The sequence below is a fragment of the Natator depressus genome, chromosome 5 (assembly GCF_965152275.1).
Source record: "Natator depressus isolate rNatDep1 chromosome 5, rNatDep2.hap1, whole genome shotgun sequence".
Classification (NCBI taxonomy): Eukaryota; Metazoa; Chordata; order Testudines; family Cheloniidae; genus Natator; species Natator depressus.
In genome coordinates, this window is record NC_134238.1 from 117,345,233 (window position 1) to 117,484,193 (window position 138,961).

Genomic DNA, 138,961 nt, shown 5'->3' on the forward strand with positions numbered 1-138,961 from the left:
CATTCCAAATATAGTTTTTCTAATCCAGTGATAACCTCTGTCATTGCAGTCTCCCTTCCCATTTGCAAAAGAATTAATGTCCTGACCCAATCTCAAGAAAGCACCAGTGGCATCAATTTCCCATCAGTACAGCCCCCAGTGAAGGGACAATATTGCCACTAGAATACTGCAGTTGATAATGACCACTTAATAGTTCTTCATCCACTAAATTTAAATGAGGGGGTTGACTTGCAAATGCACCAGATACATGCTCCTATGTGATTGCAGCTAATGGAAAGTGAAAGTGCAGGCGACTGAAATAAATGAACGATGTGAACTAATACAAGATTCCAACAATCCATGGAAGCTCATTGGATGTAGCAATGGACAATACTCAGAGTCAGTGGTTTTAAAACTAATCTGTGCCCAGGTGGTCCCAAGAATGCAATCCGTGCAGTAGGGGTATTGAGTTTGGCAGGGGCAGTAGAGGGAGTCTCTCTCTAACACACGGCCACAAACTAGAAAAGCTGCAGAATCCCTACCGTCCATTGTTATCGGCTTCCTCCATACTCCATGGCGTTCTTTTTCACTTCAATTAATTTCACAGATTAAGAAGATATTCTGAACATATGTCTGTCTAGGTATGTTTATGATCCCATAAACCCTAGTATCTGAGCACCCCACAACTATTAATGGAGTATCTATTCCCATAGCATAGATGGGAAACTTGAATCACAGACAGGTTTAAATGACTTGCTCAAGGTCACGGGGTAGCTGTAGCAGAGACACAAACTGGATTTAGGAGGTATAGGTTCAAGTCCAGTGGCCAACCATCCATCTTTCACAACAAAGGATTGGATTAATTTACACATCTCTCAAAATAAAAGCAACAGTCCGCTCCATCCATGGAAGTCATACCATTGTATCCTGTCCCTATTTCTGGACTGGGGATGGGGGAGAAACGACCTCCCTGCACTTTCTGAATGGGTGACAACAGTAGTGCTCATGCCTGTAAAGGGGAGGGAGTTAAGGGTATCTGAAATGTGTTCCCTCCTCTCCCCCAGCTGGGTGTTATTTCTCCACACCATATTTCCAATTAGCGTGGCACTCCTGGTATCCGGATTCATCCCCCAGCGCCTGCCTGCACCGCTTCACACCAGACAGATGGGATCAATCAGGGCTCTCGGTGCTGCTGTGTTTGCTTTGGGAATGCGGACAGGCTGAGCACGCTGGAGGCTCTGGTGCCCTGGAATCCAGTCAGCAAGAACTTGAGCCCAGGGGAGGGGAGAGCCAGGAGAAGAGCCGCTGATCTCACCTGCCCCCTTCTCTTTCACCCCTCAGTAGGCAGCAAGAGGCAGAGAGCGAGCATATACCCACAGTGGTGGTCCCTGACCCAAAGGGCTCAGTCTGAATATATTAGGGGGGTCAGAGAGAGGAAACTGAGGCACAGAGCAGGAAGGTGACTTGCCCAAGGTGACTGGCAGACTGAGGACTCAAACCCAAGTTCTCCTGACTCCTAACCCAGTGCACTGCTCTCCAGATCTAACCGTCCCCTTCCTGCCTCTCCCCAGAGTGGTATTTTCAGCCCGCCCTGGAGCCAGACCCTTCTGAGGCTGGAGAAGGGTGGAGGGGGTGGGCGCTTCTCTCCTAGCACAGGGACAAGGGGTCGGGTCAGCAAATTTGGAAGGGGGCAAATTGAAAAGTGATCCAAGTTTTTACTCTTTTGCACCAGGCCCAGCTGGCCTGTGGGACTTACTGCCACATGATAGAGAGGGCAAGAGCTGAGCAGCGTTCAGAAAACATCTGACATCTACTGCATAAGGAGACTGTGACAGGTTCCCGCTGGGGTGCCACCTAGAACTGAGGTACTACTGAGCCCCCTAACCCACCAGCCTGGTCTCCCTCTCACACTGTGTTGCTGTGACAAGCTGCAAAGCCTTCCAGCCTGCACTTTCACCAGCATTCATACATGTAGGGACACACCCAGCTGCAGCTATATGCAGGCTCTCTAACCACCAGCTTCCCAGCCTGGGACCCTAGAGCAGTACCGTCCTGCCCAGGTCAAAACTGGACAGTACACGGGTTTAATACCTAGTCCGCCTCTCCCTCAATGTGAAGAGAACAATGCACATCTGTGGTAACCAAGCAGAGATTTTCCCCAGGCACTCCAGTCAAAGCTCACTGGTTTAGATTAAAACATAAAATAAGTTTATTAACTACAAAAGGATAGATTTTAAGTGATCATAAGTGATCGAAAACAGATCAAAGCAGATTACCTAGTAAGATTACCTAGGAAATAAACAAACCCACATAGGGCCATATAGGAGTGTTACATACACTTTCAAAAAAAAAAGAACAGGAGTACTTGTGGCACCTTAGAGACTAGCAAATTTATTAGAGCATAAGTTTTCATGGGCTACAGCCCACTTCATCGGATGCATAGGATGGAACATATAGAAAGAAAGAAGATATATATATATATACACACACACACACATACAGATAGTTGGAAGTTGCCATACAAACTGTGAGAGGCTAATTAGTTAAGATGAGCTATTATCAGCAGGAGAAAAAAACTTTTGTAGTGATAATCCAGATGGCCCATCTAGACAGTTGACAAGAAGGTGTGAGGATACTTAACTTAGGGAAATAGATTCAATATGTGTAATGACCCAGCCACTCCCAGTCTCTATTCAAACCCAAGTTAATGGTATCTAGTTTGCATATTAATTCAAGCTCAGCAGTTTCTCACTGGAGTCTGTTTTTGAAGCTTTTCTGTTGCAAAATTGCCACCCTTAAGTCTTTCACTGAGTGGCCAGAGAGGTTGAAGTGTTCTCCTACCAGTTTTGGAATGTTATGATTCCTGATGTCAGATTTGTGTCCATTTATTCTTTTGCGTAGAGACTGTCCGGTTTGGCCAATGTACATGGCAGAGGGGCATTGCTGGCACATGATGGCATATATCACATTGGTAGATGTGCAGGTGAACGAGCCCCTGATGGCGTGGCTAATGTGATTAGGTCCTATGATGGTGTCACTTGAATAAGTATGTGGACAGAGTTGGCATCGGACTTTGTTGCAAGGATAGGTTCCTGGGTTTTTACTTCTTGAATAGGGATTTTGCCTGCTTGTGGTGCCACTGTGGTGCAAAGAAGCAACATGGAAGTCTCAGTGTCTACTAGCATTCGCTGCTGTATACTACCAAATCTCCCTGTCAACATGATAGTAGTAGTTGGCCTCCCCTACTTATTGTTTCCTAATGGGGCTACAAAACCTGGGGGGGAGGGAGCTTGGCCTCCTCAGAACGCATGTTGAGAAGATGGTGACCCTTGATTACATTGAGCACCACTCCCTGGTAGCTATCCACCTTTCTCATGCCTTGAGAGCCATTGGAAGAGCTCATCAGTTGGCAGCCCAACTATTTGAGCTCTTGGCTCATAATTCAAGAGTTTTCTCCAGAGCACCTTGCAAAATGACTAGAGCTCCTCTGGAGTGCCCTGAAACAAACTGCTTGTTTCCTCATACACAGGCTTTGTAGGCCCTCCCTTCTCAAAGAACCTTTTCCCTTTATAATTTGAACTAAAACCACTGTTGTTATTTGCATATCCATTTTTAAAGTCATTTGGTTTAGTTACAGGATTTAAAGCTGCCACTTTCTTTTTGTTACCAGTCCCATATCCTGGATGAGCTTCCCAGTTTAGCTCAAATGCCTCACGGGCTCTAGCCTCTAGCTCTTTGAGGTTTACCGCCCGGATGTTTACCGGTCCCATGGATAACCTGAAAGCCAGTAGTAAACCCTTCATATAAATGTCCCGAAACTCTGGTGTGTCATAACTTACTATACCATTTCCAATGGGAGCAAGTCCAGTGAGCCAGTATATGAGTCACTTCCTGGCGAGGTACCTCTTGGGGCGTTCGGGGTCCTTTTGCCTTTCCGACTATACCTTTCCCATGAGATTATCATACAGGAAATATAATTTTTACACACCCAGGTATATATCCACCAACTCGTTAACATTACCCATAGGTATTTCATGGGGTAGCATGTTAAATTCATCATTGTACAGACATTCTCTCATGATTGCCACCATATCTTCTTTATTAAGGCCAGGGGTACTACATAGGTGGGCCAGCCAGTCAAGCGCACTCTCTTTCGTGAGAGGACCCATCTGCTTACCCATTGCCCTTATCTGCTCGGGAAACAGAGTCTTAAATTCATATTTAGTCTCTGGCGGCCTATCTGGACCGTACTGGACTATAGTGGTGGTTATTGGTGCAAATGGGGGGTACTGCCTCCCCTCCTGGCTCTCCTCATGGCTGTTGGGTGCCAATGGAATAGAGCCAACATACGGAGAATTGCCGGGTGGATTTTACTATTGCATTTTGCATGGCTTAAACCAGACTTATTATTTTTCCTAGCTTCCTTAAGCAGCTCTCTGAGCCTGAAACTCCTCTAATCTCTTATTTCAGAGTAGCAGCCGTGTTAGTCTGTATTCGCAAAAAGAAAAGGAGTACTAGTGGCACCTTAGAGACTAACCAATTTATTTGAGCATAAGCTTTCGTGAGCTACAGCTCACTTCATCGGTATGCATCCAATGAAGTGAGCTGTAGCTCACGGAAGCTTATGCTTAAATAAATTGGTTAGTCTCTAAGGTGCCACTAGTACTCCTTTTCTTTTTTCTAAAGTTAACACAATAGACTCTTTCTGCTTTTTATTAAACTCTGTGGTTACTTCTTGAAGCTGCTGCTCCAGCTGACTAACCTGCATAGATTGAGTTAACAACTGTGCTGACAAAACCTTTTTCCCAGCAGTCAGTTTCTCAGTATCATGTCTCTGTTGCCATATTTGGCAATTACTGTCCCAGATGCTGGCCCCAAGGAGGGCAAAAAGGAAAAAGGGAAAAAGAATGGAGACAGGTCCTTCAAGGGTCGCGTCAAAGCTCTTAATTCCTGGTGGATGGACATTTGGAGATGGCTCCTAAGGTATGAGTCGAAAGAGAAAATAGATCGGCTGCCCACTTCTTAATTGTTAAAGTTGGCTGAGCACGAAGGGAAAATCCTGAGTATGCCACTACCACTGCCACCAGTTGCCTCCTTATAGGGAGGCTGGGGGCCCTCAGCTCCCCCAATAATGGCACATTTAGACACCGATGGGTGGGGGAGGTTCATTGTTTATGTGGAGTTTGAAGGAGGGGCATTTGGACAAAATTTGTTGCCACTTATTCCCTGATTATTACCCAGAATAAGATCCTGTTTGGCCCTCCGTCTGGAGTTAGACATTACAGGGGTTCAATGAGGCAGAGAGTATTGTCCTTTCTGTGGAATGTTTTGTATCAGGAAGGGAAGAGGAGAAATTTGACTTAATGGATCTGGGAGAAGGGATTTTGGGAATTGACGTCTTAAGAGAATTAAGAGTGTTAGGGGATATTGGGGATTTGTCAAGCATTTGGGATTAAGCAGAGATTGTATATAGCAAGACAGTCTCAAAGTTCAGGCCAGATAGAATGGTCTAACTGCACTCTTTCTCTTTGAAAAAAGTAGTGAACTAGCAGGGTAAGGATTGGGACCAGAGACTGCTGTTTATTCTTATGGTCATAAGGGGCTCTGTGGCCTCCCATGGAGTTACTTCATTCAAGGCAATAACTGGAAGAGACATGTACCTTCCAGAACAATGGTGGGTAGATGGGACAGTGCCTGATAACCTGCAACTCCATGTCCTTATACACCAGTGGATGCAACAGCTGTTAAAAGCTGTTGCTAGTACTCGTAGGCAAGTTACTGTGGCCCTAGGAGCCAATGTTTAAAAAATGGATCAAAGAATGAGTCCAATCTTGAATCCCCAGGAGTGCCAGATAGGGAATATGGTTATGTCCCAACTGGTTAAAGAGAGAGCCCATGCTCTAAGACCACTCTAGGTAGGACCTGTGAGAATTTGCAATAAAGCAAGTCCCACTGATTATCAAATCCGTTTGGGGAAGAAAACCACATTAAAATGGTTTCACTCCTCACAGCTGAAATGCTGGAAAGGGAATAGCCCTGACCAACTCCAAACAAATTAAGATAATTGCACATACTGTACCCCAAGAGAGTGCTTGGAGCACAGTGAAAATTTCAAGAGCCCAATCCTGAAAAGTGGGGCGGGGGGGAAAGGAGGTAGGAGGGGAGGGGACACAGGGGACTCAGGCCCGGCTGGGTCTGAGTACAAGTTATAAGTTTAGTTTTAAATGTTCATGTACAACTCCTGCTGTATAAGGAGGGGACATTTTTTTGTTTTGGTTTGTGTTTCAGATTACTAATCACGTGGATGCTGGAAGATTTTGGAGACGATGCAGTCCTGTGTGCTGTTTCTGCTGGCGTTTGGATTGCAGATCTGGTCCTTTGATGGTGTGAATCCAGAACCTGTTGTATTCAAGGTGTGGGGAGCCTTTCTGTGGATGGCAGTGGAATATAAAGTTAACAACACCCTCGACATTACTACTGATCCCAATGTCCTGGGAGAATGAATCACTCTTTTAGGCCCCTTGGACTGATATGATCCCACTTCAGTAAAACTGAAAGACTTGGACAAAGTAAAAATTAGTGTGGGAATGAGCGAGTACTGGCAATGTATCATGGTTTGGATTGCAAAGGATCTACATTGGCAACTACCAGAATCCCTACCACTTTGGTGGCAACATCACAGGGGTTTGGTGGAGGAGCAGATTTGTTAGTGGGAGGAATTGGAAGCTACCCGGGTGGATATGGTTGTCACTGGGTGGGAACTGACAGATTGTTATTTAATTGTAGTAAGCCCAAGTGTGTTCACTTGTGGAATGACATCTCTAAGCGGACAGCTCCAAGGGGAAAAAAGACAATTCTTTTTAGGCTGAAACACTCTTACTGGATGAGAAGATTTGGGGGAAGCAAAATTATAGACAGTGACACTAGGAGAGGAACGGGAAATTCTTTTGCCTTGCACTTGGGAGGCCCCGGGTTCTCAGGAAATTTACAATAGGGACAAAGGATGTTTGGATAATAGGGTAGTTAAATGATGCCTTGGTAAAATAGTTATTAACATGCAAATCAATAAGACAGGGAAATGGCTCCTTCAGGGACTGCATGGAGTAAAAGGCATAGAGGTGTGGATTCTGGAACCACCTGTAATTAATTTGATTGGAGAATATGTGGTTCAAACCAAAGTAAAGAAGCAGTTGGTGACTAATCCAACCCATACCCTGAAACAGGTTATTGTGAACCTCACCTTAGCAAACATTTTGGTAATAGAACCCCATTGTGGAAAGTCTGTCCAACCATTATATAAGGGCTGGAGGAATTGGATGAATCTTCATGATATTCCCACACCCCGCAAGGACTGAAAGAAAAGAGATATTTTGGGAACAATTGGTATCTGGGTAGGAGTTATTAATAGCATAAATGAGGAGGTGGTTGCAAATAAACTGAATGCAATGGGTCAACACCTAAAGGATTTAGCAGCTCCTCTGAAGGTATCCTTAGATCAGCTAAGCTCCATAGATAATGGGGTGGCACAGGTTTTAGAGAAATGGGAGCAATCCCAAGAAGAGGACCACTCCACCTTTTGTAGGCTGTTGGTGTCCTCAAGAGCAGGGATCTCAAACTCAAATCACCACAAGGGCCACATGAGGACTAGTACATTGGCCCGAGGGCCGCATCACTGACACCTTTTCATACAAAGATGAAGGGATGAAAGAATACTTTCTATCCCTGGCCCTGCAGCACTCTCCTCTGATTAGCTTGTTTACTCAGGAAGTTTTCAGGGACTGAGATTTTGGCCACTGGCAGGTCTAGGTAGTGAGCTAGCAGAGGGACTTTGTTATTATTTGATTTCATGAGCAGCTGCAACAGAACTGCACAGAACCTGTCCCAGTGACAATCTGAACAGTAGCTAATGTGAATCACAGACTCCTTGTTTCTAACTGGGCCCGTGAGCAGATTAACTCCTATCCTGATCTCTCTAGCCCAGTGTCATATTTTGACTCCCAAATATTTATTTCCTCCCCAGTATATCCTGCAGAAGAGTTTTACTTTCACACTTTTGGAGATACAGGCCTTTATGAAACCTCTTGGGAGGGAGGCAAAGGCCATTATCAGAAGGTACAGGATATTAAATATAGTTCCCATGAAAACAAACCACAAAGTAGTTAGGGCCTCATCTAAAGACCATCAAAAACTATGGGAGTCTTTCCACTGATTTTAGTGGGCTTTGGATTAGCCCTTACTTGAATTTGCTTCATTAACCCACAGATGGAACTTCACAAAAAATATACATACCTAGGCCTTTCCTACACCATTACATTTGTTTACATCAGTGGTTTGAATCTCAGGGTCACATAGGTGTTTTCTGGGGATGGGCGTACAACATTTTATGTGAAAGAGGGGAAGTGCCTTTAGCCTTTATTACTATTAATTATTATTATGTAGCCCTAAGTGTGTACCATGCCCTTTACAGACAAATGCAAAGACAAGGTACCTGCCCAGAAGAGGCTGAAAATTTAACTTTCCAAGTGTAAATTGCTGACTGAATTAGGTGTATTTAATTTACAGTACAGCATGTTATTTCATGGACTTGCAGATAGACCATATTTTAGAATGGGTAAAAACATATAGGTATACGTGCCAAAAGCTCTGGCACCTCTGGGCTTACCACATCAGATATGAAAGTAAAAAAATTGCTTGAGCCCCAGCACCTAATTGCTTTAACCCCGGCACATCTTTCATTACAAATTAGGCTCTGGTTACAATTCCCCCCTCTGTTCCCCAGGGGGCAGTACAGCTACCCTTATATTCAGGCCAGTGACTAAATGCTGAAATTGGGTCCTGAATGCACCTGGAAACCTAACTGTCTTTCAAGATCTATAAGTTGTCCCTCCAGATCAGAGTGGAGGCTCATGAACAAGACAGCATAATGGGGCTTGCAGTGCTGCTGACGGTATCCATGTTCTGTAGATAAATGAAGGAATGCAACCTCCTAGTCTGTCAATCTATGCCTAAAAGAAGATCGTAAAAAGAGGAGGATGGTGCGAGCTGGAGAGGATGACTGCAGTCAAAGCTGACAGTGAGATATGAAGAGAGACACAGAGGCGATTCAGAATGTGCAGAAGTCTAAATATTTTGGCAGCATGCACTGACAGTTAGCAAGCAGGCATGACAGTTGGCTTCCTAATAGTTTGGTTAATACTATCAGTGTGTGGGTTCAGTGCGTCCACACTTCAGGGGTGTTTGGAATCTGAATGAGGATGATTTCACAGCTATCTCCTACTTCCATACCCAGCCAAGTCAGAGCCCTTGGTCTGAACACCTCTGAACTTTGTGGGTGGTTGGTAATCTGGATCTGGATTCTGCAGCATGGGACTGCACCCTCCAACTCAAAGCAATGATTTGGTTGCCTTGAATTGAACCCTATGCACTGAGTTTCCAAAAGGTTTTCAACCAGTCAACTATAGATTTTTTTCATCCTTCCCATCCCCCCTGATACGTTATCTCTGTGACAAATAAGGCAATCTCCTGGATAAACCTTACTGAATTAAGTTTAATACCCGTGGTGTCCATTGTATTAAAGATGTAATTGTTTATGTGTTACTGTATGTAACTTCTCTAGGATACATGGCTAATGTAAACCTTGGTAAATGATAAGATCTATAAAGGACTTTTTGAAACAAGGTGAACTTTTAAAATTAAGTGGGTTTCCTAGGAAATCTCTAAGACAGTGGTCCCCAAACTGTGGGGTGCACCCCTGTAGGGGGTGTGGAGGAACAGTTAGGAGGGCCTGGCAGGGCCCGGGCCAGCCCCCACGCAGGGCAGAGAGGGAGCGCCACCCAACTCCACTCCAGCCCTGCCCCAGCTCCTGGCCCCAACCATGGCTTCACTCCTAGCCTTGGCCCCAAGTTCCCAGACCCAGCTGCAGTCCCACCCCCAACCACGGCTCCCATCTCCCAGCCCGGCCATGGCCCCTGGCCCCAGCTGCATGACTGATAACTACTCTCTGGAACAGTTTTCTAACCAATTGTGCACCCACCTTATAGTAACTCCATCTAGGTTGCATTTCCCTAGTTTCTTCATGAGGTCATGTGAGACAATATCGAAAGCTTTACTATAGTCAAGATATACCTCGTCTACTGCTTCCCCCCATCCACAAGGCTTGTTACCCTGTCAAAGAAAGCTATCAGGTTGGTATGGCACGATTTGTTCTTGACAAATCCATGCTGACTGTTACTTATCACCTTATCATCTTCTAAATGTTTGCAAATTGATTGCTTAATTATTTGCTTCATTTTCTTTCCAGGTACAGAAATTAAGCTGCCAGGTCTGTAATTCCCCAGGTTGTCCTTATTTCCCTTTTTATAGATTTGCACTATATTTGCCCTTTTTCAGTCTTCTGGAATCTCTCCCGTCTTCCATGACTTTTCAAAGATAATCGTTAATGGCTCAGATATCTCCTGAGTCAGCCCTTTGAGTATTCTAGGATGCATTTAATCAGGTCCTGGTGATTTGAAGGCATCTAACTTATTTCATTTTCAACAGAACCCTGCCTGCTGGTCAGGTTTTGAAACCAGCTTGGTTTTCACTGAAATTTCATCACAATTGACACTTTACCACAGAATATTTGATTTTCACAGATGAACATTTTCTGACAGAAAAATATTCCGTCCAAAAATTTCTGACCAGCTCTAAAAATTTGGTTTCTGTAATTGCTCTCATGAGCAACTTTGAACTTGACCATTCAAGCGAATGCATCTTGAATTTTTGAAGCAAAGGGAATACAAGGGACAGAAACACAGAAACACACTTGACCAAATAGTGGAACATTATTGCAGTATTCTCCCGGCTCCAAGATTTACCTATCGCTGTAAAAAAATATCATATACCAAAACCAGATTGTGGCTATGTAATTGTCCCCCAGACATGACACTGGTGCTCATTTCCTTTAACTAAAAATCAGAATTTTGGGGGTTGGGCTGCTTGAGTTTAATTGTTTGTCTATAAAGTTTGGCAACACTATTTGGTGATACAGAATTGTAGGATTGTTATAAGATTGAATAAGAATTTATCTGGGGGTCAGAGTGGACCATAAGCTGGGAGGGCATAACAAGTGGTGTCCCACAGGGATCAGTTCTGGGTCCAGCTCTGTTCAATATCTTCATCAATGATTTAGATAATAGTATAGAGAGTACACTTATAAAGTTTGTGGATGATACCAAGCTGGGAGAGGTTGCAAATGCTTTGGGGGATAAGATTAAAATTCAAAATGATCTGGACAAACTGGAGAAATGGTCTGAAGTAAATAGGATGACATTCAATAAGAACAAATGCAAAGTACTCCATTTAGGAAGGAACAATCAGTTGCACACATACAAAATGGGAAATGACTGCCTAGGAAGGAGTACTGCAGAAAGGGATCTGAGGGCCACAGTGGACCATAAGCTAAATATGAGTCAACAGTGTAACACTGTTGGAAAACAAGCGAACATCATTTTGGGATGTATTAGCAGGAGTGTTGTAAGTAAGACATGAGAAGTAATTCTTCCGCTCTACTCCGTGCTGATTAGGCCTCAACTGGAATATTGTGTCGATTTCTGGATGCCACATTTCAGATAAGATGTGAACAAATTGGAGAAAGTCCAGAGAAGAGCAACAAAAAATGATTAAAGTTCTAGAAAACATGACCTATGAGGGAAGATTGAAAAAACTGGGTTTGAGAAGACTGAGGGGACAAGATAACAGTTTTCAAGTACATAAAAGGTTGTTACAAGGAGGAGGGAGAAAAATTGTTCTTCTTAGCCTCTGAGAATAGGACAAGAAGCAATGGGCTTAAATTGCAGCAAGGGAAGTTTAGGTTGGACATAAGGAAAAACTTCCTAACTGTCAGGGTGGTTAAGCACTGGAATAAATTGCCTAGGGAGGTTGTGGAATCTCCATCACTGGAGATTTTTAAGAGCAGGTTACACAAACACCTGTTAGGAATGGTCCAGATAATACCTAGTCCTGCCAGGAGTACAGGGGACTGGACTAGATAATCTCTTGAGGTCCCTTCCAGTCTTATGATTCTATGATTTGTTCCATTTCATAACAATTTTTGTTGGAAATTTGAGAATTCTGCTCTGAATGGGAATGCCAGTTTCTGGACAGCTCTTCAGATTTTATATTTGCAACAGCAGTGTTGGTATTTTTATCCAATCAGGAAACAGAATCAATAACATGTGACTTATTCATCCAAGTCCAATGAACTGCCACAGCTCACATGGGGCTTGATCCAAAGCCCATTGAAAACAATGGAAACATTCTCATTGCCATCCAAGGACTTTAGATCACTCACAGCCATAGTAAATACTCAGAGAAAAGTTCCACAGTCTACAAAGTAAAAATAAATAATCAACAAAACTGTGAGACATTATTAATTGTGGGTACTTAGGAGGAAATACTGATCTCTTCAGCAATATTCATGGGCAGGAAAGGGGGCTAAATTTGAATACATAATTTAATAGGAATTATTTTCTCAGCAACCAAAAGAAACATTTCAGTGTGAAATAGTGCCCATTTTCATCATGGTTATTTTAATTCCGGAAAGAATCACCTGACTTTAGCTTTAAAAAGCATAGAGAGGGGTGTTTTCCCTTCATTTTTAAAGTAACATAACCAGAAGGGAGTGAGCTGGATAAAGCAGGTAGATCCCTGTCCCTTTAAGACAAACTCCTGGTATCATGATGGTGAATGATCTCACTCACTTCTCAGCTCTTGGCACATTCTTTAAAGCACTTTTGGGTGGGTGGGTAGGGGTTATTTTATGTGTAAAAATTATTATAAAACTTAATTTTAGTAGTACTGATGTATTTTAATTTCAAGATTTTTGAACATTTGTATTTCCATTGGCATATAACACAGATACAAATTTACAGAAGTGCAGATTGGGCCAAGTCTATCATTATTTATTTGTATTGTAGTAGCACTTCAGAGCCCCAGTTGTTGACCATTGTGCTAGGTGCTGTAAAAACACACACAAAAAATGATCCTCTGTCCCAAAGAACTTACAATGTACATCTCTACAAAGATATGTCAGTCTGTGTGAGCAAAAAGGAAAGGGTGGGACAGTTTAAAAGGGAAATGTTTCATGTTTCAATTTGGTCCCAGGTGGTTTTTATTGTTTAGGGAGATAAAAATTGAAAGTGACAGAATAAAAACAGGTAAAGTATCTGTGACGTTACTGACATGAACTGTGACCGTACAGATCATTGTTGCAACCAGGGTCCTATGGTTGCACCAGGTCTTGTACAGAGGAGGTCAAGTGGGGTGTCTATGGAAAGGTTGTAGTTTGCTGTTTATGATTATGCTGTCTTTATGTGTGTATCATTTTTGTATTTGAAGTTATGAATATTGGCTATGCACTTGTATCTCAATGTGTTTGATACTAAATAGCCTCAGTGAAGCATTTGGTCAGCTTCTTTAGAAAGGACTATTCTCAGTAAGTGCGCAATCAAGAAACACTTAATTGACAATGGACTTTGGGCGACTCCAGTCCACATCTGAGCTTTCCTGGGAATGTTCAAACTAACATGTAAACAATGGCGTCGGTCTATAAAAGCTGAATCATTCATGGACATGTGACTTGCCCAGGTGGCTCCAAACTCCATCTTGTTGCTGTGACTTTGCACAGAAGAACAAAGGGGTTTCCGCCCACAAGAGAGAGAATATAAAAGGCCCTGGAAGCCTCTCCATTTTGTCTTCAACTGGCTCAAGAGATGGCCTCTCCACCCCAAATAGATGCTGGAAAGAAACTGGAACAAAGGACAGTAACTATGGGGGTGTGAGTGATTGCTGGACCCAGACTAGGAAGGAGTCCTGTCTGTGAAAGAAGCTTATTGGAACATCTCTAGGGTGAGATTTCATCTATAATCAGTTTCTTAATGTATTAGGCTTAGACTTGCGTGTTTTGTTTTATTTTGCTTGGTAACTTACTTTGTTCTGTCTGTTATTACTTGGAACCACTTAAATCCTACCTTTTATGCTTAATAAAATCACTTTTGCTTATTAATTAACCCTGAGTAAGTAATTAATACCCGGGGGAGCAAACAGCTGTGCATATCTCTCTATCAGTGTTATAGAGGGCGGAAAATTTATGAGTTTACCCTGTATAAGCTTTATAAAGAGTAAAACAGATATATTTGGGGTTTGGATCCCATTGGAAGCTGAGTGTCTGGGTGCTAGAGACAGGAGCACTTCTTAAGGTGTTTTCAGTTAAGTCTGCAGCTTTGGGACACATGGTTCAGACTATGTCTGGCTTGACAAGACAGGGTTCTGGAGGCCCAAACCAGCAGAGAAAATGGGCTCAGAGGTAGTCTCAGCACATCAGGTGACAGTCTAAAGGGGGTTTCTGTGACCCAACCTGTCACAGTATCATTGTACTGGAGTGACACAGGTTAATGATATTCAGTTAACACCTTATTGGTCTATCTGACAAAAATGCAGAGGAGGAAAGATAAGATGACACTGAGATTCAGAAAGGAAAGAGAGTGAGAGAGGAGAAAGAAGCAGAGTGGGAGGGTGATGAGCCACCAAGGAAGGGTCAATTTTATCTGAGCGATGAGGAGCTACAATAAAATGGAATTATAAAGAGGCCTTTATGGCACGAAAATATCTTGCAGTATTTCCCAGGACTAGGTGGTTGCCTGGCTCAGAGAGGGTGATTTTTTTCCAGGAAGAAGATAGGTTCCCAAGTTCATTCAGAGGGATTCCCTATCTGGCACTATGTGAAATGCAATTAATATTTGCTTTGGGTCACATGTGGATTGGCGAAAGTATTGGACAGATTCCGTGGGACGCCAGCCAGTTACAGGGTGTGAGTTTCACAGGACCTGCAAACTGCTGTAGTTCACATGAATCACTATCACACCTCCTTCGGTCCTGCCAGAAAACAGGCCCTACATGGACAGACCTGTGCACCCATATTTGAGAAACACTAAACTACTCCGTTATCCCATCCTTTACACCCTGCGTCCTTGGCTTTGATGAGGAAGGTCCCATACTACAGAATCATAGAAATGTAGGGCTGGAAGGGACGTCAAGATAGCATCTGGTCCATCTTGCATGGAGGAAAAATGCACCCTCTTACTAAGTAGTGTGGCCTTACAGACGGAGCACTCAACTGGGATTCAGGAGACATGGGTTTTATTCACAGCCTTGCCACTGGCCTACAGGGTGACATTGGGCAAGTCATTTCACTTCTCTGTGCCTCAGTGTTCCCATCTGTAAAATAGGTATAATGACCCTGACCTCCCTTTGTAAAGCACTTTGAGATCTACTGATGAAAAGCACTATGTGTAGTATTATTATCATTGTACAAAACACTAGCACTGAGACATCAGATAGATCCACAACACAGACAGGAAGTCAGACTCATAATCCAACCCCAGACTAGTTTTGTTTTCAAAGCTTTAAACACTGTTCTTATTGACACTCAATAAATCAGAGCTAGACTTCAAAAAGGAAGTTCCTTCACTGTAAAATATTCACTGACATTTCCAGAGCTTTAGAGGAATTAGGGGTGGCACAGTTCAGAAGGTCTTTTCTGGCCTCATACTCTCATGGAAGAGTGTATGATTTTCCTTCATCAACAGACAGTAAGCCTGATAAATGGAATTTGGAGAACTTTTCAGGGCTTCTCATTTTACCATGGCCTGGAGTGTTTGCCTTAATCTCTTTCCCACCTCCACCGCATTCATGCTTTTCAAACTCTCATTTCCTTTTAGGGGCAATATCTTTTCTTCTCTTGAAGTGCCAATTAAATTCATCTGTATACATGAAGAGGAGCCTATCCCCATTCTATCACAACTTTGGGGGTGGGGAAGTGTTAAACTCTCTGATCTTTTAAAAAACAACAACTACAAATTGCATCCAATATAAGGACCTCTGGGAACTTGTACAAGTTTTTAAAAAGCACAGCATAAATCCTACGGCACTAAATGAACAAACAAACAACCGCCCTCTTCCCTGAGTAAAACAAATACCAGTCTCACACAGACCCATCCTCTCTATCAGGCAAAACCCTGAGAGAAGGAATGGGCCTTACGTCTGTTTGTTTGCCTATCCACAGTACTTATATTACCCCCCATCACTGTGGTGTCCAAGTGCCTCAATCTGCAGCATATTTATCCTCACAACTCACCTGTTTCTTAGGTGCTAAGAAATTCCATTATCTTCATTTTACAGATGGGGAAGTGGGGCACAGAGAGAGTAAGGCCCAGATCCACAAAGGAATTTAGTCACTTAATTCCCATTTAAGTATCTGGGCCTAAGTGATTTGCCTAGGGTCACAAAGAAAGTCTGTAGCAGAGCAGAGAATTGAATCTGGGTCTCCCCAGAGGGCCAAGATAGCACCTTAACCTATAGGCCTAACCTTCCACCCATCATGTGCCAACAATCAACAGACTTGGGGAAAGTGAATTTCAGACTTCCACTCTCAAGACTGAGCTGAATTGAAACACTTGAGTTCATCTGTGATGGTGGTGAATGTGGAGAAAGGCAACCTCTCAGACAGCCAGGCATGAGCCACTTATGTTGCCCGAGTTAACTGCTTTGAATTGGCTCTGCTAGAGAAGAGGCAGTTGATGCCATCGACAGAGGACTGGTCTAATACATTCCCAGCAGCTAATGCGCCAAGGGAACAGGCAGGGAACTGCAATCTGGCCCAAGTAAAGCTTGCAAAGGGCCTCCAGGCAGACTGATGAAGAGAACCTTGCAGTGATCCTTTCTAAAACAATTTCTTGAAGATCTGCTCGAGCACAACCAGAAGTTATGGGGCCTGATGCAGAAATCACAAACCTAATGCCCGTGTTATTTAGGCTAGTTCAGGGGTAGTCAATTATTTTTTGTCAAGGTCAAAATTTCTTGGTCAAGGTATAGTCAAGGTCCAGAGTCCAGAGAAACATTTTTCACACCACAATAACAATATGTAAATAAAAAGATTTTGCAGTCCGTTCAAAGTATCTGGTGGTTAGGACTTGGCCTGCGATCCACCTATTGACTACCTCTGGACTAGATGATCAAATTGGCTCCTTCTGGCCTTAAAACCTACGAATGTAAAAGTCACAAAAGCATGGGTAAGTGTGGCATGATGCAGATCCAAGGAAAATGGTCACAACTGTTTTACCAGATGTAGATGAGTAAAGATGCTTTGGGTCAACAAATCCACCAGGAAACCTGGAGCAGATGGGGAATCCTAGAGTGCCCCAAATAGCAACTCTCTGGGGCAAAGTGCAGGCAAACACCTTACCAGAAAGTAAAACACTATCCCCACCCCATGTCCTCAGTTGTGCCAACATCATTTCCTTGGAACTCCATTTCAGTGCAGCCCAGCTAATGTGAACCACTACTCCAGCTGTGTCCAGAATCACCGAGGCCTTGTCTAGATCAGGGATTTGCCCCAATTACAGCAATTGGTATAGTAATAGCTGTGCCACTGCAAATAGCAGCTTTGCCTGCCTATACTAGGGATTGCACCAGCATAACTATCACAATGCCTACAGTCAGGGAAATCCCCAAATGAGACAATGCGTTAGTAAGCCTCTCTATTCAGTATCTTCATCCCCTTAGGGTCAATTGCAGTGGAAAAGCACACACTAATATTTGCAGACCAGTCAAGCCAGCTGAGAGACTCAAGTATGTGCAATATAACCTACTATTCAGTCCATGGGATATCTTTTAGTCGCATCTACAATATGGCTGCTTTATAATGCAAGTATCTGGAAAGTCTAAGATCAAAGCGGCAAGATACTGCTGGAGCATTGCCCCTACTTTACAGCAAGATCTCCGTCTTGAAGTAAAATGACTTTCAGAAGAGAAAAACCCGTTTCATGCTCAGTACTTTTTAAGTCCCCACCAACACCATACATTTTGTTTCTTATCCCTAGGGGGCGGTGGGAAGAGGGAAAATAGAAGTTTTGTTATAAGTGGCCCTCAGATAACACTCCAGCCTCCCAGGGAAGTGATCTGTTATTAAGCAGATCTGATGTAACTGATTATTTCAGTTGCTGTTGCCTTGTAAGGTATCCAGAACACTGTGTACCATGTGAGCAACATCCCCTGGCATCCCCATTTTGGCAATAAGCCACTTCTGCTCTTGATGCCAGCCCTGCCCTCGCTTTGCCAATTTTAGCCCTATTGTGAATTGAGACCAAGAAATTAATTTGATTAGCAGAGCCTATTATCTTTCTCATTTTCACTTGAGAATGATCAGGCTGGCAAGTGATGATTGATGGGGCCAACAGTAATAGTAAGATAATGACAATACTTTGCCCTTCTATAGCGTTGGTCATTTGAGGATTACAAATATTAATTTGTTAAGCCGCACAACAATCCTCTGAGTTAGACGAGGAATATATAAGGATCACTTCATGCACCACTGAAATGTACTCACCTTTGGGGGAATGGAGCAGCTGTTTAATAGTGCACTGCAGAACAAATTTAGTTTACGAACTGAAGAACACCTTAATTAATTCAATCTTTGGGGGAATTTAGGAAGGCAGAAAGTAATTACCTGAGTTCAAATTTGTCCAGCGGACTAAGCAATAACCCTATTCTTGCAGAAAGTACAATGACATCTTTCATCACCATGAATGATTGATTATGAAAATTTTAATCAGTGACAAAAGCACCTCAAGTGTTGGGTTGGTGCTTTTTGTATGGTTATTATACATCAACATGAATAAATGGCCAGGAACTCACTTTTCTGTTTCATTGAAACCATGATGCTGCATATTTCACACTAATGAGCTGGATCTGTGGATGGTGCAAATCAGTATAGCTCCATTGACTTCACTGGGTGAATTCAACCAGCTGAGGATCTGGCCTATGCATGTTTACAATTTGCTTATAACTTCTTAGTGTTCTTTCAAAGGATTGAGTACTAGTCCCTTAGAGGTTTTGAGTAACCTAAGAGTATTTGGGTAATTATCATCTGATGATTACTTGGTGGCCTATGAGTCTTGAGGCCTCAATCCAGTAGCTAATGAGCACAGATCCTCTTAAATACCATCCCCACATGTGGCACTATTTGGCACCTTTGTGACAATCTTATTAGAAGGACGTGGGACTGAAAACTAGTTTACACACAAACTTGAACCAGTTTAAATTAAGGAGGGTTTAATTAAACTAGTGCCACTTTGTGCTTAGACTCTCTTATTAGAGTTTAAGAGTGGTTTATTTTGATTGAACTTAATCTGATTAAAATGTAAATGAAATAAGCCATTCTTAAACCAAAGGAAGAATGTCTACATGCAGACTTACACAAGTTCAACTAAATCAGTTTAAAAACTGATACAAGTTACACCAGTACAACTTATGTGTAGACAAGACCTGCTGACTTGGCACAAAGGCTAAAGTACCAATTCCACCCTAGACCTTCCAGGTCAAGGAATGTTAATGAGACACTGTTGGGAAGCATGTGGTGCTTGTTCATGCTGTGCCTATTCTTATCAACATTTCTTTGGGAGCATGGCAGTTCAGTAGCTTCAGATTTGGCTCTAAATGCACTTGAAGATTTTTAAAAAATAGTTTTGAACACCAGAAAGGTCAATAATAGAAAGCCCAGCAGAGTATGGCAAGATCTGGAGCAGCCAGGTATAAGATGGTCCTTGGTCTGACTTTGCACGAACCTAAGGTGAGTGGCTAAAATCTAAAATAAGCTAAAACTAGTTAGCATTCCAGGCGAAACTAAAACCTTGTTCCCAGAAGAGAGAGAGATTTGCTCAAGCTCAGCACTAGGACAAACAAACGGTGTTCTACCGTCCTTGTGAGCTGCCTCTGGTGTAGCCTTCATCCTATGTCTTTCTACCATCTTGTTCCTCTTCAGCAATGAATGCTGCCTCTTCATACCTGAACTCCGTGTCATCACGGTCTGGACTTTTCTCTATGTACGTTCAAAGAAAGAGATATATCTGTGAGAATTTCTAACCTGCTTTCCACCAGACTCCATTCACATGCTAGCAAGTAACTTGATTGTTTGAGACTAGAGACAAACCAAAACCACACAGGTTCACTTTTCTAGAGTTCAGAAGTGTGCAGATCAGAGTGTGTGTCTGTGTGTGTGTGAAAGGGGGTGAGGGTGGAGTTGGGGGTCCGCCCCTATTGGAGATCGTTATTTAGCAGCAAGACAGAGCCATAATCCTGTGCAGGGAACTTTTGGGCTGGGATATATCAGATGCTTATAGTTTTAGCTTTAAGCTCACTAGGGCAACTTATTCCTGTACTTAAACTTGCTCCTTCTGCACAAGCCAATTTCTGTCATTAAGCATGCTGGCATTTCCCTCACCATAGCTAGTCCTTCATTTTTCTGAGCACAGGAGCAGAACCTGACAACAATACGTTGGTATAAAACTATATGCACAAATTGCCACTGCTACTGAGGAATAATGTTGGTCGGTCACACGACGTGGATTCTAGCAGGGCTATGAAATGATCCCTCATTAGAGGGCTGCTATCTGTTGAATGCTTGAAATTAATAGGAATTTTAGGCTTATGTTAATGACTTCTGCCACATTTTGTTTTTAACACAAATGGATGTCCCATTCATTTTTTCAATCTCAAATGCACATTTAACTGGATCAAAGCTTTTAAATATGCATGATCCAGGAAACGTTTCCCTGGGATGTATGTGTTAACAAAGCTGAGGACACTGTCCTAAATTGTCTCAGTGGCAGTGGGGGGCAGCTGTTACACAACACAGCACAGAAAGCCGATCTTGTTTCCTCTGCCGCCAGCCGGGGACTTGCCTGACCCCAGAACATTCCAGTGAAGAGGACTTTGGATTGCAGCCAAAGGAAATGAGAAGGTGATTGGCATGGAGATACAGATCCTTTTAGGTTTTATAGAGGATGATGGAATGAATATAAACACAGAGATAGCTCTTCTCTATGCAAAAGCCTTGCTTTCATGAATGACTAGGCATTTTCTCCCCAAAGCAAACCTCTGATAGGCAATTTACATTTCCCATGGTTCACGCCACACAGAAAATTATGCGATTTATCTATGGTATGTTTGAAATATTGGGCAAAATTCTGTTCTGGCATAATGTAGCAAAGCGACAATTTCCATTGACACAATGATTGCACCTGCTTAGCCCAGGGCTAAATTTGGCCCACTGTCTCAAGAAATGGCATTACTGGCATTTTTTTCAAGAACACAGCAGTCTTGTGACATATTCCTTTTGCTAGCCTGAAGTAAAGACCAAGAAAAAATCCATCATACAGACAAACAGAAAGTCCTATAGAAATAAAATGGAAAAAATAGAATGTAGAAAATTCAACTTAAGGTTCCACTTAAAAAATAAAACCCAAACATTACAAGATATGGAAATGCTCAATTAAGATCACCCATACAACCTTTACTCTGCCCCCTTTATTACCACAACCTTCATTGTCCAATCAGTGTGCATTTTGTTCTTAGTTTCTAGTACGGAGAGGTGAGTAAATACTACAAGAAGTGATCCATGGATAAATGTAGCAAGTTCACTCTGTTGTTATCCTGGGGATCGTATTATGTTATTTGTCGGGGTGAGGTAGAGGCAGGGCCATAGCACGATCCTGGCCCACACCTCACCCTGGCTCACAGAACTGGCCATTACCGGGAAGCAGGCAGCAAGTGCTCTTCCATGCACCAAAGAGGAGGAGGAGGCAGGAATTTTGCATTCACCAGCACAATCCCTCATGCGGCATCCCTCGGGGTGGAAGAGAAAGGAAGCAGGAACCAACAACCTTTTTGGAGAATAACAGTTATGGGGCACCCTGTCCCAGAATGTCTCAGGCCAAGCCCAAGCCCCATGCTCTGTGCACATCTCCGAGAGCAATTCACTTTCTCTTTTGGCCACAGTCTGCTCTGCTCTCAAGGTGATGGCATCCTCTCATTTCATTAGAGGTAGCCACAAAGTGCTTAATAAACTGAACACAAGTGCCAGGAGCTATGATATAGAACATCCCAATTATCTGTGACTTATCCCTAAGAGATGCTCAGAGAGAGGACAACGCTGCATAATTATGAAGAGTACATTATTGTTGGTTTTTAAAGAGTCTTCTACAAACATATGCCTGTGAGAGGCCTTGAAAAACCCTGAGGCACCCACTGTGCTTTGGTGGCTCAGGGGCTTCCTAGGGAAGGGTGATAGATATCTTAGAGTGCAAGCATACCCTGTACTCAGGTATCAAATCCATCAACATCTCTTAGCACAAAGGAGGAGACAATTTACATTTCTGGATTTAAGCACACACTGGAAGCTATTCAGCATTCCGGAAAGCATCTCTTTCATGTGGCAATAAGACAGCTGATTCTTTTCATAGCAGAGTGGAGTACTGCTGTACTGGCCACATGCAAAGTCCGGGCTGAAGAAATGTGCCTTGAGCTCACCTGCTGGATGCAATCAGCTTGTCAATTTAGCTAAGCAGTGTGAGGTCAATAGGGTGGAGCTGAAGGAAGCCAGGACTGACTAGGCAAAGATTACAAGGTGAGCCACATTGCTGTGCCACAGATTAGTTATTTAAGGGTTGCTCATAGAAAATGTCATTGAGAGGAAGGCCTTGATTTATTAGGAGCCTGGGAGGCTTCAGGGCACAACACAGGGACAGATCCTCAGGTGGTGTAAATCAGAGTCTCTCCATTGAGGTCAGTGGAGCTGTAACAGCTCTGGTTTTGAAAGCACATTTTGTTTCACAAGCTATTATTGAAGCATCTGCTCAGAATTGCACGGTATGCATTGCGGCACAATTGCTTTAAACCTTTGCTGCCTTCTGGCTACTAGCACTCCACTTAAAAAAGAATACTTGTCTGTGCAGCTATCCTATGCTCCATGATGCCTTTAGCTTGAGGAAGTGAGTCACCAGTGTCCCAAAGTCCAGCCATAAAGAAAGTCATAAGTAGCTTTAAGAAACAAAAAAGAGAAAAGACAGCTGTGTCGACAGACAAAAGCAGCATTTGATGTCCATGGAGGCTGCTGCCATCTGAAATAAGACAGGCAGAATTGTTAAGTAAAAGCACCTACTTTGCCAATATACAGCAGGTGGCAAAGATCACAATGTATCCTACTCCGAGGAGCCTCCACAACACAGCACTGTTACCATGGAACAAGGAAACTATTTCAGCTCCCAGTGAAGGGCGACTGCTAGAAAAGCAAAGGCCAGAGAAGGGTAGACGCAGTAATTCCACTGTGGCTTTTGCAGCTCTAGAAAGTGAGTTTAGACCAGCAGATTTTGCATCCTAGCTCATAGGCAACGTTTCAAGAAGGAAAGTGTGGACATGTTCCTCTTTCACAACAAATATAAACTAGCTGGACAGTGACCTTTGAGGATTCTCAGTGGGGCAGCCTTAACTCCAATATATTTTCAGTTAAATGGTGCTTAGCAGCTAGCTGAAAACTATATAGCTGTTTTTTTACTACTGCTATGGATGGATCAGTTTCCACTACAGACCTTCCAATTTATGCTGTTGGTTATTCTCCCTTTCACTTCTTCAGACACTAAATTTCTCTCTCTGCTCTCTGTTCTATTATTTCAAACCTCTCTCAGCTATAGTGCTCTCCCATTATATTTCCAGCTCTTATTTTACCTGTAATATTCAAATATTTATTAGCTCCTCACTGTGCAACCAACTTAATGCAAGGGTTTTCATGAAGGAGGGCAGAATTTGCCCCAAGGTATTTCCTGACTTGTGTTTGCCCACTAGTGCCAGATACTCGAGCTGACTCAATCAATGAGTGGAATCCCACATCCAGTGACTAAACTCCCTGCATGTGCATATCACGCTTTACTGTGGCTAAGTCTCAATCTAGGACTCCTGTGACTATTATCACATAATCCTAAAGGGAAATGTCACACACCCACAGTATTTCCCCAGCTTCATACTTGACATTTCAAAGTTAACGTGTGGGGGAAGCAGGGTCTAATGGTGAGAACACTGGACTCAGATCAAAGAGATCTGGGATCCTCTCCTGGTTTTATTACAGACGTCATGCATAACCTTGGGCAAATCACTTAACCATGCTGCCAGTCAGTTCCCTCAATCTGCAAAACAACGATAATACTTCACACCTGCATGGGGTTGGCGTGAGACTTCATTCTTAAATGTTTGTAAAAGTGCTTTGAGAGCCCCGATTGGCAGATACTATAGAAGGACAATTTGTAGGCCAGATTATGCCACCCTTACTCAAATTGAGGAGCACCTTACCCTGCAAATAGCTCCACTGATTTGAATGATACTCTTCAAGCTGTAAGCTATTACTCAAGGTGAATAAAGGTATCAGAATCTGGCCCTGTAATCCTTTGCTAAAAATCATGTTTTTCATTGTCACCTTCATCAGTTTTCAAAGTCCCTGGAACTGGACTAAACGACTATGTGAGTCAATACCATGGCACCAGGCTTAGAAGGAAGCAAGTGTTTTCCCCTGATACAATTCTAGCACTCTAAAGCAATATCGTTTTGGCACTAAGTAGCTGAAAATTTGAAATGTCTGTTCAAGCTCCTGTGATTTCTCCCACAAATTACTGTAATTAGTCCCCGGTGAAACAAACTACTTAAAAAGCCATTGTTAATTTGTTCCAAAGTAAATGATTATCTGAAATATACACAGTAGAGGTTCTTAATTAGCCTGTCATCAGCTGGGACAGTAAGTGCCCATGGCAGCGAGAGCCTAATTAATTACTCATATCGCCACATTGCAGCTTTTTGTCTCGCCATAGATGCTCTTCAGTCCGCACAGACAGTCTGTAGTTCTCTATGGAACAGCCTTGAGAATAGCACACAATAGGTTTTCCTGATCCTGCACTCAGCAGGGTTGCCTCATCATTGCTACGCATGCCTGGAATGAGATCCCTTCCAGGTTACCGGGCTCACAGCAAGGATGAATTTAGCTCCTGCAGGACAAGATGCCCTGATTGTGCCTATGGAAGGCAACCCTTTGTGCTGCTGTGCTGGAACTTGGCATTTGACAACTGTTCACTGAGCTGGATGGAAAATAAGGAGGCCTGGGAAGTGGGTACTCAAGGTCAGCTTTAAGCACAAGCCAGCATCTGCCTAAAGCTCCACATCTCATGCAGAATTCATAGAGTTTAAGGCTTGAAGGGACCATTAGATCATCTAGTCTGACCTGTATACCACAGGCCCTTAAATTTCAGCCAGCTACCCTTGTAATTAGTCCAATAACTAGTGTCCAACCAAAGCATGGAAAGGAAGCCAGTCTTGATCTAAAGACATCAAGAGATGGAGAATCCACCACTCCCCTAGGTAGTTTTGCCCAATGGTTAATCACCCTCACTGTTAAAAATGGTGCCTTATTTCCAATTTGAATTATCTGGCTTCAGCTTCCAGCCATTGGTTCTTGTTATGCATTTCTCCTCTAGATTAAAGAACCCTTTAGTACTCAGTTTCTTTCCCTGTGAAGGTACTCCTACACATAATCAAATAATTAGGTCCCTACCAAATCCACGGTCCATTCTGGTCAATTTCATAGGATTTTAAAAATCAAATTTCATGATTTCAGATATTTAAATCTGAAATTTCACGGTGTTGTAATTGTAGGGGTCCTGACCAAAAAGGTGTTCGGGGGGGTTGCAAGGTTATTGTAGGGGGGTTGCGGTACTGCTACCCTTACTTCTGTGCCACTGCTGACGGCAGCACGGCTTTCATAGCTAGGTGGCCAGAGAGCAGCAGCTGCTGGCTTGGAGCCCATCTCTGAAGGCTGAGCCGCCACCAGCAGCAGCGCAGAAGTGAGGATGGCCTGGTATGATACTGTCGCCCTGACTTCTGCGCTGCTGCCTTCAGAACTGGGCCCTCAGTGAGCAGCCAGCACTCTCCGGCTCCCCAGCTGTGAAGCCAGTAGCGCAGAAGTCAGGGTGGTATGGCATGGTTTTGCCACCCTTACTTCTGCACTGCTGCTGGCGGGGCTCTGTCTTCAGAGCTGGGCGCCCAGCCAACAGCCACTCTGGCCACCCAGCTCTGAAGGCATCACAGAAATAGGGTGGCAATACCGCGACCCCCCTAAAATAACCTTGCGACCCCTCCCTGCAACTCCTTTTTGGGTCAGGGCACCCAATTTGAGAAATGCTGGTCTCCCCCCACAAAATCTCTAACGTATAAGGTAAAAGCACACAAAAGACCAGATTTCACGGGGAGAGACCAGTTTTCATGGTCCGTGACGCGTTTTTCATGGCTGTGAATTTGGTAGGGCCCTACAGATAATCTCTCAATCTTTATTCTGACAAACTAAACAGATTGAGCGCATTAATGGTCTCTCTATAAGGCATTGTCTAGGCCCTTGAATAATTTTTATGGTTCTTTTAGGCATCCTCTCCAATTTTTCAACATCCTTTTAAAAACATTGACACCAGAGCTGTACTCAATATTCCAGTATCCCTCTCACTAATGCCATGTACACAGGTTAAATCACCTCCCTAATTCTACTCACTACACCCCAGTTTACACATCCAAGGCTCATATTAGTCCCTCTTAGCCAGTGTGATACTGAAAGCTCATGTTCAGTTGCTCATCACTGTGACCCTGTGATGGGGTGTCTACCCCACACTCACCCTACAGGATTTAATGCAGGCCAGATGGACCAATTAACCAATTAGGATGCTAATTAAGGAGGCTCAGCGGGACAGGAATAGGCAGGGCCTATAAAACCCAGGAGCTGACAGCAGAAGGGCTTGCTGGGAAAAGGCAGGCACTCCCAGGAGAAAGGGAGGCGTGAGTAGAGACTGCAGGCTGCAGTCATAGATTCATAGATATTTAGGTTAGAAGGGACCATTATGATCATCTAGTCTGACCTCCTGCACAATGCAGGCCACAGAATTTCACCCACCACTCCTGCAAAAAACCTCACACCTATATCTGTGCTACTGAAGTCCTCAAATCGTAGTTTAAAGACTTCAAGGAGCAGAGAATCCTCCAGCAAGTGACCCGTGCCCCATGCTACAGAGGAAGGCGAAAAACCTCCACGGCCTCTTCCAATCTGCCCTGGAGGAAAATTCCTTCCCGACCCCAAATATGGCGATCAGCTAAACCCTGAGCATATGGGCAAGATTAATCAGCCAGATACTACAGAAAATTCTTTCCTGGGTAACTCAGATCCCACCCCATCTAATAGCCCATCACAGACCATTGGGCCTATTTACCATGAATATTTAATTACCAAAACCATTTTATCCCATCATACCATCTCCTCCATAAACTTATTGAGTTTAATCTTAAAGCCAGATAGATCTTTTGCCCCCACTGCTTCCCTTGGAAGGCTATTCCAAAACTTCACTCCTCTGATGGTTAGAAACCTTCATCTAATTTCTAGTCTAAATTTCCTGGTGGCCAGTTTATATCCATTTGTTCTTGTGTCCACATTGGTACTGAGCTTATAACTAAAATTCTTGTTATTAATCCCTAAATGCATGACCTTACACTTCTCACTATTAAATTTCATCCTCTTACTATTACTCCAGTTTACAAGGTCATCCAGATCCTCCTGTAGGGTATCCCTGTCCTTCTCTAAATTGGCAATACCTCCCAGCTTTGTATCACCCGCAAACTTTATTAGCACACTCCCACTTTTTGTGCCAAGGTCAGTAATAAAAAGATTAAATAAGATTGGTCCCAAAACTGATCCTTGAGGAACTCCACTGGTAACCTCCCTCCAGCCTGACAGTTCACCTTTCACTAGGACCCGTTGTAGTCTCCCCTTTAACCAATTCCTTATCCACCTTTCAATTTTCCTATTGATCCCCATCTTATCCAATTTAACTAATAATTCCCCATGTGGCACAGTATCAAATGCCTTACTAAAATCTAGGTAAATTAGACCCACTGCGTTTCCTTTGTCTAAAAAATCTGTTACTTTCTCAAAGAAGGAGATCAGGTTGGTTTGGCACGATCTACCTTTTGTAAAACCATGTTGTATTTTGTCCCATTTACCATCGACTTCAATGTCCTTAACTACCTTCTGCTTCAAAATTTTTTCCAAGACCTTGCATACTACAGATGTCAAACTAACAGCCCTATAATTACCCAGATCACTTTTTTTCCCTTTCTTAAAAATAGGAACTATGTTAGCAATTCTCCAATCATATGCTACAACCCCTGGGTTTACAGATTCATTGAAAATTCTTGCTAATGGGCTTGCAATTTCAGATGCCAATTCCTTTAATATTCTTGGATGAAGATTATCTGGGCCCCCCGATTTAGTCCAATTAAGCTGTTTGAGTTTCGCTTCTACCTCAAATATGGTAATGTCTACCTCCATATCCTCATTCCCATTTGTCATGCTACCATTATCCCTAAGATCCTCTTTAGTCTTATTAAAGACTGAAGCAAAGTATTTGTTTAGATATTGGGCCATGCCTAGATTATCCTTGACCTCCACTCCATCCTCAGTGTTTAGCGGTCCCACTTCTTCTTTCTTTGTTTTCTTCTTATTTATATGACTATAGAACCTTTTACTATTGGTTTTAATTCCCTTTGCAAGGTCCAACTCTACTTGACTTTTAGCCTGTCTCACTTTATCCCTACATGTTCTGACCTCAATAAGGTAGCTTTCCTTGCTGATCCCTCCCTTCTTCTACTTCCTGTATGCTTTCTGCTTTTTCTTAATCACCTCTCTGAGATGCTTGCTCATCCAGCTTGGTCTACAACTCCTGCCTATGAATTTTTTCCCCTTTCTTGGGATGCAGGCTTCCGATAGCTTCTGCAACTTTGATTTAAAATAATCCCAGGCCTCCTCTACCTTTAGATCCATAAATTCTTCAGTCCAATCCACTTCCCTAACGAATTTCCTTAATTTTTGAAAGTCAGCCCTTTTGAAATCAAAAACCCTAGTTGCAGGTTTATTTTTGTTAATCCTTCCGTTCAGTTTGAACAGAATTAGCTCATGATCACTTGAGCCAAGATTATCCCCTACAACCATTTCTTCTATGAGGCCCTCACTACTCACCAAAACCAAATCTAAAATGGCATCCCCTCTAGTTGGTTCAGCAACTACTTGATGAAGGAATCCATCAGCTATCGCATCTAGGAAAATCTGAGCCCTATTATTATTACTAGCACTCGTTCTCCAGTCTATATCTGGGAAGTTAAAGTCTCCCATGATCACACAGTTTCCATTAGTATTTACTTTATTAAAAACATTAAAAAGGGCTCTATCCATACCCAAATTAGATCCCGGCGGTCTATAGCACACCCCAAGCACTATCCCAGGGGAGGCTCTAATAGTTTTCTTCCCCAATTTAATTTTTGCCCAGATGGACTCAGTCATATCCATTTCATTGCTTCTTATTTCTTTACATTCTATCTCATCATTGATATACAATGCTACTCCACCACCTTTACCTTTATTTCGGTCTTTCCTAAACAGCACATACCCTTCAATACCTGTAGTCCAGTCATGACTACTATTCCACCATGTTTCTGTTATCCCTATAATATCTGGTTTCACTTCCTGCACCAGTAGCTCTAGTTCCTCCATTTTGTTGCCTAGGCTCCTCGCATTAGTGTACAAACATCTTAATTTTTGCTGTTTGGCCTCACTCACATTCTGTACCCTATTAGGCACAGTCATTTTACTGCCAGTGTAACCTATTAAACTTGTATCTACACTGCCCTTCCTCCTACCCACGGCTGTATCCTCTCTTACTTCATTTTCTTTCCTCTCAATGCTAAATTCCTGCGTGGAGATTACCTGGACATCTCCCAACCATCTCCCCCAAATTCCTAGTTTAAAGCTCTCTTAATCAGTTGTGCCAGCCTCCATCATAGAAGTCTATTTCCGTCTCTACTCAGATGAAGACCATCCCGAGAGAACTGTCCTCTATCCATGAATGCCTCCCAGTGGCCATACATCCCAAAGCCCTCCTTATAGCACCACTGCCTAAGCCATCTGTTGATAGTCATAATCTTGTGACACCTTTGTTGCCCTTCTCTAGGAACAGGCAGAATCCCACTAAAGATCACCTGAGCCTCAATTTCCTTAAGTGTCTTCCCCAGCCTAGCATAGTCTCCCTTACTACTTTCCAGCGAGAATCTAGCTGTATCATTTGTTTCCACATGAAGGATAATTAGGGGATTCTTTCCTGCTCCCTTTAGAATCCTTTTCAACCTCAGATCTACATCCCGTATCTTAGCACCTGGAAGGCAGCACACCCTTCTATTCTCTGGATCAGCTCTGGTTACAGGCCTATCTATTCTTCTCAGTAAAGAGTCCCCAATCACATAGACCAGCCTTTTCCTGGTGACGGTGCTATTCTCCAGGCTATCCCCTGTTCCCTCTGGCTGCAAGTTCTTTCCATTCCTATTCTCCCTTGTAATCCTCTTTAACCCATCCTGTATCCTCCTGGAGATCATATTTGGTGTAATCTCCATTAACTCTTCCCCTTTTCCTATAGGACTAGCCGCTCTTCTCTTCTTCCTTGCCCTTCCACCTTCAGTGACTACCTGCTGAGCCCCTTCTTCATTTTCCAAGTCTGCAAACCTATTCTTGAGCTCTATTTCTCCTTCATTAGCCCGTCTTTTCCTCTGCCTGGTTCTTTTAGTCACATGCTTCCACTGACCACTTTCCTCACCCAGTCTCCCCTCAGAATTCCCCAGTCCTGCTTCCATCTGCAAGTCTGAGCTTTCCCTTCAGATACCTCATGTCTTTGCTCCATAATCTGCTCAAACCCCTTCCTAAACTCAACCAGACTTTCCACCTGCATCTCCAAACCTCGGATCTTTTCCTCCATCAGCTCTATCAGACGGCATTTCATACAGACAAAACTCTTACCAGGTGCCCCCTCCAGGATCATGTACATACCACAGCTTCCACAACCAGTCATCTTCATTGTGTCTTCCACTAGATGGGTCACTCCCATTGCTGCCTCTGTATCTGTCATCGCCTTCCCACCTAAATCCTGTTAATCTGGGAAACACAAACCACACCCAAAACACCACCCCCCACAGCAAAAAAAAAAGAAAGGAGAAAAGAGAGGAGGCTTTGGGAACTGGTAGTCTCAGGAAGGAAAGGGGAACCAATAGTAGGAAGCAGCCCAGGGATACAGCAGTGATGCCAGAGAGAGACGGATCAGACTGCTGAGTTGAGGGTCTCTGGGCTGGACCCCGGAGAAGAGGGCAGGCCCAGGTTCCCCTACCAGCCACTGGCACACGGATAGTGATTTGCCCTGTGATATACCTCTAGATCTTTTTTAGTGTCACTGCTTTTCAAGATTCATTCCTCCATTCTGCAAGCTTAGCAACACATGAGCTATGCCTATCTACATTTGGCATTAGGAAGAGAGGAGGCAGCTAATAATTTCTCCCCCAGCTGCTTGCAGTCCCACAAATTGTAAGGACAGTCATGAAGATGACAGCTGCCCTGCTATAATAAAAACTTCTCGATCTGATGTATAGAACAGTACATGGGTAGTACATTGGGTAAAAGGAGTGTTTAAAAGTTTTGTTTAGGGTTTTTCTTCTGAGGAAAAAGAAAAGATTAATGATAAAATCAACTGTTATACATCATTGTGTAACCCAGAGAGGGTTGGCGTATATGGTAATGAATTATATTTTGATGAAGGTACTTTAGTATATTCATGCAGTTTTTTGGCTAAAATTCTCAAATTTTATAACTGACTGGTCTCTATATAGCAACATGGAAAATGCTACATATACCAACAACCTTCCCTATGGCCTGAACAACCTTAGATCTCAGGTGTAACCACAAGATGGGGTTTCTTATACCTGGATGGCAGTGCAAACTTTGATTTAGGCCTATAGCCTTTTGGGGAATTTAATCTATTAATTTGGGAGCCAGTTTTTTATTTCACTAAGGGAAAGTGTTTAGTGAAGGCTGCTGAGGAGCAGCTACGTTGTCTTTTTGGAATGCATGTGAATTAAATAGTTTTTCCTTTTTAGTGGAGTAGAAGATTTAAAATCTTCTGGTTAAGGGATTATAGGGAATCTCCTGATATAGAGGTCTGATTTGAACAGCCAGAGGCTGCATCTTCTAGCAGAGTTCATGCAGTGCTAAAGGTGATATAAAGACACCCAGAAGACTCGCTTTGGCTGTGAGATCTAGGCCAAGAGTAAGAATGCTTGATTATGCTGTAATTTAAACTCCTTCGAGCTCACTGCAGTTGTTCATTTTTGTATTTCAACCATTTCCCCCACTTTTTACATTTTAACATAACTAGAAGCTAATATGACAGGTTTCAGAGTAACAGCCGTGTTAGTCTGTATTCGCAAAAAGAAAAGGAGGACTTGTGGCACCTTAGAGACTAACCAATTTATTTGAGCATAAGCTTTCGTGAGCTACAGCTCACTTCACCGGATGCATCATCCGATGAAGTGAGCTGTAGCTCATGAAAGCTTATGCTCAAATAAATTGGTTAGTCTCTAAGGTGCCACAAGTACTCCTTTTCTTTTTAGAAACTAATATAAAATCCTTCTGCATTTCTTATATAAGATAGGCTCTCCCCTTTCTTCAGTATCTGAACAGCACACACACACACTCAGGAATGATAGTGTGTCTTGTGATGGATACCTAAGATTTTGCCAGTTGTGAGTAATGCAGTCATCCTGAACATGCAGCAACATAAACCTTACAGCATAGTTTTAGTACAGAATACTTTTGATACATCTCTCTGCATAAAGTCTACTTAAATGGAGGCCATCTAACAGCCCATTTGTTTTTCATTTCCAATAAATTATTCTTTTACTAGTAATTATTACAGTGCAACCAGCTTTCCTTTCTAAATTCAATAGCGATACTTGCACTTCCAGTAATAAACACAAGTAACCCTTTCCTATTTGGACCTGTATACAGAGACATGTATAACATAATACAGCGTGACTGATTTTTCAGAGTCCTTATGGATATTGTTTAATGAAATGCTCTTCCATTATCTGGCTTTTTAACAGACCTGTAGATAAGGATTTAAGAAAATCATGTTAATTTCCTAATGAGGAAACATTACATTCAAAGAGGACATACTCTTAAATCTTAGTCCATTGTAGACTAGTTAGATGATCTCAGAAGCATATTTTAGCTCCTCTAAAGTGAGAGCAAGGTTAGGTTTGCACGGGATAAGATTTTATATATTTGCTGTGAAAAGCTAGAGTGTACATCAGCCACAGTGTGGGAAGCTTCTGAGAGACTGATTTTCCCCTTGCGTATCTGATCCTCTCCTTGTTATTCCCAGGCTTGTTTCTGTGCAGTTCTCCAAACAACCATGCCCTATCCCCATGTTCCATATATATATTATCCATACCGGGGAAGAAAAGAAAAGTAAAGAAAGGACAGACATCCTTATATCTTACCAAGAACAGCCTCTCAAGGCAAAGGCTGGAAGACCGAATGCTTGAGACATTTAAAGCTAGAATAGAAAACACACTATTAAATCTCAGCTGGGCCAGGTCCCTCAGATGATGTCAATGTAGCTCATTTACTCCAATGGAGTTGCACCAATTTACACCAGCTGAGGATCTGGCCCATTGGAGGGACGAATCCAGAGTTTACAGGGGAATGAACTGCATGCCATAGGTAGTGGTGCAAGTAGAATTCATTTCTTACCGGTACATTGCAATCATGGGAGGGACACGAAGGGGGGACACATGACCTCCCCACATGACTCCTCCCTGCCCCAGCACTCTCCCCATCCCCTCCCCATGATCCATCCCATGTTACCCGGGGGAGAGAGGGGCTCTGCCCTCCTCCCGCTGTGCCAGAGATTTCTGAACCGCAGGGCTCTCCCGAACTGCAGCGGCGAAAGGAGCAGAACATGGGGCCGCTGGGCAGCCCCACACCAGCAGCTCCTCTGGCATGGCTGTACCGCCCCCAGCCCTTCCACGCAGCTGCATCTCCTGAGTCATGCCTGGGGTCTGCACAGCAGCCCCACCGGAGGACAGGGCTGGGGGCGGGACTGGGGGAGGTACAACCACGCCAGAGGAGCTGCACATTCTGCTCCTTTCGCCGCTGTGGTTGCCGGGAGAGCCCTAAAGATCAAAAAGGTAATAGAAGCTTCTATAATAAGCAAGCTCTATATGTCTTTTAGGGTTAACCCTGGCCAATCACTGGGGAACTCTTGCTTATGCTTAGAAAGCTTCGCTCCTCAGCATTCAAGCAGCATAGAGATAATTTCGAACAGAACAGGCAATAGTCAAGTCATCCATCCCCTGTCATCCACTCCCAGCTTCTGGCAAACAGAGGCTAGGGACCCTCAGAGCATGGTGGTGCATCCCGGCCCATCCTGGCTAAGGTCCATTGATGGACCTGTCCTCCATGAGCTTATCTAGTTCTTTTTTGAACCCTGCTATAGTCTTGGCCTTTACAACATCCTCTGGCAAAGCGTTCCACAGGTTGACTGTGCATTGTGTGACGAAGTATTTCCTTTTGTTTGTTTTAAACCTGCTGCCTATTCATTTCATGGGGTGACTCCTAATTCTTGTTCTATGTAAAGGATTAAATAACATTTCCTTATTCACTTTCTCCACACTAGTCACGATTTTATAGACCATCTATCTATCTATCTATCTATCTATCTATCTATCTATCTATCTATCTATCTATCTATCTATCTATCTATCATATCCTCCCTTAGTCGTCTCTTTTCCAAGCTTAAAAGTCCCAGTCTTTTTAATCTCTCCTCATATGGAAGTTGTTCCACACCCCTAATCATTTTGTTGCCCTTCTCTGTACCTTTTCCAATTCCAATATATCGTTTTGAGATGGGATGACCAGATCTGCATACAGTATTCAAGAAAAAGGCAGACCATAAATTTATAGAGAGACATTATGATATTTTCTGCCTTGTTACCTATCCCTTTCCTAATGGTTCCTAATGTTCTATTAGCTTTTTTGACTGCTGCTGCACATTGAGTGGATGTTTCAGAGAACTATCCACAATGACTCCAAGATCTCTTTCTTGAGTGGTAATAGCTAATTTAGACCCCATCATTTTGTATGTATAGTTGGGATCATGTTTTCCAATGTGCATTACTTTGCATTTATCAACATTGAATTTCATCTGCCATTTTGTCGCCCAGTCACCCTGTTTTGTGAGATCCCTTTATAACTTTTCACAGTCTGCTTTGGACTTAACAATTTCACACTTGTTAACGTGTCTCTCCTGATTGTGGGGATTTACAGTTTCAGAGCAAACTCTTGTAGTTATAGAGCAAATACTTAAATATTATCTTACAACATGTGATAGAGATATTATAAATGAGATTAATGCAATGCAGCAATTTACAAGCATTGCAGAGTCTAAATACATTTTATAAATCTAATACCTATTTTACCAATACTAACCCACAGATGAACCAGGCTTATTTACAGCTGTGCATTTGTCAGTGTTCATTGAGGTCTAGGGGCTTTGGCATGAGCTGGCACCTGGTCAGCCCGAGTCACAGAGTGCATCTGCACAGCATCTATCTAACCCCACTGGCTGCCCACACATCTGAGGATCCCACAGGACCTGTGGGGCTTCGTCCTTGGCAATCAATCAGTTGGGGACAATGAATGGCCACCATGACTGAAGAGCAATGTCCAGCTAACAAGTCTGATTTGAAGCTGTCATGCAGGGCCTGTTTCAGAGCAAGGTATTACACAGCATGAGTAAGGGTGCCAGAATCTGTCCCAATATGATGATCCCTGCAAATATGTGGTGATTTAATCTATGAGCAGGTATACTCTCCCTATGGCTAGCACCTTACCAAATTCACACTCAATTTTGGTCAATTTCTTGGTCACAGGATTTTAAAAATAATAAATGTCATGATTTCAGCTATTTAAATCTGAAATGTCATGGTGTTGTAATTGTAGGGGTTCTGACCCAAAAAGGAGTTGTGGGTCACAAGGTTACTGTAAGGGGGGTTGCAATATTGCCACCCTTACTTCTACACTGCTGCTGGTAGCGGCGGTGCCTTCAGAGCTGGGCAGCCAGAGAGTGGCAGCTGCTGGCCGGGAGCCCATCTCTGAAGGCCGAGCCGCCGTCAGCAGCAGCGCAGAAGTAAGGATGACATGGTATGGTATTTGCCACCCTTACTTCTGCGCTGTGGCCTGCAGAGCTGGGCCCTCAGTCAGCAGCTGCCACTCTCTGGCCGCCCAGCTCTGAAGGCCGCAGCACAGAAGTAAGGGTGGCATAATATGGTATTGCAGTCCTTATTTCTGCGCTGCTGCGGGAGGGATGCTGCCTTCAGAGCTGGGCGCCCGGCCAACAGCTGCCACTCTCCAGCCACCCAGCTCTGAAGGCAGCGCAGAAGTAAGAGTGGCAATACCGCAAGCCCCCTAAAATAACCTTGCAACCTCCCTGCAACTTCCTTTTGGATCAGGACCCCCAATTTGAGAAATGCTGGTCTCCCCCATGAAATCTGTATAGTATAGGGTAAAATCACACAAAAGACCAGCTTTCACGGGGGGAGACCAGATTTCACAGTCCGTGACATGTTTTTTCTTGGCTGTGAATTGGTAGGGCCCTACATATGGCACACTGTGGATACAGGCACCCTATTCAGTGTGGGATGGGTGGCAAGGGAGGTAGGTTGCCAGAAAGGTGATGAAATAATGTGCAAGATAAGCAAAGAGGGAATGAGACCCAATGAGTGCTGAAATGAAGAAGGGAAGGAAAGAGGGTCAGAAGAAAAGATGATGCTCCGAGAGAAAGCCAGTGAAGCAGAGAGATGCACATGTCAAGAGGATTAAGGAAACAGAGGCTTTCTGGAGGAGTTGGGGAAATCAGGCAAGATCCATTTTGATCTGTGATTGCAGGAGCAGAGAGATGCAGGCAGATGAAATGGCAGATACATCCAGAGATGAAGAGGAAGTGGTACACAGAAAGCCAGAGGAGCTGTAAGAGATGTGGCTGGAAGCTATGGGAGCCATAGCTAGAAGAGCTGTGAGAGATGCATTGGAAGAGCAGACAACAGCAGACCTAATGACAGACACTGCTAACATAAACCAGACTCACTGGAACAGTGATAGATGGGAAGATTTGACAGATATACTCAGACAAGGTATCTCTTTGAAAACAACTTCCAAATTAATTAGGAATACAACTGCGAAGTTAGTCATGATTATGCCTCATTTGCTTCAAATTATCATCCAGAACAAAGTGAGCACTCTTCTCTTTTCAATACGTTCTGTGCTTGCCTGCTCTCTCCCAGACAAACATACACTCATGCACTGCTGTTGCTCGTCCCTCCAGTACTACACATATTATGAGGCTACCTTCCCCCTCCACTCATACCAGTGGAGCCCTGCACTCATATGGACAAATACTCTTCCTGTGCCCTTCCCGCACAGAGAGAAAGAACAGAGAAGCCCTGGGGGTGGTCCTGTCCAACTCCCACTACACAATTCTCTCACTGACAGCTGCTAATGGAGGAATGAAGGTAGACATTTTACTGTTAACTGTTGCAAACTCATCAGAAGTACAGAAACCAGGCCTGCAGCTCTTCAGACCTTGAGGGTCTGCCTTCAGATCAATGCAAGTAGTGATATCATTGTTAAAAAAAATCTGATGAATATGAATGGCATCAGAAAGAAGACATCTTTGCAGTGTTAAATGAACAGAATTCTTGATTGTTTACATTAATCCAGAAGATTAATTAAGAGTCACTGCTTTTTATTTTCTGTGTTCAGTGTGCTGTATTGGTTACACTCAATAATTCTTACCAGCATCTTCATTTGCTTTATGCTTAATTGGTTTTGGAAGCTCTGATCTTCCAAAGCTTCTACGTAAAATGAAAAGGAGTACTTGTGGTTAGTCTCTAAGGTGCCACAAGTACTCCTTTTCTTTTTGCGAATACAGACTAACACGGCTGTTACTCTGCAACCTACCTAAAATGAGTTATTTAGACTCTTTAAATCATAATCGTTCATGTTATTGCTAATTTCCCCCTCAGACATGAAGAGAACAAACAACAGTGATCCCAGAGTCACCAGGCTCAGAAATGATTAGTGATTTTGGATGCCTCCATATTTGAGGACACCCCCCTGCCCACTCTTAAAATCGGGTCCCTTTAAAGGTATCTCAAACTTGGGTCTCCAAAGTCACTAGCCCTTTCTGAAAACTTAGACCAAGGCATCTTGAGCTGGGCTCCCAAACACTAAAATCAGTGACCATTTTAGAAAGTTTGAGCCTAAGTTTGTAAAACTCTTTGGGTTGAAATGTACTGTGTTAATGTCAGATACTGCTTAACAATTCATTACTATTCTATCATAGACCTTGCATGTTATTTCCATATAATTGCTACATTTTTGTATGAATAACGTTGAACAAAAAATTGGCTTTTTCTGTTACATGCAGTGTATGAAGGGCCAGGTGCAGCATGGCAGACTCCTGGGGAGAAATCCTGCTCTTATTGAAGTCAATGACAAACTCTCCTATTGAGTTCAATGCAGCCAGGATTGAGGCTCGAGTGCAAGTTTAAGGCCAGATTCTGACACAACTCATTTGGGTAATATCTTCTCCACAAGTAGCTCTACTGAAATCAATGAGGTCACTTGAAGAGTAAAGTATCACTCAATATCAGGGTATCAGAATCTGGTTCCTGGAGTGGACAACCTATTCTTAAACTTGTTCTGCAGAACCTGTAAGCTAAGCAGGATTCAGTTGTGTACATTTTGTCATTGGTTTGTTGCAAGGATTTTCATCAGAAAATTACTTTAATCAACAACACTTCATCACGTCCTGCCTCAAGGCCACTGTGCCAGCAAACAGCAGTCAAGCGCAGTTGATTTGTGGTGAAGATTCAGACTGAAGGGAGCTATTAAACTGTAAAGCCCTGAACATTTCTCCCCAGGTTGAACTCAGGAAGCGTAAGAATCAGATGAAGTCTTCAGAGGCAAGCCCAGGTCTCTTGAAAGAATTGCAGAGCCACAGAGTTAGGCTAGAAGTCATAAACAATGCAGGTATGGGCATTTCTATGACCTGGAACATCAGCTGAATGGGTCACTGCTTTTTCAAATGGAGGAAGAGCCTGATAGACTGAAGAACATAAGGATGGAACCTGTATCCTTGCAATACGTCAAGGGACACCAGTGAGCACTTTCCTTTTTAGTCATGGCTGAGACACCATGAAAGAAGAGTGAATTGGAAGATGGATGCTGCAGTCTGCATTCGCCTCCAGAGATGAGATGAAGGCTACGAAGAAAAACTTTCTGAGACAAATCTTCAGCTGGTGTAAACTGGCATAGTTCCGCTGGCTTCAGCTGCGTTGATCTGTGTTTGACAAAATCATCAACCCACATACCAAATCTAGGAACAGCTTGCAATCTAGACTTCCCAACACACAGAGAGTGCCGCAAGATCAGCCAACATGCTAAACCTCCTAATTGGACAAAGAAATGGAATTTCACCAGCACAAGGCCTATGCACCACTTAAGTCCCATCTTGAGGGCAGAAATGTGTGTTTGCTAGGATAGATTTCACTCAGACCAAACGGAGTGACAAGACGTATCAAATTGTATTGATTTTGCTGACCTCAGCTGGGTACCTTTAGAAGTTGGAAAAGCATATTCAGTGTCACCCATGCTAACTTTGATAAGTACTGTGAATTTGGCTTATGGAGTCTTGATACTTGTGGGGGCGATGTGAGATGCTGTGTCTGGGCCCACTGCCAATTGCAACAGCATAGCTTAAAACTTCATCTATTATAACTGCTTCTCATCAGGGACTTGTGGAAACACATTAAGCTGAGTACAGTTGGTTTACATGGTTTTGCCAAGTCAGCGGTATATGGGGGTTATTAATTCCATTTTCATAATAGCCTAATGAGATTCAGTAGTAGCTAAAATTGAAATCAAAACTGTGAAACAAAGGTTAAGATGAGGAAAAAGCATGCAGGAGGAGATAGGAAAAGGTAAACAAATCCTTCACTCAACCAATATCCCTTTTCATTACATCTACTTCTTTTTTCCCATGTACCATAAACCCAGCATATTAGTGCAGTCAAAAATATGAGCAGTGCAACATTTATAAAGAGAATATTGGTGTTTCCTGTAGACAGCTTGAATCAAATAATTAAGAAGCAGTTTGCCATTTGGTCCAGTGCACAAGTTAAAATTGAAACAATAATGATTTGGAGCTGATTACTCTGTTCAGTTCCTAGGTGTTTCAGTAAGGTTATAATTGACCAGAAAATGTACTTTTGATAAAATGTGTATGTTTATTCATCTGGGAACTGACAACAGTGCACTGTATATTATATAAGAGTATGTGGTCCCTGCCTCAAGAATCTTATAATCTAGGTAAAAAAAAAAAAAAAAGAGGCAAATCAAACACAAATTACTCTGGTCCAGGCTCTCAGTACCTTGTAGGACTGACTCCTCAGACGATTGTAAGGTCCTTGTCATCCTCAGATAGGTGTCCAAAAGCTTTTATTTTAGGTGGGTCAACTTTGGTAGACCAAAAGCAGTATCCCAAGATGGAATTTACTCAGAACACAAGAGCTAATATCTCTACCAGAGCAAAACATCTATGGGGTCTTTAAGGACCACAAGCATCAAGACCTTAGTTTTACTTCTCCAAAAGCAATTTTCTTCGAATTGCATACTGGGACATTGCTGCACTGAACCACCAATACCACTTCCTGCAGAACTCTGGGTTTTCTTTGGACATCTGTCTTCCAAGCACAGACCCAGTCCAACCCTACTTAGTCTGGAAGAGCTGGCAAGATCACAGACTTTTATTTCTGTAATGTCCCATTTCATTTTTTCCCTGTGGCTCCCTCTAATAATAAGCAACAATCAATTACTTGTATTGCAGGATGACAAGCCCCTGTAATGCCATGGGACCCGAAGGTGCTAGGATTTGCACAAAAAATGAACAAAAAGACAGTCCCTACCCCAAAGAGCTTACTTTTCTTCTTAGGTGTAACCCCAAGAGTAATTTAATAAACAATCTCAGTTACTGTCACTTGTGTGAGAGATCAATGAGCCCTCCCCCCAATTTCTAGGTTAAAAATTCTTGGATAAATTTAGCAATTTGATCAGGGGTGGTTTCTGAACAGTCTTTTGGGTCTCCCTCTCTACCCCATCTGGGAAAGCTATGATCTTTATGCTGTTGTCCCTTCTTTGAACTGTTTTCTGAATTAAATTTGTCCTGCTTAGTTCCATCTTTGTTCTGACACTTTCTATAAGGGTTTTTTTGCTAAAAGGATCCTTGTCCTCTAAAGTGGCTATTCTCTTTCCATCTCAGTAACCCTGTCCCTTAAATTTGAAGGGTCAATTTTGTTTGTTTCATCTTCTGACATCCTCTGCAGTTCTTGCAGTATTCTGATAACATTTTTTTTTGCTGAGATCACTAATAGTGTCTAGATTTCTGCAAGTCTTCTGCTCCTTTGATGCAGTTTTTCAGTTTTCCCTTTTTAAGAATCCCAGCCAAGTGGGTAGATAGGATAGGATCATGGCCAAGTTGTCATTCACAGAGAGTTTTGTTTTGCTTTGTGTTAGTATTTTCTGCATTAGGTGCTTTCAGCTCTGGCGACTAATAACCGTGAAATCTTAACAGCCATTCAATATATATATTGTATATAATACTGGGCCACATTCCCAACAACTGTATATGGGTACAGCTCCATGCATAATGTATTGGCTTCAAGTCAATGGGACTGCTTGCATGCTAAAAGGTAACTATGTGCTTGTTTTTTATGTGTCTCTATTGGTTTTAACGATGAAGTAAAAGTTCTGTGTAAGAATACTATAGGATACAAACAAGTAACAAATACGTGCTTTGCAAAAATGTGAGCGAAGGGATTGGGTTCTTGTTTACAGTGCCAGAGGTTCAAATCCCGTGAAAGTCCTGGTAGCAGAAGTGAAAATTAACTTACCTTGGTACATGGTAGATTCTCCATCATTTGAAGGCTCTGAATGAACACTGATGTCTTCCTAAAAGATATGCTCTAGCTCAGCCAGAAGTTACCAGCTAGCTCTAAGAACTACTGAGTGAGATTCCATGGCCTGTGTTATGCAGGTCAGACTAGATGTTCAGAATGGTCCATTCTGGACTTACAATCTATGAAAAACAAAGTTCTGGATCACTGCATGAGTTCCTCCGTAGAGATCTCATGAACCTCTCACTTGTACATCCATGTTTCCTTTAGATAATAGAAAAGTTCTTCCCATGTCATGTGAAATTCTTCTGCTTCATCAACCTTATACAGAAGATATTCACATGATCAAGTCAGGTATAATAAGGAACTACTTTGATGGGTGCAAACCACGTGGAAGAATTTTGTAATTAATGTATGTTTCACACAAGCCTATAATCTCAGTTTTGTCTACACTATATCACAGAATCATAGAAGATTAGGGTTGGAAGAGACCTTAGGAGGTCATCTAGTCCAGCCCACTGCTCAAAGCAGGACCAACACCAACTAAATCATCCCAGCCAGGGCTTTATCAAGCCGGGCCTTAAAAACCTCTGAGGATGGAGATTCCACCACCTCCCTAGGTAACCCATTCCAGTGCTTCACCACCCTCCTAGTGAAATAGTGTTTCCTAATATCCAACCTAAGACCTCCCACACTGCAACTTGAGACCATTGTTCCTTGTTCTGTTAGCTGCCACCACTGAGAACAGCCGAGCTCCATCTTCTTTGAAACCCCCCTTCAGGTAGTGGAAGGCTGCTATCAAATCCCCCTTCACTCTTCTCTTCTGCAGACTAAATAAGCCCAGTTCCTTCAGCCTCTCCTCGTAAGTCATGTGCCCCAGTCCCCTAACCATTTTTGTTGCCCTCCGCTGGACTTTCTCCAATTTGTCCACAGCCTTTCTGTAGTGGGGGGCCCAAAACTGGACTCACTATCCAGATGTGGCCTCACCAGTGTCAAGTTGAGGGAAGTGATTATTCCCCTCTATCTGCTGGCAATGCTCCTACTAATGCAGCCCAATATGCCGTTAGCCTTCTTGGCAACAAGGGCACACTGTTGACTCATATCCAGGTAGTGTCTAAATTTTGTTTCTTCATACACATCTCCAAGAGCCTTTCTTTCAGCTCTACCCACACTGTGTAAGTCCTAATCATCTTACGCTTTGAATACATTGATATCTTCCTGCCTGACCTCGATACCTGAAAATCTGCCCCTGTCAATTCAATTCAAAATGCTGCTGCCACTATCATCTTCCACCCTTGCTATGTTAACCCCTCTTCAAGTCTTTCCACTGAGTCCCCCTCTTCTAATGCATCACACACAACCTTCTCGTCCTAGCCTTCAAAGACAGCCACAGTTTAGGCCTGAGCTATCTATCCTATTAGCTTAGCACTGCCAACCTTTGCTCTGCCAGTGATACTGGCCCAATCCCGCATTTGTCCACATTTCTTACAAGCACTTTCATGCTTTCTCCCATGCTGCCCTTTACACGCCAGACAAACTCCGAGTCATTTCTTACCAAGTACTACTTTCTTTATGGCCCTATGTCACAGTCCATAGAGAAGACTGCCATCTGATAATGGCTGGGCAGGTGGTGAGTTGCGGTTCCTACTACAGCCTGGCTAAGCACAGCAGCCATAAGCTTGTGTGGGCCAAAACAGCCTTTTATCTTGTTTTATCTTGTCCTGTCTCCCCACCCCCACCTTCTTGTTTGTCTCATCCACCTAGAGTTGCCAGGTGTCTGGTTTTCAACTGGAACACCCAGTTGAAAAGGGACTCTCCCCAGCCTGGTGAAAATGAGCAAGTGAGGGTGGGGGAGAGCGAGCGACAAATAATCATACCGCTGGGTGGGCTTTTCAAAAGCCTTCAGCCTTGACCCAGTATCTGCTCCCATTGAAGTCCACGGCAAGACTCCCACTGACTCAGCGTTCAGTCAGTGCTGTGTGCTTTTGCAAAATCACACCAGGCATTGTCAGGGAAGGAGGTTTGCCCAGCCATGGGGGTGGTGGGAGGGAGGTATGCCCAGCCATTGTGGCACCAGCCTGGAAGCTGAGATGGTGCATCTATGCAGCAAAGTCAGGTTGGCCTCGCAGCATGATCAAACAATAGTAATGCCAATCTAGTTCTAGCAGCATAAGAAGGCACAACTGTTGCCAAAGCCAGTGCGTTAAAGGCCACGGAGGTCCCGGGCCGTTGTACCCAAGTAAAGACTGCCCGGTTGGAACCCCCAGTCCCATGAATTCCTCAGGGGGCTCCCTTGACAGAAGTGGGTCAGCACGGAGGGAGCGGGGATCCCACTGCCAGGCTGTATCAGGAGCTCATTGGGATCACTGCCTATTGTACTGGTAGCTCCCCTGGCCCCATTTGGCTGTTTTTTGCAGAGTTCTGAGCCACCCACCAAAGCAGGCAGGAGCCAGCCCCCCACAGGCAGGCGGGACGCCCCCAGGGAAAGCGACTAAGGGTGCCTCTGGGACTAGAGCCTCCATTGTCTGTGCTGGAGGGGAGGGGGGGCAGAGCTGAAGAGCTCTGTGGGGCTGGAAAGCTTCTCCCCCTCTCTCTCTCTCCCTCCATCAAATTGGTCTAAGGGAAGATACCAGCGCATCCCCCTTGCCTCTCTCATACCCCTTGGCACAGGGCTGAAGCAAATGCCCCTCCCCCATTTTCTTTGTGGGGGGGGGTTCATGCTACAGAGGAGACTGAGGATGGAATGCGGGGGGCTGGTGGGGGGTACAGCCCCAACTCCCCCCTCAGCGCATACCTTCGTCCCATCGCCCCCGCAGGCAGCCTGCGCTGAGGGCTGCACCAGACCTCAGTCTCTGCCATGGCCCGGGGCACCTGGCGGAGGTGAGCCCTGCACGCGCAAGGCGCGCGGGGCCGGGGGGGGGGGGCCAGGCACGCGCCTTGTCACTGACACACCTGCTCTGGGGCTCCGGGGCTGCGCCCCGCGCCGCTGCCCTGCCTCTGAGCTGGTCTGGCGGCGGCGGGGGCCTGGCAGCGCCCCGGGCCGCCCCGCTGGCTGGGCAGGCGGGATTCCCCGGCTGCATTTCGGGTCGCTGAGCTGGGGCTCCCACCCCAGCAGTGCCGCGAGGCAGCGCTTCCCGGGGAGCGAGGCGTGCGGGGCGGGCTGTCCTTCGTCTCCCGCTCCCTCCCTCCGGCGCGTTTGCCACCCCCCTGAGCCCACGGGCGGGCAGCACCTAACCTCTGGGTGGGGGCGAGGGGGACACGTGGAGTGCAGCTGAGCGACCCCTTGGCTCCTGCCGTCGCTCGCTGCTCATTGGTTTGAAAACTAACCAGCTTGGGGGAGAATCTCGGATCTTGAGCTGCACTTAATGAAACAGGCTGGGGGAGGGGGGAATCCTACTCAAGCAAAGCTCCCAGACTCTAGTGGGAATTTGCCGGGTCTCACCCACACACACACCCCTCTCGTGGGAACTGCAGGACCCCCCCCCCCCCCCGTGGGAATTTGCAGAGACACACAAACACACAACCCAGTGGGAATTTGCAGGGATACCCCCCTCTAGTGGGAATTTGCATGGACACACACACACACACACACAACCCAGTGGGCATTTGCAGGGACATCCGCCCCTCAAGTGGGAATTTGCAGGGACACACACACAGACACACACAGTGGGAATTTGCAGGAACACCCTCCCGGTGGGAACTTGCAGGGACACAGGAGCGCGAGCTCAGGGTGCCCAGGGCGCCGCGCGGCTAGCAGGCTGCAAAGGTCACATGCCCATCCGCTGCCCCATTGTGGGTGCGTTGGCTCAGAAGGGGCAGCGATCATTCTCTCTCGCAACGGGATCGTGGCACCCGCGGACACCCCTGCTCCCCCCTTTGGAAAAGCAAAGCTTTGGGAGGAATTCGCAGTGTTTTCCTTGCCGATGAGCACCTGCTCATTGCGGTACAACTCCGCTGATTTATGAACTCCCCTGAGGGGCTAGTAAGCACCCTCCCATACCCATGTGATGGAAGCTCCTGGGAGACTTCTATTTCCTGACCCATTTCTCCCAGTCCTTAGCCCGTTCCTGGGCTTTTCTTTCATCGGCTGTAACACTAGAAGCCTGGAGTCTCTGTCTCTTTCCAGGATCTAAGTCCATCCCCCTCTGTCTCTGGCATGCACGCACATATGCCCTATAACTCACTGCTCCGGTTTTTTATGCACTACAATTGCTCTTAATGCATCTCCTCTTGGGTTGATCTGGCCTAGGATCCAAAAAAGAGCCTCAGAGGCCCACGGGACTGTCCGGGTAAGATTACAACGAGCCCTTTTAGCCTGGTGCAGCATCCTCACTCGGGGGAAGCCAGCCAGCCCTGCCTGGCAGAAGCGCTGGGATATTTTTAGGGGGACTGCATGGGATTTCCCCATTGACCCATTTCTCCCGGGAAGACGGTGGCGAGAGAAACAGGATCTGCTTTTGGTTTTTTATGGAAACTTTTTAATTGTGTGTTTATTGCAGCAAATCCCTCCAGAGGAAAGCTCTCAAAGGCAGGCTCATAAGCCTCATCAGCTTTGCACTGCCTTTGAAGGAGAGCGGTCGGATGATCTGCATGGTGTGAGGAGCCATGAGACCAGACGACATTAACCCTAGGACGGGACTAGTGGTGGCTTTGGTCAGCGTCTTCCTTGTTTTTGGCTTCATGTTTACCGTTTCTGGGATGAAAGGGGAGACCCTGGGAGACATCCCCCTCCTGGCAATAGGACCTGCTATTTGCTTGCCGGGCATCGCTGCCATTGCACTAACGAGGAAAACAGATGGCTGCACCAAATGGCCTGACAACAAGCGACCCTGCAGCAAAAAGGCGAAAGACAAGGAAGTGGTGGAGCTGCTGAGAACGCCCTCGGATCTGGAATCGGGCAAAAGCAGCTGCGATGAGCTAGCCAAGAAGGCATACCTGAAGGACAGGAAAGTGCCGAAGGGAGAGGACTCTGTGTCCATCTGCACCACCACCACAACCACCACCACCACGGGAGAATGCAAGAGCCTGATCAAAAGGGTGGACCAGGAGGAGATGCTGAGATACCTGGAGACCTGCTACCCGGAGATGCCAGGGAACGTGCTAGTGGGAGAAGGTCCCACTTACAGTGCCTTGGAAAAGAAGAGTTCTCCTCCCTGGGACAGTGTTGCCTGCCCTGTCACAGAGGACAACATTTTTGTGGCTCCAAAAGACAGTATAATTGTCTGTTCCTACAACGAGAATAGCCCTTACGACAGATATTGTTGTTATATAAACCCTACGAGAGTCAGCTCGGACCATGAGACTATAGTTTGAATGATGCCCATTTTATATATCTCTATGTATTTTTACAGACTCTACATCTTTCAGCTCTTAATAGGGAAAAGTAGCTGATTGCACTGCATGGAACACTCCTCATACTATTACAAATGTAACCTGGTATGTGACTGATGCTCAAACCTTTTGTGCCTGAAATACTTTCTGTAAGTAAATAAGCATGTTTAAGGCTAAGAACTCCTTCTTCTTTGTGAAAAATCAATATTGATTTTTTAAAAAAATGTCAGTGCTGAATATTTTGTCCAGACACCCTCTCTCCCGAGACCCCAGCTCCTCGACAAGTTGGCAAGATGAAGGCATTGACTGTCAGCTAAAATCAAGGCAAGAATAAAAAATCTGGAGCTCCCTGTGTAAAATAACATGCAATATGGATGAGTGGATCTTAGGAATAGTGTCACTTCCTTTATTTTTGAAGGAATTGACAGAAGCCAACGTGCAGTTGAATTAGTTGGCTGTCTGATGTTAAGCTGTTAGAAAAGCTTTTCAGTTCAATCAGTCTTCAGGCAGGCAAAAACTGACTTCAGTTTTCCGCTCTTATTAGATTTTACATGACCTTGTTTTAGGAAATCAAAGAGCAACATTGTAGGCTATTACCCTGCAAGCCTCCTGAGTCGAGGAAGGGGACTAGGATAGAGAGAATTTTTGAAGGCAAATCTATCAGCAGTCATATCAAAGGTACAAGTGTTCGGCTATTTTGCTTCATTCTTATTTGTTAATGAATCCACCAAAGTCTTTCTAATATGTGTGGCACTTACAGCTGTACTTTATAACAAGATATTGATAAAATCATTGCAGAGACTTAGCAGCAGGGGTCACTGGATTTGGGAGATTATATATATATACATATAATCACTTGGAGATTTAGGGCCTGATCCAACTCCCACTGAAGTCAACAGACTCCTATTGGCTGTAACAGAAGCTGGATCAGGCTCTTTGCGGGGGGAGGGATAGCTCAGTGGTTTGAGCATTGGCCTGCTAAACCCAGGTTGTGAGTTCAGTCTTTGAGGGGGCCATTTGGGATCTAGGGCAAAAATTGGGGATTGGTCCTGCTTTGAGCAGGGGGTTGGACTAGATGACCTCCTGAGGTCCCTTCCAACCCAGATATTCTATGAAGTGTCATCTTCACATACCTTTTCAAAAACTCCAGATGTTTATCTATGGATCTTGAATAATGATATTTTATTCAATATTATGAAAGCCATTTTTAAGGTGGGGGAGACTAGAGAAATATGGTTGGCATGATTTTTCCACAACCATGCGGTACGTTTCGTTAACTAGTTCACTGATCACAGATGCATAATACTGGAACCATGACCTGACTGATGCGAAAGCATAGTGGTTAACCCTTCAGAACCTGCAAACTGCACACACATATATAATACAAATTACATAAACGTACTACAGATTACACATACTCTAACGTGTATATTACCATATGAGATAGTATAGATACAATATAATATATATATACATGTAATCTATACAGCCAATCTAAGGGTTAAACTTTTAGAAAAAAATGTTTGCTGAAGCATAAAATAATTTGTTAGCATTTCACAGACAAAGCCTTGATTTCCATAACAAAATGCTCAACAACCGCTGTAAAAAGTCTTGCCCTGTTGGAAGTCTTAATAACAGTTCTTGCTTTAGTTATTTTTAATAAACCATAATTTGCACCAGACAGACTTATTGAACTACCAGTGTAAAAAGAAGCCACCCCTGGCTAACAGGACCCTGGGAATATTCTGCAGAAACTGCTCTGGAATTTTCCACTGAGAGATTGAAAGCGGAACAACTCCTCATTATGTCTGTGCAATTATTTGGAAAATGAAAGGAAACCTCAGGCATCCTGAGGGTCCATCCATTTGGAAACTGCTCTCAAATTGTTACAGACAACCAGCTCAAAGGAGATTGCCAAAGGGAGGTTTGGGAAGATTTCCCAGCATGGGCATTCTCTGCTTCTCTCTGGTGCACTAAACGTAACATTGTTTATTTTATTTACACATTTATGTACTGATTTTTCACAGATTGCCCATTGCTGTGGCATCTGGGTGCTATTCAAATAAATAAAACAAATGCAGGTCAGTCTCAGTCAGGTACAGCCAGTTAATATTAATACACCATAGGTCTTGCTGCTGTGGTGTGTAGTTCAGGGACTCGTATTTGCAAAACTCGAGCTTTTGTCAGAGTAAATGAGTCCCACAGAGAGAGACCCTCAACTGAATATGTTCAACTTCCAGCCCTGGACAAAGACACTCCAGGGATTGTCTCCAAGAATAGCTCAAGAGATCTTAATCACCATAACAGAATATAGGGCCTGATCTTGCAAGGTGCTGAGCATCTCCTGGATGGTGCTGAAAGCCAGATCCTGCTCCCATTAAAGTCAATAGCTAAAATCCAACTGACTCCCATGGTGCAGAATATGGCATTCTGAGTGCCTTCAGCCCCCATCAGTGGTAGTTGAGGATGTTCAATATAGTGCAAGAGGTGCTTAGCACCACTTGAGATCAGGCCCATCAGCAGAAAGGCAACCTCTCAGATAACTGAGTCCTGAATTGTAGAGACTACAATGTAAACAACCCCTTGCATTGTGTTTGGTAGCAAATAAGTAGCCCATGCAGAACACCGATTAGGACAGTTCTGCAAATATGTATGAAGAAGAGGTTGAATGTTTTTTTTCGCTTAGGTTTAAATGCTGTCTGCCAAACCACACATTTGAAACGTATTAGAAAGGTCTCTCATAAGGCTAGGCAATAAATTCTAATGGCAAATGGCATGACAAAGATATAATATGCAATCAAACAACTCTGAGTCATGGACTATATTCCATTCGTACTGTTAGACCTCAGGGTTTTGCTTTTTCATTAATGAAAGCAGATTTTTATGGCAGTGAAAGTTACTCACAATTTTAAAAAATTGAATGTTAAAAATAGTGAAGATTATGGGTGGAATCCTGACTCCATTGAAGTCAATGGGTCCAGGATTTTACATGTTAAGTTTAAAGCATATTTATAGGTCATTTAACATAAGCACAAATAGGAATTTGAAACCAGAGGAATATGGACAAACCTTCTCTGAAATCTCTCTAGTTGAGAATCTTTCCTTTTCCCATGTTCAGTATTACTTTTAATTAATGGAATAGAGTGAAATCAGGGATGAATTTGGCCATTTAAAAAAAAAGTGTCTCTAGGGTCTGATCCAAAACCCATTGGATTGACTGTGACCCTTTCCACTGACTTTGGTGAGCTTTGGTTCAAGCCCTTAGTGTCCATGAAAAGTGCCAAACTGATAATCCTGGAGATTAAAGCCCTCTGTTTACACCCAAGACAAGCAGAGCATAGGCAAATTGACTTTGTAGAGATCAGGTGATAAAGCACTCAAGACAGATTTCTAAGATTTATAAAAGATAATTTTTATTGTAGCATTTATTGTAACTTCTGCACTGATGGGTATTATTTTTTTCTGAAGTAATGTAAAAGTGATGCACAAATCAACTGTGTTCATTATGTAGTCTGAAGTGTTGCTTTATTTTATTTTATTTTGTTTGTTTGCCGCATTTTTATTCACACAGATTACATTACAAAAAAAAACCATGCAGTTTCTTTAACAGAAAACCAGGAAACCTTTTCAGCAGCCATAATTCTCTATTAATTTTCTAGTCTCTGCTCAAGTGTAATTCCATTTTCACCTCATCATTGTCTAGAAAGCAAACAAAGGAAACAAAAACACAATGTGTGGCCTGATCCTAGCAAGTGCTGAGCGCCCTCCGCTCCTAGTTGACTTCAGTGGTGACAGTGCTGAGTCCTGCTCAGGACTGGATCCATAGAACTGATCTGAGTTTTATAGAAATATGATGTTGTCCCAATGGCACTTTTCCCTTTCCCCTGGTGATTTTTGTTTTTGTTTGTTAATGTAATTTCTTCTCCTTCCCTCATCCCACGCCTTTGTTTTGAGCAGTCTAATTTGGCTTATTACATTAAGGACCAGTTTGTGACACTTACTCATGTTGAGTGACACTTTAATTTGTGAACAGCCCCAGTGATTTCTAGCTGACTACTCATAGAATAAGGGACTACTCAATGTCGGGGTGGCAGAATCTGTCCCTACATCATCAACCTAATTGAGACGGTGATATAAATCATCACTCTGGTTGAGATGGTCACTCCTTGGAGCGTGGGCTTTGTATTTTCCATGTGTGTGAAGCATCGTAGAATCATAGAAGATTAGGGATGGAAGAGACCTCAGGAGATCATCTAGTCCAACCCCCTGCTCAAAGCAGGACCAATCCCCAACTAAATCATCCCAGCCAGGGCTTTGTCAAGCCTGACCTTAAAAACCTCTAAGGAAGGAGATTCCACCACCTCCCTAGGTAACGCATTCCAGTGTTTCACCACCCTCCTAGTGAAACCGCTTTTCCTAATGTCCAACCTAAACCTCCCCCACTGCAATTTGAGACCATTACTCCTTGTTCTGTCATCATTCACAGCAATGCTCCTATGGACATTTTAATCACTAATAATAACTAACAATCAAAATAAATAGATAAATTATGATCAGTAATTAAGTCACTTTAGGTCTCGTTTTCAAAATGGTCATAAACATGCCTCATTAGGGGCCGGATTTTATGAGGTACTGAGCACCATTTGTTAGGGTTGAGCACCTTCAGTAATCATTGAAGTCGCCTCCATGCCGTGTTACTAAGCTTGAGCCACATCGTGTTGATAGAAACCATTGGTCTCAAATGATCCAGCTTTGTCCTCCCAGCTGTAAAAGGGTTTTCAAGTTGCTAATATCAGTGCTTTAAAAGAAGGGTTTTCTATCAAATGTAATAGGACTTTTTTTTAGAAAGTATTGTCTCAACTCCCTGCGTGGGGTTTTTGCCACATGCCTCATATTTCTAATCTGATTCTAATCTGCAGACACTGTACATGGAGTTCCCATGGGGACAGATATATGTTGTGTTGATGTTTGTTACTTGTCTTTCCCATGGGATTATGACACCAGGATGCTCTTGCATTCTGCATCCATTTTCAACGAGTGCAAAAATCCAGTCCAGGATTTATTTATGATATTCAGAGGCGATGTTTTTTCTAGTGATGCCTGAGGTTACCCTGAGTCTGTCAGCCCCGTAGAATGCAGAGGAGACAGAACTACATTTCCTTTACCAGCCAAGTGGATTCTAGCTCCCTTTGTTTTTAAAAGCACAGAAGGTAACGCACTGAGGAGCAAGCTCTGAAGGTTATGGGTATTGGCCTGATTCTGCTGTCAGATGCACTCACAGACCTCTATGCTTGCATAGAGTCCCATTGACTTCAGGGATGTTCCATACAAGTGTAAGGGTCTACACTGATGCATCTGTTTGTAAGACCAGGGTCATATGATGCAACACAGTGACATTCATTAGAGATGGGCTCAGATAACACTACCCCACCCCTTAGATCTGAACTCCCCCAAGATTTGGGGAAGTTTAAATACACATCCAGAATTCATCGCAACACTCCTGGTGCTTTAAAACCCCACCTGTCATTTAGGAAAGGAGAATCTCCTTGTAGGAATTCAAATGTTATTCAACAGCATATGCCTTGTTAGGCAGAATATCTCCTGCAAGACATGTGGAATTTAAAGGCTGCAGTACTGTACTATTATAACCAGCGGTGAAATACTGGCCTCACTGAAGTCAATGGCAAGACTCCTGTTTTCTTCAATGGGGCCAAGATTTCACGCAAGATTTTCTAAAGTGCTTAGCGCCCAGCAATTCCTCTGAAAACCAATCCCCACATTGCCCCATTGAGAACACTGGGAGCTGCTGAAGGTTTTGGAAAACCTGGCCACTTGATTTAGGGGCCTGAATGGGAACTGAGCTCTTTGAAAATCTGGCCTTTAATGTACTGTCCAGGTGGGCCAAAACCTGGAGCAAGCATAAATAGGGGCAACATCCATCCACTAAGTGAAAGAAAGGGATACACGGCTTCATCATTTTTTCTATTTTTATTGTGTCGGTTTCATTGTGTTCCACTCCAGTCACTGTATTTTTGTGTATACTTTCTATCTCTTTGCCAGATTCAGCAGCATCCGTATGCCTTTCTGGGCCGGGGCAAGGCCTTTCTTTTTGCCCTTAGGTAGAATTGGCTGGGGCAGGCCCCATTTTTCATCTATTCCCAGGGTGACAGGAAGGGTTAATCCACCACAGATTGAATGTAAAATATGCATCTGATCTGCAGAAAGTGTGCCTCTTCCTTACTCCCATTTAAGTAAACTGAAATTGGGGGTGCTCAGCACCTCTAGGATCAGTCTCTAAGCCAACAACTGGTGCATCATGAAGCACCCGATGCAAAAACACACAAGAAACCAAATTCTTTTTAAAATTCAGGGGTGAAGACATTTTGTTTTTCAGAACTCATAAATACAGCAAATGGCATCCTATGCTTTAATTCAGTGTCAAAACGTAATCTGTAAAAAAAAAACCCCAACCCCTTGATACACTTATGGAACAGCCTGCACTGATACTCCTTCTTCTAGAGCCTTGTGGCTTTACAAAGCATTTTGCTGCTCAGGGCTTTCAAGCCAACCAAACTCACACAGCTATTTTGAATTGATTTATAACTCCGAGGAGAAAAAGTGCATTTGATTATTTGTTTTAAACCTAGGGATCAAAGCTCATGCCAGGGGTGTCAGTTCGGGCCAGTTGCTCAGGGAGAAGAAAGGGAAAACATAGGAGGCAAGCGTACTGGGATGGCTGGAAGGAAGGAAGCAGCTATTTACAAAACAACCAGTGTAGGGCTGCCGGTCCTTAGCTCTGCCAGATGTAAAGGATGCCCTGCCCCCCGAAAGGCATGCTGAGAAAAGGTTCTGAGGCAAGGACTGATAGTGACCAGGAAGTTACTGGGGAGGGAGCAAGTGAGTGATCTGCATAGCACCTCAGGTCTGACCTTCTGGCTGTCCATGTAGGGAAAGCCCACTGACTCCTGTCTCAGGAGCTATCCACACAGAAATGGGGGTCCGTCCTGCATGATTGAAGCCAATGGGAGTATTACCATGGAATTGTATGAGAGCAGGATTGGACTTGTACTGCATAATCAGGTTCAGTCTGGCTCTGTAAAGTTTCCCAGAATGGCTGGAAGGCTCTTGACATTGGGTCCCTTCCTCCTGAGCAGCTGCTTCAGCCTCCTTAGTTTGAGAGCTGCAGATCTGCTGGGGAGGCGCTCTAGGCTAGGTCTACCTACATATCCCAGGAGCTAATCTTTGATTTCATAGTACCTCTAGAAAATATAAACACAACCTTAAATGTTAGGTAGTTGCTACCAAGTCTTCAGTGGAAGCTAGGTGCTCCGTTTCAAGAAAAAAAAAGAAAGTTTTCCCAGTGTTAGGTTTGACTGAATAAACTCTGGGAACTTCTAAACCTGGAAAATTGACTTACCAATAAAGTTACAACATTGGTGATTATTTTATAGTTTGATTGTTCCATCCACTCTTCGGCAGTCAGACAGTTTAGTTAAATATTACATAATTTTGTAATTCTTTTTCAGCTTTGTATCATCCTATTGATTTCCGACGCCTGTGTGCATCATTACCTGTACATAGCCTGTATTGAAATGAAATCGTAATAAATAGTAACCAGAATATCAACACTTCATAAAAACAGAGTGGTATTCTTGTTGTCCACATATGCTGTTTTCCTATGACTGCAAACACTGAGGGCCCAATCCTGTGAGGGGCTGAGAGCCCCCAGTAACAATGGAGCACCTTCACCTCCCACTTGGGAGAGAGTGTGGAGAGTGCTTAGCACCTTGCAGGGGGTACTCCACCCCTCTCAGGATCAGGCCCTAACACTGGAAATGCTCACTATCCACTACTACTTTCAAATTTAAAGACGGAATAGATATTTTAAAAAAGAGGAGGAAAATATCACCAATCTACATAAGTGTAACTCTATTGTGTCCCCTTTCTACACATAAACTTCTGCACCAGCTGATTGGTCACAGATCTGTGTCATAGGAGAGCACTTAGCTCTTCAGAGCTTTACGGAGTCTCATATCCTGGTGATTGCTTGGTAATTTGAGTTCTGATTGGTCACACTGGTCCCAGGGCCTTCGAGAGAAATTTGGGGCCCTGGACATGACATTCACTAGGGCCCCACCCCTCCCATTTCACCTCAGTTACAGGTGTTTAGAGGGCCTCCCTGAGCTTGGGGCCTGGTACAATTGTCCTCCCTTTGTCCCCTTCTCATCAGCCCTACCTGCACTGCCGCAGCCAGCGGGACATTAGCCATTGAGTTGCGTGGGAGCTGGATCAAGTCCTCTGGCTACACTATCTGGTGGTGTGAATCATCTTGCACAGGAGATGTTATCTCTTTGGTGAAAGCTGGAATTGAATTACCCTGAGTTTTTCTTGCAGTAACTTTACTCATGTGTTCAGCCCCGTTTAACTCAATGGAAATAGAGCTAGGTTTGTGTGGTTTGCAATGAAAAAGTGACATTTTAAGAAATACAAAAACATTTCTTTTTGTTTAAATTTTTTTTTTGTGAAAATTTTCCATTGTTACAACCAATCCTAACTAGAACTACTTCATGTGTGCATGAATCTACCCAAGTTTTTACGTGTTTGCAGGATCGGGGCCCTATGAGTTTATAGTATGATTTTCTGCAATTTTGTAAAATGCTGAATGTAACATTTTCAACCAGATCATCCCAAAGCAGGATAGATCCCACAAGGCATCATGCTGCTGCCTAATTCATTTTTAATTGGCTTGAGTGCTCAGCAGCTCCATTAGTTGCTCAGCACCCTGCAGGACAGGGTCCTATGTAACTTCCAATAAAAATGTGGTCTCATATAACATTGAATGTCACAACAGGGTCATGAGCAGCCAGGCCTCGTAGTTGGAGGCAGAGTCCGCAGTCATGAGACAGAAGTCAAGAGTCAGGAGCTCGGAAGATCAAAAGCAAGAGACAAACTGGAGATCAGAACCACAAGTTGGGAACCAGAGACAGGACAGCTCAGGATATCAGGGGGTCAGAGGCAGGTGACAAACTGGAGGTCAGGGACCACAAGTCAAGCCGGGTCTGGATGCCAAGAAATCGAGCAGCAAGACCAGGAAGTATGGGGTGAGGCGAGCCCACTTGTTCAGACAGCTACCTGTTCCTGCTGCTGGTTTAAGCAGAGCCAGTCAACTGCTCTGGGACTCCACCAATTGGGCCTCAGGAGCAGAGCCTTACACTGGGTGAGGCTTCATGGGTCCCAGATAAGTCATTGTTAGCAGGCTACCGGGGGGAGGGGTGGAGCGTGGTTGTTTCCATGATCTCTGTGAATGTGCATTTGAGACCTGTCAGTCATGATAATAAAACAGATCTTTTGAGGGCGGTGAGGGGAGCTAGGTGGCAATGCAGTTTTGGCCAAATCCATTAAACATTGTTATCAAGGTATGTCTGTAAACCCCGTGTACCTGCCAAATCATCTGAGAACACTGCAACTTGTATTTCGCATAGTTCTGTACATTCATCTCACAATAGACAAATACCCACTTCACCAGACCCATTTGCATAAATGACACTAATCAAGATAGGTTTCAGAGTAGCAGCCGTATTAGTCTGTATTCGCAAAAAGAAAATGAGTACTTGTGGCACCTTAGAGACTAACCAATTTATTTGAGCATAAGCTTTAGCTGTAGCTCACGAAAGTTTATGCTCAAATAAATTGGTTAGTCTCTAAGGTGCCACAAGTACTCCTTTTCTTTTTACTAATCAAGATGCCATCAGCACAATTGATACTAATCAAAGCCTTTCTAGACGTCTCACCAGACATTCAACGAGCTATGGAAAACTATCACTGCAGAGATGGTCCATCCAAGATAGGGGTGAGAGCCATTGACAAAGCAACAGAGGGATGCTTACAGTGGTGTTGTCCATGATCTTCTTCTTCTGCAAGTAAACAGCCCAATCCAAAGCCCTCTGAAGTCACCAGGACTCTTTCCATTAACTTCATTAGGCTTTGGACCAAACTCAAAGATATGCCCTCAATAGCCACGGCTGTCAGTTCAAGAATTTTCCTAAGCACTGTCACACAAACATTTTACAAAACTAAAATGCTCATACCACTGACTTATATTTAGAATAACCTGGACTCAGAAAATGTTCATTATAATGTCCTTTAATCCTAGCAGTCTACATTAGCATAACATAGATGAGCAACAATTGCAACTTTTCTACAAATGACTATGCAATAGATAGAGTGAATGATAACAAATTCACATTTCCTAAAAGGCCTGTGATCTGTCCCTTTCTGTCATTTCTAAAACCAATTTTTAACATGTTTGAAAAATGACTGTTAATTCAGTGACAGTGTAATGCCAGATATATAATGCGTGATGCAATGGTGTAGATCAAAGTGTTTCAGGAACATACATGGTATTCAATTTGGTATGGCTGTTAGCTCCTCTTTTTTTATATTCAGTATGCGGAGAAGAAGAATGAGGGGGGATTTGATAGCTGCTTTCAACTACCTGAAAGGGGGTTCCAAAGAGGATGGATCTAGACTGTTCTCAGTGGTAGCAGACGACAGAACGAGGAGTAATGGTCTCAAGTTGCAGTGGGGGAGGTTTAGGTTGGATATTAGGAAAAACTTTTTCACTAGGAGGGTGGTGAAACACTGGAATGGATTACCTAGGGAGGTGGTGGAATCTCCTTCCTTAGAAGTTTTTAAGGTCAGGCTTGACAAAGCCCTGGCTGGGATGATTTAATTGGGGATCGGTCCTGCTTTGAGCAGGGGGTTGGACTAGATGACCTCCTGAGGTCCCTTCCAGCCCTGATATTCTATGATTCTATGATCACTGGGGGTTTGGCTGACCAGCAGAGGAACTCAATGTGCTAAAGGATGTTACAATGCTGTGGTTGACTTGGAGTTTGAGTTTATTGGTGGTTATATTATAACATTTGGAACATATGCAAATTTAACATTTAAAGTTTAGATAAATGGAAAAATAGACTTTAAAAAAAGGAATTTAGTCAGACTGTATATTGTAACCTCATCCAGTAAAGCCAGTTGCTATTCCTATTGCATGTGCTTTCCAATTAAATAAGGGATTTCAGTATCAGCAATACCTTTTAACTTTAATCTCAGTGATCACACAGTACATATTTAATATAAAAATATGCTCATTACATGGGGGCATGAGCCAGTAAATTACCCAGTTAATCTAAATGGATGTACACTGGTTTATGTCCACTTTCTGTAGGGTTTTGCACTGGTGTATCTAGACTGATTTGGAATAAATTTAGTTACACCGGTGAAACTTTTCTAAGGTCTAATAGCCCTGACCGAGAGAAAATCTGCTGCCATTTTAAATAAATCTGCCACCTGGAAAAAAGAAAAACTGTAGCGTCCCAAACAGCATACAGCACACAGGGTACGGCGTACTTTGCATTCAGAGAAAATAACCTCTGACGGAGCTTGAGTGAGAAGCCACTCACATAAACCCATCGCCACCAGCAAACATGGAGATTTATAGAGTTTCCTCTTCGGGCTTCTCTACACTTACAGCGCGGCAGCAACGCAGCTGTGCCGTGGTAGCGCTTAGTGAAGACACGACCTATGACAATGGGAAAGCTTCTCCCATTGGCTTAGAGAGGTGGTAGCTATGTCAACGGGAGAAACTCTCCTGTCAACGCAGCACCGTCTACACCAGCGGTTAGGTCGGTATAACTATGTCGCTCGGGATGTGGATTTTGACCCAAGCGTGTCAGATCAGCATTCCAGAGAGCTCCTACAGCAGCCTAAGACATGAACTGTTTAAACAGTCTTTCTCCTATTCAATAATCCCCAGTTCTTTTCATCCCTAGATCCCAAAGCACTTTACAAAGGAGGTTAGTATCATCCATGCTTTACAGATGGGGAAACCGAGGCACAGACAGGTGAACTGACTCACCCAAAGTCACTCCAATGGCTAATGACAAGAAGCCAGACCCCCTGAGTTCTTTTAGTCCAATGCTTTATCCACTAGGCCAGATTGTTCCCTCCTACTCTACCCGCCTTCAGTTCTAGCAAAGTCCACATTTCAATCCCTCCTTTCAAAATGTTAAACAAATTAATCCCATGAGGCTTATCACCACCCTGGCACTAAATAGCACGGCCTCCCCTTTCTCCTTCTCACCACGAGAGGAGTTAATATGCTGACATCTCCAGCCTGCTGCTTGTGCCAAGTCTGATAATGGGGGCTGTTTGCAGGGCTTACCCCCCCAAAACCTAAGCGACAGCTGTAAAGGTCTGATCCCGGTCTCTGGATAGCTGGTGACACAGAAGAATCCATTTAATTCCTTGGGTATCCACACATTTGTCGTCGCCAGTGATTTGTTTTACTTCTTTATTTTTGTTCCCGTCAGACTAAGGGAGAGAGCTATGATTAATGACTGTCCATGCATCCAGATAAGCTGTGGGGGAGCAGCATCTATTTCTTGCTTTGCCTCTAGGCGTGGCATGGCAATGGAAGCTTTCAAAGATCTCAGGCCCTTCTGGATCACATGAGAAGTTTGCCAGGTAGATCTAAAAGACTGAAAACAAGGAGAAACTGGAACAATGAAACATCTACTCATGCCCTTTAAGCTGGGCTTGAGAGAGGATCATTGGGCAAGACTCCTGGAATCAAACTAAAAGTAGTTCCATCAGGGTCTTGAGAGGCTGTGGTAGTGATGGGCGCTCTCTTCTGGATGGCAGTATTCTGCTTTCCTTCTAGCCAGTATGTTACCATGTCTCCTTTCCCCTAAGGAGGAAAATAAGTCAAGATGTAATAATAATACCACCTTGCTCTTATATAGTGCTTTTCATTAGTAGATCTCAACATGCTTTATAAAGGAGGTCAGTATCATTACCTCATTCTACAGAAAGGGAAACTGAGGCATGGAGAGACAAAATGACTTGCCAAGATCCCCCAGCAGTCCTATGGCAGAGCTAGAAATAGAACTCAGATCCCCTGAGTCCCAGGCAAGTGCTCTAGCCACTCCTACTGCGTCTATTAATGATGGAAAAAACACTTGATCTCTGATAAAGTTTCACTAATTTTAATTATGGGTCTGTCAACACTACAAATACAAATGAATCATGTGATGCCATTATCACAATTTTTTCTTCTGACCCACTTACAAGACAACAACAATCTATAGTGTGGATTGGATCTAATTGTGTTTTTACCATATTCCATTACTGAGGTCAAAGCCTAAGCTAAAGTCCTAAGGTCAGGCCAGAGCTTTAGTCTGGTTGTGAGACATGGTTACAACATAGTGAGGTCCTACCCACAGTACAAACTGTAATTGTGTTGTCATTGGGTCAGTGGGAAATTGTGTGGTAACTGGGTCCCCGGATTCAATTGTACATGTGGTGTAGATAGGCATGCGACTGTTTCAGAGAGTGGCCATGGAAATGAATTGTTTTCACAAAGCAAAACTGTGTGACGCTTCGGCATTGACCTGCATGCTTCACATGGCAGGACAATGAGCCAGACAGATAGGGACCCAAAATGAAAAAATGGGTTCTAGATTTCACACCCTTCAAAGTCCAGTTTTCTATCAGTTTTCTATCAAAGTTTTCTATCAGCCCCTTACAGAGCGAGAGACGCTGCCTGCAGCATTCAGTGTGAGGTCTGGCTTCAGATTCCTCCCAAATGTTGTGATTATTCAAGGTCCATTTTCACCACAAAGAAAAAATCCCACCGAGAATGAAATTACTTCCCAAAATGTGGGCCATTAGGATTGACAGATTCCAAACACAAAGTTTGTGTTCATTTATTGTTTATCGCTATTTTAAAGTCTCGTGTTTGATTTTAAGCAGTCAAGCAGGGTGGCTTGCCAAGCCGTGAATCTGAGTGTAGATCCCATGTTTGGGCCCTTGCTCCCGGAGTTGGCTGGGCCTGAGAGCAGCTTATGTCACCCTTGAGCAAACTCCTCCAAGTGATCCTCCCATGGAACTCCATCCAGGCCCCTTCAGCTGGAGGCACCGCTCAGACTCAGTAAAGCCCTTCTCTGAGAGAGGAGGGTATGAAGGGTTAAAACAACGGCGTTCAGGAAGACAGTTCACACTTTCCCGCTCTGAAAAGCTGAGCACAAATGCTGCCTATTTACCTTGACTTGCAAATTCCCACGACACACTAATATGTACTCTCCAATATGCTCCAACAGCTGGTATGTATTTGAACTGCATTGTATTTTAAGAGCTGGATGGGGGAGAAATTGCCATATTATTGTAACCATTTATCCACTGAAGACATAGCCAGCAATGAATAGCGACTAAACTTCCATCTGCCCCCCAGGCTGCGTCATTATTATTGAATTGACACCTACCTCATTTCATTTCTTGGCTGTCACTACCATGTTATTTTAAATGCTCACAGATGAACCAAAAGGTCCTTGGTCTCTTTGTAAGCCATCTCAGGACACATACGTGACTGTCAACAAACACTTCACATCACATCCTGTATCCGATATTATTTTTCGGCTCTTTATAGCTGCCTGGCTGGAGTTGCTTGACAACTGACCCTTTCATCTCACGTGGAAGAAATCCATATGGAGTTTTAGCCAGTGGCCACTGAACAGCCACTGCCTTCTCCGTGTACTCTCTTTTGAACAAAGACTAAAGCTAAGAGAAATTTCCACCCACCCACTGCCTCCAAGCCTATAAATAAATAAAGAGAGAGGGAAGGTGCCATTTCCTGTAACTGCATAAATACTTCTACTGAATTATTCTGGCAACATGATCTTTTCTTTAACCAAGGAAGGATTTATACTCATGCAAAATGCTTATTGTCTCATCCATTGCAGGAGCTAGGACTCATGGGTTCTATTCCCATTTCTGCTACTAATTCTCTGTGGGACAAGACACTTAATTCACCTATTTGTAAAAATGGGGATGATTCGTGAGCTGGGGGGGATTTTTCCACTGAATGATTTTTTGACAGAAAAAGCAGTTTCCTTAACATCAACATTTTCCACAGCATTTTGATTCAGAAATCTCAGAACATTTAATTTAGATTGAAAAATGCTGAAATAAAATGTTTCCATAATTTCCAGATGAAAAATTTTCTGAACTATTTGTCCCACAAAAAGTTTTGATATTTTGACATTTCATCCTGATTTGGGACAGAAACAAATGTTATGTCCACACAGGATGGAAACTCTGGATTTCACTGAAGTTAATACTTTTAACCTATCACTGTGAGGTCCTCCGGGTTAGTTACCTACAGTATGTAAAGCTATTTGAAATCCTCAGATGAATATTTCAAAAGAAGCATGGAAAGAGGAGAGAATTAAGGTTATAAGATAAACTTTTTCATAGCACACTGTGTTAGAAATGCTGATAAGACATCCAGAAGGAGAGGTGAGAGATAGGCAGAGATACATGACTGAAGAGAAAATGAAATGTGAGGGATGGAGGAAAAGATTTGGGAATCATCAGCATAAAAGTGTTAGCTGAGGCTATGGTATCAAATGAGTTCACTCCAGGAGAGTGCAAAGGGAGAAGAGGAAGGGAGCAGACTGGGAGGTTGACAGAAGGCTAATGAGGTTGCACACATAACTGAGAGCATGAGTTGAGGACGATGGGGGTGAACAGATGTCACTGAGGGCATAATTTGTTCTGCAGAGTCTTCATACTAGTGATGATGAGTGAGAAGGAAAGAACCCAGCTTGACTCTCAGACCCACAAGTTGAGTTTGCAATGCCAGCAGTAGGATGGGGGAGGAAATACACTTTCAATTTGAAAATTGGTCAAATTTGATATGGAATCAGTAAGGCACAATGGACATATTAAACCCCATCATGACAATTTTGAGAGTCACTTTTCAGAGCGGAACAGCCCTTTAAAACATATTGAAAAATTGCCCTGTTTTAATACATTTGAAAAGCATTGTAGCCCCATCCAACAAACTATGTAACCTTCTTTCTCTTATGGATTAGAGGAACAAATATATGTCTAAAAAAAAAAGCCCAGTTTTGGCTCATTCAGCTTTTTCTGGCCCCTGGAGCTCAGATCAAATCAGATTTCAGATCCTGAGCTTTTAATTATCAGCTCGGCTAAAGATAAAGCTTGCTAACCAAACTCGGGACCCCGTCAGTCCCTGGGAGGAGCTGAAGAAGAACTCTTCCCGAAGATTTTCTCATGAAGATTTCTCCCTAATCATTCTGCTGGACGATAGGGTTTGCTTCCCCATGCAACACACTGCCCCCACCTCCACTGACTGGGGGTGCAGCTCCAATGGAGCCAGGCTGTCAAACTTTCTGCAGTCACTAGCAGTCTCCTAGACTCCCCATTTAAAGGGAAGTTACACTGAGGAGGGTGGGCCATGGAACATATTATAGTTCTTCTATAGCTCCGCTTAGTGCAGGGAAGGAGGAACAATGAACATTCCCTGCTAATCCTGTGCCTCTCCGGGGCCTGATTGCAGCCTGCCCCATCTCCTAAGGAACTCTGGACCCTTGGAGACCCCTCTCTTGGGCCTGGAGGAAGAGGGGAGGCTGTCACAAGGCAGTGGAGCCCCCTTTTTCACAAGAGGGGAAAGCCATGCATGTACATTCCCCTCTGTGTGTGGATCTTGGCTGCACAATTGAGCCCTCAAGTCAAAAGCCTCCTGAGGTTGGGAGTTGCACCCACTTAAGCCAGGGCTGGACTCAGAACTCAGCCCTCCACAACTCATTAAAATGTGCTAAGCATTGCCCCAGCATTTGGCTGTTCTTTACCCTCACTGGTGGACTCCATCCTGGAAGCTGTGTTGACAGTGTCTCCAAACAAGCAGTACCGGGGCATTTTGGTTCCAACGACTCCAGCTACGACTGGCCCTGTTGAAGAAAAGAAAGCCAACTATTCTGGGAGATGTTTTTAACTCACACTCAGAATGAACCTTAGGCTTATGTAATCTCCGTGGTTGCACAGGGCTCAGCACCACACACAGCTCTGATCCAGTGTCCCCAGTTCCCAATTTGTGGTCCAGTCTGGTTGCATTGCACCATGACAAGGTATAAATGCCGATACTGTCCTAACCGTCCCCTGCATTTGACAAGTTGTGCTTCAGCTCCACTACTGACTTCCAGGTCCATGTAGGTGAGTCACCAGAAGCCCAAGAGCCTCATAAGCAGGGGAGGGCTGGGATGGAGGGATCACAGGCAGGCAGGAGTTGCTATGGGTACACAGAACGGTGTGGGGAGGAGGGCCTAGTCATAGGTGAGCAGAGAGCTAGATGGGTCTTTGATGGAGTGTCTGCCCTACACTGGCACGTAAGGGGTTAAAAGAGGCCGAGGGAGGCTGCGTGAGGAAGTGGCCAATAGGAGGGAGGCTGTGAGGAGCAGCCAATCCAGGCCCAGCAGGCCTATATAAGAAGGGCCAGGGAGCAGAGCAGGGCGCGTAACTATCTGGAGCTCAAGGAGGGAAGATTGTGTTCCTAGTTAGAGGAAGGAGTGCTAGTACCTGGATGGAGCAGTGCCTGAAGGCCCTGAGGGCAGAGCAGGTGCTGGGGGCCAGGGGAAGAGGCCCAGGAAAGCATAACAGTCATAAGGGGAGTTGAGGAGACGCAGCATGTGGTTGCCATTGACAGGGTCCCTGGGTTGGGACCCGGAGTAGTGGGTGAGCCTGAGTCCCCACCACTCGCCACTGGGGAAGTGGCTGGACTACTGCCAGAGATACTTCCGCCCGGAAAGGGGAAACATGGATGGTGACGTGGCCAAAGAGCCGAGTCATGAAGAGGACTCTGCGGTACTTGGCTTGAGGGGGATCTGCAAGCTGAGACAATGACGGGAGAGACACCATAAGGAGAGGGCATACTGGCTGGCGGAGCTAGTCCCTGTGAGGAGGTGCCACTGTGGTAAGTGGACCCATGACAGGGTCTGCACAGGAGCTGTTCACACTAGGCCCCACAAAAAATACTTTAGGCTGGCCCTGCACACACTAAGCAGCTGGAAAAGCAAGAGCAGGAACCAAGCTCATATAGTGCTGACAATAGCCGAGGAGCTTTCTATTCCTAGATATCTCCATTGAATCTTAGCTTTGGGTCTGTGATGTCAGCCCATTCTGCTTTAAAATGAGAAGTGTTTGTTCTGCTGTTGAGATAACAAGGGCTAATGGTCTTGTTGGGGCCGCATGCCACAGTGCTGAGCATCACAACATGTGTGCTGGTCTAATCCAGACTCCGTATTGCCAACCAGGCATGCAGATGAGTGGGAAAATCAGATGGTGACCCAGATCAGGGAGCAGAGAAAGCGTAAGTGTGGGGGCTGAGTCAAGGATGTGAGAAAATGCTCTTTTGGGATCACGAACAACTAACTGGGACTAGCAATGGCAACAGAATTACCATCCCCAGCCTGTATTAGCATCAGCTTTCTCTCTCCTTCTGTGAGGCACAAGTGTGGATCTGCTCCACCCAGTCTGGCTGGTGGGGCACTCTTTGCAAAAGCATCCATGTCAGAGGGATGGTGAGGGCCCTTTAAAACTCAGCAGTTGCCACTCAGCAGTAACTGCCTTGTCACAGGATCTTGGATTCTAAGGATAAGGTGATACTGCAGCTGCCTGGGGCTATGAACATTAAATGGGATGCTCAGCCCATGGCTGAAAATTCAGCTCACTCTTTACATAGACAAGATGCTATTACAAACATTTGCCAGATGGCAGCCTACCCACATACCTGAGTGGATTCCTGCTCGTATCTTTAGCTGGGTGTTGGGTTTGTGCGGAATCCTAAATGTCTTGCACACGGCCACCAGGTCTAGAGCCATACTTGCTATTTCACTAGCATGACGAATACCATTCTCTTTGGGTACCCCCGACACTACCATGTCTCAAAACAAAAATACAGCCTCATCAGCCTTCAACACGAGTCATTTTAAGCAGGCATTTGCTAGAAGGATGCTGGCCTTAGCTAAAAAATGCTATTTCCCTTTCACACACTGGGCTAGTTCTGAGTTTAGCGCAAAGACCTCCAGAAACAAATCCAGGACAGGAAACACAGTACAATATTTTGAGTGGTTAATTTCTAGAGCTGTGCAAAACTTTGCACTTCCCTCTTACCCTTCCCCACATTCAAGGACTCTGGAGAAGGAGCACAGGGCCTCATGAAGGGAATCAGCTCTTCTAGCTTAAAGTGGGTGTCAGCAGGAAATGGCAAGGAACCACAAATCCCTCAGGAGTCTTCCCCCATTCCTTCTGAAACTGGCTCCTACACTGAGCAGCAAGGGCAGAGATAGTCTATAGACTAGCTCTCTGGCTAGGGAATCCATTTGAGTACTCTAGAAATCAAATGATAGCTAAGATGCTTGGGATCCCTAATGTGTGCAACAGCTGCTGCAGCAAGAGGCGTTTCATCACTACCATTAACATTGAAGGGTTCAGAATCCATTGCCCCCAAAATCCCGGAGGATTTGGTGCAAGAGTAGTTTTAGTGGCAGCCACCCCTTGCAAACCTACAAAATGGGGGAAAGAACCCAGAGAGAGAGCCTCCAGCCCCATACAGAGTCGGAAGGAGGATAAGGCTACCACTCCCTGCTTGAGAAGACAGCAATGATAACATTTAGGAGAGGGAGTCTTGGGCAGAAGGTGTGGGGATGGGATGGGTTGCTGGCATTGGTTCATTTGAGAGTCACACATTTCTGTAAAGCGCAAGCCATCAAGTGAACCAGCCACGATTGGTCTGTTGCCAACATCTAAGACTGGACCCTGCAGGACACAGAAATCAAACACAGAAGGATTTGCTCATCTCCACCCACTTCTCTCCTTTCATTGAGTTTAATGGAATACTATGAACATGTAGGGAGGGAAATGAACCGTCTTCATTAGGGCAGTGTTAGGACTCTCCCCTCTCAGAATGTAATTATTCTGGTCCTTAATGCGGTAATGAGCTATTCAGATCCCCTGGACTGGTTATTCTTATGCTTTGAGCCCTTCTTCTCCTAAGCCTCTTATGAAATCCCCACTTGCCCACAGCACAGGGAACTTACAAGCATCTCCTATCGTCTCCACCTTGTAGACATCATGGTTGTCTATGATTTCATCAAAGGTAGTGTAGAGTTTGTTTAAGAAGTCCACCACTTGGTAAGGTGTGCTGGTGCTGGATAGCTGAGTGAAGCCAACAATGTCACTGGTAAGGCACAACAAGAGAACAAACACTGTCCAGTCAGGTGTTTGGCTAAACACCATCCAGTCAGGTGTTCTGGTTAAACATGAACACAATGGCACATCTTCCCATGCAGTACTATTTTCTCAGCTGGAGGTACTGACCCCACCACAACCACAACCCATCCCTGAATTTGTTTTTTCAGTTTGTTTTGAAGTCTCTCTTTCTGGCTGGGGATCTTCCTCTTTAAAACATTTGCTTAGGCTGAGAAGAGATCCCTTCAGTACCAAAGACCGGATAAAACTAAGTCAGCTTCACTTTCCAACGGAGCAGACAATTTTTCATCTACAACCAGACTTTGTGGATAAACGGTCCTTGGTTTTAGACTATGCACACAAGAAAAAGTGGATGTAATATCCTACCTCTGTCATGGATTGAGCAGCTGGCTCTTTAAATTGTTGGACAGCGACTCCCCGCTGTACCTTTTACCATGCTGTTCAATGGCGAAAGCCAAATAAAGTCTGTAAAAACATGTTTGATGTATGTATTGTTTTTCCACCTTAGGGACCAATCCTGATGTCTTTACTTGGGCACTAAATATTTCTTTTAACTGCTAGAGGTGATGTATTACCAAGTGTTAGACTTCCAGCCATGTGATAGTCTCACTTTCCACTTCATTCATTTTAACATAAAAAAGGGCAATTTTGTGACCTTTCATAGAAATTCACAAATTTGCGCTGAGGAAAATTTTGCCATTTTTCCACCAGTGATCACAGCTTTGACAGAAATTATGTGCCTGGAGCAAAGGCTTCATCCACTGCATTTTAACAGCACTCCTTTCCACAGGTGGAAATTCGCAAACCTCCATTATGGTCTCACTCAAATAAAAAGTTTAATGTTTGTGTTTCATGGACATTATTTGCCTCCTCTCTAAAAGTGACTTGACCACAACTGTTTTGTGCAGGTAAGTTATAGTCCTAAATCCACCCATTCCCACTTACCTGAAAAAGATGGTGGCAATTACGTAACTTTGGGCTTGTGAAGGTTTTCCTTGCCTCAGATCATCTGCTACTTGCTTGGGTAACATACCTATTTTAGAGCACAAAGCAAGATTGTCAACTATTATTGTAGTTGACTTATTATTGTAGGGTGAGAAATGCACGAAAAGGATAAAATTAGCTTAATCTGATTTTTCCCCACTCAGATATAGAAAGCAAAAGGAATGTTTATGAATGTAAAATGCTTTGACATTGGAAAAAATGTAGGGATAAAATCTGCCCTCCCTTACAGCCTGGTAAATCCAGAGTAACTCTGTGGAAATCAATGAAGTTGTAGCAGTTTGACACCAGTGTAACTGATGTCAGAACTTGCCCATATGTGCTGCTTGTTATGAATTCTAATTATTATTACAACTAGTGTTACTATTAGAGATAGGCTTGAATTGGAATCACACATCCTATCTGAATCCTAGTGTAGCTGTTCCATGGATCGATACAGGGCTAGAAGAAAGCTTGGGAGCTAAACATTCCAAAGTCAGGGGAAGTCTAGATGTAACCAGGCCCATCTCTGATTCTGTCTGTCTTTACCTCTCTTTTGTTTTCCTCTGTCTTTTCTTTCCTGCCTTCTGTCCCCTCTCCTTCTGTGTTTCATCTCTGGTCTTTTCGCTCTCCCTCATTTCTCTCTCCTTTTCCCTTTCTCTCCTTCCTGATTTCTCTCCCTTGTTGTCTCTGTCTTTCCTCTCATTCCCATCCTCTTGTGGAATTCTATAGTGCACAATCTACAAAAGAACCCAACTCCTCTATGAGCTCCCCAGGATCCTCCAGCATGCCTAGAACTGCACAAGATGACATTCTCAGCAACAGAAGAGGGTCTCAGAACGTTGAGGAAGCTGGAATATTAACTAGTCAATGTAAAAGTATTTATTTTCTGGGGGGGGGGGGAACTATGAAGAAATGATAAATATCTATTGAATCTTGCATGGAGGAACTATATTAAAGGATGACCTATAAAAAGGTAGTTTCTTCCATTGCTTGCCACTAGGAAAGCTAAATTTCAATTACTACTGCTCAGAATATCCTATATTTTCTGTAATATGATTGACTTACTATATAATAAACGATCAGTCTTCTGCTTTTCATGCATTAAGTCCTGGGTTCGTTCTGCAACTACTACTTCCAGGTGTTTGCTGTATTTCTCCATCTAAGGAGGACAAACAGATTCCATAATATAATCCATTCACTAAGGTGTTCATGTTTATAAACAGCAGGGAGTTCAGCATTTTGCTGGTTCTGGTTTGGTAACATTTAGATGGGCACAGGTCAAAAGTTGGTCTAGATTATTTTTTTCTAGACCAAATTCTGTCCTTAGGTACGTTCATGGCTCCCACAGGAAATCAGTAAGATCTCATGCTTCTGAAGGCAGAATTTGCCCCATTGCTTTCGAATTCTACATAATCATTGGGAGCCAAGTCCTGGATATCAGTGCACAGTACCAGTTGTGGAGATGTGCATTGAGACCCTCTGCAGGGACCACATAAGGATCCAAGTCTCAAGCCTCCACCAACAGATCACAGAGCTGCATTAGGCCATGCTGTGGCTTGTGCACCCCTACTCTGAGTAGCAATAGATGATGGAACCACAAGCCCCATTCCCACCACCAAAGCCTTGCACAATAGCATTCAAGATGCCTCTGGAGAGCTGTGCTCTTGATATATAGTAAACTCGGCTTCAACTGCAGCTGCACCTGGGAAGCCATGCACCCGAGGAGGGAGGACAGGATTTACACCACCTGCATTTTTAAGAAACAATTGTTATCACATTATTTTTTTTAATTCAGCCCTAAACAAAATTGAGAACTGAACTGAAGGAAAGGGGCTAGATTGGAACCTGGGACTCAAAGTTAACTGTAGCTTCCACAAAAACAACAAGGAGTCTGGCTAATTCTACTAGAGGTCAATGAGTGTTTGTTATTCGTCTTGGCAAACAATGGGCATGACATCAAAGGACAAGACCATTCCAAGTGATTAGAAGGGAGAGCTGGCAGCAGGTGGGTATGTTAAGTCCTGCCTGGGTTGTTTTCTGGTTTGATTAAGAATCTATTAAGCTTACCAGAGTCATCATCATGTCGACTGGACTAACTTTGTTTGGATTCATCTTGTACAATAACTTCTTGACTTGCTCAAATGTAGGCCTTTGGGTTGGGTTGGTTTTCCTGCACCTCCTGATTAGCTGAAACAGGGAAAGGGAGAAAGAAAGCAAATGGCCCTTAATAGTTCAAGGTACAGATAGGTTTTCCTTCGAGTGCTATATCTTGGACCATTTGTGAACTTGGGGCCAGATCATCAACTGGCGTAAAATGACATAGCTACGTTGAAGTCTCTGGAGCTACACTGATTTACACTGACTGATAATCTGGCCCATGTAATTCAATAGCATTAGTAAATGAATATGCTACTGGGAGAAACACTGGAATGTTCAAAAGCGATGCTTGGTTTCCTCTGTCAAATACTTTTGAAACTTTGGGCCCAATTCTTATTTACACTAGGCCACTTTACGCTGCCGGAGTGGTGGAAATTGGCTTTAGGGCTTATCTATTCACAGAAATTGTACTGGTTTAACTTAACTCGGTTTAAAAACTGATTTTGTTAAATCAATGTAAAACTCAGTGTAGACAATCTTATTTCCGTTTAAGGGTAGCTTGGTTTTATTTAAATTGGGAAGCTAAGCTATGACACTCTTAAAGTGAACTAAGAGTGCCTGCACAAAAACTTGAACCAGTTTAACTAAATTGGTTTAAAGACACACTTTTTAGTAAACCGGCGCAATTCTGCGTGCAGACCAGCACTTAGTGTCAACGAGACTCAGACCTTTAATCTCATTTAAAAAACAGACATTGCCCCAGACACATACTATAATTTACTAACTGACTTTCAAATGCTAACAATAAAGCTTCACTGATATTAAATATGTAGATGGACTTGACACTTGATAACAAAATTAAAAGCCATACAATTCCAGTGACTGAATATTGAAACATTACTGCCCTGAAACTTTTGGGGGACAAACTGAAATTTTCCATTTGGCAGAATAATGGCTCCTTCATAGGGCTGATCACACTGAAAGCTTACATCAGCATAGCTACATTTCTCAAGGGTGTGAAAAATACACACCTTTGAGAGATGTAACTATGCCGACCTAACCTCTGGTGTAGACAGTGCTAGGTTGATGAAAGAATTATTCCATCGAGCTAGCTACCACCTATTGGGGAGATGGATTAACTACAGTGATGGGAAAACTCCTCCCGTTACGGGCGTGAGTGTGTACACCGAAGTACTGCATCTGTGCCACGATAGCATTGTAAGTGTAGACATACCTCTAGTGGCTATTAAAGCTAAAGAGCATTTTATGGTGCCATGCTTAAAAACTACACTCTTAACTCTGCATTTCCTGGGTTTCTAAGTTAAAAATAATGTTTACATTCCTCAAAGGAATATTGCACTGAAACCACTGTCATGTGCCTGCAATCTGAAGTTCACCTCAATGAAGATTTTTGTGTGAGAGACTATATAACCTTATTTACCTCCACATAGTCTGTAGGGCATGGGCAGGAATTCTCAGACTTTCCTGAAATTAATTCTGTCAGAGGCAGGCACGATGAATATTCCGCTGAATGAGAATCATCCTTGAAAAAATAATGTTGGGAGAACAGGAATGGGGACAGCAGTGAAAAGAAATCCATAATAACGATGTAAAGCACGGAATACACCAATCAAGGAAAGAGAGAATAGCTGGTAGTTTTCTCATCCACCATGTTGAAAATACACCCCTATTGTCATGTTTGGGACATATTCTTGCCTATCACTTCCTGTACAGACGCCTTCCTTTTATCTTTCCATTGGAAATGTTCCAGATTAGGGCTTTTATGTCTGAGTACAGAAGAGGCCTACATATCTCACTGTGCCACAGACGGCTGTCTCCAAGCTCTCACTCAGCTGACAAGATCTGAGCTCAGCCTATATAGAAGGGGAGCAGCTCTTGAAATTATTGAAAACATCAGACACAGCAAGAGCCCCCTGTGAAGCTGAAGGACCACATTGGGCCACCGGCATGAACAGTTAACAGGGGAAGAACCATAATCATAAGTGCAGGTCACTAGAGTTATTTTTAAGCCAAATTGTTTTATGGAGCCAGAGTTGTTACAGGGGTTTTTTTCAGGTCACCTTATGTTGATTTTGATGCACATAGAATCATAGACCTCAGGAGGTCATCTAGTCCAACCCCCTGCTCAACGCAGGGCCCACCCCCACCCCCAACTAGTCATCCCATTTCCCCCAGATCCCTAAATGACCCCTTCAAGGACTGAACTCACAACCCTAGGTTTAGCAGGCCAATGCTCAAACCACTGAGCTATCCCTCCCCATCATTTATGCAAACAGTTTGGCATAGATCATTTACCCTGAATCCATGTACAGACAACACCTTCCCCACAGATGGAGGCTCAACAGCTACCCCAGCACTGTCCCCCCAGCTTTGGATCCTATCAAGGTGCTTTGTGGGTCTGGGGCTGTATTGTGGGAGGACTGGAAACTGAGCAGGCCACAAGAGGGGTGGGCAGGCCAATGGTAAGTCTGGGAGTGACGTACCTCATCCCCACTCCAGCCCCACAGAGCGTACCCAGAAAAAAAGAATAGAACAGAAGCTGTATTATCTTTTCCACTGCATTTCTCTTGGGGATCCCAGGGGTTGGTAGGGCCAGGAGGAATCTTACACTGGTAGCGTGGCTCCACTGGAAGTGGATTTAAACCAATGTAATCAAAATAAAGATCCAGCCCTGAGTAACCACTGAAGATTTTGATCCATGATGGGAATATATACCGTTGTGAACACAGTACTGTGAGCCCAATCCGGCTCCCACTGAAGTCAACTGGAGTTCTGAGAATAACTTCAATGGCAGCAGAATCAAAATTATGAGGAACTTCACAAATAGCTCTTCAACTCTTACCTGCACAGGGTCACTTCTTGTTGCGATCTCTAATAAAATGATGGAATAACTGCAATATTACAGACAAATAATTGGAGTGAATATATTGCAAACAGAGCCTTTTGAAGAACAGGATGACATTTTTGCACATCTTCTCCCTCACTCCCTGCTTTTTTTTTCTTTTTCTTCTTTTTTTCCCCCCAGTCACTAATCCATCCTTATTTGGGACACATTCTCAGGAAAATCAATGGACCTTTTGGATGCCTAAGGACTGCAAGATTGGGCCCATGGTGTTTTGGCCAGCAATACACACGGTCACATGCTGGGGTGGCTAAGCACCTTCTCATAGTGCCAAACACCAGGTCTATTACAGCATAGATGCCAAGCACTAGTCAACCCGGGCTAGATGGACAGCGCTCGCACTATTACAGGTGCCATCTCGTTTGGAGGAACTCTCCTGCTGGATTGCTTGGGAACTCTGGTGCTACGTGCCTCTATCTGATTTCACCGGTTGCCATGTATTTGCCAAGGAAGGGTTGTCTGCCCTGTAGCACAGACAGACTTTGCAGGCACTTCGGGTTGGCAGGTTGAGCTGTAACAGGGATCTCAGTAACCTTTTAAGTTCACTGCAGTGTTCAGTTGCCGAAGGCATGAACAATGTACCCCCCGGCACTCTGTTTTAAGGAAAGGTCTTGGCAAGATGTGGCTCCAAGAGGCAAGCTCAGTCACAAATTTACAGCTACGTAGCCTAAACCTGTGCACTTTGCCCGCTGCAAGCTGAAAGCATATCAAACTAAGTCAGCATTACTGGGAAACGTGATGCTTTTTGGATGGGAGGAAGTGACGAAACAAAAGGCATGAGACACTGCTGCGAAACAGCTGCTTGCGTGGAGCACCATAACTCAAGGAGCGTTGGTGCTCAAGCACTCAATCACTCTGTAGTCAGGCCTAGCACAGAAATAGAACAGCATAGCTGGGTTCAATCTTTAGACAGGCAAGCCATTTTGGGCCAGATTTGTAAAGGTATTTAGGCACCTAAAAATGCAGAGAGGCAGCTAGTGGGATTTTCAAAAGCACCTAACTCCCACTGAAGTTAAAAATCTGGCTTGAAATGGCTAATGGTCATTAGCAGCGTCCTGGCAGGTCTCAGCATAATACATGTATGATTCTGCAGAAGACAGTAATACACATGAATCCAAGACATAAACTAACGAACTTCTCTGCAGAATATTTCCTTTTTGGTGGGTGTTTAGTGATACCAGGGGGAAGAATTTATTGAAATCATTTGATGTTAGCGTGCTTCCCCACACTGGCCCTGCAAAAGATAAGTTAGGCCAGGTGGACCCAATCAGCTAATTAGGCTGCAAACAGGGGATCTTGAGTTGGAGGCAGCTAATTAGAGAGACGCTCACCTGTGAGGGACAGGTGGGGCTTCTACAAAAGACAGGAAATTGAGAGCAGAGGAGACAGGAGGGTGAAGTCTATAGTTACTCCCTGGGAGAAATGGTTGGGGGCTTCAGAGACAAGTTGCCTACAATTACTTGCTGGGAGGAGGGAGTGGAGAGACTGGCAAATCTCAACGAGTGGGGAAGGCCCTAGCAGGTGTGGGATTGGCTCAGGGAAAGGCAGCAAGGGAACAGACCTTGGCTGCTGTGCAGAGGGTGTCTGAGTTGGAACCTGGAGTAGAGGGTGGGCCCAGGTTCTCCTGCTCGCTGCTGTGGGAGTGGCACTGTGCGGCAGTGAAGCAGAGGACTGGTCTGGGGAGCAAGCACCTTAATGCATGCCCCCCCACACACATACAGCCCCCCCGGAATGGGAAATCACAATAGTGACCTGGCTGGAGGGCTGAGTCACGAAAAGGATGCTATTGTTCCTGTTGCATAGGAGAAACTGACTGGGTGTAAGTGCTGGAAGGGGTGTTGGCCTGACCGAACTAATCCCCAAAATCGCCAAGAGGCAGCGTCATCCAGTGGTGAGTAGCACAACCCTGTCACCGTTAACAATGGGGACATTTTTATGAATTCAAACAGCCATCAGAAGGTATTGCAAGGTATTTACATGCCAGATATGCTAAACATTCGTATGCCCCTTCATGCTTCAGCCACCATTCCAGAGGACATGCTTCCATGCTGATGATGCTTGTTAAAAAAATGTGTTTGAACTCCTTGGGGCAGAATTGTATGTCCCCTGCTCTGTTTTACCTGCATTCTGCCATGTATTTTGTGTTATAGCAGACTCAGATGGGAACCCAGCACATGTTGTTCATTTTAAGAACACTTTCACTGCAGCTTTCACAAAACGCAAAGAGTGAGATTTCTAAAGATAACTACAGCACTCGACCCAAGGTTTAAGAATCTGAAGTGCCTTCCAGAATCCGAGAGGGACGAGGTGTGGAGCATGCTTTCAGATGTCTTAAAAGAGCAACATTCTGATGTGGAAACTACAGAAGTCGAACCACCAAAGAAGAAAATCAACCTTCTGTTGGTGGCATCTGACTCAGATAATGAACACGCGTCAGTCTGCACTGCTTTGGATCATTATCAGCATGGACGCATGTCCCCTGGAATGGTGGTTGAAGCATGAATGGACATCTGAATGTTTAGTGCATCTGGCACATAAATATCTTGTGATGCTGGCTACAACAGTACCATGTGAACACCTGTTCTCACTTTCAGGTGACATTGTAAACAAGAAGCGGGCAGCATTATCTCCTGCAAATGTAAACAAATTTGTTTGTCTGAGCGATTGGCTGAACAAGAAGTAGGACTGAGTGGACTTGTAGGCTCTAAAATTTTACATTGTTTTGTTTTTGAATGCAGTTATGAAACAAAAAATTTACATTTGTAAATTGTATTTTCATGATAAAGGGATTGCACTACAGTACTTGTATGAGGTGAATTGAAAAAATACTATTTTTTGGGTTTTTACAGTGCAAATACTTGTAATCAAAAATAAATATAAAGTGAGCACTGTACACTTCAGCATTGTAATTGAAATCCATATAATTGAAAATGTAGAAAATATAAAAACATTTAAACAGTATTCTATTTAACAGTGCGATTAATCACACTAAAGTGTTTTTAACCGTGCAATATTGTGGATAGCTTTCTTCCACTGAGGGAGTGCATTTGGCTGTTTTGTCGCTTAAAAATTCCTTGTTGCTCAAATGCTCTGGTTGGGTCAGAAGAGATGGAAATACAAAAGCAGACCTCTGCACACCACAGCCTTTTATTCCTTCACTACCCCTAATTATTTATTATTCCAGTAGCTCCTAGAAGGCCCAACCAAGATCAGGGCCCCATTGTGCTAAGCACTGTACAAAGACTAGGTAAGAGACCATCTCTGCCACAGAGCTCTCACAGTCCAAAAAGACTAAATAGTACTGTCATTCCCTCATGGGATACAGAGGGAATAAATGACTTGCCCAAGGCTACACAGGAATTCTGTGATAGAACAAGGGAGTAAACCTAGGTTTCCAGATTCCTAATCCAGTGCCTGAACCACAGAACCATTCTTCTCCTTGCAACCCTCCTAGTAAACCCCTGTACATGCTTGAATAGGAGGAGGGGTAGACTAGAACCTGGCATGATAGCATCCTCTGGGCAGATGAGCGATTGTGAAATATTGCCCTCTGGGTTCTCTCAGAAAGAAAGGCACAGAGTTTACTCAAGAGCATTCTTTTCCTCGAAGTAGCTGTTTTTTCTCTCCATATAAAATATAGCCGTCCAGTGTATTCAGCAAAACCACTCGGTTCTCATTGCATATGGAAATATACTATGGATGAGGTTTGCTGACCCACTGGAAAACTGCTCCATTTTAAGTCTTAGAATATTGCCATTAGCTAAGTAGTAACTTTTTTTTCCAACAGGGAAAACACAAGGGAGGAAGTGATTTTAAAAAAACAAAAACAAAACACCATAGACCCAGGGCTAGTTTTTTTTATATCCATTTACCTGGATTCAAATCCAGAATAGCTCCATAAAAACACATGGAGTTACTCTGGATTTACACCAGCATTACCGAGCTGAGATTTTTGGCTCCCAATCTTGGAACGGTAGATCCTGGCATCTAAATTAGTCTCTAAATAAGAATCAATTTTTAATCACAATCCACCAAATTCACCCTGGTATAGCTTTGGAATTTAGCTAAACTATTATGAAAGACTATTTGATCACAGAGAGAAAGACAGGAAGTTTATCGTCACCTGTACACATCTGCCATGGAAGTGGGGACATAGTCTGACAATGAATGGGCCTCAGGAGCCAAGTAGATCTGCATCAAACGCTGCTGATATGTGCTAGCACCCTCACAAGAATCCTCTTTTCGGTAGGACTGTAATCCATAGTCTTGATGGAAGAAAGAAGGAAACAGGTACTCAGTAAGGGTTATGTTCACTCCTGAAACTCTTCCATTATTAAGTAGCAATATTAATGGTTTAAAGGCGTTTGCTCTGTATGAGGAGATGAGACTTGGTTTAAAAAATAGCACTATGTTGCTCTGATTTGTACCCAAATATAGTTGTGTATACTGGAATGGTAGCTTGAATACTGGGGGAGAGTGTCTGGTGAAATATGACTGCTTCTTGGTACCCCTGTGGTGGTGGTTCTGGCCCAGCGTATCCAGCCACAGTAGGCTCATTGCTGGCTCTGTCTTGCACTGCATACTTGCTTCTTTTCTGCACCTCCCTGCTGCTAGTGTAGGGGTGTGCCCAAAGAAAAGGGGGTGTGGTTGGGACACCTCTCACCTGTGGTGATCTCCAGCTGTGGTTTCAGTGTCTTGGAGTACATAGATACCAGGGTAAGTCAGAGCAGCTCTCAGGCTCCTCCAATTTACACTGGGGCCTGGACCTACACATAGAGGCCACAATATTGTGGGAGTGTAAAGGGGAAGTTTCCACCAGCTTTGTACCCCCCTTCCAACCTGCTTTGTATGAAGCTCGTCTGGACTCCCGGATCTGACCCAGTGTCCAGGTGCTGAGCTGTGTTCAGAAAACAGCATGATAAAAATTCTCTGACTTCTATTTCCAAGATCCAGACAGCACTGAAATTTGGTGTGTGGAGGCAGGGGTTCAGGTTTGCGGTTTTGGTTCAGACCAGTCTCTAATTGGGACACTCCAAGGATCCCATTCTTTAGACTGGAAGCCCATCTTTTCAGCTAGCTGTGAAAGGGCACTGTCTGTCAAGTCTGAAAGGAGGACTTATGTCAAAGAATGGCATCGGGCAAAGAATTCATAGATAATGACATGGATACTGCTAGGTCTGATTGACGCCATCATTTGTGTCATATAATTGGTAAAAGGTAACGCATCTTAAATTGTAAGATAGACAGGATAATGTAATGGGATGTTTGCTCTGGCATAGTTTCCTTTTAATGAAGGCTGCTGCAGTTAGCATTTCCACCTCAAAAGTTGGCTCACAGTCCTGCTGGAGCAGTGAAGGCTGTGAAATCAACTTGCATTAGTAGTTGGCCATGTTTCAGATTTCCATCTCTCTTCATTACCTGAAATTTTACAGACCCAGCGGTCGTCTATCACACAGTTATTAGACTTTAAGTATCCATGATAGATTTTATGCTGGTGAAGATAAGCCATTCCATGTGCAATGTCTCCAGCAAAGGAAAACCTGAAAGGCACACAATCATTATGAAGAGGTTAGTATTCCACTGAACCAGACACTCAGGAAGGGATTCATCCAAAGACTACTGAAATCAGTGGAAAGACTCCCACTGACTTAAATGGCCTTTGAATCAGTCCCCAGGGACTCAATCCTGCAAAGTGCTGAGGACTCCCATGAGTTGCTGAATGCCCTCAGTTCCCATGCAGTTGAATGGGAGTGGAGGGTCCTGGGCCCCTTGTAGGAATGCACAGCGTCTTGTGGGAGTTCTCAGTGGTTTGCAGGATTGAGCCGTGTGTGCAGATATTTGAGATGAGCAAAGTACTCAACTTTCTTAGTTTGCGTGGCGTGTCGACTTGGACCATTTTTTTTCTTTGTTGCCTAGAAGCAAGGCAAACATAAGGCAGAGAGAGAAGGGATAAGGGACAATTTGCAATTATACATGATGAAGTAGTTCATATGGGAGTTCCTTTGAAATCCTGAGCCAGTTTTGTGTACATCTGTTTTTATGGGTAATGCTAATGATGGACTTTTAGTTGTACTAATCTTTTCATGGTTGGCCTACCATGAATGTGGCTGTGCTGCTCTTTTACTCATCTTAAACCAGAACATCAAAGTGTACTAAGTACAGAGGGCCACTGTGGGGGCAGGGGGGGGAAGGCAGCTGTAGAGGAGCCAAGGTTTAAAATGGTGTTGCAGCATACTAGAGATGGGATGAAAAGGTTTGGGTGTTACATGGGGAGTACTAAATTCAGGGGTGTCAGGATGTCCATGGGACAGGCCAGATCAGAAACTTGGATCCTCTTAACCAATGGGTCTCTCTCTTTCTCCTTGTGTCTCAGAAGCATGGTATCCTCTGGTATACATCACAGCACTGTTGCATCTACCACTGACTTTGTTTGAAGAGGGATGTTAATTGTAGGTAGTGTCACCTGGTGATGCTACGTGTATCTTATTTCACAGGTCTGTTTTTTTGTTTTTGTTTTTTACCTGAAGCCCCAGTTGAGAGGAATGTCTTCATTGAGCAGCACATCACTCAGGCTACCTTTCGGACAGTATTCTGTCACAATGGCAACATTTGGCATCTCTGTACAACCTCCGATGAATTTGCAGAGGTTGGGATGATCGAGTTCTCTGTGAAAATGAACAGGAATCACATCCTTTCTAAGTCTTCCCTCTACACCTTTTGGAACTGGAAAGTTTAGGGATTTTGCCACTGGGTTGAGAGGAAAAGCTAAATATGCACAGAAACATGTTCAGACAGGTTCAAAGAAATGTTTTCAACACTGTTTGGGAGAGAAAAACATGACAACAAGTAACAATGGGGCAGGTTCTGATCTCCATTACACTGGTGTAAATGTGGAATGGCACCCAATGTGCAGCTTTCGTTGTTTACCTGACTTGCTTTACTTCCTTGCGTATGGATTTGGACAAGGTGAATGTCATCTTCCTTATTTTCTTGATGGCGACTGTTCTACCATCACTGCAACAAGACAAAGACTTTTCTAAGTGCTGGAATCCCACATGGTGAGTGTGCAGTATTCTCTATATAGGAGCTTTGGCTCTCTGGGAAAGGTGCACAGATGTGGATTTTGTCAAAATCTGGATGGGAACCTGGGTCTGAATCATGAAATTCAGACCCAGGTTCCCATCCAGATTTTGACAAAATCCTGGAACTGGGTTTTCATTCCCTGCATCCCCACAAAGATCACTACAAATTGTGCAGCTCAGGTCAATTTATCTGTGTGTATTAGGATGTTCCCCAATCAAAGAAGTGAAGTCTTCTGTTTTCTGCAGGGGAGCACCAGACTAGTATGGAGTAGATGAGAGTGGTGTGGGCAGAGGAAAGAACCAGTGGGGGCAGAGAAAGCTGCAAACCCCCAATAAAAGGGCAGGACAAAGTAGCAGGTGATTCCCTGGATCCTTCCCTCCACCTGGAGCAACTTTGAATGCAGTCAGCTGGGGAGTAGCTCGTGTGTACAGGGCTGCAGTTTTAAGGCAACAGCCTGCCAGTCCAAGGTCTCCTCTGTGCTTCCATGTGGCACTCAGCTAAGTTGTATAAGCATAACAGTGTAGCCACACAAAGCCATCGGTGGATTCTTGCCTCCGGCCAGAGCACAGCCTTCCAGTGAGTGAGAGTACGGGGGAAGGGGAGCCATTGTGGAAAGGGGATGACCCACCTTAGTAGGAGGAGCAAAAAACAAGAAGGAAAGTAAAAGGAAATAAGGAGAGAGAACAAAAGAAGAATGGGTGGGGCAAGAAAGGAGAAAGAGAAGCTCTGCCGGACAAAGGGGAGATGGCAGCAACTTTCCTGGGACATGAGGGGACTTTGTGGAGGGGGTTGAAGTGTCCATCAATCTGTTAGGAGCCATGGATACATCTACTGTCTATGTGTACAGGTAGGTCACTACCAGTTAGGGGTGTATTCCAAACCGTGATCTAGAGAGGAAATGAGCCATTCCTAGTCTTGTGAGCTGGTTTAAGGGCATAGATTATAATGGGCTGTTGTACAGTACATAATTTTCTGTGCCAAAGAGCTTATTTGTATTTTACATTAATATTAGAGATGGGCCTGATTCAAAACCCTAGCTCCAAATAAGCTTGAATGCTGTGGATGTTCAGAAGCAGAGCCAAGTTTGCAGCTCAGTCCCATGAGCATTGAAATCTCGGCAGGAGAAGGAAAAGGGGCATCCAAAAATAGAAAACATCTGAGACTATCTTTCAGCCTGAGTGTGCTAGGAAGGCTAAGTTAGTCCCCTAGCATTCCTGGCCCTGGCCCAAGCAGAGGAAAACTAGCCCTCACATTATTTCTAGGTGATAATACAGCAAGAACTGAAAGTCTCCCTCTTGCACGGGTGTAACTGCAATACACAACATAACACAAAGACTGACTGATAGATAAGCCTACTATATCCCTGTCTGGGTGAAGTGCTGTTTCCTGGATGAGTTGACAGCTGCTGTGCAAGAACTCAGGGCGGTGATGCAGCTGGCATTGGAGTCGCTGGGTGCATGGGCCACGCTAATGATGCTGCCCATCGCAGTCCGTAGCAAGCGATCTAATAAAAAAGCCATTGAGATGTACATTATAGGCAGGTGCACATGTAGAAGACTCCTGCTTCATATAAACATAGGAAGCTCTGCGGCCCATGGCACCAGAGCGCAGGCTCATTTATGCTTGCAGTAGGGATGCTTTACTTTAGGATTCAGCTGTTAAAATGGAACCTCCTGACTGTGGCTGACAGCCATAGCCAGTGGCCTCTCCCACTAACATCAGTAGCTGAAGTCAGTTTTGAAGGCAAAGGCAAACTGTCAGCCCTCAACGGAACAATTTCAAACACAGTGAGTGTCATTTTATGCAAGGGACAAAGCCAATAAGGGAAGAGACAGTACAAACAACTCCCAAACCTATGATGTTACAAATCTATTTAGCACTCTTTGAAGAATTTAAATTTATTATTGTGGGAAGTGATTCTGACATTAAAGGGAATTCAAAGTAAAGCAACAATCCAGCTGGTTGAAAAATCTAGAATATCAACATTTTTCATGTCTCTTTCTGGGGGGAGGGGGGCAAGGAAGGTGATACCTTTTTTTCCAGCTCAAAGCAATGAAACTACATGGGGGGTAGATTAGACTGACTTATGGAAAAATGTGCACAGATTGGATCCTATGTTTGATGAGAGCTGTAGAGATAGTTAGAGAGAGGGATTATAAGTAGATATGAATTCTGCCCTACAATACCTGAATCTAGAAATGGAAGAGACCCGTTAGGTTTCCAGTTAATTTGCATGCCAATGCAGGAATGTTCTCTAGTGTGTCTTTACTAGCATTCTGTCAAGTTTCATTTTAAATGTGCCCGTGCAATGGGTGATTATTCCACTGCCTGATAGATCTGTCACACAGTTTTTTCCTGGTATTCAACCTAAATATTCCCTTCCTTGATTTCATTCTGTTACTGTAACAGCCTTCTTGCCGTGATGTTTACACTCCAAGTCTGTCTATTAGACATATGGCCTCACTTAGACGTCATTCTGCCCTTCTCTCGATATATCTCTAATGCTTCAAATATTTCCAAAAAAAGTCAGTCTATCCTGCCACTACTTGCTTTTGTTTCTCTTCTCTGAACTCTGTCTAGTGCTAATCTTTCTGGTCAAGGGTTACACAGAAATGAACTCAGTAACCCAGCTGAGGTCACCTCAGAGCTATAGAGAGACACTTTTATGCAGAGGCATAATGCCATGGAACGGGGACGTATCAACTCAGAACTGCATTGGCATTTTGTTGCTATATCCCGTTGCAAACTCGGGCCATCTCACTTTAATCGGCTATCCATTATTAGCTCTAGATCTCTTTCAGCTTGATTTCCCTCCAGGTTTCTTTCTCCCACTGAATACCTGTGTTCCATTTCTGCATTCTTCCAGGCTGATTCTAATTTTGTTGTTTTCTGCCCATGCTTCTAATCACTCTGTCCCTTTGCATTGTTTCTCTGCCTTCTGTGGAGTTCATAACTCCTCCCAATTTAGTACCAGTTGTGAATTTCATTGACATGCTGTTTTACTATACTCATTTTAAAATATTAGTTCTCTGAACACTTACTGTCTCAAATTTTATTTTGTGTCTCTCCCCCCACCCCCTGCTATCTTGGCTGCTGTTAGTAAATTAGACTCCTTATTAACCTGATATCTGTTCCTTAAGACCATGAAGGTATCTCATTACACTACTTAGAAATGAACACAGAGCTCCAAGTATCTGTACTAAATTAATGCAATAAAGTCTTATCCCATTTACTTGTACTGAACACGATATTATATATTTAAAGCAGATGGGACCTTTTCGGCAATACCTTGTGGAGGCAGAACTACAATTATAAAGGCAGATCCTCAGCTAGTGTAAATCAATGTAGTTCCAATGACTTCAGTGGAGCTACATTAATCTATACCAGCCAATGATCTGGCCCATATATTTCTCTAGAATATGATAGCAATAAATGACATGGTAAATACAGCAAATGTACATACTGTATGATAAACTGTACAGGAATGCTCCGATGTTCAAATGTCCAAGTGGAAAACAAATATAATTACAGTTTTGCACATTAGATAAATTGAAGAAAATTCAAGTCATGATGAATTACTTCAGCTACGGATAACACACAATGGGACAAATTAAGCTCTCGGTTACATCTGTGCAAATCCAACGTAGCTCCACTGAAGTCACTTAAAAAGAGCATGCTAGATCAAAAAGCAACTCGGGCCACCACCACCATCTGTTGTGCCCATTTTCACATAAATCCCATCTGGAAATATGTAGTTTTGATCCATTCCTTTGTCTTTTATTTGTAAATCACCATAAATTACAGGAAAAAAGGCCCCAAACCGTGTGTGTGGGGGGGAACCCTGACCTTTATGCTATGTCTACATGACTCCTTATGTTGGTATAATTTATGTCACTCGGCGGGTGACTAAGCCACCCTCCCACCCCTGAGTGACATACATTACACCGACCTAAGCACCAGTGTGGATAGCGCTGTGTCGGCAGGAGAGCTCTGTCTCCTGTCCGTGTAGAGCAGCTACACTAGAAGCGCTGTAAGAGTCAGTGCAGCTGCACCACTGTAAGCTCTCGAGTGTAGCCAAAGCCAAAGGGTTCAAGTTAAAATAACACCCTTAAAGGAAAACTCCAGTGATCAGCTCACAGATGCTGTGGTGACAGGCACCTATCAAAGATAGATCCTCCTCCTTCAGGTCAGACCCTTATGAAATATGGATATATTTCTACGTGTGCTTCATTTACACAACAGGATAAGAGCATCAAAATTACAGCATTTACTAACCTTGTTTGATGCGGGAGAAGTCTATAATCCAGCTTTCATCCCAAAACATCTTTTGCTTCTGGTATTGAAACCACTGCAGAAAGCATAACAGGCCAAATTCATTCCTGGGGCAACTCTATTGGCTTCAGTGGAGTTGCACTAGGGATGAGGGTAGCGAATAAATGATTAGTTGTATGGATATTTTCAAATAGAAAATATACAGGTGTCTGAACAAGAATCACCATTTTAGCCTCCATCCTCTCTCAACGTCTTACTGACTGACTTAGAAGTAACGGATCTGGATCGAACACCAAAATACAAACATCAGTAATTCTGAAGACTAAAGAACATGACATTTTTGTAGTAGACAGTCTGATAGTTTCAGTCCATGTTTGCATTTTTGTGCACTGCACTTAGAACCCAGCTCTTACCCAGCGATGTGGTGAACGTCACTTCACATCTTGGAAACATCCAATGTGTAAACAAATGTCATTCTCCCCTCCCTTCCCCCCCAGCTAAGCAGCAGTTACTGGTCATACATTATGTGACAATCAACATCAGGCCCCAGAGTAGCAAATTAGATGGTACATTATTACACAAAGTACTGTATCTTGCATAACATTAGATGGGACACTGTCACTATTTTATAAATAAAATGTATGTCTAATAACTGATGTACCAAAAAGCTGTCAAGTACAATAAATCCATTTTATACAAGCATATGCTTGTCTGTAGATCAGAGTTGCAGGTTAGCTATGATAAAATAACAAGACAATTTAAACACAAATATTAGATGGTCAGCATTTTGCCATTCATCTAATATTACCTTCAACAGCACGCATTGGATGGATGACAAGTAACAAAAACCCAATTAACACAAGAGTTCTTGTGACATCTTGGGAAGTGGTGGCAGAATTTTGGGAGAGCTCTGGGCCTGATTCCAAGCCCAGAAAACCAGTGGGAGTCTTTCCACTGATTTCAATCGGCCTATGCTTTCAGGAAAAGGAGATGTATTTTCATGTGCAAGGACCATAATCAAACAAAGATGATAGGACTGATTCAATACCCACTGACTTAAATGGGATCCTTTCATTGACTTTAATGGGGCTGGATCAGACCACGTGAGAGAGAGGATCATTGGAGCATTATGATCTTGCTGTATGCTGAAAACTGGATACAAGTGACCTTTCTAGCTCTGTTTGTAAAAACAAGTTTATACATGGACTAAGCAACAAGCAGCAGAGAATGCTAAGTAGCATCTACCTGCAGAAGCTAGGTAGATGCTACTTAGCATGCACTCCATCATAAGAGGAAAAACAACATAATCCCTGCAAAACAAAGAATATCTGAGACAATAGGTAAATTAGGTTTATTCTGGAGACTCACAGCATAAGTGAGAAGGGGGCTAGCTGTTTCCCTAACTGGGATGATGACTTTAAAGTTATCCACGGAAATCTGGTTGTAGGAGCTTGATTGAACTCCAGCCTGTCTTGCAAAGAAGTGGGAAAGGGAAGATGAAGTTGCCTGATGTGTATTATGTTGGAAGATCCTCAATAAAAATGTTTGAGTAACAAACCAACATTGAATCAACATATGGGGTCAGATCCTTCTGGTGGACCTGAGCAATGCCTATTTGTACCACCAGGAGAACTGGCCCACTGTAATGGGCTTAGGAAACCTCAAGATGCTCATCTAGTTGCAATAGTTCAAGGGTCCAATGCTGTACTCCACATACCGACCCTCTCACGGTGATAAGAGTTTTGTCCAAGGAAGGCATGCAGGATCAAGTCTACTTTATGTTAATACATTTGGTACTGAAACATGTAAAGAGGCTTAACAGCTGTGTAACTGATACTTTTCTATTATTTAATTAATTCATTACATTGGGGTGTATTATCTTAGAAAGTAAAATATTCCAGTGCCCACCAGAGACTCTGGACACATTTACATGGAACAACAATTTCCTTCCATGAAAATGCCCTTCAGAAAAGTAGTCACAACTCTCCAGTTCTCATCCAGAGTCTCTCAATGCTCTTCCCAGCAATTTCTCTCTTGCCCCTAGAAAAAGCTGGCAAGAACAAAGAGGTCTTGCATTGTAACTGGAAAGGTAACAGATCTGGGCTGTGGCAATCTGAAGCAGGAAGCTAATTCCACAGTTTTATCTAATTATATGGCCTTCAGCATGGTAGTATCTAAGTGTCTCCCAGGGCTGTGACTTTAGATTTATTTCACAAGAGCTCTGTGAAATAGGTACCTATTATCCCTATTTTACAAGTAGGGAACTGAGGCACACAGAGACTGTGACTTGCCCAAGTTTGCATTGGAAGTGTATGATAGGAGGAACTGAATCCCAACCCAGTGCCTTAACCATATGATCATCCTTCTTCCCCTGAGCAAGAGCATTCTGTCTTCATTCCCTTGCAATTAACCAGGAGGTGTTAGATTGAGCGCTCCAGATATCTCAACCACAGCAGTGTGACATGAGGAGAGAAGTGATCCTTGCCATAACAAAGAGCCAATGCTCTTATGGGTTAAAACCAAGCAAGTTATTCATAATGTACACAATCAATACCATGACTATACATCTGAAAATATTTCCCTGGGAACAGCTTTCCATAATGTTCAGAAATTAATTTATGTACCTTCAGATACAGAGGAATCTATATGAATGCAAACAATAGAAGGGCCTATTCTGCAGAAATATAGTAAGAGTAAGTAAAAATAATACATCCTCTTTTCTTTATCCAGCACTTTTCATCCCAAAGGATCACAAAGCATTTTCCTTATTTTGATCTATCCTTCTATACACACACACACACTCCTTTCTGTATTCCCCCAGTGAGTCTGTTATAATAATTAACTACTACTAAACAAAACCCCAGGGTTGGAAACTAACTGGATCTCCTAAGTTGAGGAGAGGCACCAGCTGGTGTTAGGATGCACAGTCAGGCATGCCAGGATCATTACAGAGAAGGGGTGCTCCTAGCTGTCAGCCCCTTGTGAGCCATTCTCCAGCAATGTGGGCCTGCTCTAAACTATACCAGGACTGGTGTAGAATGGGCCCCAGAATCAAGATGCACGTTTTCCTCCCATTTCTCTTCTTCCCTCTTGGATCTACCCAGGGGATTCTGTGTCTAGCAGAGAACCTATTCTTATGCTTGTAAAAAGCTGTGTTGTAAACAATAAAATAATGGAGAAACCATGATGGAAATAAAAGAAGAGAAAGGAGATTTCATTTGACACTTACCACTATTGTCAGAATGAAGCCAACACAGACTAAACATATTGGTAAGGCAATTGCTATCTTCGCATCAGCTGTCAGTGGGCATTCCCCACAGTCAGCTGGACATGTGGAACAGCCTTCACCATCTTCACAAACACCATCTCCGCAGACTGGGCAAAAAGGGATGTAGAGAGCAAAATACTTGAAAATAGCTCTACCCACTCTTAGGGCTCAATTCAGTAACAAATACATATGGCTCCTGAGCTGGGGATCCCCATGAGAGGCCACAAAATATCTGAAAGAACAGGTTTTGAGGAATTCTAGGATCTTTGTGCTGCAGTTGAAAGATGTGGATTTTAAATGTAATCTAGGGACCCAAAAAATACACTGACCTTAGACTAACTGTGGACATCAGTGCTTTTGCCATGTTGTTGCAGATGGGTTGCTTGGTTGTTACCTTTTGTCTGTTTATTTCTCGTTGCCTGTCTTGCCTGTTTAGACTGTATGTTCTTGAAGACAGGGACTGTCCCTTACTCTGTATACTCAGCCTAACCCTTGGGAGACCTAGGGGTCAGGAGAACAGAAAGCCATCTTTTCCCCCTTTCCTTTCAATCAGCAGGACTGGTATTCACTAGTGTGAATAACTTCAGGCAAAATGAACAAACCAACCCGTGCTAGGAGGTGTTTCAAACAAATGCTCATGAAAATTAGAACCGATATCAGATGTAATGTAATCTATATGGAAGTGTCTCTGTTTGAGAAGCCAAACATCAGCAAATGATCACAAAGTTGAAAAGTATCCCTGAAAGACATGATTTTTACAGATGAGATGTTCAAAGAGATGAAAGATAGGTAATAGCTGTCTGTTTTGTTTTGTAGGCAATAAGGCCAATGGCAACTGGTAACTTCATTAAAAAAATCACTGTTTTCTCATTTCATTTACTAAAACATAATCCCAGTGGGAATTTCTTTAGATACTTTAGAGTGAAAGTCAATGGCAAAACTTCCATTAATTCCAATGGGGTCTGTATTTCACTCACGGATCTTCATTACTAGAATGCTGTACCTCAGCCACATCTACACTACCCGCTGGATCGGTAGTGAGTGGGTAGTGATTGATCTATTGGGGATCGATTTATCGCGTCTAGCGTGGACGCAAAGTAAGTGATTCTAAGTCAATCTAAGATACGTCAACTTCAGCTACGCTATTCTCGTAGCTGAAGTTGCATATCTTAGATCGATCCCCCCCACAGTGTAGACCAGGCCTCAGATTCTCAAGCAAGAGAAGACTTAGTGCCACTGAGATGAGCGAAAGCACAGATCTCCTAACTATCAAAATGTTTTGGAAAAAAATTGGTAATAATTCTGCCTGCTTCAGTTCTATTCCATTGTAATCTGCATTCCAGTACCATGCCCATCACAGAGGTCTCTGAATGCCTAACAATGATATTAAAATGAACACAAGAGTACTACATTGGGCAGTGTTTTTGAGGTTTATATGAACAGTAGCACCAGGCTCAAGGATCACTTGTGTTTGCAAGTTAGCTGTCATGCCTCAGGCTAGCCTGCTTCATGTCTGATGATGAATGTCCATAGATTAGAAAGAAACCATGTGGTAGAACATTTTTGCATCCCTATGACACCCCAATAAGCCTTGTAATGCCTGAAGCTGCTGGTTCTGGCATTTGATTTCAGCTGTTTGACCAAGTGCAGCCTTTTACGGTTTTCATTTCCTACACAGGCAACGAGAAGCTGGAGAAACTTTAGAGATTTCAAATGGTTTGAAAAAGAATTGTAGAAACATTTGATGGGATATATTCACTTGTAAAGGGGCTATGAGTGCTTTTTCTAGCCTATCAATACAATTGGAAGGGCTGTGTAATTCCTGTTTAACATACGAGAAGTCTTTATTTCATACCATACCTACTGCAGGGAGCACAGTGGTTTTGGCTTCCAGAGCAACTTGCATTTTCCCAACCCTGATGTGTGCGATGAGAGAGGTCACACCCACATGAACCAAAACTACCTGCCAAACAAACAGCCATTGCTTTAAATTTCATACATTGGACTTTTTTCAATACCAATAATCTAATCTCTTTTCCCCTAGATTTATTATTTCACCTTCTTCCTATTCGCAGGCAATAGAGGTCTTTTAATCTTCCCGTCAGCCCATGTGGTAACATGATCAATTGTCTTCAAACCTCATGAGATATTGTTACCAGAATGGATGCTAAATGGCCGCTCAAGACCTCTGTCTCTCTATGAGGGAATCTGTAACTCCACCCAACCCTACTGCAGCACATACAATTCTGTTGAATAGGTCAGCCTCTGGGAGAGGCAAAGTCTATGTTCTTCCAAGGCTTTTGGGGGGCAGATAGCCTCAGCTATTTCCATAAATGTTTTTGATACATGTTGGCAACCCTCACGGAGCTGTCATGAAGTGAGTGAAGCGAGACAAGCCGAAGTACAATCCAGTCCTCTGGAAACAAGATGCTAGGTGCACTCAGTTCCCAGTAACATCAGTTGGGAGCTGAAAGCACTCAGCACTTGCAGTATCAGGCCTTTATCCTGCAGCCTTTATATGCACATAACGCTGAATGAAATAAGTGGGTGGATTTCCTATATAAGGACTGCAGGATCTGGCCTGCTGGTAAAAAGGTCTAGAGCATAGTATGCCGTAAATGTACTATACCTTGGCAGTCCAGTTTGCCTGACTCATTTTGCCAGCTGTAGATAAGGTGTGAGTAAATATCTGGCCATCATCCGGAATCCACGGACCACATATTCCACCTTTCCCCTTTACCAAACAGAGCAGTTATTTCAATAGATAATAAAACAAGGAAAATTCCAGGCCTTAATACTCTTAAATTTAGTACTATTTGGGGGCCTTGTGCTTTATTCCAATAACTAGCAACGTATTATTCATTATGACAATGCTCAATCATAAATGACACTATTGTGTGCTAAAATAAAACACAAACAAATAGAAGGGAGCACCTGGACTGATAGTCCGGTTTAAAATTCCACAAAACTCTCACTCACTTAAAGTCCATGAGCCATATTCTGTCCTCATCTCATTTAGGCACCTAAATCTGGAGTAACTCTATTGAAGTTAATGGAGTTATTCTGTATTTATTTCACTGTAACTAAAAGTAGAATTTCGTCCACAATTTTTTATTCTCTACATGGTAGATTCACTGCAGCTCTGCTTTTGACAACTATGGGGTATGGTGTTTCTTTCATGAAAGTTCCTATTTCCAGAGCATTTCTCATTAAGATTGAATAGACTTTAATTTGCCAGCAGCTGCAGCACTGAGAATTATAATGGCTGTCTGAGGATCATAGGTTTTTAAATGGCATAATCCTGATTGCTAAATTTCAGATATGTATTCACGCATTTCTATTCATGCACTTTAAAATACAGTACACAAAAAAGAAATGGATTGCTCATGCTAGCTGAGGTAAAACCAACCTGAAAAGATGACACCATATTGAAAGCTCCTGCTTAATGGAAAGAGCTTTATTTGTAACTACCCATTCAGTAGCACGAGCCCACTTTCCTGCAGCAATTTTGCTCTATGGGGGCTATTTTATAGAGACTTGCCTTGTCTAAGCAGGAAAGCTCAAAAATATTTCCAACTTTAAAAACGAGAGGCGGGGTGGTGCCTTTGCGCTAGAATCACTCACAGATCTCACCCTCCCCACAAGGATCTGGGGGTCGAACACCTCCACAACAGCGTACCCTCTTTCTTCCCACAGAGGGTGGTGTGTGGACACAGGAGTGATACTGAGGGACGTGGCAGCCAGTGGGCAGACTGAGGGAGGACTGGGCATGCTGGCAGGATGCATATTGTGCTGTGCCGTGCCAGTGGAGATTCCAGCCAAAAGATTACACAGCCACAGGCTGGATGATATTTCTGTAGCCCCCTTCCTTCAAGGGGAAGTTCTGAGGTCAGCCGGGGAACCCCTAACAGAGTGGCTCCAATGGAGCTGTGCTGGCAAGGAGCAGGGCCGCAGCTGCTGTGGAGACACAGGGGCCTTGATGCAGCTGGGTGAGATGAACGTGATTTATGGGCTAGACATGTGCTTTCCCCTGTGAAGCCTTCTCTCCTGCTGAAAGAATACATTAAAAATGTCATGAGTGGAATCTTGTAGAACTTCCTGTCCTTTCAGGTCCTATGGGTACTATCTGGCCCTCCATAAATACAAACAGACTAAACTGTCCTAACACATCATTCCGGTGCCACCATTTTAAATATGTTAAGTACACAAAGTGAAGAGGAACAGACTGTCCCCCTCTGCAATTTAGCACAAACACCCTCCTTGACTTCCGTGAGCTAGGATTTCACCCAGTATGTTTGAGTACAAGTACTCTAACAGAGTCCAGAAGAAATGGATGGATTCTGCTTCCAGTGCAAAGTCAGCCATCAGGAGCTTATTGTCTGGCCTTTGAATTCTTTTCTACCTTGATCAAATATGATAAAACCAGTTCATATACGGCCCAACTCTGCAAGTCACTGAGCAACTCCCATTGATTTTAATGGAAACAGCTGGATGTTCAGAACTTCTGGAAATCAGGCTCTTCGTTTGGTCTCTAGCAGCCTGTTCCAAAGCCTGCTGAAATCAATGGGAGTCCTTCTGTTGGCTTTAATGAACTTTGGATCAGGCCCTAATATGGACTTAGGGGCCTAATTTTAGGCCCCCATTTTTCATTATTTTGACCCTGGCTATTAAAGTGTCTCATCTAGCATGCAGAACAGACACACCAATTGTACTAACCATGAAGGCCAAAGGGCAGGAGTGGATGTTAGCGTGATGGACACAGCAGTTCTCTCCATTTGCATCTTTCCAGTTGGAAGGGCACTCTTGTTCTTCACAGAACTTCTTGGCTGCTGCAGCATTGCTAATCATTTTTTTAAAATATAAAGATAATTTTATATTCATTTCTCATTCCTAAAAATTTTTAACGGGCATGTAATGAAGTCCTGTTCTTTACACTGCACAGATATACACAGCAGGAGACACATTGCTATTTCTTTATATTGTTTTGCTGTGTGTGGAAATAACCCCACAGCAATGGATCTCTGCTATCAACTGGGCCATCATCTGGTCCAGAAAAGGTCTGGCAGCTGTTAATCCTCCAGCAGTTGCCAACACCTCAACCTGGCCCTCCACCCTGACAACACCACCAGATGGGGTATCTTGGCCGCATAACCCTGGCTCAGATCCTAATGCCACTTCTGATGATGTCCATCTTACTTATAGTCTCTGCACCATCTCAAATGAGTGATTGTCTCTCTGAACTTCAGGGCATTCCATTGTAAACATTCTTTACTTCAAAACAACATAACTGATTGTTTTCAAGTGTGGCTTACTTTGTAGATATGACTGAGACTTAAAATCTAAAGACTTTATATAGTGTACTGTTACTGGATTCAAAGCTCTATTTAAAAAAACAGTTTTTATCCTATTGCAAATTGTATTAACTGACAAGTAATTAGTAGTGTTATAAAAGGAGAATACATTTTAAAGAGACAGAGTTAAGGTTCACCTAGGGTAAATTTTTCAAGAGTGTCTTAAGGGCAGATTTACAAAGGGGTTTAGGCACCTAAAGATGCAGTTAGGTGGCTAGTAGGATTCATAAAAGTGCTGAAGCACCTAACTCACATTGACTTCCCCTAGCTCCTAACTTGGAGTTAGGCGCCTGACCTGCTTAGGCACTTTTGAAAATCCCACTAGCCACCTATCTGTGTTTTCAGGCACCTAAATACTTTTGAAAATCTGGCCCTTGTGCATTTTTTAACATTTTACCCCTAAACTCTAAGATCTCCATTCAGCGAAGCGCTTAAGTACTTGTCTCATTTTGGGCCCAATCCAAAGCCCTGGGAATTCTATAGAATGACTCCTGTTGACTCCAATGGCCTTGGGATCAGGTACTTTAAGCAAGGCAGCATCCCATTGATGCTAATCGGACTACTTCCCTATTTTAAAAGAGGCGTCTTGTTGAACTGATGCCTAAGGGTCCTGTCCTTGAGTGTTTGATACCTGTGTGTATTATTAATGCATTCAGAGTGAGATTTTCAAGCGTTCCTAAATGATATAGGAGCACAAGTCCCATTGGAAAGACTGTAGCAATAATCCTATTTCCAGCTATTGAAGAAAGTTTATTTTATGGCTATGTCATCACAATGCTATAATTTACTGCTATGACATTATAGCTATGAATATTTTGGGGAAAATGTAAGAAAAGTTTTACCATTACTATTACAGATCATTACTGAAGTTTATGCAAAAGCCCTCAGTACCCACATGAACAAAATACAACCTCATGATTAAAGCCGCCTATACTGTCAAAATTCCTCCCCACCTAACAATCTTGAATATCAGCTTTAAATATTAAAGAACATGTAAAAAATATTCTCTCTGAAGAACTACTCTCACACATTGGATCTTGTAAAAATGAACACGTAGGAGGGCACGGGAACATTTTCTGTGTAATCTGAATTTTTGCATTTACCATCTTTTTTAACCCACCAAATACCTAAAAACAACATAGAAAATGGTGAAATGAGGTTAAGGCCCCAATCCTACATTGCTCTGCATGGATCACAGTACATGATTGGGGCCTAAATATGCATCTCAGTGATCCAATGTCACAAGCTGCTTAGCTTTTATACTTGTCATTACAATGGCATCATGTTAATCCCTCGATTTTGCCTTATTATACAAAGTTACGTTTGTAGAAGTTTCTGTAAGTGTGTTGATCTAGATACATTAGGAAAATTCTGGCCCCATTTAAGTCAATCGGAAATTTGTCATTGACTTCAACAGGCACAGGCCTGGGTCCATACCGTAGTTAATGTGTGTGTTGTGCATTAACAATTATTATTGGTGGTATTATTCATATTGAGACCTATAGGCCACAACCAAGTTGGGTCTCAGTGTGCTAGACACTGAACAGACATATCCATGCCCCAGTGATCTCAGAATGTAAAAGGTAAGACATAACAGTGGGATGAAACAAGCAGTCTGGGTTGAGGATGGGAGAGATGAATAACAAATATAATAGCCTGTGCACCACCCAACTATTCAGCAACAGTGATTATTATTATTAATACAAATTATTATTTGTAGTTCCATAGCATGTTTGAGTCCCAGTCATGGACCAAGGCCCCATTGTGCTAGGCACTGTACAAACACAGAACAAAAAGGTCGTCCCTGCTCCAGAGAACTTGCAATATAAATACAAGACAAGAAACAGCAGATGGACACAGAGAACACAAAGGGGGAGTACAAGTAAACAATGAGACAATATTGGTCAACATGATCAGGAGTGGTCTCAGTACACCAGTGGCCTACCCATTCCCAGGAGCTTAATCCATTGACACCTTGTCTACACACAAACCTGCACCAGGAGGTGGTACCTGTGAGAGAGGATTCCGTTTTGCACAGCATAGTGGTAAAAGTGATCTGAAGCAAAGACTGCATAAGTTACATTGAAGAATTCCCCACTCACAGCCTTCTCTGGAGGTCTCTGGACCCAGGCCATCTCAAGACCTAGAAATAACACACAGTTATAGGTCAACATGTTTGGTTTAACTTACAACAGCTACATGCAACTGGACAGATTGTTCTGGAGTAGAAATCCAATTGAAATGTAAATGTTTTCACAAATATTCTTCCGGTCATTACTGCTGGCCAAAGGATTTCCCCATGTATAGTGTACAGGTAGTTCCAAAATAACACCTACTGGAGAAGAATTTTTTTTTTTTTTTTTTAAAGATCCCTACAATGTGCAAGCTAAGTAATCAGAGCAGTTGGAAATTTAGGACCAAACCCTACTCACTTTGCTCAGGTGGGCCTGATCCTCTTCTGACTTGTATCAATTTCACTCCAGTGTAACGCAGCTGACTGCAGTGCAGTTATTCCTGATTTACACTGTTTTCCTGCTAGTAACAGTTAAGAACATAAGAACGGCCATACTGGGTCAGACCAAAGGTCCATCTAGCCCAGGATCCTGTCTTCCGACAGTGGCCAATGCCAGATGCCCATCCCCTGTTGCCCATTCCCAGCTTCTGGCAAACAGAGACTAGGGACACCATCCCTGCCCATCCTGGCTAATACCCATTGATGGACCTATCCTCCATGAACTTATCTAGTTCTTTTTTGAACCCTGTTATAGTCTTGGCCTTCACAACATCCTCTGACAATGAGTTCCACAGGTTGACTGCGTGTTGTGTGAAGAAGTACTTCCTTTTTGTTTGTTTTAAATCTGCTGCTTATTAATTTCATTTGGTGACCCCTAGTTCTTGTGTTATGAGGAGTAAATATCACTTCCTTATTTACTTTCTCCACACCAGTCGTGATTTTATAGACCTCTATCATATCTCCCTTTAGTCTCTTTTCCAAGCTGGAAAGTCCCAGTCTTATTAATCTCTTGGTTATGTCAAGCCATAAATACAGTCCTCCTTTCTCAGAGGGTATATCACTGAACAAAGTATAGGAATCAGTACACACAGAGCCAATTCCTGAAAACCCTTAATCACATGAGTAGTCCTTACTTAAGCAAGTAGTCTTCTTAAACACGACTACTCATGTGAGTAAGTGTTACTATTCAGTAGTGATTTCCTTTTCCTTATAATTAGATGAGATTAGAACTTCTCTTCTATTACACTGGAGTTTTCCTGTATCAGAATATTCTTCATTTGGATACCGCGTGGTGATCTAAACGATTTGTTTCTGCACATAATTCCCTTTTCAGATATAAAAGGGTTAGTTATAAAAGAAACAATCCTTTTGGGTCAACAGCATTAGCGGAACAATCATAACAAATCATTAAAAGGTAAAATAATTGTTTAGGTTGAGAGTATTTCATGGCAGCTAGGTGAGAGGTCAAAATAAATTTCTTAGAGCAAAAGGCTTTATTTCCTTGAAAAGGATTCACAACAGCAGCAAATTCCTTTATTTAAGTCTATTCACTAAGAGATACATATGCACACCAAAGAAATTGTGGATAACAGAGATGTGAAATACACCGGGGTAGAGAACATCCAGTTTATAGTCAATACTCTTTGAACTTTGAACTTTGAGGCAATGTTAACATTATTATGTTACATTCTGAGCCTGAGCCTTCAGTCTGTACCCAGACTTCAATGGAAGTTTTACCAGTTTATAGCTTGTAGTATTGGGTCCTGTTATTTCTCTTTGCAGCAGTACATCAGAAGTTGTTGCATTTCATCCTAACCTTTTCCAGCATTTATATAACTGCTTATTTGCATTCAGCATTTCAATTCTTATTTCTGATTACTCCTAAACGCTTTAAAAAAACACTTTGAGTTTCAGATATCAAACAAGTAGCCTTTACATTTCTGATTCTTTTGCACTAGAAACTCATCTTTCGCAGTATTATTTGTAGACGTATAAAGATCTAAGATTCATTATTTGGGTCTATTGAATAGACGTGGGGGGGGGGGTGGAATCAAAGCATGAAAATACATATGGAGAGGCTCCACTTTTTGACTTAGTGTTTAAATAAATCCCATCCAATCTGAAACAGGCATGGTAAAATTGAAGCAAGTATTAAATACAATCTGGCTGCAATGCAGGGCTGATTGTTTGTTTTGTTTAGGCTGTTTGTTTATTTTTTTTCTAATGTCAAACAAAATTCCTTGCTTGGAGACAATGATTTCATTCTTTTTTAATCATCCTAATTATGTTCCCTTTGGAACAGATGAGCTTCAGACAAATATTTATTCTGAAGTACATGTGTGCTGGCCACTTTCCTTGACTTAATTCATCTGGAAAGAGATGTTGCTGCTGACTGAAATATTTTCCACTAGGATTGAGACCTGAGATGTATTAGGAATTATTCTCATTACTTAAATTTTCACATTCTCATCCATTTCCTTAGCAGGCAGAGATGATCTTCCCTGAGCAACTGTGGAACCACTCACCTCCACAGTCAAGCATGTTATACTCATCCGGTTTTTCCAGGGGCCAGCAATCATAGTCGCTGTTATCCAGGTCGTGCCACCCCTCCACTAATATCACCTGCCATGGAAAAAAACATACCAATAATCCTGTAAAACAGAGGAATTTTTGTCTACAAAGTCTGGTCTCTTAAAATAGAAAGTCTCTCCAACTTTCTTGGCCAAAGATCACAGCCAGGAATAACCTAAATGCTCAGAAACTAGATTACGGGTTCATTATACGCCCATATGACCCCCCAGAAATTATTTCTAAAACAATAAGAGAAACTCAGCTAATCCAGTTGTGCTCTGGGTTTAAACAGAACTCAGCTTGTGTGCTTTTTAAATGTCACTCTCCAGCCAAATCTTCTCTTCCTTTTCTTTTTAATTTTAAATCATTTTTATATAAAATATCCTTAATAAAATAAATATAAACATGTTTTATAACATGTAAAAGTTATACTGAATTTTTTTTAGAATTTCTTTTTTCTTAATAGTATTTTATTAATGCATACTATGTTCTATTAATAAAAGTAGAATATATTAATCACAACTGATGGGACACAAAGTATATAGCAGAAAAACAGCAGGATATATTATAAGATATATTATACTTTGTAAACAAGAATAGAATAGTCCACTTTTTTCTAGGTATTAGTAAAAGAATATGATAGAACATGTTCTTCTAATGTATTCTGCTATTCTATATATTGGAGGAATAGAATAAAATACAATATGATATATTCTTCTTATGTATTCTATTATATCCTGCATATTAGTAAAACAGTAAATAGAATACAATATAATCTTCTAATGTGTTCTCTAATGATTGTTCCATACATTTAGTGGAATAGAATGCAACATATTCTCCTAATTAGTTTCCTATATATTAGCAGAATAGAATATTTTCTTCCAATAGATTCTGCCATTTGTCTTCTGCATACGAGTGGAGGAGAGTAGAACCAATTGTTCCTATCTATATTAGTGAAATAGAATATATTAGGAACAATCCATAATTCAGAAGTAGTAATAGCAACCACTACAATACAATATCATTAATTTCTTGACTACGCACCATATAGGAGCAGGATCTATGCAGTTTACCTACCAGTAAACTGAGGAGGCTTCGGAGCCCAGGGGCAGGTGTTTTGGCAGCTCCCATGGTCCCAAATAGGTATCAAGCCCAGTTAGCTTCAGGGCTGCTGCAGCTCAGCTGGGTTCTCCCCTCCCCACAGGTTGCCAGCCAGCCAGGGTTGATCACAGCTCTAGCTGCTGCAGTTATTTGTCCTCCTTCCTTTCCCCTTCCCTTTGTGCAGTGGGAATCTCCCCACTATCCCGAGCAAAGCACCTATGAGGAGGCACCAGATTGTCATCTCAGCCACAGAGCCGCTCCCCTCCAAATGCCCAGGCGCTGCGGGAAGGGAACAGCGCCGGGAAGGAACAGGAGTGTGAAGACTTTAGCCCCTCGCCCATGTGGCTCCTGACCCTCAGGTCTTCTCTTGTTCCCTGTTGGGAAATTTCCCCGAAGGGCTGCTAAGAGAGTTGCAGAAGAATGCAGGCTGGGTGTGGGGTAAAATGGATTCATAGATTCTAAGCACAGAAGGGAGCATTCTGATCTAGTCTCACCTCCTGTATAACCCCGGCCATAGAGTTCCACCCGGTTACCCCTGCATTCAGCACGATAACTTGTGTTGGATTGCGAACACACTGCCTCTGCGCATGCAGTATTGCTGTCTATTGGTTTGGTAGGCCGAAGGCTGTATTAAAGCTCACTTCTGCTGTACTCAGTTTCACTCTGTGTTTCACTTTAAATTCTGTTTGCAAGCCCAATAGCTCAGAATGAAATCTGGTCATCTAAGGTTTGGAAATTCTTAAAAGAAAATTTTTGTGAGCAATCTCAGAATTCAAATCCATACTTGATGGTGAAAAGAAAAAAGGGCCTTGAGAGAAATCTCAACAACATACTTCACACATCATTCTATTTATCTTTTAAAAAAAACAGAGAGACGTGTACACAGTAGGATTGTTTATCCAATGTGTTTTGCGCCTTATTCTGGTTGTAAATTATCTGTAAAGAGACTGATTTTTGTTAACTTGTTCAAGTTGTTTGACTCAAAGCTGTTTGATTATCATTAGCAGAGCCAGCTGCTCTGCTGGTGTGAATCAGCAGAGAACCATTGACTTCATTTAGTGACACCAGTCACAACTATACTGTAATGCAGTTAAGGTGACCAGATGTCCCAATTTTACAGGGACAGTCCCGATATTTGGGGCTTTTTCTTATATAGGCTCCTATTACCCCCCACCCTCTGTCCCGATTTTTCACACATGCTATGTGGTCACCCTAAATGTAATCATTCAGCTTGGTCCCTTTAAAGGGCCTCTGAATGATTCAATGGAAAAAGATACTTAGAGTGACTTCAGTGGAATTACACTGATTCACACCAGCTGACCTCTATGTTGACATATTTATGTCTATGGGTTGTTTGCAAACTGCTTGCTGTGTCTTTGGGTATTAACTATTCATTATTTGTGGAATGCAGCTGGTCACTTAGGTCACATGGCACTGCTTCAGTTTCCTAATTGGATGGCTAACTTTTCGAATCAAACAGAAGGTAATTAAAGAGATTTCAAGATTGATGTCTGAGAAAGTCCTTGTAAATCCTTGTGTGGACACATTCACATCAGTATTCATGAGACTCAGAATATTCTTGTGAACAAAGCGACATGCATACAAATGTTTGCAAAAAAACAATAAAAAGGGTTATCAACATTGCTGAGGGAAGTTTGTGATGTATTTTAACACACACATTGTGCTTCCTTAGAAGATTTATCTTAGAGGATTCAGTTGAAATAAGACATGCTATACTGGTACATTCAAATTTTGGAATATTTGTAATTCTACAGGTATCAACATTTAGTCTGCAGCTTGCAATGTTGCAGTCACATGTAAAAGAGAGGGTAATTACTCCCGCCTAGTGGCTTTAGACCAGAACAACAGCATACAGAAAAGTACAGTTTGACTTGGGTATAGATTAGAGCTTCCTGCTGCTTCAAATGCCAGGCAAATGGAATGATTAGAACTTCAGCTGCAGGCAAGTGATAAGCGCCATGCATCAGCTGGACTGTGTGGATTCAGGAAGGCTGTGTTAGGGGTTGCACAGCACCCATTGGAGAGAGACAGTGTGGTCCAGTGCAGAGGGCTGGAGACCTAAGGTAACATTTTAGTCACCTAAGTGATTTAAGAGACCAAAGGTAACATTTTAGTCACTTAAGTGATTTAGGAACGCACAGTCCATTTTCCAGATTTAGGAGCCTGTCGAATTGGAAGTCAATGGGACTTAGGGTCCTAGGTGCCTAAGTCCCTTTGGAGATTGGGATTTAGGATCCCAAATCCCTTAAGTATTTTTGAAATTTGTACCCTGGGACACTATTCCTGGCTCAGCCACTGAGCTTGTGCAAGTCAATCCAGCTCTCTGTGCCTCTGTTTCCCCTCCCATCCTTTATCTGTCCTGTCGATCTAGACTGCAGATTGCTCAGGTCAAGGACCTTCTCTCACTATGGGCAATGCCTGGCAGAATGGTATTCTTGGCTGGGACCTCTAGATGCTGTTGAAACACAAAAAATAGTGACAGCTAGATCCCCAAATGTGATTAGATTTCTTACATGTTTCTTGGCAGATACATTTTTTAAAGACTTAATAGATTGGGGTAAATTACATATTAAATGGATAAATGAGGTTTTGCTCCTGGGGGAGGGACATTGGGGGACTCAAGTGCTCTCCCCCCCCAGATTGGCCTGCCGGGGATGGGGAGGGAGAAGGGCTCTACCTTCTATCCCTGCACTCCCCCCCACCCCCATCTTTGGCTAAATTGGCTGCTCTCCCTGGCAGCCGGGCGGGGAGCAGGACGGAGCCACATCTGCCTGAGACAGCCTGGCTGGGAGGCAGCGGTGGCCCGCTCCCTGCCTGGGCTCAGCTATGGAGAAAGGGGACTCCAGCTCACTCGGCTCCTGTCCCCACAGCAGGGCCCGGGCAGGGGGCAGCCCGCTGCCACCCCAGCTGCCAGGGACAGGGGCCGAGCGAGCCAGAAACATGCTGGGGAGGGGGAGAGGGGACTCTGGCTCGCTCACCCCTATCCCTGGCAACTGGGGTGGCAGCGGGTCACCTCTGATCCAGGTCCTGTTGCAGGGACAGGGGCCGAGTGAGCCAGAGCCCCACTCCCTCCCCCCAGCAGCTGAGCCCAGGCTGCCTCCTAGACAGGCTCTCTCAACTCAGCCTGCAGGAGGTGCTGAGCAGCTCACAGGATTAGGCACCAAGCGCACTGCGGGATAGCAGCTATGCTCATAAACCGCATTAAAGCACTGTTGGGACCAGATCCACAAGAGGACTTTAATCCCCACTTTTAAGTCCAAAATGTAGGTGCCACTGAGATCATCAAAACACCTGTTCAGTTGCCATGTAACTCTGGAGGCACCTACATTTTTGTCATAAAGGTCCCCTCCATGTCTGTATTTCCATTGCTGGGCATGCACACAACACGTCAGTCAAGGCAGTCAGTCCTAAGCCCCAGTGCCCATCTTCCCCTGGTGTGAGGAACGCACTACCCCATCTATCTCACCTGCGGGGCCTGACTGGCCGGCGTTCTCAAAACATGCCGAACTCCACACAAAGCAGCAGCAGCAGCTGCCCTCCCTTATAACCTCTAGCCCGACAATTAGTGCACTCACCGTGAACGTGGGAAACCCTGACAATTCCTCCCTCTTCCTTATGGGGAGAAGGAATCTGAACATGGGTTTTTCACCTCTCAGGTGAGTGGCCTAACCATGGGACTACAAAAACATATTCACTCTCTCTGCCCCACCCCATATTATTTCAGTATTTATAGACAGTGGTACAGCTTTAACACATGAGATTGCAAGAGGCCTATATCAGACTACCCCAGAGCAGAGTGGTTTGGGCACTCACCTGAGAGGTGGAAAACCCATGCTGAAATCCCTTCTCTTTAGGTAGAGGACGGAAATGAACTGGGGTTTCCCACATCATTGGTGAGTGACCTAACCACTAGGCGAAAGTTATAAGGGAGAAGGAGGCATGTGTCACTACCTCTCCACCACATCCTCTTATTTATTTTGTGCAGAGTTAGGCGTGAGCTGCCACCGTTCATGCAAGAAGGAGCCCGACTCCAGGAGAGCATTCCCAGCTGTGGATCCCAACCAGAGATAGGTGCTTCCCTCCTGCCTCGACTCAGGTGCCTAACTCCCTGAGGCGACGTCTACACTACCACGGTAAGTCGACCTACACTACGCAACTCCAGCTACGTGAATAACGTAGCTGGAGTTGACGTACCTTAGGTCGAGTTACCACAGGGTCTACACAGCGGCGGGTTGACTGGAGAAACTCTCCCATCGACTTACCTTACTCTTCTCGTCGGGGGTAGAGTACAGGGGTCGACTGGAGAGCGATCTGCTGTCCATTCTTCACTAGACTTGCTAAACCGACCGCCGGTGGATCGATCTCAGAGTGTCGATCCCGGCTGTAGTGTAGACCTGCCCTGAGAGGGGCAAGGTCTAGGAAACACCCTTCTCAACAACCTCTGTTTTTGGCTAGGCTTAGACAGCTCCTGTCCCAGCATGTGGCTTCAGTGGATCCCATTCTTTGGCCCTTATCTCTCTCCATGCATTGTATAGGGAGCCTGGGCACCTAACTCAGGCTTTGTGGATTTGGCTGGGTGCCTAAAGGTTAGGCATTGCGATATTCCGTCCTAAATCTGCAACGCCTAGGTGCTTGTGTGGATTTGGGCTTTGAACACTTAAACTTGCAGCTTATTTATTTCTCTCTCTCAAATGTGTGTATATGGGGGGAAGGCGGTTGCCCTGGGGAAGCTCAAAGGAAAGAAGCAACCATACCTTTAGAATGAGAAATAAAAACAAACCCACAAACGCTCCCAGTTGTTCCAAGAGATCTGAAATCTTGGTTTTAGCTGATGAATGTTTGATGACAGTTTAACTCAACTGTAGCAGAAGGAACTGAGCACTTAATCAAGCTTGCAAATAGTACATGTTTTACACAAAGGAATAAAGCTGACAGGCAGTAAGCCAACATGACAGCTCAAAATAAGGGCTTGTGAAGAGATAATTAAGGAAATTCAAGATTGTGGGAAACCTGAACTAAGCAAAACAAAGCAAGGAAGGTAAATATGCAGTACTGGCACCCAGGATATCATATACATGTGTAGTTATAGACTTCAGAACGATTCAGTCTTGGACCTGCATTGGTATGCTGCACCAACAATTAACAACAACAATAACAATAATAATATCTAGCTCTGATCCAGCATTTTTTTTTTTGTCCATTGATCTCAAAGTGCTTCACAAAGAAGGTAAGTATCATTATCCTCATTTTACAGATGGAGAACTGAGACACGGGGAGGTGAAACAACTTGCCCAAGGTCACCCATAAATCCAGTGGAAGAGCTAGTCCTAACAGATTTGTGCCCCATTATGCCAGGCACTGTACAACACATGGTAAGAGACAGTCCCAGCCCTGAAAAGCTTGCAGTCTAAATACACAAGACAAACTTAAGGGTAGGAGAATAAGATCCCACAGGGTGTCTGTGGCAGAGCCACAAATAGAGCCTTGATCTTCCAAAACCCACTCAAGTGTCTTAACCACAAGACTATTCTTCCTCTTCACCTCCAGTTTGGTAGACCAAATTCAGTCCTAGGTGCTGGTGGCGGGAGGATATTTCAGTCTAACAGTTCTTTGCTCATGTACATATGTGACACACGACCGGAAACAGTTAGCGTCTTGCAGGATGAATGACTCAAATTCAACCCTTAAGACATGTAAGGAGATAATGTTTGTGGTTTTGTGTATTTACATATATATGGGTAGTGGTCAACAATGTAATCAAAAGTCCCTGTCTGTGCTGTATTCTGTTAATTCAGAGATCGAAAGAACATCCTAGCATTTAAATGAACTGTAAACACAGGATATCGCTGTATTCATCTGTCTTTGAAAGGTATAGCCAATCATCTTCGAATGGTGGAAAAACAGGCAATTGCCTCATGTTAATTGGTGTAGCTAATTACCAGTGATGGACCTACTTTAAAGTCATCCTGATTGCCCATTGTAAGCTGAGGGCCGCAGGCCGCTCAAAGAAGGCCTGAAATTGTATAAAAGATCCTTGGGTCCTGATCCTGTCATCTCAGATCTGCTTGAGGCTTCATACACAGGAAGCTTAAGCCATAAGGCCTGAGATCCCAGTCCTAAACCGGAATGCCCTTAAATGATATTGGACATTGGACTATAACCTATGGACTAAATTCTAATAGAACTCTTTGCAGCTAAAAAGCTCACCATCTCTGCTATGAATCTGAACCTCAAGAATTGAACTCACGTCTGTGTGTATATTGATCTTTTAATCATACTCTCTCTTTTCTTTTTAAATAAATTTTAGGTTAGCTAATAAGAATTGGCGGTAAGTGTCTATTTGGGTAATATCTGGAATATTTAGTAACCTGGGAGGTAATGTGTCTGATCCTTTGGGATTGGTAGAACTTTTTTATATGATGAATAAGACGTTCAGTAATCTTCATCATACCTGACTTAGGTATCTGGGTGGAGGCCTGAGGCTGGGTTACTTTAAGGGAACTGTGTTGTTGACTTCTGAGTAACCAGTGAGGTAATAAAGAAGCTGTTTTGTGCTGGCTTGGTAAATCTAAGTACTGGAATATCCACCAGCTTTGGGGATTGTCTGCCCCATTCTTTACCGTTCACCCTAATTGAGTGACCTCAGCTGGCTCCCCTGGGATTCGGGTCACAACATAAAATAAATATGTGGCCTAAATCTATTCCCTCACCTACATCACAAAACTGTGACCACAGCTGGTACTCTCTGGCATCCTTGTAGGCAGTCTTAGCCAGGCACTGAATTTGCCAAGGATACTGAACAACTTTCTCACTGTTCCAGCTGGTTTCTCATATTAATGAGGCATTGTGTGGAAGTTGGTCCTGACACTACAGTAGAGGACTTTAGTCTCCAGGATGGTCTATCCATTCCTTTGACACAGCATTTAACTGACAAAAAAAATTAGAAATAAACCACACCAAACCCTGAATATTAATTTATAGTGTGAGATGCTGAGTAGGAAGAAGGACTGTCCTTAGGAAGAAACTTCTTCTGTAGGGAACACACACTGAAATTCTCTGCCTGTGTAGGGATTACCAGATTAATCTCTAGCATGGAAGGAATAGATTCCAGGATTTTCATGGTTTAACAGGAAATAGCTGTGATTTTTGTCATTTTGGAGATCTTTACATGTTGATAGTTGGAGTTCTGGTAACCGTTAAACTAATCTGACTGAGAATACTGACAGCCTAACACCCGGGCTCCGTGGGAGGCTAATTGGTAGCAACACTGCTCATGATCAGGGGTGGCAGTGTGGCAGAAGGCATGGGGTGTCATGAAAAGGAGAAAGGGGCCGTGTTTTTACTAATCTGGTTTAAGATGTGTCTGCACCATGGTGTTGGTGCTGCAAAGACTGAGGCAGAAAAGTGGGTGAATAGTCAATGAGGGGCCCTGTACTGAGCTGCTGCTGATGAGCTGCTGAGGTCTTTCAGCTCCCATTGAGGCCAATGAGCGCTTTACCGTTGACTTCAAAGGGAGCAGAGTGAGGCTTTTGAAAATCCTCAGTGGCTGTGGTACATTCTAGGAATAATCCAATGTTGATTTTAAATCCACCTGCTTATCCAAATCCCTGATTTAAGAGCAGCATCTAGGCTCAAATGTGTAACAGCTAATCATTGACTCAGCGGCTATTTCTGGAATTGTATAGCATATGAAAAATTCCCAGCAGAAAAATCAACGATCATTTGAATTAAAAATTGGAACCCACATCTCTGACAAGACTTGATGTTAAACAATTAACATTCCTTCTGTGTCTTTTTGTACTAGCAATAAGTACCTAAATGATTAAACATGAACACAAGGGTCACACTGGGCTCTGGAAATCCCAATCCATTTGCAGAGTCTATATGTGAAGTACATCTAACCAGTATCTCATAACAAAGGCAGAGAATTTGTTTTGGTAAATTGTAGGAAAATCACATATATGTGTCAAGACCGATTCTCCTCCGGGTAAGAGCTGAGAAACAAAAACAAAGGAAATCAGCCATTGCCACCAGCTAATTAAACAACGTGCACAAACCTCTTAGGACACAAAAACCCAATCTTGTTCTTAAAAAAGGTAAATTTTATTAAAACCAAAAAGAAAGAAAATATATCTGGAAATTTAGGTATTTGCTAGATTTAAAAAAAAAACACTTACAAGGATTAATCATCAAGAATAAGTTTATTGAGGTCCAGTTTAAAGGTTACAAGCAAAACAAAAGCATTTGGGGTTAGTGCAGAGGAATCCACAAACCATAAGGAAATAAAAAGAAATAAACCTAATCGCGTCTTCCTAGACATTTCCTGATCTACTTATGTATCTGGGGGTTTCAAATGAGTAGTTTCTAGGTATGATTCAGATGATTTTTCATACCTGGCCCAAAGCTTCTTACAGCATAGTTGCAGCTCTGTCTGCCTCTCCCCGAGAACAACAACAGAGACAGACAAAAGGGGAGTCTTGTTTCAATATTAAAAAGTTCTAGCCTTTCCATTGGCTCTTTTGGACAGGTGCCCGGTCACTTCCTTTTACCTATGCATCGTAGGGAGACTTTTTAACCCTTTACAGTTAAAGCAAGTAGAGAACAGCTACTAAGAGGGATTTTGTAGCTAATTGGCTGGCTGGGTGTCCATAAAATGGAGCTACCCCTATCTCTTCCATTTATCACGGTGTGTTTAGTGGGGAAAAGGTCAAAAAAATCACAAATGGCTTGGAAAAGATACTTCTAGATGCTATAACTATAAATTTCAGATCTTGATCCAAACATTCCCGAAGGTTGGCTGGTGTTTGGGTTCAAGGTGTTAGTTTAAATAAACCTATTTATGGGTTTAACTTTAGGAAAAGGAGTTCTCCCATTCCTACAAAGTTCAGATAAGAAATACCCAACCTTCGTCTTCAAATCCCTGCACTTTTTTAAATGGTCCTTAGCCTTGTCTAAAATCCATCACACGGGTCTCAGCAGATTTGGCAATTTCTGCTGGAGGGTCTGCTGCCTTCAAATCTTGTTATGACTTGGGTTTGAGAAGGATGTGAAGGCAGAAAAAGATGAACATTGAGGGTCATACATGGATGAGAAGAATAAAGTTTCCAAACTAGAGAAGGGTCTGAACCAAATCCTCGGAGTTAAATCCCAAATTCATGCCTCTTTAATGGAAAAAAACAAAATCCTACTTCCAAACTCTACAATTCAGGGGTTTGAAATTTGGATGTGACTGTGAACATTCCCAACGGTGAGGGTGTTTAGATTTGACCCAGTCTGGAGATGAACTCCTTACTTCGACCTGGAACCCAGATCTGGGGTTCAGATCAAGGTTTTGGTTTTGGCTCATCTTTAATATTATTATTATAATAATAATTTGTCTGATGCCCCAAAGTGTTAGGCACTTCACAGAGCAAATAAAAGGCACAATCCTTATCCCGAAGACCATATCACCTAAAAATGGACAGGAAATGGCAGATAATAGGTCAGAGAGTAAGGAAATGGGAGGACAGTGTTACATGGTTATCTTGGTAAGATGTGCAAGTTGCCTGGTCACTGAATAATTCTAACTATGTTATTTAATTTTTTTTAATGGGGACAGCAGATGAGAGATCAAAGGGAAATGGTGAAAAGAGGGAGGGGTGAGATCACACTAGTGAAAGGTCCGGAGGGTCTGCTCTATCTTGCATCAGAGGATAACATCTGTTAACAGGCCAGGCTGGCTGCAGCACTTCAGGCTCCAGCCTCACCTCCTGTGCTCCCCTTATGCCCGTTCCATTAGTTCTGGATTCCTCTATGCAAGGGGAGTCCTCAGCTGTTGCCCTAAGGAGGTTCAGTAAGGTCAGAGTATTGCCTGAGAGGGGACTGAGTAAAACTGAGTAAGGATTTCAGGACTGACCTAAGATATTGTCAATGAGAATCTCACTGGAGTGACTTTACCTTTGGCAAAATAAAGACTCGTAGCATCTTTGAATCATGGATCTAAAAACATAGGGCCTGATTCACTACTGCGTCACCCCAGTTTTATGCCAATGTAACTCCATGAATGGCAATGAAGTTACCCCCACCTCAAACAAAGGTGGTGAATCAAACCCGTAGTGAGAACATACTCTCCTGAGCCTTTCATTGTCGTCTTGTTTCAGAATCTCTAACTCAACCATCCACCAAATGTACTCATGTGTAGCAGCAGCCACACCCTCTAAATCAGTAGTTCTTAAACCGTGGATTGGAACCCCAAAGTGGGTCGCGACCAGTGTTCCCTCTAATTTTTCCCACCCGTGTGTGGAATGAATTTTATTATGCGCGCCAATATGGAGGTGAGGTGTGACACATCACCTTCATATTGGTGCATATAACAAAATTCATGTGGTGGAGTGAGGCCGAGGGGTTTGGAGTGTGGGAGGGGGCTCAGGGCTGGGGTGCAGGGGTGTGAAGGCTCTGGCTGGGGGTGTGGGCTCTGGGGTGGGGCCGGGGATGAAGGGCTCAGGGCTGGGGCAGAGGGTTGAGTGCAGGGGGTGAGGGCTCCATCTGGGGGTGCAGGCTCTGGAGTGGGGCTGGGGATGAGGGCTTTGGGGTGCAGGAGGGAGCTCTGGGGCTATGAAAGGGAGAGAGGACTCCCCCAGCTCTCTCTTCCTGCAGCAGCACCTGGGCTGGGGGTGAGAGGTGCCTCTTCCCGCTGCGGGAGCTCTGGGACTGGGGCTGCAGGATAGGTGCCACACCCCCAGCCCTCAGCAGGTCCGGGCCAGGAGAGGGCCACCCAGGCCACTCTGGCTGTGCCCGGGTCCGGGCTGGGCTGCGCCACCCTGGCCGCAGCTCGTTCCAGGCCACTCCACAGTCGGGCAGCGCTGTGTTGCCCCGGCTGCGCCTGGGGCTGGCCCGGGCCGTGCCACCCTGGCTGTGGCAAGTCAGGGCCGCAGGCTGACTGAGTTGGGCCTGGGGCAGGGGCGCCCCTCAAGCAGCAGGTTGGGGGCCGGGCTAGGTGGGGGGAGGGGGATGCCTGCATGGTGCTAAGTTTACAGGGAACTTAGGTCGCTACCCTGTTTTAATGGGGTTGCCAGGGCTAGCGTTAGACTTGCTGGGGCCTGGGGCTGAAGCTGAAGCCTGAGTCCCACTGCTTGGGGCTCAGGTTACAGGCCCTCTGCCCAGGGCTGAAGCCCTTGGGCTTTGGCTTTGGCCTGGGCTTGGGTGGGCACAGGCTTTGTTCCCCTCTCCTGGGATCGTGTAGTAATTTTTGTTGTCAGATGGAGGTCACAGCGCAATGAAGTTTGAGAACCCCTGCTCTAAATGCTTTTGCGTGGTCTTGGAGTAGGCAAATGAGATGGGTGATCTGGCATAGGGCATAGTCATTGCAGATCAGTGATTGCATGCCTTGCATGTTTTCCACTGGTTATTACATAACCTTTCCCTGTGAGGCCACAATGCTAGATTTCTCTCAAACCTTATCTTCAGAACGATTTCACTGTGGGCTAAGGGCACTTAGCACTCCCAGGCCACCATCAGAACCTTGCATGATTGGTCCATATAGTGCTTGGATTCAATGGCACATCATAAGACTGGGATTTTCAAAGGAGCCTAAGGGAATTAGGTATCCAAATAGCACTGGCAATTCAGTGAGAGTTGAGCATCTAATGCCATTAGATTTCTTTGACTACCCCAAGCCAAATCATTAAGGACTTGATTCTGCAACTCCTTGTGCAGAACTCCCATGGAAGAGAAAACAGAGAGAAAACGTAGAATGAAGCCGAAAGTTTTCAGGAACATTTAAGTGTATTTTGCAATTGCATTTGTTGGTTAATGCTCTTAAAGGTGACCAGCAAAGGATTTTTTAAAATTATGGGCCTCTGAAACCATTCTCCCATTAGTTTCATCAGTTTTATTACAGTCATCAAATGCATTGGACTGAGTGGAATTACACGGGCCTCAAATCTACGAAAGTGAGTGGCGAATCAGGCCCTTTTGAGTGTGTACCTCTTTTTGTTTCTTTATAATGAGATGAAAGGCATTGTTTCTTTCTGCTTGTGTTTTACCTTAGAAATATCAGGCATATCCAGGCTGATCTTTCCAGGTTTTGCTGGAGGCCTTTTGGCGTGGTCTCAGAGATGTGCATTGTGAACTTACAATGTAATTGAAGGGATGGGACTGTTGAAGCTTAAAAAACAAACACATTCTTTCACCTAAGGGTCTATTAGGCATTGCAGTTCAATAGGTGTTAACAAAACCAAAGAATAAACAAATCAGCCACATCCTCAACTGAAGTAAATCAGCATAGCTCCTCTGAAGTCAATGGAACTACACCGATTTATATGAGGTGCAGATCTGGCTATAATCATAGTAACACTGAAGGAAAAGTAGAGCTTCCAGGACCCTGGGACAGATGAAGAGTGGAATCTTCTATTGAGCTCTCAGTGGACAACACTGTGCAAATCTAAATGACCACTGTAGATATGCCAGTGATGAATGCTAGAGGAACAGCTAAAATAGACAGATTATCAAGAAAAGAGATCTGGGAACAGTGTAGACATCTGTCTTATCTGCTATTTACGCAGCATAGTTCTACAGCTTTCAGTGGTATGTTACAATCAGGAACAGACAAGAGTCCAGATCATCAGCTGGTGTAAATAGGCATAGCTCCACTCAAGTCAATGGAGCTACACTTATTTGCACCAGATGGTTCCAACTCCCTCCCTTCATCGCGTGGACAACAAAGGCTCTGTACCTGCGAGCTGCTCTGCACGGATGGAGCTCTGCACTTGTCAAGAGCCTCATCCATTTCAAGGCGGTTCTATGGGGCCTTAAGAGCCTGTCTGCACCGAGCAGCTTGTAGGATCATGACCTAATTCTGCTCCCATGGGCAGATAACACAAGACACAATGTGGCACTTGATCCGGCGCTGAAATGTTAACGTGTAGGTATATAAAATAAAGTTTCCACGAAAGGGAAGCTGCTAGTGGGATTTAGCTAGTAGGCCAGGCCAGCTGGTCGGTTCAACTATTATACTGTCAGTAGAAGAGCTGTTCCTTTAAGAAACTTACCACTACTTACATAGTTTTGTTGTCAGGGTGGGTCCCCGTTCTATATAGGGAGCATTTCTGTACCTGTATGGTACTCTCCTGTTGAATGCTTGTAAGTCTGAACTGTAGATCTTTACAGGTAAAGGTATTCCCTGTTTATTCAGAATGGAAAGCAAGTTTATCTTTACATCCTTTCTTAAATCTGGTTTTAAGAAGGATGTTTTTGTATTTAATATTATTATTAGTCACCTATACCATGCTACAAACATGGATTGCTTGACAGACACAGAGAAAATCAAGCCTGTGAAATTATTCCATGCATGAATTTGACCCAGCGTTCATGGCCTAAAGATCTCACAGACAAATATTAGGTGACAACTGTTAAATAAGCTCAGTTCAGTCCATGACATACTTTAACACAGACAATTCCTTTGGAACAATTCTGTAATTCGATTACACTGGTTCTTTAATTATTTTATTTTTCTAATGTGGATTTTGGAGCACTTTGATTAATGAGTTATAAGATCTATATATTGAAATTTAAGTATAAGCATATGTGTTGGATACACTTTTGGCCCAGCAAAATGGGGAATTTAGATCTGCATAACTTTAATCTGCGTCATGCTGTTATAATGGTTAAAGTACCCTGCAGAATATATTTAAGCAGCACTATATATTCTGTGTCTTAAGGGTCATTGCTTCTCCTTTTTAGTGCATTGCCTTGGCTTAATTTGGGGGTTTGTTGCTTTTTTAGAACGTGTTGTGATCCTCCAAGTCTGGTATGTCAGATTATGCTGACTCATGGACTTTACTCCAACCAGTGGCATATGTGATATATGGAGAATATAACATGAACCTGTAATAGGAGGGTTTTATACATGAAAATTTAGATACCACGGCTCTTTACTGCTTGCTACAACGTAGTAAGTAATTTTTGCTGTTAAATGCATACCACGGGCCTGATTTAGAATCGAGGGGGGGAGGATGGGGAGTAACATCATTGCAGCCAGTGAAATTACACCAAAGTGAGAGCAGAATCAGGCAATACGCTTTTCTGACACCCTCATTTTATACTTGAATGACATCAGTGGAATTACTCCTGATTTACACCAGTATAACTGAAAAGAGAATCAGGCCCCTTAACTTTAGGGTGCTTAATGTCTCACAATGAACACAGCCCCCCCAAAGAGGTTTTGCATTCAATATATTGTGCCTTTTCTAAAGGTGGGGGAAGAGAGAAATTCAGCATGGAAGGCCTCCCTGCTTACACTGCAGAGACAATTTACTTCTGTAACTCTTTTATATTGTCCTAGCACTATTGCACTGTTGTGAATGCCTACGAACTCTTAACCTGATACAAACAGCTCCATCTTCAGGGTGCTGGAGCAGCCTGAACAGTGAGGCCTGGGCAGAGGTAGCTTTCTACCACCTTTCCAGCTCCCCTGGTCCTCAGGTCAGCCACTGGGTTAATTTAGAGCAGCATCAGAGCTGATTTAAATAACGTTGGCCCATGAAAGCTTTCTACAGGTCATTACGCTGCCTGGGGACTGCTCACTCTGGTCGTACCATTTCCCCTATGCCCCCAACCTCTCCACCTTAGCTAGTGCTTTAGCACAAATGCTCTTCTCTGTAACTCTTACGGTTGTGGGATGATTTCCCCTTTCGATTAAGAGCGTTGTGTAAAGAAAGGTGCGCTCTGCTGATGTCGCTGTTAAAGTACTGTCCAGCCACTCAGGTCACAGCAGCTGATTGCATTCTTTTCCTCTGCAGGTGAGGCAGAATGGTATGAACCCAGTCTTGGATACTGAAGAAGCACTCGGAGGGCTTCCCTAGAATGAGTGACCTTGAGCTGAAGGAAGTAGTGCCACCAAAGATGAAGGAGGGAAGTAAGACAAACATTACTGGAGGCTAAATTCTTCCGATCCTGACAATCTACTCATATAAGCAGGATGTTCTGCAGTTGTCTGCAGTGCACAGGAACAATGTAACTTAGCTGGCATGCTGCCCTTGCTTTTAGGGAAATCTACTTTGGCAGATCTCGCTGTAGGTGCCAGATGTGGAGTGAGGGATAATTCCATGTCTCGGTGGATTAAGCTAGTTAGCTCCGATTGGCCAAATTCATCCCTGAGGTAACTCCCTTCACTTCAGTGGCATTACCTCAGGGATGAATTTGGTTCGATGTATCCATTTAAATCCATACTTTGCCCTAATGTGTCTTTTCCCCTCTGTATACTGTATGCCTCATTCTGGCTTCAGACACTGAATGGGTTTTCTAGCGACCCAAAGTAGCACTGGACTTCTATGAGAAAGCTGCATCTGGCATTTCACTGAAAACCAAGACTCAAAGCTTCCTTGAATATGCTACGTTCATTCCTATGGCAGGCACATTTGCCTTCTGTCAAATGCCATTTGTTTGTCTACAATTTCTTTTCCTATCAGATCTAGCACCTCAGAGGAGACCACACACTCTATTAGCTGGACAATAACTTTGATGGCAGAAGCAATGGCTCAGAGGTGGACTGCTAATGCTTGGTGTGGATGATTATTGAGATTGGGCTAGAGATGGTAAGGTACAGCCTACACTGAAGGGGTTCCACTTGCATTTAGGGGCTGATTCAAATTCTGCTGAAATCAGTGGAAGGATTCCCAGTGATTTCAATGAGCACTGGATCAGGCCCTTACCCCTGTCAGTAGGAGGTTATGATTTGATAACTCAACTCTTAAGAGGGGATTTTTATTTTCCATCAGATCACAATCACAGAACTATAATCCACTCTTTCCACTGCCCTGTGATGTCTTTCTCTCTTCAGTGATTATTGAGCCCAATGTCAACATTAATGCTCTCCTTTGAGGATGTGCTTTGTCAGTGGTGAGCCTTACTTGAGCTGTTTCTTTCCTCCTGTAATGGGGTGGTCACCCCGCTCCTGCCGGAAGGGGATAAAGAAGCCCCGGAGACGGCTGCAGCGAGGAAAGCTGGGCTAATTGGGAAAGCAGCCACAACTGTAGCCAGTGCAATCAGAGCCCAGCTGACCCTTAGAAGAGGGCGGTGGGCCAGAAGGACACAGTCTCTCTCTGGCTCTAGAGAGAGAAGGACTAGGCTGCTGGGGAAGCTCAGGAGGGTACCTAGGGTGGAGCAGTGCTGGGGAAGGACAGAGGGAGCTCCAGCCTAGCAAAACCCCAGGCTGAGTTAAGGGCCCACAAAAGGTACTGGTGCAGCCCAGAGATAGGCATCTGGTCCAACCCCCCTTGCCGATGATGAGTGGTTTACAGACTGCAGTCTGCCCCAGGGAGTGGGGGCTAGATGGTGACTGGCAGTAGCCGCTGAGGTAAGGTGGGGATAGAGGGTTGGGGGTTCCCCTGGGTGGGGAGACCCTGATTGTGGGTTGTTTCTGGGGGGCAGAACCCAGATGTAGAGTGGGCACCAGGGTCTGGGAGGGACACGTCTAGCCCTCCATTGGCCTGCAGAGGATGCTCTGTGCTGAAAGAGCTGATTCCCTAGATGACCAGCAGGAGGCACCGTGCCGGTGAGTCATGCCCTGTCACACCTCCTTTTACCAAATATCACTTATACATTATGTGTCCAAAAAGTTAAACGTTGTTTATTCATTTGAATTTTGTTTACACTTTCAAACTGCTAACTGTTTCTAAAAGTCCTTTTTAAGTCACTGACCTGTTCAGACTGTAAACTCTTTGAGATGGGGATGTTGGGGGAGGCTTTCAAAGGCACAAATGGGAATCTATTGACAATGAGGGTCAGTCACCTAACTCCCATTTGTGCCTTTAAGATCTCCCCCCTCTTCTAGCTATGTGTTTGCAGTGCCAACACACTGGGACTGCAGTCCCGATGGAGAGCCCATGGCTTTACTGCAGTACTTATTAAAAAATATTCCAGGGAGTAATCCTGTCCTGGCAGAGAGATGGACTACTTTACCTAACAGGTCATTTCCATCTCTATGGGCAGTGATTTCTATCTCTTCCATCAGCAGTGCCATGATACTCACACCACACCGCTTCTATTCACTAGTAAAGATGAGGGCAAGGACACTTTAGACACACAAGTAACTGCACCCTTTCCTATCAGTACACCAGCACTCCACTGCCAGTGGCTAAACTACAGTTCACTTTCTCAGTCTTAAGGAGTCTTCCCTCTCGCTGCCCATGGTACCACATCCTCCGTGGCTAGCAGGGGAACCAGGTCCATCCTGTACTCCAGGTTCTGGCTCAGGCACCCTCTAGTCCGCTGCCAAGGTCTGTTTCCTTCTAGACCTTACTCCTTTCCCTGAGCCCTTTCCTTACCTTCTGGCACTCCCCTCACCCTGCCTCCCAGCTCACTCCTCCAAGGGAGTAACGATAGACTGCCTGTCTCTGGAACCTCCAAACACGCCTCTCATGCAGTGACTGTAGACTTTCCCAGCCCACCACTCTGCTTCCAATTTTCTGTCTTTATACATCCAGCCCAGTTCATTCCTCCCCAGCTGAGCTCCCTCACTGCGCCAGGGGATTGCTTAGCCACCTGATTCCTCTTAGCTGTGACCCATCAGGTTAGTTAGCCCCCTTCTCAGTCTACAGCAGCTTGTGGAGCAAGAGGAGGGCTGCAGACCCAGAGAGAGAGAAGGAGAGAGATGGCGTGCAACTATGGGAAGGGACATTCACCTCAAGAAGCTAATCTTCAGAATGGCCAGCAGGAGGCGCCATCCTAGCGGTGAGTTAAGCACCCCCCCATCATACCCTGGTGACTGTGACCATCAACACCATGTCATGCTGATACCATATTTGCAACTAAATTATGCATAGAGCACAGATCCCAGGACTGGAGCTTGGTCTGGGATGTGGATGGTTGATGTGTCTAGGGGGTACACTTTGACTAGCTCTAATATGCCTGTAAAGAGGAAGTAAGACTCCAGTCCCATTCCCATGTGTAGCTTCCCTGCATTACAATTACAGGTGCGATGAGGAAGAGCAGGTTCTAAACAGCTGTCCTCTCCATGCTGGTAGGGTGGACAGGAAAGATTTGGAGAGGGGCAGGGTGAGCTAAGCCTTGATTCTGTACCCTCTAAGGCACAAGCCAGAGTATGCTGTTTGGTGCTTGGTAAGGGGCGTCGTCTTAGCGAATGCGCAATGTGCCTCAGGTGGCACATGACCAGGATTCATCACCAAATTTGGTCCACTGGTTGGATCATTAGCTTGCCCGGCCTGGGCCGGATACTGATGGGAATTGCGATGTGAATGCTGATCCATCCCCTGTAAAAGGGGCTGTGGAAAATTACTGTCTGACACAACCCTGGAGCAAGGGAGGAGATGGAGGGGGAAGTGTGACCCTAAGGGTCTCTTGTAAGTGTGGTGCAGCTATTCACCACCCCTTCTTAGGTTTGCCAGGCATTCTGTTTTCCACTGGAACACCCGGTCGAAGAGAGACCTTGGGAGCTTTGGTCAGCACCGCTGACTAGGCTGTTAAAAGTCCGGTTGGCAGTGTAGCGGGGCTACGGCAGGCTCCCTGCCTGCCCTGGCTCTGCATAGCTCCCAGAAGTGGCTGGCATGTCCCTGTGGCCCCTAAGCTCAGGGCGATCAGGGAAGCTCCGCGTGCTGCCCTTTCCCCCAGTGCTGTCTCCTCAGCTCCCATTGGCCGGGAACCGTGGCTAATGGGAGCTGCAGAGGGTATGCAGAGCTGCCTGGCCACACCTCTGCCTAGGGGCCGGACATGCCAGCTGCTTCCAGGAGCTGTGCGGAGCCAGGGCAGGCAGGGAGCCTGCCTTAGCCCCACTGTGCTGCCAACTGGGAGCCACCTGAGGTAAATGCCGCCCAGCTGGAGCCCATACCCCAACCCCCCTCCTGCATCCCAACCCCCTACATGAGCCCTGAGCCCCCTTCCGTACCCTGAACCCTTCATTTCTGGCCCCACCTCAGAACCCGCACCCCCAGCTGCAGCCCTTATGGCCTCCTGCACTTAGTGTGACCAGACAGCAAGTGTGAAAAATCGGGACGGGGGTGGGGGGTAATAGGCACCTGTATACGACAAAGCCCCAAATATTGGGACTGTCCCTATAAAATCAGGATATCTGGTCACCTTATCTGCACTCCAACCCCCTGCCCTAGCCCAGTGAAAGTGAGTGAGGGTAGGGGAGAGTGAGTGACTGAGGTAGTGGGGCTGGAGTGAGTGGGGGGCGGGGTGTCAGAGAACGGGCCAGGCCGGGATAGGGCAAGGGTGTTCAGTTTTCTGCAGTTAGAAAGTTGGCAACCCTACCCCTTCTATAGGGCTGTGCCTAAAGATACGACCTAGCCCTGTATATTTTTTGTGAACCTATTTGTGCTCCTAGCCCCCTTAAGAGGTTTTGAAAATCCTACCCTTAACTATGGCTCTGTGGCAGGGCTGCGAAGTGGTTGCTGCACTGGCTGAGATGAAAAGGTTGCTTACCTAAAACCGACTGGTTCTAGTACCTATAAATGGGCACATGCAACCACCAGTTCAAACTGGCATTATCAAAGTATCAGTCATAGCCATCGGGGGAGGCCTTCCTTGGTGTTTCTTCCAAGGATCCTACAGTCTCATAAGTTAAAGGCTTTGACAAAGCCAAACTGCCAAATTATAATGAAAATTATATTAACTATTGTATTATGGCAGCACCTAAAGGCCCCAGTCAGGACCAGGCCCCATTGTACAGAACCTAGCACACTCACAAAGCAAGAGACAGTCTCTGCTCTGAAGAAGTTAGTCTAATCTGAGCCAAGTTGCAATAAGTCTCAATGACAGAGGGCAGGGCGGGAGGGAGGGAGGCAGGAGAAGAGAACTGAAAATAAGATCACACAGCTATATAAATAGCTATTGCATAACTTGTGGTCCCTGATGTTTTGTCTTGGGGATTGGGGATTTTTTAATTGGCTATCCCCGGCTGATCTAGTACCAACCCGACATGAGCTGGATGATTTCTTGTAGGTGTCACAGCAGAGGTAGAACATGAGGATGTGAAGGAGGGGGTCGTGGTCTAGTGTAGTAATTCAGAGGCACTGTGTAATTCATGGGCACTATGGAAGGAAGGACAGAGGTGGCTCTGGGAGAACATAACAAATGGATGGACTGTTGAAGGAGCAGAGGAAACAGGCAATAAGGGAAAACATGTGGATAAGGGAGGAAGGGCAGAAGTGTAGAGGGCCTTGAAGAGGTCGGGAAGCTTCAGTGAGTCGAGCTGAAGATAAGAGACAGTGGAGGGATTCAAAGAGGGGAGTGTGGTCAGAGCAAGACCCAAAGGAAGACGATGCTAGCCGCCATGTTTGGAGTAGCCTGGAGGGGAGTGATAAAGGCCAGAGAAAAGAAGGGTTCATTGGGAGAAGGTGAGGCCCTGAACTAGAGTATTAATGTTGTGGATAGAAAAGCAATATTGAATTTAGGAAATGCCCTGGAGGGGGAAGAAACAGGAACTGTACTATGCCTGGATGCATTGGGCAAGGGAAAAGAGATCCTGCAGGTTATGGGCCTGAGCGACCGGCAGGATGGAGGTGCAGAGACCAGTTACAGAAAGTGAAAGACAGGGCAAGGGAAGGAACATAAGTTCAGTTTGGGTCACATTAAGGTTAAATTACAGCAGGACATCTGGCAGGAGATTGCAGAGAGAAGATGAAATGGAGACATGGCTGGAGTTAAGCCTGCTTATAGAAATGTATGCCAGACTGCATGGGGCATTCAGTACAGCAAAAACTTTCAAGTAACCTTTTACAAAATAGTTTTCTCCTCTGTGAAATGCGCTGGCCCTTCCTGGTTTATCAAAGAGATTCCAAAATGCATCTTTCTGTGTCATGCTGACTTGATCAGTTCTGGGACACTTTATTAAAGACTTCAAAAAAGTTAGCCCTTGTTGCTGTGTTGAATTATGGAGGGTTGTAGTCGGCCAGCTCTCCGCCTGCGCTTGGCTGCCGTCTGTGTCCCTTCAGAACACCCACTCCTGAGCAAGCTCAGTAGTTGAGCTCACTCCTGGAGTCCTTTCTGAGTCTAATTATCTCCTGTCCTTGGCACTGGGCACCGGAGAGCAGATATCCGGAGCCTCCTCTCAGGGCTGCAATGTCTGTCTGCTGAAAACCAAGAAGGTGGAGAGGAGGGAAGGAAAGGCTAGTCACTGCCTTGGGCTAGGTTCCTCTGGATACTGAGCTTTGTCACAGTCTCTAGCAGCCTCTCTTTTTGGGCCAACTTTTCTTCCTTGCTCTGTGGCCAGCTTCAACTTTTTAAGCTCCCCTCCTCCAGGCAGAACATGCGCTGCAGGCACAGGTAACTGGCACGGCCTGAGTCCAGGGGTGCTCGCTGTCAGCGGGAAAGGAGGTGCGCCCCGTCACAAGGGCACTTTTCTGTCACTAGCATTAACTCAATTGTCTTTGTTAATTTTGCTTTTACCTTCAATTCAGATTTGGTTGAATACTGGACCAAAATATTTGTTGAAATTATTCATCGACTAGTATCTGTCCACCTCTAATGTCCTTTTCTCTGCAGGACAGTACCACGTTTTAAAATTATTTCTCAGCCTGGCTTCATGAATTGAACTTAAATCTTGCGTTAGCAATGTCAGTTGTGGCTGAGATTTCGCATGCCCCAAGAGTCTCATAACTGTATTTCCCACAGCAACGGCAGAAACATCCCTCAAGTACTGGGGGACAAATTCACTGCTGGGCCTTCAAACTTCTGCAGACAGAGACCTCGGTAGAGGGCCAGAGAAATAGTCCACTGGGAGCAGAGAAGTTCCGATGGGGTAAAGTGGCCACAATCCCCACTCCATTTGAATGGGGCCTATAGCAGCCAATACAACCCACAAAGTCCCTTGGCGTGGCTAGGAATGGAGGGCCACCAAGGAGGAGATGGGAGGTATTGATTCGGTGCAACCCTTCAACAGCGTGTTCGGACAAGCTCCTGGGATGAGGGAGATGAAAACTATTGCATTTTTGCTAGTGTGGAAAACCCAGGGAGAGTGAGGAGCTGGAAGCAACCTGGCCTGCCTTCTGACTGGATGAGTCACCCCATCCTTGAGGCTGCAGGGAGGTCAGTCTGAGGTTGAATTTACAGCTCATGCTCTGATTTCAGGTTTCACGTTCCTGAGACGTTAAAGGGAATAGTATACAGAAACACAACATTACACTTGTATAGAGGGGCTGGAGGGGTTGATGCTGAGGTTGCTATTGAAACTATTACTTGGAATTTGCTGTCTTTTCCGCATGCTTAGTGAAGTCTCAACTACAGTGTTGCATTAGCTCTTTGCTAAGACCATTCTCCAAGGCATAGTGGGTTAAATACATTTCATGATGGTTGATCTTGCTTCAGAATAAAATCTTTGCCCAATTTTTCCGTAATGGGTGGGGTGCCTAAAATCAGGACCCTACATGCTTAATCATAGTCAATGATATGTTTGTCAGTGGGAACTGCTGGACACTCATCACTTTTTGAAAATCGGGTAACTTGCTCAGGTAACTCAATATGTGGATTAAGGAGATTAATTTGAGGCATCCAGATTGTAAGAGCTTGGCATTTCATCTTTCTGTAACTAATTCCAATTTCTAATTAAACTTTCCTATGTTGCGACCAATAGCTGGCCTTTTAAAAATTCTAGTCAGCAAATTTCATGCCCTATCTGTTCTGGAGATCCTTGGTTTCTGTCGCTATATGATATAGAGAAGGACTGGGTTCAGTGGAAGCCAGGTCAATGCAAATGTGCGTGTGCAGAATAAAGCATTGCTATGAACCTGTGCTGTATAAAGATAATGTTTTAGCTCTGACTTTTTTAAGGTGGGTGGTGAGTTTTCAAGTGTTATCTGTCAAATGAAGAGATTTGGGAGGGTTGCTGCAGATGGAACCATCACCACATAAAATATACAGTCCCTCATAAAGGTATTTATATGCTTATATTTGTTTAATCACTAGTGACAATGAGAGAGAAAGAGTTGGAATTTTTAGTGACAGTATTAACCAATATCAGTACTAATTCTGCAGAATGGCTATCCCCATTTACTAATGCACTTTGAAGAATTCTTGACGTATACTATCTCTGCAGAGACTTGCCCACAGTTTGAAATGACAGCATTTATTCTCAGCATAGCAAATACAATGAAAAAAATCTTTCTGCGGCAATTTAGTATCCTTTTATCTGTAATCACAAAGCAATCCCTTTGACATGACTGAGTAGGGCAGTTACTGTGTAATCCTATGAAAACTTCTCGATCAATGATAAATAGCGCCCTACCAAATTCACGGTCCATTTTGGTAAATGTCATGGTCATAGGATTTTAAAAATCTTAAATTTCATGGTTTCAGCTGGCTGGGGGTGGGTTAGGGTTTGGGTCAGTGAGCCTGATTCTCCTTTACACTAAGGCCACACTATACCATTCTGTTTGTTTAAAGGGGACCTAAAGAGAGCACAAACATAGTTCTCGTCCATCTAAAAGCCACTTTACGCTGCCAGAATGGCAAAAGGAGCCTTAGCGTAAATGAGACACAGGACAAATATGTGGATTCATGTTGCACGCTCCTTCTAAGGGCTTCCTGACCAAAGGGCAGCCTGCTAAAAAGTGAGCAGAAGAAGAGTGACAAGCATACTAGTCACAGTAGCTGTGTGTGTGTGACTTGCAAGGGGGGCTGCAGTATTGTGACACATGCTGTCACATCCTAGTAATGAAACCCAGAGTCCCTTACAGCATCGAGTTGTCAGCTACCAAGCAGTGGATTGTTCCGGCAGCTAGGGATCACTGGGGTACAGCAGCACTCAAGCCACGCCCCCTATGCTGAAGGGCAGAGAGGAAGATCAGCTCCAAAATACCTGAGGATTCTCCCAGGCTGGAGACTTCTTCCTGTGGGCCATTTAACCCAGCTTTATGGCCTCTTTACATCACTGGTGCAACACAGAGGCCACAGCTAGGCCAATGGGCTGGCCATATGCTTTTAGCTCTTCTAAGCTGCACTTCTGAAGACTATTTGGGAAACTTCCCATTCCTAGCAATCTCTCCTAATCCTTTATTTTAAAAGAGGTTCAAAACCAATTGCTGATTCCACATTTCCTAGTCCTTCCTTCTGTTGGAAGGCAGCAAGGTCTAGTCTGGTGATTCAAGAACAGAACTGTGAGTCAGGAGACTTGAAAACAAGTCCTGGGCCTGCCATATACTTGGCAAATCTGGGTAACTCACTGAATTTCTCTGTGCTTCAGATTTCCCCATCTAAGAAATAAAAATAAAAATACCCACCAGTACAAAGATCTAAAGATTGGGTTGCCCTAGTCATGTGGTTTAGAGCTAAAACGACCTAGCATGCAAAATACAGAGATGCATATTTGTGCAGTGGAAGATTTTTCAAGGGGTACTGAATCTTTAGAACTCAGCACCATGCCTATTAAACAATCCCCTGGAGAGAAAGTTGAACAAGCCCCTGGAAGTGGCCCTGCACTTGACTACATGCAGAGACTTTTAAAATAAATCTGTCACTGAGATGATCAGAGCTTCCCCAAAGAGCACTGAGTCACTTCTTTGGACTGGGGCTTGCTGTACTCTGCCTCTGATCTGACAAGAAAGATATCAGAGCAGCAGTGCAGCATGCTGCTAAGTGACATGCTGTTACCTCAAAGCTCATGAAAAGTTGTGTTGGGATCCAAAAAGGTACATTTCCTATTGTAACAAGAACCACTTGTCAAAGTTTGGTACATGTTAGTTTCTTTCGCATGAGCTATTAACAGTGATACAGTAATAAAAAGCACTGATTTGTATATATAATATTCAGAGAGAGCATGCGCCAGATTCTCCTCAGACATGGCCAGAATCTCCTCAGCCAGTGTAAATTGGTCCATTACAAGAATCTGGCCCACATTTTTTATTTCTTAAATTTCTACTAATGTCTAGAGGCAAGGCCCTTATCCTTTGCTTTGGGCATCTTTGCCACAAATTACAAATGTAATCAATCAAAATAAAACCAGCAGCCAACACCATAATGAGAAAATTCAGCCAACAAAACTCCCCACTCCTGCAAACATCAGCCTTATCAAGTGCCTCCATCTTTAAAGGCACCCGTAAATAGATGCCTCTTGTAAGGATGTGGACAAATTGGAGGAAGTCCAGAGAAGAGCAACAAAATTAAAGGTCTGAAAACCATAACCTGTGAGGAAAGACTGGAAAAATTGAGTTTGTTTAGTCTGGAGAAGAGAAGACTGAGAGGGGACATAACAGTTTTTAACTACATAAAACACTGTTACAAGGAAGAGGGAGAAAAATTGTTCTCCTTAATCTCTGCAGGTAGGACAAGAAGCAATGGGCTTAAATTGCAGCAAGGGAGGTTTAGGTTGGACATTAGGAAAAACTTCCAAACTGTCAGGGTGGTTAAGCACTGGAATAAATTGCCCAGGGAGGTTGTGGAATCTCCATCATTGGAGATTTTTAAGAGCAGGTTAGATGAACGCTGTCCAGGATGGTCTACTCTAGATAATACTTATCTTGCCTTCAGTGCAGGGGACTGGACTAGATGACCTCTGGAGGTCCTTTCCAGTCCTGTGATTCTATGCTGCGATAGAGTGCAGGGAGTTAACAGGTGAGCCTGCACTCTGACACCCATTAGTTTCCCCGAGAAAGCTGACTGGGATAATCTAAAGGTAAGTATCTAAACAGACCAGTAGCTGCATGAGCTAATTAGCCCATCAACTCAAGACCAATAAAGAGGCACAGAAAGGAAGTGCCAAAGGGAGGGGAACATGGCTAGCTGAGGTTCAGGTCCTGAGGAGAGGGCTGACTGCACGGCGGGTATTGTAAATAGTACTGTTACACAGGACTGTGGAGGGAACTCCAATAAATGGCACAGTGGATACACAGCCAGTGCAGTGTAAGCTGGTTCATGTGGGATTAAAAAGAAGGAGTGGACTGTGATGGGTAAGACCCTTTGGGAAGCCACCTGATGTGCTGAGATACCACCGAGTCTACCTGTTCTGCCAGCATAGGCCCCCTTTAACCTGTCTTGCTGAGCCAGGCTGTTAAAACTTCCTCTAACACACACAGGCAGGGCCACACCTAGCTGCAGATCAGCTCTGGGAAGACTCAGCTTAAGGGACTTGCTCCAGCACTCAGATGTCCACCTCCCTTGGAGTACAGACCCAAAGGTATATTATGAAATTCGCCCCTTCAGTGTGGAGAGAGGTGTGCACACTCCCCCCCGACCAGTTAGAAATTACAGAAACTGGGTTTAATAATAAACAAAACAAATTTTATTAACTATAAAAAGTAGATTTTAAGTGGTAAAAGGGGTAAGAAACAGAACATAGCAGATTACTAAGCAAATGAAATCAAACTCGCAAACTAAGCTAGTTTTGCCGAAGAAATTGGTTACAAATAGTATTTCTCCCCTTAGATCAGGGATCAGCAACCTTTGGCAGGGAAATCCGCTGGCGGGACGGGTCAGTTAGTTTACCTGCAGCGTCCACAGGTTCAGCCGATTGCAGCTCCCCCTGGCCATGGTTTGCCGTTCCAGGCCAAGGGGGGGTGTGGGAAGTGGCATGGGCTGAAGGACGTGCTGGCCGCCGCTTCCCACAGCCCCCATTGGTCTGGAACGGCGAACTGATCCCTGCCCTAGATATTGTTGCAGGCAGTTTGCAAAGTTTCTGTGGTTCAGAGTTCCAGTTATATTCCTTTTCAGACTGGACCCCCATCTCAGTCTGGACTCCTCTCTTGCCTTCCCTTTTGCAATCTTTCTTCTTGGACAGACAGGCCATGGAGAGGAGGAGTCCTGTTTGCCTTCCTCCCCACCCTTAAATAGGATTTACATAAAGCAGGAATCCTTTGTCAGCATCCATGAGTCAGTGGCAGTATGGAGTGTCCACAGGAAGGCCAAGCTTTTCACAGTTCATTGTCCTCGCTGACTAGCCATTATCCCTGTCTGGCTTTTCCACTGTTGTACCTAAAGTGTTAGCAGTGGGCATCACCCAAAGTAGCATAGTTGAAATACAGATACATAGTCAATATTCCTAACTTCAGATACAGAAATGACACAGGCATACACATTGGATAATCACATTCAGTAAATCATAACCTTTCCAATGACACCTCACATGAGCCATCTTGCGTAAAGTATACCTCAGTTATGTCACATTCATATCATAAGCATATTTCATGAAGAATATGGAATGACACGTCACAAGTACCACACCCTGCTTCACGTGCCCTCAGGGGCAACAGACCTGGGCTTATTTATGATGTAAGTGTGGAGTAGGTTCCAAAGCAAAAGGCCCCTTATAGACAATGCTCTGCTGATAGACCCCCTCTATTTTAAATCCAGTTCAAGTGCCTGTACTGATTGCAACTGTGGAAGTGTGGCCCGGGACAGAGGTGGCCCCTCAAACAGGAAGGTCCTAAGCCACTTGCGGTTTTATAGGTCGATACGCATTAAATGCCACCTGCACACTAATAGACAGCTAGTGTGGATACCAGAGAAGCGGTGCCTCTGATCATCCTAAAATGCACATCTTAATATTCCGTACAAGCCAAAATCTTCAGGTTGTCCGCTCTGGGGCCCTACTCCACTTTGACACCCAAAATAACCCATGTGGAGTGCTTTAGAAAAGTGGATGATGTTATTGCACTTTACAGATGGGAAACTGAGGCACAGAAGTGTTCAGTGACTTGCTAAAGGTCACTGTATCTGCACAGGGGATCTGTCAAACTCCCTACTCTGGACCTTGGTCAAGGAGTGTTTTGCTTGTACTTGTGAAGGCTCCAATCCTGTACGTCTGGCACACTCAAAACATGAGTTGACTGACAGTATGGGGTTCTGCACAATCTGGCCCCACCAGCACTTCTGGGTTTTGAGTCTCATGACTATATTACTTTCTTCCTCAACAATTCATTCTTTCAGCAGACATGAACATAGTAAAAATGGTGAGAGCTTGTTTTGGTTTTTGCTAGCTTATTTTATGATTTTTTTAATTACATGTATACAGAGAATTCAAGGGGAAGAAGTCTCGTGGATAGGGAAGGGGGCTAGAAGTCAGGAATTTTGAGTTCTATTTTAATCTCTGCTATTGGCATGTTTTGTGAACATGCGTCAATCATTCTAATCTCTGTACCTGAATTTATGCATTGGTACAAGTGGTATAAAATAATACCTACAACAGAGGGATGCTATGAAGCTTAACTAATCTCTGCAAAGTAGTTTTAGATCCTTGGAGCTGTATAATTACAAAAAAACCCAAAATGACATTACAGCCTTGAGAGAGCCTATACACAGGATCTATCCAGACTTATGGAAAATAGGTGTGTAAAATATGATGCATTTGGTTTTGTTTACCCAAGGCAATACCAGCACTGGTGACCCATTATAATTAAAGGGTTTAGAAAAAGCGGCACCAGCTTTCTTAGGAATACTGAAAGGAGAAAATATTGGAAAAGCAATAATAAAAATGTAGAGAGATACATGGTTCTGTCACTCTAAACATGCCAGCCATTTTGCACTTAGCCACTGACCTCGGAAGAGTAACATTTTCACCTACTCAGATACACCAGAGCCACTCTTAGAGTTTAGATTCTTAGGTGAGACAGAACAAAATTCAGATACCCAGATGCTTCTTTAGTTTGTTAGAGATGTTTATCAATGTAAGATATTGGGTTAGAGGTTATATTCAAGTAGTGTGGTGTGACTAAGCGGCCCTTGGCTCAGCTGCAGTGGGTGAAGGAAAAATGGCTTTAAGCAATCTTTAGGTGGAGCTGATGGTGGGGCTAAAAACATACTGTAGTATACTGAAAGGATTTCCCATTAAAAGGGTAATTATACTTCATGTACTGTAAGTTCTTTCTCCTTTTAAAAAAGCGAAGGTTATGTTAATATGATATACGTCAGGATGGCAATGTAGCATGTTCTGTACAGTGCTTTTCAGACATGGGGAAGATAAATGTATGTGGACGTACCAACTCCATTTCTCCCTGATCTAGTGGTGTTTGAAGACAAACTTTTATGATATGGAAAAATCTTATGGCACCTTAGCATGCTTGCTGCAGTGTGTGTATGTCTACTGAAGTGTCAAAACTACCAGATGGCTGGGAACATACAGTTAAAGTAATCAAAGAACTGACAAGGCAAGTGATCTCAATTTAACCAAAACAAACAAGCCAGACTGGCTAATCAAGACTAAAGGATTCCTACATCCAAAGGAGGGACAAGCTGTCCTGTGAAGTTCTCGGTGTCATATTTCCTACAGTGGCAAAGGAAGAACATTTTAAAAGGTGTGAGGCCTAGAACCTCTTGTGTTTATGCCAGTCAGATTTTGCTGCCTAATGTAGCAGGGGCATGGGAATTGATGAGAAACTGAATTTGAGGGTTGGGGGGAGGGAAATCACAGGTTGCTACAGGACTGGTGGCAATCATGATTGCTTTGGGCATTTTTTTTTTTTTTTTAGTGGGTGAGCGGAGAATGATAGCTATAATCATCAGATTTTGCTAGCAGAAATTAATTCTAGGTGGAAAGCAAGAAACTTGTAGTAGTTCAATTCCATGGCATGGTTATTAATGGTTGAATTATTTTGTTGCTGCCATCTAGTGATTATAGGCTAAAGTAACAGAATGGAGAATGCAGACATATCACTTTAACTGAGGCAACTTTGTTCACAAATTCAATTTTTATCAAGTTTGAAACTGCCTTCTGATTAACAAATAGGTGTAACATGTAGGCAATAAGGGTGATAACTGTTATAGTTAGATCTATGGATAAAACAAATCTAATAAAAAAACAGGACTAACTATAAATACAGCATAGTCTCAATCCATACTGCACATGATTTGCACACACAAGTAGCAGTCTCCCCATTTTTCAGCAGCATTGCAACAGCAAAGACAGTGCCACAGTAAAGTCTTATATCACTAAGACTTCATTACTGTTTTAAAATATACCTACAGAAAACATACCATCATACTATCTCTTAAAATTATCAAAGTGAATCAAAGCACATTTGGGGATGCATTATCCTCACTGCTTTTGTTTTGCTTGTTCACTTGCTTAATTGCAAAAAGTCTCATTGTCAATACAGCTCCCTCAGTGCAAATTACCAAGGTCCCACTTAAACCAACAACTGAAAAATAAGTGGACATCTCTTGACGAATACAGAAGTGGATAGACTTTGGACTCTGAGGATCACATTTAACCCTATTGGGGTCCAAGAAGGAAGGAAGCAGTGACCTTTTGCCCATAATGCACTGTACAGATACTCTTATGGAACTGTCCTATCAAATTTCATACAAAATGGTAAGTTTTCCATAGGTTTGGCACCATCCTATAGAATGTAATAGAGAATTTTATCCCTGCTGCAGAGCTCCATAGATGGTTCAAATAGCTATAGAAAAGATATAATTTCTTAAACTTGATAGACTTTTAGAGTAATTTCACGGAGCTTAGTTTCATCCCTGTTAAGTTTCATAGGACATTTCCAGAAGACACGTTATAGTGTTCTCCTAGTTCAACCATCTTATTAAAGGCTTTGTGTTCAGAGGTTCCCCAAATGTCTATTTTGTATAAAGTCCATTTTTGTACTAAGACCTTCATATCGTCAGACTTTTCCTCTGATCTCAAAGGGGCAGAGTCACATGGGAAGAGTGAACTTGAAGCCTTCTTACTGGGCAACCGACACAGAAAGAAAAATGAATGTTTTAACAATAAGTGCTGGCAATGCTGTCTTTAACAGTAAGTGCTGGCAATGCTGTCTTTTTGCTACTGTGGAGAAGTCAGACCTTCTTGCCCCATCTTTTGGAATAAGAGGTGTGTGTGTGTGTGTGTGTGTGTGTGTTGGATTCCACAGGGCTAAAGAACCCAGGGGGGGAACTGAAGCAAGAATATATCACAATGCTGGAGTGGTAAAGAACCCTCCAGCCGAACTAAAAGCTCCAATCTTTCTAGGCTAACAAATGTGTCCCCTCCCCTCCCCCCCAAATGGAAGTCCATAAACCTTCATGCAGGCTTTCCCAGCTGAGTTCTCCCTCGAGGATCTTCTGCCTTCTGTGGGGTAGAGCAATGAGTGCTAAACTGTAGAAGAGATCATGCTATCCCTCTTCTGTGAGCTCCAGCTTTGGTGTCCCAGACCAAGCAGTCCTTTGCTCTGCCAGCAGAATATCCTCCTCCCACTTCTCCATCCTCCCAGGGCCATTTCTCATGCTCTTCCCCTCTTCAGTGTACTCCAAGAAACCCTCCAGATGCCAGCCCCAGCTCTGTCTGCCTGAGGGCTCAGTCTACATAAACTTCCCCCTTCTGGGGGTTCCTCAGCTTTCGATCTAGAAACTTCTTCCCAGTCCCTCCCCTGTGCAGCCTTCTTCCAAAACCCCTTTTATATGCATCTTTCATTTTAATTAAATGGAAGATAATTATCTAAGTGTCCTAAGCAGCTTTGGAAATCTCAGTGATTATGCAATTAGTATTTATTTGACTCATACCAGTGAAGCAAGAACTAATATAGCAGAAAATATTCTTAGGACAGACAAACTAAAAAGCTAGTATAATTTAATTAAAAATAACATCCAGATGACAACATATTTGACTAGAGTTGGCTGAAAATTTTCCATCAAAATGTTTGAGGAAAAATGGCTTTTTGACAAAATGGAAATGTTCATGGGAACACTTCTAGTTTAATTGAAACATTTCAGGTATTTTGGCTAAACAGTTTTTGTTCTCCCAGGCTTTGCTTGCCAAAATGTTTTGGGGATTTTTGTTTTTTTTTTCTGATGACACCCTAGAAATTTTTTTTTGACAAAATATTGTCATTTTCATTTAAATTTTTAACAGGCAAAAAAGGCCCAACCAGTTCTAATTTTTAAATATAGGTCAGTGTAAAAGACTACAATTGTATGTCATATGAAAGCTAGTATGATTTCATTCAAAAGTCATTTGTTGTATGTGACAGTTGTTTGTGTACTTCAGTTCAAATAAGTATGCAGTTTTATGTAATAAACCGTGTTGTATTTAAAATAGGTCATGTTTGGGGGGGCGCAGTTGGTTTGGTTTTGGTTTTTACTGATTAACAAAAAAACAAACCTCAGCTACAGAGGTCTAAAAATGTGGTGTTGTTTTGTAAAGTCACTCCAGTTCTTAATGGACAAATGTTCATATCCCAGAAACTGCCAACTAACTAGAACTAACCAGGTTGTGGATGGGAGGTCAAGGACTGAATAGTTCACGGAGGGTGAACAATTCTCTCCCCTCCGAGAGGTGGACCCTCCGGGTCAGAACTGAGGTACACTGGTGGAAAAGGTTTGCCTTGCTACAGCCTGTGCTCTACCTTTTCCAGGGTTTGACGGTACCTGAAATGAACATTTTCAGCCTGACCCCTCTCACATCCATTAAAATCTCTTCTTTAATACCCTAGTCAGAAAGGGGAAACTCGTACCTTGCCAGCCAAATTGGCTTTAAGACTGCTTTAAGGCAGCCTTAGAGGGACTGAGGACCTACCCCATTATCTCTGATATATTCAAACAAGAATGTACAAAAAGCCAGACTTGTCCATTTTGATGATCTTAACACTGCAGCTTTTTCCCTGGTATTCACCAACAGATGGCAGACACGCATAACGTATTAGTGCAAAGGATGCTATGTGGCCCATTGAAAACCCTCCTTCTCCAACAACACTTGAAGTGTGGGACTGTAAATCTCTCTGTTTCACAGTTTCCTTGCTGAAAAGCAGGTGCTTTTCGCAGCGGTAAATTACAATATATTCCCTCACGTGTTAATACTCCAATTGGTATCACTTCCTCCAGTGGGCAGATACAATAAGGAAACAAATGGATGCTGCAGGCAGGGGAATTAAAGGACTCAAACTCCGTGAGGAGAACCTGAGCTGTGCCCACAGAAACTAGGAGCAGACAGGGGTCGGGGCGGGGGAGAGTTTCATCACGAAAGCAAGAGCATCCCAGGGAAAGTGGGAGATTTAATGACTCTGGGTGTAGCATTAACTGAGGTGAAGCTATGCATTCAGGGAGTGGGTAAACCAGTGCTTAATTTGTGCCAGGGCTTACAAAGGCCTAAGTCCCGGCACCTCGGGGCTTACTGTGTCCGTTAGGAAAGTAAAAAAAAAAAATTGTTTGAACTCTGGCACCTCTTACATTACAAATTAAGCACTGGGGCAAACCTCACCAGAGGGGTGAGTACGCAATGCAGCGGTCCCAGTTCAGGGAGTCTATATGTTTGCAATGCTGCTGTGGCATTTGTACATTTAAATGTACAACTGACCGAGCATGCTCAGGTTTGCTGAGTGGCCTCCACTCCCAGGCTCCATCCTCTTGCATCTGCTCCTCTCCTTTCACACCCCTGCCTGCACTGCTGCTGGGCTCTCAACTGTGCTGGCTCAGCTCTCAGGCAGCCTGTTACCTGGCCTTCCTGCTGTAGCCAGCTCCAAGGCTGCTGCTCTGCCTCACACACAGAGCTCTGGCCCTCAGCCTGATCCCCTCTCGCCCAGGACAGCACTTTCCTTTGCCAATTCTCTAAGCACCAAGGAACCCTCTATTAGGCGAAGGCAAAACAGGCTCCCTGCCTCTCTCCTTCCCAGAGTGACCTATGGTTTAGTCCTTCCCCTTCAGCTCAGTCTAGGGGATTGGCTACCTTGTTATTACATTGTGAGGCAGGTTCTCTGGCCTACCCCAACCTCTTTGTGCCATTTCTGGGTGGAGAATTTCCCTGTGGGCACAGGGGTTAGGGAGGTGTGTGCCTGTGGCAGCAAGGAGAGGAGGTGTGCACTTTTACTCTGACACTCTATTTTCCATATATATTAGGTACTGGTGTGGCCACCATTACCCTCCCCACACCTCTGTGAAGTAGGATGTTCTCCCGATTTTACACAGGGGGAACTGAGGTATAGAAAGACCAGGTAACCTGCCCAAGGTCGCACAAAATGTCTGTTGTAGAGAAGGGTCTCCTGAGTCCAGAGCTTCTGCTCCAACCCCTGGATCATGCAGCCTTGCAGGTGTCATTGACAGCTGGTGCAACTGAGGGTAACAAGCTGCACTAACCTGTGCCAGGGCTGGGGCAGAAAATCAGGGACTGCTCTGCTGTGCTCCTAAAATTTGGCCCTCTGATAATTTCCTCAGCTTCAGACACCTCAAGCCCTGGAAGCTTTGCAGGTAGCTCATAGTACAAAAGTGAGTGCCAAAGTGCACTCGGGTCAGGCAGCTTTAGAAGCTGTGCTCGCGTACCCAGAAGGAAAGAGGAAAAAATTGCATTCTTTTTCTATGACCTCCTCAGGCTGGAGGGAGAGATGCAGTGATGAGAGGGGATGCCCCCGAGATACACACTATTACAATACAATAAAATATTATTGTGTTCTCATCCCTGTACACTATCTGGCCAATATATGCAAAAATATATGCTCTGCACTGCAGTCCATCATGTAAGAGTCTTCTCTGGACAAAAAAAGTCCACTGGTTCTAAAGCTCCTATTCTGGAATCCTAGGAGTCTTATCAAATGCTACAACTCCAGCCGAACAAACCAAACAGCCAAGACAATATCAAATATAGATTGTGTCGTTTATAGACTAAGGTACGAATGTAACTGCAGTACCAGTGTACAATAACTGATCCGTGGTGGTGACGGGGAGTTCAAGTAAAATAGCATGATAAAAATAGCAGTATGATCTATCCAATTCTCTTATAAAGGCATTTTTAACTATCTCCACAGTTGGACAGTCGTCCGGCTCTCTATTGCTGGGAATTTTCCAGACAAATGTCCCATAAGAAGAAAAAAGATTACTCAATGAAACAAACCACTAAACCTCGTCTCTGAAATAGAGCCTTTTGGACTATCTTGTAAGGCAAGGGACTGCAGTGGTAAAAGAGCTCTGCAGTGCACATCGTTAAGGCACTGGCATGGGACTCAGGTGATCCGGCATCACTTCCACTCTCTGTCAGAGACTTCCTGATTCACCTTGGCCAAGTCATTTAGGCCCAGGTCCTCAAAGGTGTTTAAGATTTCAATGGAAGTTAGGAGACTACACACCTCTGAGGAGCTGGGCCTTCATCACTCAGTTCCCTATTCTGTAAAATCAGGATCATAATACTTCTCTTCCTCACAAGAGGTTTTTGAGGGTAAATTCCTAAGTGTGAGGCCCTTAGATTTCATTTGCTTGTGCAAAAATCTTACGTACTCAAGTGGTTTTGGGTGGATGCTCGGATAAGACCTCCTTTTGAAAATTTGGAACAAAAAAAAAATCCAAGAAAAATAAATATTTTATAACTGCAACAGTGACCCATTTAGTATTATGTATCGGCCATGGAAGGCAGTTTAGCATAGTGGTTAGAGCACTAGACTAAGATGTAGGAGACCTGGTGTAAGCCACTGGCTTGTCTCCACGGTCCTGGAAAGACTACTGTGAGGCCCGGAGTTGTTTCCGGCCCCTCCTTCAGGGCACAGCTTTATTCTTCAAACATAAGACTCAAAGTAACACCAAAACAAAGCTATTCTGTGGACCTAAGCAGGCTGCAGAGGCCCAGAGGCTTTGGCTTGCAACAGAAGCCTACCTGCATCCTACTATGCTCGCTCAGGTGAGCTCTTTCTGCCCTTTATAGGAATTATCTGACCCCTTCACAACAGTGTCCGATACTCTCTTCTCTCATGAGCCTACATCTGTTCTAAAAAAGGCTATGCCTGGCTGACCATTGGCCCTTAAAGGGAAATACCCCCTCAGTACACTTAGCTTATATTCCTGGCTCTGTCATTGGCCCTGCTGGGTGACCTTGGGCAAGTCACTTCACTGTTCCATGCCTCAGTTTCCCCATCAGTAAAATGGGGATAATGACAACGACCTAATTTGTAAAGTGCTTTGAAATCTATTGAAGAAAAAACACAGTATGGGAGGTATTATTAATAATGATGAACGTTCTAGAATACTAAAGGTTCTTACCTAGCTGTAGTGGGGCAGTTGCCTCACTTTGGCAGAGGAGGGGTTAAAGCAGGCTGGAGGGAACCTGTGCAGAACCCAGCCAACCAGAGAAGGGCAGAAAGGCCGCTAGCCAGGGCCAGGCTGGGCCCTATATAAAGGCTGCAAAGCAGAAGAGACAGGAGTCTCTCCCTGACCAGCAAGGGAGGAGGATGGGCTCCCAGGGATAGCATCTTTGATAGAGCAGTGCTGGGCAGGCTCAGGGGAGCGGAGGGAAAGCTCCAGCCTGATACCTGCCAGGCTGAGTCCCCTGAAAGAAAGGGCCGAGAAGGTGCAAGGGCCAAAGGGAAGTGGCCCTGGGAGCATGAGCAGTAGAGGGGAGAGAAGGAGGGCAGGACATGGTTGCTGCCAGAGGGTCCCTGGGCCAGGACCCAGAGTAGGGTCTCTTCCTCCCCCTTACACTTCACCTGGTTGTGGAGGAGCGTGGCCTGATAGAGACTGTGGCTTGCCCCTAGGCAAGGGGCTAGACTCCAGGGCTGCAGTTGGCCACAAGGGCAAGTGCAGACTGAGGACTGTGGATACCCCCGGAAGGGGGGAGAACCGAGTGAGGCACAGCCGGAGGGCTGTGTCCAGAAGAGGACGCCGCAAGCCAGGAAGCAACACGGGTCCCAGACAGCACAGCAGAGCAGACAACGGGTGAAACACCACCTGCAGAGGGCATTCCACAGCTGGCATTCCACAGCTGGACAGAGCTAATTCCTGGAGCAACCAGCAGGAGGTGCCGCGATGGTGAGTCTGCAACCTGTATGCTAGCCCTGAGTGTATTAACTCTCCTAGACAATTTAATGATGGATTAAAACTTCCAAACCTGTTGTTGTTGATCCAAAAGGAATTTTAAAGCTTAATTCTATACACAGACAATTGCAGATTGCACTCTTTTTCTTCAAAGGGCTATGTTGCAATTTGCACAGAAAGTAGATTTGGAAATTTTACATATAGTTCATGCATAATCTGTGGGTCCCACACTGTGGATGTAGTGTTGCCTGCACATGATACAACTAAGGCGTACTTAAGGGAATTGCAGAAATGCCCTGTGGTTGTGGAGAAGTCCTAAAGGCCTTTTCTGGAAATTCTGTGACAGTAGGGTGCTGAATCAGGCCTAGGTTTAATCATATTTGTCAGTGCTGTTTGACTCCACTAAGTTCTCCATGTTCATCTTGGAGTCATTTCTACTCTGATGCCTTATGTTACAATATACGCTAACTCTTAAACCATTGGCACTTTCCAGAGTGACAGCTGAACGCTTACAAACGCACATGTATGCATGCACATGTAAGCAGTGTCAGGATCAGCTCCACCCTGACATCTGGTGGTGAGGTGTGGCAAGTTGTGGAAAAAAACTTCAAGGGATGATCTCATTTGCATACGCACACCCACCCCGCCTAGAATGAGGCCATAGCTGCCCAAATGGTCACTTTGGCTGCTGTGGGATCCCCAGTGTCTCTGTTATTGGGGCAGGAAGAATAAATTGTTATTACCCTGATTATGGGAACTGTGCTTGGAACTGTACTTGGCCTTTTGTTAAGATGGAGGGACTCACTAGGCAAGGGTCATGGGTTCCAAAACTGTGTGAATTGAGAGAGCCTGGGGACAAGTATTAATACTTGGTGGTATGGGCCCCTTGGTGAGGGCCTTACATGCTAATTGCACTTCCTCCTCTCTCCACTGTGGAATATCAGAGCTAATTTTGATTTCATTAGAAGTCTAGTTACAGGCTGCTGAGCTCACTTTGGGCTTATGGTGCACCAGCACTGAGGCTCCCCTACTACAAGCTGAATTCACCAAAGAGCTGAACTGACTAAGAGCTGAAATCACTGAGCGTTGTGTTAAGTAGTGAGGGAGCCTGAAGATATATTGTGGAGCAGTTTGCGGGACGGCTGGAGTGCCTTGTGGACAGGCTGGCGGAGCAGTTCGTAGGACGGCGGGAGCTGTTGGTGGGACGCGGAGCAGTTTGTGGACCGGCTGGTGGAGCAGTTCATGGGACGGCGGGAGCTGCTTGTGGGCCGCGGAGCGGAGCTGAGCGAAGGAGTTCGTGGGGCGGCTGGCGGAGCGGAGTGGAGCGAAGGCCTATGGAGCTGTGGGGCGGTCAGCTTCAGATCATGTAAGGTGCCTCTTACCCCCGTCCCATCTCCACCCAGGGTGGGAGGTAAAGCTCCGCAGATAAACTTTCGAACTCTGGGGCTGCCCTGACCAGGGACAGAGACTTTTGGGTCATTGGACTTTTGGGACTTTGAGTGATTTGGGGTTGCTGGACTCAAGAACCAAAGGGAAAGGGGCATGCCCCAATTTGCTTGGGGTGGTGTTTTTTTTTTTTTTGCTCATCGGTTGTGTTATGAATCCTGTTGGTGGTGTTTCCCCAACATAATGCCACATTGTTTCTCTCTGTTATTATAAGGCTTTTTGCTACACTCAGACTATGTGCTTGCGAGAGGGGAAGCATTGCCTCTTGGAGGCGCCCAGCGGGGGTGGTATATATTTGTCCCAGGTCACTGGGTGGGGGCTCGAGCCGGTTTGCATTGTGTTATTGGAATGGATCCCCTAGATATTGAACCCGGCCCTTGTTGCTGCCAACTCTGATGGGCAGAAGGGTTACACACATCTATATGTACAGATTAGTGCTTAGTAAATTAATAAGCAAATTATTTTAAAATATAGCAACATTTTTTTTTCTCATCTGCATGCAGCTGATGGGCAGTTCAAATTCATTTGTGGAGAATTTGATAACATTCTGTTCCATCTATATATCAAAGGGTCCAGCAGAGCCATGAAAACACAGGTGTCTTATTGATTCCTCTATTGGCCATTTGTTGTGCTTATGGCTTCAGATTTTACAGCCTCACAGCATTGCTTGCATCGCATTGTAACTCGGTGCCAGTTGTTACATAACTTCAGAGCTGTGAGCAATAGGAGTAATGTTATGCACTGAAACGTATCTGGCTATCTGTATTGCCCTTTCAAGTTGAATAATATAAATCCCAATAGAATGAAGTTAGGAAGCTGACTATGAAATCTGGCCAAGTAAGAGTAAAGATTTGATATCCTGCCTTATATCCTGTTTTCCCTTTTGGCAAATTCTGATCAGTTGAGATATAAAGAGAATGCAAAACAGATTGCATGCTGCATGCAGAATACTCAGCTCCTCTTTGAAGGCTTGCTAAATGCGTATGCTCAGGCTGTCCTGAGTTTGTCTGAATCACTAAATGGAACAAAGAAACCCCATAGTGAGAAGAATACTTTCCTTGTTCCCTAGTAGATGCTCTTAGAACAAAGCAAGACTAATTGTGAGTAAACTTTGCACCATGGTACCAGCACAAGCAGAGAGTTCACTGTACTCTTAAGTAGGTGGCATGCTATGAAATTAATTAAATGCTCTGTAGCCCTCAGTGATACCATTCATAAAATACCATTCAAGTCAAATTCTTTTCTTTATTTGTCATCTGAAAGGCTTAAAACCATTCTGGAAAATCTGCTGCAAGAACTGCAGTGGAAAATCTGTTACTGAATACGATAATTGCTTTTAGATAAAGGATCCCAAAGAGTGAATTTCCAGCATATTACTACTGTGCATTTGGACCTTTTCCCTGAATACTCAAAAAGCCTAATATTGTTTCTCTTTGTGCCTTTTCTATAGGTGAAAAGGTAGTTCAGTTTGCATGGCCCATTCAGTCCTGGTCTCTCTGGGGAGACTGCCAAAAAGAGTGCCAATTAATGATAAACTTTGGCAGTTCATTTCACATGGATCAACAGAAAGCCATTAGATGATAACAGCTTTCACTCTCCAATGGGCTGGGCTGGACTCCAACTGGCACCGTTGAAGTGAAATGGCATTTTTAAAATGCTACTTTGAATCTGTTCACCAGAATTGTTTTAGCCATATTGGACTTCATTTTCCACAGTTGTACTTAATTATTGCCACAAATGTTTGTATCCGATTTTGCATGTGTAAGTCTGTATTTGCACATACAGAGGTCCACTTAGGTGTGAAGCTGCTGAATTTGCACATCCAAATATGGGGGGATTGTTTTGGTTAACAATCTAGACAATAATGCTATGAATTAATAGTTTGGACATTGTGAGTTTGACAACTTTATCAGAAGGAATGTGAAAAA

The 138,961-nt window shown here is 43.9% G+C and overlaps 2 protein-coding genes across 3 annotated transcripts; one reads left to right on the plus strand and one right to left on the minus strand.

Moving 5' to 3' along the window:
• The first annotated feature begins 45,670 nt into the window (after positions 1-45,670).
• Positions 45,671-113,841, plus strand: TMEM215 (transmembrane protein 215). Of its 2 annotated transcripts, none has more exons than XM_074952108.1 (2): positions 45,671-47,820; positions 113,732-113,841. In XM_074952108.1, exon 1 carries the CDS (start codon positions 46,417-46,419, stop codon positions 47,122-47,124), a length of 708 nt encoding a protein of 235 aa, XP_074808209.1. In that variant the 5' UTR covers positions 45,671-46,416; the 3' UTR covers positions 47,125-47,820; positions 113,732-113,841. The 2 variants fall into 2 exon arrangements, with proteins under 2 accessions (XP_074808209.1, XP_074808210.1); XM_074952109.1 differs by having other exon boundaries at positions 45,671-47,291; positions 113,732-113,813.
• On the minus strand, positions 59,548-99,000 carry LOC141987065 (atrial natriuretic peptide receptor 2-like). Its single transcript, XM_074952107.1, has 23 exons — positions 98,910-99,000; positions 97,787-97,883; positions 95,258-95,390; positions 92,613-92,736; positions 90,526-90,630; positions 89,757-89,859; positions 87,858-88,003; positions 84,632-84,704; positions 81,713-81,860; positions 80,201-80,287; positions 79,795-79,938; positions 78,692-78,813; positions 77,397-77,538; positions 73,214-73,262; positions 71,792-71,893; positions 70,321-70,440; positions 69,319-69,412; positions 68,215-68,302; positions 67,098-67,237; positions 65,789-65,941; positions 63,855-63,953; positions 61,245-61,336; positions 59,548-59,890 (listed from the first exon to the last, which is right to left on the minus strand). Exons 1-23 carry the CDS (start codon positions 98,961-98,963, stop codon positions 59,729-59,731), a joined length of 2,577 nt encoding a protein of 858 aa, XP_074808208.1. The 5' UTR covers positions 98,964-99,000; the 3' UTR covers positions 59,548-59,728.
• Positions 113,842-138,961: the final 25,120 nt, after the last annotated feature.

Bases quoted from the DNA above. Each gene is read 5' to 3' on its own strand.
- LOC141987065 (XM_074952107.1), bottom strand. From the start codon at position 98,963: ATGGGAGCTGCCAAAACACCTGCCCCTGGGCTCCGAAGCCTCCTCAGT. The intron at 97,884-98,909 runs GTAGGTAAACTG...TTTCCATGGCAG, and splicing joins GAAGCCTCCTCAGTTTACTG to GTGATATTAGTGGAGGGGTG. The intron at 78,814-79,794 runs GTAAAAAACAAA...TGTGCCTTTCAG, and splicing joins CCTCTCAACTGGGGCTTCAG to GTTTTCCTTTGCTGGAGACA.
- TMEM215 (XM_074952108.1), top strand. From the start codon at position 46,417: ATGAGACCAGACGACATTAACCCTAGGACGGGACTAGTGGTGGCTTTG.